Raw genomic sequence first — 144,179 nt, 5'->3', positions numbered from 1 at the left:
CGTGAGCCACCGCGCCCGGCCTGTAACTAATTTTTGATTAGAGGAAAAAATAGATTAATTTATGCAGCCAACAAATAATTACTGGGTGTGTATTATGTTCATGGTGAGGCATGGTGTGGATGTTGGTTTTCTCCTCAGTGGTGGGAATGAGCTAACCATGGGACTGAGATTTAGGGCTATGAGGAAAGCAGTGTCCATGGCCATGTGTGTTGACAAAGGTGCTTGTAGACAGAGTTTGAGCAAGGCTTTGCCCTTGTTCCACTCTCTGGCACCAGCTTGAGAAGGTCGTGACTTTATCATTTTTCTCTACCAAGCCCTTGGTCAGAGTAAAGAACCAAACCCACCACCCTGGCAATGAATGGTATCCACGGCAGGGCACATCTCATCAGCTACATCGGCCTAGATTCACAACTTTCTGAAAATGTATCCTAAAAATTCTTTTTAATCAATCTTGCAGTCTTTCCTTCCCTTTGCCACCAAATGTCCTGAAACAGAAAGCTGTGTTTGCTGCCTACATTTTGTACCCCCTTTCTCCCCTCTCCAGTTCATCTCCAATGCCACTCACTGGGGGATCTGATCACATTGCTTCACTGCTCCGAGTGCTTTGTGGGCTCCCACAGATTCATCACATCAAGTTCAAGAAGTTCAAACTGTTCAATTTGAACTGAGACCATTTCTACCTCTTTAAGTGTATTATAACAAGAGAGAGAGAGAGATAACTGATGTTTATTGAAAACCTAGTATGCGCTGAGCATATTACTAATGCTAAGAATTAACTTATTTTGTTCTTAGAACAACACTGTGAGATTGATACAATTATTAGCCCAGTTTACGCATGACCAATACAAAGCCAAAAGAAGTTTGATAACTGATCCAAAGTCAGCTGTATCAGGTGAAACTAGAAATCAGGCCTGGGTCTTCCTGATCCATCAAGGGCTTTCCATGCCTGCCCCTCTCGCCGCTTTCTTGGCAGTCTCGTCTCACCATTGTCCTCTCTCATCTCCTGCCTTACCAGGATGGCCCAGTGCACAGGTGGCCGTCCCCTGCACCAGTGTCCTTTTACATTTTCTGATAGTCCTCGGTGTGCACAGGGGCCTCCAGACCAAACAGAGGCCAAATTCACGAGGTGACACAACTGCAACTCAGAAACACAAGCTTCAGGTTGCACAAGACACCAACAGATATCCTCACACACATGCTGATGGAGAGAGAGAGAGAGAGAGAGAGAGAGAGAGAGAGAGAGAGAGAGAGAGAGAGAGAGAGAGAGAGAGAGAGAGAGAGACGGCCTGTGAATATCGTGTTCTGTTGGCGAAGACCTCCTCTGGACAGGGCAGAGGGAGTGCATCTTCGAATTAATTCCAGCAAATTGCCAAACACCGGGCAGGTGAGCCTGTGCCCTACACACACCACACAACACTGCCTTCTCCCCTCGTGGGGCTCCCCCACTCCCGGTGCAGACTTTAGCGGGACAGGTATGCTGTTTCATGCTCTCCATAGATTGTAAATCCCTCATCTGCCCGTCCGTGCACCCCCGCACTTAGCGGTGCCTGCGCAGCTGCTGCGTGGCTCGGCACCATCCCCACCTCTCTGAGGGGCCTCCCCTAGCACCAGCCCTCGCTCCCCAGCAGGATGAGCAAAGCCCTGCCCCAGTCCCCAGAGCACCGTGTTTGGATCACTGGCAAAACAGCCGTGCTACAGGGAGCTGAATACAGATCTGTCCCGCCATCTGAGCCCCTTTACCCCTCCAATGTCGCCTCCTGCACTGCCCCTTGCTTTTTCATTTTTTAAACTGTAAGTTCATGGGTTTATAAAGGTATAAATTTAAAGGGTACAAAGTGATGCTATCATTTATAAATACGAGGTTGAATAACTAAATCAAGCTAGTTAACATATCCATCACCTCAAATACTGAACATTTTTTGTGGTGAGAACATTTGAAATGTACTCTCTTAGCAATTTTTGAAACGTACAATACCCTATTATTGACTATATTCACCACACTGTGCAATAGAACTCGAAGTTTATGTATGTATATACATTCTTCTTGCCTGAGACTTTGCACCCTTTGGCCATCATCTCCCTGTTTCCCCACTTTCCAGCTTCTGTAACCGCCATTCTACTCTGCTTCCTTGAGGTCAGTTGTTTTAGGTTCCACATGGAAGTGAGATCATGCGGTATTTGTCTTTCTGTGCCTGGCTTATTTCACTTAGCATAATGCCCTCCAGTTCCATTCATGCTGTCACAAGTGACAGAATTTCCTTCTTTTTAAAGGCTGAATAATATTCCATTGTGTATATATGTACCACATTTTCTTTATCCATTCATCTGTTGATGGACACTTAAGTCGATCCATATCTTGGCTATTGCGAATAGTGCTGCAATGAACATGGGCGTGTAGACCTCCCTTTGACACACTAATTCTAGATCTTTTGTGTGAATACCCAGAAGTGGCACTGCTGGCTCGTATGGCAGTTCTATTTTAGTTTTCTGAGGAGCCTCCACACTGTTTTCTGTAATGGCCGTGCTCATTTGCATTCCTGCTAACGGTGTACAAGGGTTCCCTTTTTCCTACATCCTCGCCAACATTTATCTTTCATCTTTTTGACAGCAGCCCTTCTGACAGGTGTGAGGTGAGAGCTCACGGTGGCTTTAGACTTGCGTTTCCCCCCCTTGCTTTGCTACTTCCGCCATGTTGGCCTCCCTATTTGTTTCTCAACCAAGCCTGTTCCCACCTCAGAGCTGTTACTTCGTGGGAACTCTCTTCCCCCCGAGCCGTGTGGTTCATGTCCTCTTTCCTTTGGGTTTCTTCTCAGGGCCACCTCCTCACATAGGCTGTCCCCAAACACCCTAACTAGCACCCCACTGTCACTCACTAGCCCCTTGCCCTCCTCACAACACTGACCCTACCCACCTGATATAGCCTTGTATGTGCTATTAGCTTGTGTAGTTACTGTCCCTTACAGTGAAAGGAAAGCTCCTTTGAAGACAGGGACTTCATCTATTCTCTTTTAGAACAGTAATGAGAGTATAACTATAGTAATAAGTAGTATGTTCTCTTAGAACATGGTAAGAGCTGAATGCATATCTGGTGAATGAATGAATGAATGAATGAATGAACTCTTTAGGGGGCTCTAAGAGCCTCAAGAGCCAAGAGTGTGTCTATTCATCCTTCAACCTCCAGCATCTGATATGGTGGCGCTAGGACAAGACACGAGCTTATTACCTGATTTATGTTGCAAATTAGAGGTGTGTGCAGAAAAGCAACTGACCTTTACCGTCTACAGGTGACGGGCACTCTGCTATATGCCTTAGGCATAACGCTCTGTTTCATTCTCACAACTTTGGGAAGCAGTTGCCATTGGCCCCACTTAAGAAGGGAGGAGACTCGGTGTCAGACAGCTGACGCAACTTGCCCAGGGCCACGCAGCTAGAGAAGGACAGACTTGGGACGTGAACCCAGCTCTGACATCAATGCCTACGTTCTTCCCTCCAGCCTGTTGCCTCTCTGGAGAGCCCAGCTACATATTTGAAAAAAAATTGGATATTTGACCCATTCAAAGTCCTCTAATTAATGAAGTAAATCAAAGTAGAAAATTGTTTCTTAGCAAGCTCTTTTACTTTCTTTGATTTTCAAATTTATTTTTCCCTAGGTCAGTGATATTTTCAGGTTCCCTTTCAAGAGGAAGTAGGATGGAAGTGATTATGATAACAAACATGACAGTCATTGAAGCCAATTGTAAATATAAAATGCCATATCAAGCACAGCAACTGTGAGGCCAATGTCATTGTTGTTGCTTTCACTATGAGCCACATCTTTCTCAGAAAAATTAATTAACTTGTTCTTGAAGCTTTTTCAACTTAACCTTAAGGATTCATAAATTTATCTTTTTAAAAAAAAAACAAGGGATTTGCAAATATACACTATTCCCCAGGTCTCAAGGAAAGACTTTTCTTAGAAGCGGGCTGTTTGGGATGTGCCCTTCTGGGCGTGCAGAAGAACCACGCCCCAGGCAGAGCTCTTCCTCAAGCTGTGTTCATGGAGGCCTTTTTGGAGAGTGGGGGGTATTTTGCAAGAGGAGCGAGGCTTGGATGGATTTGCAAAATCACTGATTTTTAAATATTTTGCATTTTTGTAAGTCTGACTGCCAGATGACGTCATCAGCTCAGTGGTTGTGGTCCATGTGCTCAGAGTCAATTAAGGACATATGAGGAGGCAGCCGCCATGAGTGTGGACAGCTAGGGGCAGAGGGTTGTGCTCCTTTGATTCAGCAGTCAGGATCATCATGTCCGTGTAGGTTTTGCTGTGTGTTGGTTCTGGAAATTAAAACAAATAACATAAAACAAAGCAAAAACTTGCCTCCACTTGTTTAAGGGCTAATTGTCTCAACTTTAAACACAACCTGCATGCTAACTAGGACTGCTTTTGGGTTGGCGAATGGGAGGGAAGGAGATCAGGCTCATTTCTGGTGGGTGGAGCAAGAACGGAGATGCCTGTTTAGGGTTCAGTATTTGGAGTTAGTATTTAGTGTTGCCAGATTAAATACAGGATGCCATGGAATATTAGAGACATATCTATACTAAACAATTATTTGCTGTTCATGTGAAATTCAGATTTAACTGAGAATCATATTTTCATTGGCTAAATCTGGCGACCTTACTAGTGCTCAATTTAGGTGAGTGGCCCCTCCTTGCCCTGCGCCACCAGGAAAGTCGGCGGTTATTTTGGGAGTAAGGGAATCAAAGGGGTGGCCTGAAGGGGCAAGGTTTTGAGGAAGAGTGCACACAAGAGACTGGAAATTTAGACAGAGCCATTGACTGGAAGACAGGCACCCCCAGGCACCAAATCCCCAGAGATCTAGAAAAAGGTATAGTACATACCCACCCTATATGAAAAAGAAGCTCAAGATAATTTATTTCAACATTAAAGGAAACAATAACTCATATTGTCTGTAATTTCATTTGGAATACCTCAATTTAGAGATAGCAATACACGTGTAATCTACATCCTGGGAGTACCCTATCAGAAACATAAGTTTATGTCTCAAGACACTAATTAGGCATCTGAACTCTGGAAACTGCTGTGTAAGAGCTTTAACTCTGCAATCAGGTTTGTAAACTAGCATCAAGAATGTTATAAGAAATGTCCTCACTGGGGGAATGAACAGCGCTAAAGATATAGGAATTGGCTAGAAATGCTGCATAGCAACCTCTCATGAACGGGATCCTAGATTTAGTTAGGCCAGCAGCCTAACACTTTTGAAGGTCCCTGCTTTAATCACTGCCTATTCTCCCCATTGGCAAGGGAGAGATTCCTACCCCAGGGTTACGGAGATGGTCAAATACCAAAACTGGACGGGTGAGATCGACAGCTGTTTATTAGTCAAGCCTGGGAGGAGGACACTACATGCCACTCAGGGCCACCTGGAGGTGATGCTCAGGAACACAGAGAACAACCAGGGGCTGTGGGAGGCCAGTTTTGTAGCATGAAGAGGGTGAGGTGCCCCCTGGCTCTTACAGGAAAATGTGCTTGGCTTGTTTGAATAATTCCACAGGCTGGCAGGAAACTGAAACCTGCCACTCAGAGATAAGCAGAAACTGTATCTGTACCCACGATAAGGAGGTTTGTTTAGCTGGAGGCCTTTATCCAGGGGAGCAGAAAGGGGAAGGGAACTTGCAGTTAGGCCATTCAAGGTCCTCCCGATTATATGAGATGTCATGGCAGCACAACATATTGGGCCTTGATTTTGGACCACATGGCCCCGGAGCCTTAGGGCTTCATTTGGTCCTATGTGCCCCTACCTCAAGGAGTATTCATCCCATGAGCCTAGAAAAGAAACTGACTGCACTGCTAGGATATCTGCCTTGAGAGAATATTTCATGCAAAGTATTGTTGGAGACCTAGGACTTCAGCAAACTTACACAAAATGTTGGATGAATGTCTTTTGTTGAACATGCTGATAAAAATATATGGTGTAATTCTTCTGAGATTTGCTTTTCTATTGTAACATACCTCCTGATGGAGACATTTTGTGTCTGGGATCATATACCTCTCATTTACTTCTAATCTTCAGACTTCTACTCAAACCAGTCTGGCAATTACAACAGACCAAGGGGGGTCCTTGCAGTCTGGAAGACTTGGGGGTGCCCAAGGTGCTGACACTAGTGAAACGTCAACAATCCCCCAAATCTGTTTTCAGGACCCTTCTCTTCTCATTCAAAACTCACTGTCCAATGTCTCTGCTCCAGGGCTTTAAAGATCATTTCTCCATGGATTTTTCCAAATTAATTATCTTGGTCTTTTCTGAAGCACTGGATTCACTTTCCTACTGTGTTTCTCCAAAAATGAGACAGGATATTATATTTATTTTTCCTCGAGAAGACACCCTAGGGCTTATTTTCAGGGGATGTGTTATTTTTTTTAAAATACGGTACAACAATCTACATTTATTCAAATATAGTTAAGTCATCTTCTTCTGGAACATCATCATAACTCTCCAGACCCCGAATTTCATCCTGAATTTCTTGCAACTCTATTTCCTTTAGAACCATTGGCCCCAATCTCTCATGTCGAGCAGTAGACCTCTCATGGGGCAGGTGAGAAGGGCTGCTCGTCTTCTTTACCACTCTGGCCATGAAATGCATGGGTTGTGCAGATGCGCTGCGTAGCCACACCCCTCACTAGGTCTTATTTTCAGGGTAGGGTTTATATTACGCAAATGCTTAGAAATCCTGCTAGGGCTTATTTTATGGGTAGGTCTTATTTTCGGGGAAACACGGTACCTGTATGGTGGACATTTCTACATGGAACCATTAATTCATTAGTTCAACCATTTATTAGATATTTATGGGGTAGTAAATGTTCTAGATACAAAAATACAGAAGTTTTGCTGTCTTCATGGAATTTATGGTTAAGTGGGGAGTGTCATGCAGGCATACTAAGCCCCATCTTCTATCTCCAAACCTATTTATTCTTTTTCTATTAAAGACATCACCATCCCACCACCTGCTAAAATTTACAACTCCAAAGTGATACCTGTTTCCTCTCCCTCTCCATCGTACCCACAATTCTCTTTTACCTTTCTGCCCTTGATGTGGTGTTCAGTTACCGCCTGCTAGGCAAGAGTATAGCACTACAATTGCAATAAAGTTTGGTTGGGTTGAACTGAATTTTATTACAATCCCTAAACCTGTATCCTTACCACCCAAATATTTTATTGTTATCATTTATAAGATCCCCTCTAACATGGACTGTTGTCTACCAAGAATAAATACTTTGTACGTTATTAACATTTGCCTTATATCTTTAAAACATATCTCTTAATCAAGGTTCTCATTTTTTTTTTTTTTTTTTGGTAAAGTTTCTAAGACTTCAAAAAGTCTGAAAACCCCATTGTCCAGAAGACCAAAACAAGCCAACTGATATGGTCTGGGTTTTTGAGGCCAGATCTGAGGTAGGGAAAGAAACATCTTTGCTGCTTAGAAAGATGCTGATGGTGCTATTCAGAAAGAGACTCTAAGGATTCCAGTTTTAAACAAACTCGAATAACAAAACGCTTCCAGCCAAAAGAGAAAGCTGATCTCCCGACATAAATAGTGCCAGCAATACCACCTTCCTGCCTTCTGCTGACGCTCGGTGACGCACCTTCCACCCCACTTGTGGGGGAGCCAATCAGTTCCCTTTGAATGAAATCTTTATTCAAAAGTTTAAACACTCCAGGGGGAAGGGAGGGAGAGGACAAGAGAAGTATTTCAGAAACAAATGGGGACCCGGACGCCAAGTTTCTGTTCTTGTTACTGTTCAGGTTTTGGCCCCGTGAAGACGTTCTCAATTCCATGTTTTCCGTTAAGCTGGTTTGTTTGGCAAAATCCAGTGATAAATACAAAACTCTGAGGTCAGTCTCACCTTACACAGAGAGCTACAGCTGGGAAGCTCAGCTTTCTGCGGTCGGGAAACTCTGGATGCCACTGATCTGCCGTTGACAACGAGAGGCGAAGATATGGGCCAGATAATTTTTTTCTTTACAAATGTACGAATCTAGGACTTTTCCCCCCTTAAAAATCCAGAACACAAGCAAACCTTTGTTGATCGTTCTCTTTGGTGCCAGCGGTTAGGCGGGGGAGGAGGCGGCAGAGTGGATGTTAGGATAGGACAAACACGTGCAAGCCATACTTAAGCCGAGGTCCGTTCTTTTGTTGATATTAATAAGCAAGAAACGAGACCCTTGCCTCTGTCTCCTGTTTCTCTTGCCCTCAGCTACTCATAGGCAGTTGCCTCGAAAGGCTAAGACATTAAGGGGCAATGGGAGGCAGCAGGGCCTCGCCAACGCTCAGACCAGCCAATGTGGAATAGTCGATACTAACTTCTTGGGACCCACTTCCCCAGTGTGGCCCTCTGAGTCATGTCTCCCTGCACCTGCTTTTCCCCGAGTCAGTAAAATAGCCCTTTTCTCCTCCAGCCATTCATTGTCAGTTCCCTTCACATAGAAATGGAGGAGTCTAAATATGAAGACGAAATCTGATTTAGTGCTGGAACTCTGAAGGTCAAGGTCAATGTTTAGTTGTATCTCACAATCTGTGAAATCATTTGAGCAACACCTACTAAGTGCTTACGAAGTGCCAGGCACTGCTCTGCTCACTAAACCTACCTAATCACAGCAATCTCATAAAATGAGTAATGCTGTCATCATCCCAGTTTTTGTAGATGAGGGGACAGAGGCACAAAGAGGCTGAGTAAATGGTCTAAGGTCACCCAGCTAGTAAGCAGCAGAGCTGGGATTTGAACTCAGGAAGTCTGACTTCTAAGCACTGGCCAAACCCCCGCCCCCAGACTCAGCCAGTCCCCTAAGTTAAGGTACAAGACCAATGGCCAAGCAGTCTGGGCAACACCTACCACCCATCGCCAGGGTGGAAGGGAAGTAAGTGGGAGCTGCTTGGAAGAGCAGAGAGAGCCACAAAGGAGAGGGCAGCAGCTGCACTGGCTCCCTGGGCCAGGCCTTGCCAAGAATACTGACCTAGGTGCAGGGTCCCTACCTGCCAGCATGCCAACCAATCAATCTGAGAGGCCTGAGAGGTGTCTGAACATTGCGTTGGCATTGGTGGATACTCACCCTATGGGACAGAGGGGAAGTCAGCAAGCTGCCCTCCAATGTGGATGACATTGAGGCCCCTATGCAGGACATAACATGTGAATATCCACCCAAGGATCCACCAAACATATGTAGCTTCAATTCAGTTTGTGGACTAGTAAATGAACAGCTTAATGATCATAGCACAGCCAAAAGATCTACTAGGTGCTGTATTAGGCAGTTCAGGCTGCTATAACAGAATACCACAGACTGGGTGGCTTAACCAGCAAACCTTTATTTCTAGCTGTTCTGCAGGCTAAGTCTCAAATCAAGGCACCAGCAGATCTGGTGTCTGGTCAGCATACTCAAATCCCAGCTCTGCTGTTTACTAGCAGGGTAACCTTAGACCTTCCTGGTGCCACCTTCTTGGAACTTCACATGGCAGAGAGCAGAGGGAGGAGGCAAGCTCTCCCTGTGTTTCTTCTTGTAAGGCACTAATCCTGTCCCGAGGGCTCATGACCTAATTACCTCCCAAAGGCCCCATCTCCAAATACCATTGCATTGGGAATCAGGGATTTCAACATATGAATTCGGGGTGGGGTGGGGACCACAGACATTCATTCTATAGCACATACCATTCTATAAGGCTTGCCTGGCATGCACACACACGCGCGTACACACACACACACACACACACACACACACACACACACACACACAAATTATGCCCAGAGAGAGAGAGAGGGAGAATCTCCATCCCTGGACCAAGTCCAGAGAGTGTTCATCCTCACTGCTAAGCACCTCCACTCAACCCTCATGAGCCTAGAAAACTTAATTAATCCCAATTCCACCTTGTTCCCAATAGGTTATAATTTAATGTCATTGGGTCCCTAAGGGCAGACAGTTTATCTATTTTGTTCACCACTGTATCCTCAGTGTTCCATTGCCTGAAATATAGAAGTACTCAGCTAGAACTGTTGCATTTAACTACTCAGATTGTCACATTCCTCTGCGTAATCAAGGTCTATCTATATCTTCTTCCCGAAATGTCCAGTGTGTCCAAATTTCACCGAAGTGTCTCTAGATTCCGATTCAACGAAGCTACTACCTGTGATGGCTCACAGCAGAGAGGCTGTGATCTGTGGTTACTACGAGTATTTTCATAGCTGAAAGAAAGTAAAAGCTCCAGAGCAAAAATAATTCTGGGCCAAGATTAATTTAAAGATTTTCCAAATTATCAGAGAGAAACTTAAAAACGCTATCTTTCTATTTTTGCTTAACTCAGACAGTGAAAGAATATCTTTCAGATATTTAAACAACTGCCTTCACCAGCCCCTCTATTCTCAAACCCCTATCTTAAATCTCTGAACCAAATCCATAGAACCTTTTCTCCTAGAACAATTGAGCTATGAAATTGAGATTATAAATTCAATCAAGCCCCAAGACCGAGTTCCAAGTTGAAGTGTTAAGGTCTAATGTTGATATTTTGCTTTTTAAGTCAACCAAGTCATAATTTGAAACAGTTGTTCACTGGCAAATCAATTTTTTTTACTTTTTCCTGATCTTCAGATAACAGTCTCTGCAGTCAAAGGATTAAAATATGGGTCAGTCAACTAAGCAATGTATTTAGGACTCAATGTTTAAGTTAGCTAGCTAACAAAATCTTATATTAAAATTTCAATGTGCATTAGAAGGAAAAGCAATTTGGGGAGAAGAAAAGAAAAATGAACCATTGCCCCCAAATGCCTGTTCCTTCCTTTGGCCCGCCCATTCAGATCACCTTGTGCTGTAAGTATTTGGGTAAGAGAACGACAGGAGGCGCTCTCCAATCTCAGAAATGAGTTCCCGCAAATGGTTCTGCATGTTCTCAACCTTCTCAATCTATTTCCAGTAGGAAGTCTTCCCTCTGTGAAAGGTATCTAATGTGTTACTTTTATGCCAAGCTTTGATCACCAAGTCACTGAGTCTTGCAAATTAAGGACATTAAGATTTGACCTTTTGCTGGATGCGGCGTCTGCGCCTGTAGTCCCAGCTACTCAGGAGGCTGAGGCAGGAGGATCACTTGAGCCCAGGAGTTTGAGGTTGCTGTGAGCTAGGCTGACACCAAGGCACTCACTCTAGCCTGGGCAACAAAGTGAGACTCTGTCTCAAAAAAAAAAAAAAAACAACTCCCATGCTCATCAGTAGTGGGATTGAGCCTGTCAATAGCCCCTGCACTCCAGCCTGGGCAACACAGCGAGACCCCGTCTCTAGATAGATAGATAGATAGATAGATAAAATAAATAAATAGATGAAAAAGAATTTTTTAAAAAAATATTTGACCTTTGCCCTGGAGGGCAATTTAGTGCTTATTCTTTTTGCTGTCAGTAAACTGCTCCCACATCTTCCAAGGAGGGACAGCAAAGTCCACTTCTTGATAGTTGAATATTTAACATCATTTAAATAGTGGCAAAACAGCAATGGCTTGCTATGCCGGCAAGCTTATTTGGGAGTGTTCTGCCAGCAAGTTCAACCCAAAATATTGTATAGATGATAAGAATTCACAATGTATATTAAAGAGTGAGAGATTTCCCAGACAGGAGTTGGAATAGTGCTTTCCAGAAAGATGCATGCTATTAAGAGAAGGTGAAGAAATGAAGAGAAAGAGAACTGAAGAATCATTAAATACCTTAGTCATGAAAAAATAAAGAGAAACAGGGCATTCCAGTTGAGAGAGGTTTGGGAAATACTTACATGTTTGGGATTACACTATGGTGGTGATCCTTAACCCTAGCATCCAGATGATTCTTATGTCTTTGTTTGTTTGTATACTGAATCAGAATCTCAAGGGTGGAGCCTAGGTGTGTGTATTGTGGAAAATGTCCCCCCTACATTAAGAAAAAAAAATTATACTGCATACATATTTTTTCTTCTTGATTTTCTCCTTATATCACTATTGAACTTTTCCAATTTCATTAATTTTTTTTGGAAACATGTTCTGATTATAAAAACTCTTTAAAATTTGGAAAATATGAAAAAGCACACATAAAAAGTTAAAACTATCTCTAATTCCTTTATTCAGAAATATCCTTTTAGTCCAGGTAGTCTAAATCTAGTCCCCCTAAACAGATTTGAAAAGATCTATGCCCTAAATCTCTGAAAATTTATGGAAAATTACTGTTAAGCTTTGTTTTCCAAGTACCTATGTAGTTTTTTATAGTATTAGTATTATATGTTTTGTTTTAAAACTGTTTTTTTTTCAATTAACAAGAATGATGTAAAAAAAGAAAAGAAACAAGAAAAAAAGAATTCATGCACGCTTTCCCATATTCTTAAGTACCCTTTGAGAATATCACTTTTTTAGGGTGAATAATATTCTATCAGCTATTTCCCTCACTGTTGGACAATAATGTTATTTACATTTACTACTATAAATATTGCTGTAATAAACATCCTTGTACATACATCTCTGCATTTTTATATACACCTTTCCCCCTACATTCTAAGATGTGGAATCACTCATTGGATTCAATGGTGTATGTCTTTTTAAAGACTCTTTGCCTCTATTGCCAAATTGCTTTTGAGTTAGTTCTTCTCAATCTGCACACCAACCAGGAGTATATTAAAGTCAAATGAGTCTAGGTTTTCGTTTGTATGCTTTTAAAATATATTGTGATTTGCTTTCTTTTGTATTTGATTTCTTTTTAGATCCCTTGTATTTAGTAAAGCTTTCTTGGAAAGTGACAACTTGATAAAGGACCCAGGTGTTCTTAAAAGAGGTACCTAAAGAAGGACAAAAAACTCGCCTGAGTTACTTTAATATCCTTCACCCTCGGCTCAGGTATCTCCTCCTCCAGGAGGGCTTCCCTGCTGATCAGCTCCTTCCCGCAGTATATACGTGTTAAATGCACCCACTTCATAGCCCCAGCATCTGAATATGCCCCTGGTGGGCCGGTGGCGGGAAGGAATCCTCCATAGCCTGAGTCCAGGTGAAAGGCAAACACTTGCCTCCTGCTAACAGAGCCTCAGGAGTCTGTGCCTTCTCTTGGCAGCTAGCACAGGACGCCCGAGCCAGGCCTCACCAACTGGGTGTTCAGCTCGAGACTTCTGTCTTGCAGGAATCACACAGGCACAACGCCAGCTGCGAAGTGAGCCAGGGCAGCTGCTGTGGCCAGTGCAGAGCTTCAGGTCCTGGGCTGGAGCTCAGCTGTGTGTGCTCGAGGCCATACATCCCTCTCTGGGATTTTTCTCTCTTGCCTTCTGGCTGAATAACAGCCTCCCCAAAGATGTTTCCATCCTCCTCCCCGGAACCTGTGCATATGTTACCTTACATGCCAAAAGGGACTTTGCAGATGTGATTCAGTTAAGGACCTTGAGCTGGGGACATTATCCCAAATTACCCAGGTGGGCCCAATGTAATCCCAAGAGCTTTTGTAAGAGGGAGGCAGGAAGGAGAAGGCCATGGACCAATGGAAATAGAGATCGGAGCGAGGTGGCCCCGTACCAGGGAATGCTGAAGGCCTCTAAAAGCTGGAAGAGGCAAAAAGATTCTCCCACAGCCCTGATGACACATTGATTTTTAGCTCCCTAAGACTTATTTTGGATTTCTGACATCCAGAGCTGTAAGATAATAAATTCATGTTGTTTTAAGCTATTAAGTCTGTGTTAATTTGTTACAACAATAGGAAATGAATATACCCTCCCATTGATTCGATGATATTCTCCCAGTACAGATTTCCACTTAATTCAGCCACGGTCTATTTCAGTTGCTTATTACTCACTGATCGTCACCCACCTCTAGCCTCTACCTCAGTGTTTGTCGGGCGCCCATCCTCTGAGCTCCCGCATCAATTCCCTGCTTCCCAAGAAGTCTTTCTCACTCCCAGTCGTGATTCTCTGCTTACTGAGCTATCTTCCCCTCCAGACTACACACAGTAAGGACAAGGACGGAATGTGGTCCGTCTTTGGACCCCAGCACTTAACACAAGGTATGAATAAAAGTGAGTTGGATGAACAAATTAAAAACTTATCTGTATACACACATGTGCAAAAAAAGAAGAAAATGACTTAAGGAAAAAACTTTTGAGTAGATAAACATTCACACTAGGCTTCTTTTCTTTAGACAATGGAAATGATAAATCATATATTTATCTAAAAGGAAAATTCTGTTCTGATTTATGATAGAATTTTTTAGAAAGCTGACTAAATATACAATATGTTAGCTAAATAACTTGGCTAGAACTGAAAGCAGAGTAAATGTAATCAATTTATGATATTATTAAAATCTAAGGGGAAATGAAATGTCTGTTTCAGTAACACTGGGTGTGCCTGTGTTTCTCACACTTCAGTGTTATTGTAGGACACTCGGGTGGCTGGTTTCAAAATCTTGATGGTCTGCTAAACCTGGCTTTATCCAGGCTGATGTGGAACACGCATTTGAGACACTTGAGCCTAAGAGATCTCTCTCCCTTGCATGACAGGGAGTCTTAAATGATTTTCTCCCCTCCCTACCAACCATGTTCCCTGTCTAAATTTTTTAAGCTTTTGGACTCTACCCTACAAAAATTCAAAAGCACAAGTGCACAAGGATATTCACTGCAGCTCTATTTGTAATAGCATTCAATTGGAAGCAACCCAAATGTCAATCAACTGGAAAGTGGTTGAATAAATTATGGCATATCCATAATCCAGAGGGTTATGCATTTCTTAAAAAGAATGAAGTAGTTTATACATACTACTTGCTTCATGATCATATTTCACTGCTCAGAACCCTCCAGGGCTTGCAGTTGCATTTAAGTAAAATTTAAGCTCTTTCTCCTGGTCTAAAATGCCCTTCAAGGGGTGGTTGTGCCTACCTTTCTGACCCCAGGGTTTGCTCCCCCTCCATTTAGAGTCAGAACCGTGGCCTTCTCTGTCAGTGCCTCCTTGGTTATCAGCCTTAATTACATATTATAACCATCTGCATCCCAGGCTGCTTCCCAAACCAATTAATTTAGACACTCTGGGGTTGTGCCCAGGCATCAGGTTATTTTGGGTTTTGGTTGTTTGGTTGTTTTTAAGCTTCCCAGGTGATTCAAGAACCATGGTGTCTTCACATGGAGGCACCTGTCAACATCCAGATGTTCAAATATCATCTCCGTAGGGAAAGTATGATTACACTACTTTTATTTTTTTACGTTTGCCTTTTGATTACACTACTTTTGAAACTAAAGATTTCATTTAATGGATAGAGTTGAAAAAGAAAAGTATAAGCAAAAGATGTGTACAAAATGAAACTGAATTTGTAAATGTAAAGATAAGTGTGAAAACAATCCCACTACTGGGTATCTATCCAAAGTAGAATAAATCATTATATCAAAAAGATACCTGCATTTGTGTGTTTATCACAGCACAATTCACAATCACAAAGATATGGAATCAACCTAAGTGCCCATTAACTGATGAGTGAATAAAGAAAATGTGGTATATATATACATATACCATGGAGTACTACTCAGTGATAAGAAAGAATGAAATAATGGCTTTTGCAGCAACTTGGATGGAACTGGAGACCATGATCCTAAGTGAAATAATTCAGGAACAGAAAACAAAGGCCACGTGTTCTCGCTTTTAAGTGAGAGCTAAAGTATGGCTACACAAGGGCACACAGAGTGGTATAAAGCACACTGAAGACTCAAAAGAGGGGAGAGTAGGGAGGGAAGAATGAAAAATCACCTATGGGATACAAGGTACACTTCTCAGGTGATGGGTACATCAGAAGCCCAGACCTCACCACTATGTAATATATGCAGGTAATGAGATTCAACTTGTGCTCCTTAAATCTATGAAAATAATTAAAAAAAAGAGAAATAATGCTACAAAAAATATAATAAAGATAAGTGTGAGACCGCATACATTGAAAAGACAACATAAAAATAAAATAATCTATTAATAATTTAAAACAGGCAAAGGACTTGAATAGACATTTTTCCACAAAAGAAAGAAAAACGGCCAACAGGTATGTGAAAAGGGCTCAATATCACTAACCATCAGGGAAATGCAAATCAAAACCACAGTGAGATATCACCTCTCACCTGTTAGGATGACTTTTATGAAAAAGACAGGAGATAACAAGTGTTGGGCAGGGTGTAGAGAGAAGGGAATCCCTACACACTATTTGTGGGAACAGAGAATGGTGCGGCCATTGTGGAAAATAGTATGGAGTTTTCTCAAACAAATTAAAAGTAGACCTCCTATATAATCCAGTAATCCCACTTTTGGGTTTTGAGAGGACTGATAGTTTGTGCTACATAAAAGTTGGAAATTTCCATTTGACAAAAACCACCATGAACAAAGTTGAAAAGGCATCAAAAAATAACCCAAAGGAAATGAAATCACTGCCCTGTGAAGATATCTGTCCCCTGTATTCAGTGCAACATATTCACAGTGGCCAAGATATGGAAACAACCAAAGGATCTGTCAACAGATGGATGGATAAAGAAATTTCCATGTGTGTGTATGTGTATACACACACACATATATATAAACAGAATATTATTCAGCCTTAAAAAAAATGAGATACTGTCATTTGCCACAACATAGATGATGAGCCTGGAAAACACTATGCTAAGTAAAATAAGCCAGATGCACAAAGAAACATACTGGATGATTTCCCTTATATATAGAATCTTAAAAAAGTCAAATGCATAGAAGCAGACTAGAACTGTGGTTACCAGGGGTGAGAAGGGACAGGAAATGGGGAGATGTAGGTCAAAGGGCATAAACTTGCAGTTACATAGGATGAATAATTCTAGAGATCTAATGTAGAGCATGATAGCTAGAGTTAATTACAACACATTGTACTGTATACTGAAAATTTGCTGAAAGACATTGTAGTTGCTCTTACTACACACACACACCAAGGAACTATATGTGGTGATGGATATTTTAATTTGCTTGACTGTAGTAATCGTTTCACTATGTATATCAAAACATCATGTTATACACCTTTAAATAAAAAAAGACAGCGTAGCAATTTCAAAGCAGACAGAGTGTGAATTTCAGTTTGCTGACTTGCTGCAATCTTGCACCAGTTACCATCACTGAGCCTCGATGGAAAGAGGATAATCATACTCACCTTAGAGAATTTTTCTATAGAATAAATGAGATCACAAACAGCACACAGTGAGCACTAAAGGAAATGTCAAGTGTGTGGGGATCAGAGAGAGCTTCTCCAAGTAGGAAGAATTTAATTTTTGTCTTAAAGTTAAGCTAGAATTTAGACAAGCAAAGAATAGTGAGGGTTGGGAGCAGCATTCCAGGGCATCTAGGGAAAGGCGAGAAGAGTGTAGAGGCAGAATTTTGCAGAGTGCATTCAGGGAAGAGGGAGTTAAACAGGAGGGAAGAGATTGTCCAGAAAGACAATGCAATGACGTGTCGGGATGGATGAACCTTCTGTTTTCTATCATATGGCATCTTTTTAGCACTGGCATTTACCTACATTAAATTGTGTGGAAGAGTCAGTCTCTGATTGGAAGCAGATCTATCATGGGTAGAGGCAGTGAGGTGGGGGTGGTGGCAGCCAGGTTTTGGAAGGCCATTGCCTTCAACAGGAACTTGTGTGGTCTCTTGGAGTCTGACTCTGGGGTCTGAGTTGGCCAACCTCAAAGAAACAAGCTTAGAAGGTTTTCCAGGGACAGACCACAAACCAGTTCCAAGTGGCGGCACTTAGTGTTCCCATGGGACAACCCAACTACCCTTGGGGGAGCCCAGCTCTGTCTGTGTGAGTCGGGGTCCTCAGGGTAGGTCGGCATACGCAATCGGGCCACTAAGAAAAGTCCAATGAAGGGACTATTACCAAAGTGCAGGCAAGGCAAGGAGGACCAACTTTGATAGGGATAGCAAGAGGGGAGGATGGGGAAGGAGAGACATTGTCGGAGCTGCCTGCCAGGAGCTGTAGCTTTCTGCAGAGGAATGTGGGCTGGGGAATAAGTACCCCAGGCTCTCTTGCAGGTGAACCTGCTACCTATACTGGCCAGACCTAAGCCAGAAGCCAGAGTGCAAGTGTGTCTACCAGTGCAGTCTATATAGGCCAGCCTCCCCCAGGTGTGGAGCCGGATGGAGAAGGATGGAGAGTGGATCTGCAATATCTAACATGTCAAAACAATCTTACAGAATGACAAGCCCACAAAAAGGGCTAATTACCAGCCTGCATCTCCCTTAACAGCTTCCTCTTGGTGGAGCCCCTCCACATCTCTCTCTCTACCCACCCACTCCCACCCCCTGCACATCTAATTGATCATCCAACCTTGCCAATTGGACCTCCTAGTATCTCTCAAAAATATACTCTGCTCACACCATATACCTCAATTCCAGAGGGCTTAAGGATTTATAGTTTTATTTCTTATAACTAAAAGTACTGGATGAAAACCTCACTGGATATTTATATAAACTTGGAGTAAAGGGAGGCCTTCTCAAAGAATGACCTTAAATGCAAAACCACAGAGGAGAGGACTGATAGTTTGTACTACATAAAAATTGGAAATTTCCATTTGACAAAAACCACCATGAACAAAGTTGAAAAGGCATCAAAAATAACCCAAATAAAAGTCAAACAACGAAATAAGAAAATATCATTTCAGCAAATTTAAGTAAAAGGAGTACTGTCTAAATATATAAAGGTCTCATACAAATAGATAAGAACTGACCCAAATTCAGTTTTGAGGGGAGGAGCTAAGAGGAAAACTAAACAAATAAGGGAAAATGCTTTGAAAATAAAAATAGACCCATAGGCAAAGGATATGAGTAAGATTGATGAAAGAAGAAAAACAACTTGATAACAGCATATGGAAAAAGGTTTTACTACTCAATCCAAGAAATGCAAACTTAAACAAGAAACTCTTTCTCCAACCCAATTCACAAAGATTGTTTTTAATGAGAGAACTCTGTGCAGACGGGAATGCAATGAAAAGAACCCCCATGAAGTGCTTAGAGGAGTATAAATTAGTATAAACTTTTGAAAAACAAATTAATTGGCAGTTCAAAACTGAAAAACTTTATTCGTCCCCATTGACCCAAACTTTTCACTTCCCAGAATCTATCCAGACACTTTGCTGCTCACAGGATGAAGTCCAGGCATCTATCTCAGTATGGAATATGCCTTTCAAGTCTCACCTCCCAAACCTCTCCAACTGACACTTGCCACTCCATCAATGCAATATTGTTCCACCTTAGACATATGCCCTGCACTTCCGTGCCTCTGAGCATTTCCTGCTCAGTTTTCTCTGCTTGGGAACCCCTTCACCACCTTCTTGGTTTGGCTAACTTTGCTCACTCTTCTGGAATCAGCCACATTATCAGTCTTCCCTAATGCCCATCCGGGTTGAGTTAGTTTACATTCTCATGTTTCCATAGATGCAGTACAGATTTATTACAGATTATTTACGTACATGTTTACATATTTATGTATCTAATGACGTATTTGTCTCTACTATCTCGGTTTCTCTCTGTGTACTCCCTACACTGGTGGTTTTTAACTGGGAGCAACTCTGCTCCCCCAGGGGACATTTGGAAATGTCTGGAAACATCTTTGGTTGTTATAAACAGAGGGAGAGAGTGCTTACGTTATCTAGTGTGTAGAAGCCAGGGATGCTGCTAAATATCTTACAACATAAAGGAGAGGTTCCCACAATAAAGAATCATCCAGCCCAAAATGTCAACAGTGATGAGGCTGAGAAACACTGTCCAACACCTAGCTTCTGCCTAGCTGGGGCCATAAAAACATACACCCCCAAAACACCCCACTATATATAAAACTATATAATGAACAACAGTAAAGTGAACTTTTAAAGCCCAATTTCTTCCTCTATACAATGACATAATAATATCTATGCCCGAAGGTTGCAGGGAGGATTTAAAGAGACAACATATGAACAGTGCCTGGTACAAAGCTGGTACTCCATTAATATCAGTTCAGCCTAACAATAAAGTGTGCAAATTAAATCACAGACCCAGAAAGTTTTCATGCTGAAATAAGTCTTAAAGTCTTTAGTCAAACCTCTTCATTTGATAGCTGAGGAATGTCAATCTTTAAGGGCTAATGACTTGCTTAAGTTGTTGGCCTCAGAGCTGAGTTTCTAGTTTAGTGGCAAACCACATTTGAAATGCATGCACAAGAAAAATTGTAAGCTGACTCTTTCGTAAAACAAATAATTATCTTTTTTGGTTTGGCTTATAAATACAATTTTCATAGGTATGTATAAAATTTTCTTAGAAATAGTTAGAATACTAATAGAACAATGATCCAATTGAATAATGTTACCAAAAGTTTCACAGGGGTTTATTTTAAAATTACATTTTTGCATTTATGCAAAAATAGGTAAATGTATTAAAATACAAAGCTAAACAAATAATACATTCTTTTGACTGTAGGAGATCTAGTCAGAATCCAGAAGGACAATTTAAATAGTTTATCATAAATCTCTCAAATATGAGCATACTTTCTGACATCTATGCTAAAAATTAACTGCCTTGTAATGCTTCAGTTCTTCCCTGCTCAATTGCTAACACATACAATAGAATTTCTTAGCAAAATGTAACTTAGAGGCAAAATCCGATCTGAGATCTTGGATTCTAACATGTTATGGCTTTTAATATGAACACCAGTATAACTAAAATTTAAACAAATTTTGGCAAATAAATTAAAACATTTATATTTTAACATCTATAGACTTTATTAGGTGTTCCTTGTACAGTCATCTGGTATGTTTAAAGAGTGAGCAATCATATAAAAGGAAATATGGTCATAACTGATTGAAGTAATAAAATCCTGAAACTAAATAACATCTCATAATTCATTGCACAGCATATATTAGATTTCATTACATCAGTATATAGCTTAGTAGTAAATTCTCCTGATGGCCATAAACCTCTAAGGTGTTGTCATCCTGAAAAATGAAGGGGAAGGAGTTGGTGGGGTACAGAATGAAGAAATCTTCAGTAGTGCTGGTATTAGGGTACCTTTAAATTATAAAGTTACAGTGCATCGCCACCTAGTGGCAGAATTTCTTGTCTTGATCCAATAAAGGGACTGGGGCTCATCCAGGTTCTAATTGTATTCTTCCCGGACACTGTGGATTCTAAAATCCATGCTTGCCCATACGGAATAAAACCATCTGCTCTTCATCCACCAGGCTGTCAAGGATTTGGTTATGACAGTTTTTATGTTCACCTAACTGTTTAATTCCAAGTACTTTGGTTATTTTCAAAGCCACACACAGGATGCCCATATTTTAAAAAATACCATCCTGTTTGTGAATTTGGAAGGATTACTACAGTTATAGGAACTTTGGACTTTGGCCTAGTTTTGATTTTTATTACTGAATCTTTTAGGAAGTAATAATCAATGCAGAGTTAATGCTTTAAAAGGGAGTCCTTAAAGTAAACAGCTACATGATATCATTGCCGAAATCTACACTTTGGATTTTATTAAGATTCTAGAATTTAAAAACAGGAAAAGGCACTGTAACATTTTGGTACCATTTATAGAGCATCACATAAATATTTAGGCCACAAGAACTCAGTTCAGGAATGTTATCAAATATTTGTGTGCATTATGGAATTAGGACCAGAGTCAGTATTTGGGGGTCTGAGGCCCCAGCAGCCCTTACTCTGTCTGCTTCCTACACCTTGACATGAAGATTGAGTGATACTAGGTAGTGCACTGCAACAGTGAACATAAGCCAGCTGTCTGTTTTTCTTGGATGAAATTGCAACGTATAGTAAAATAGAAAAACAGTACATAGACCACTTCAGAGTAAACAAATCTTTCCTCAAGGTCTAGGAAAACCATATATTTAAAACCAATCTCAAACTTCAAGCAATAAAAGATATCAAACATTTTAAACTGTACAAATCAGCAGGATTTGAAATGTTGGAAATTTAAAAATACCACCAATCCAAAAGGCAAAAGAAGGAGATAGCTAAGTCTTAGCCAAGCTCCATCCTAATCAGAGTTGTCATGCAGATCCAATTCACTTCTCATCCCAGGTGATGGACACTGCATTGAAGGAGGTCAAACATCCAAGGGGAGTAGATGGACCAGAATGAGAGTGCCACAGGAGATAGGAGGGAGGACCTTGGACCTCAGCTACTGGCCAACTATTAGACTTGAGGGTACTCAGTATTTTCCCAATTTATTTATTCTCCCTTCTAGTAACATAACTTATATCATGCTAACTGTGTGGCAGAAACTGTTCTAAGTGCTTCACATATAATGTAGTCAATTTTTACAACCTTGGAAAATAGATTCTATCATTAGCCCCGTTTTAGAGCTGAGGAAATGGAGGCAGAGGGGTTGAATTGTATTCAAAAGTTATACAGTGAGCAGTTGTAAAGTTATACAGTTGTAAAGTTATACAGTGAGCAGATAGATTCAGACCTGTGCAGTCTAATCCAGAATTAGCTCTGAATTACTCTATTGTTTACAGGTTGGCAAGCCTGTGTTTCAGACATTCCATGGCGGTATTTTCAAACTGGACCGCTTTTGATGACACAAAGGCCCTTTACAATGAAAGGATTTCACTGATGATTTAACCAACTCTTACCTACTCACCTAGTCTCTGAATGAGCCAAGTACAAGCTTTTTGTGTTATTCTTTGTGACAAGAATAATCATTTATAATTAACAAAAACATTGATACAGTGTTCTATGGCTTTCAAATAATTTTTGCGTACTTGTTCTCAAGTAAGGTAATCAAGCAACATAGAATAGGCCTGCACTTTGGCTTTGGGAGGAACTCACAAAATCAGAGGTTGCCTCATTGTCCTGCCACTTTCTACCTTGAACAGGTAGACAGCCCAGAATTCCTCTTCCTGTGATACCTCAGCCTTGGTCAGTTTTTTATCCCCATCTTTCAGCGATGCTCTTATGCTTGGTTTAAATGTCAACAGCACTTACAAGCATGGTTTCTAGGGTCATTGCACAGCCTCCCTCTACCCACACACATCTTCGCAGTGCTCTGGCTTGAGACTCTCCAGGTCAGTCTCCTTGTAACTGTGTACACCAGATGTCTGAATGTATAGACCAGACTCCTGCAGAGGTAATAATGAGTTACAATCAAAGAGCTTTTGGAGAGTCCTACCCAAATAAAATTTCCGGGCATGCCAATGCTCTTAAAAATTAGGGGGTCCAGAGCACCCATCTTCTTAGCCTCCTACTGCCAAATGGGACTGAAACCTTGTCATGTGACCCAAGCAAAACCATTATCAGGATCTAGATATCTTGGACTTGAAAATCAACATGATTTCATCAGCAAGTTCTCCGTAAACAAAAAAGAAAAAAAAAAAATAAGAAAATCAACATGATTTCAGAATGAGTTTAAAAAATAAATCTGAATACCAAAGACAGACTCTTAAGGGATTTAATGAGGCTAATATTTTAGCAAAAATTTTAAAAGCTGCTCTTTATGTTACAAGTCTTCTGACTAGTGAAAAAAATGCAATATACATACACTTTTGATTGGTTTATGAATTTTAAATGTGACACAAAACTTGTTTTTCAGTTGTTATTTGAGGTAAGGCTATCCCACAACACACAGCAGTGGCTTGTTGTAGAACACTAGTAGACTGCAGGTTCTAGAGTTCCTTCCCTGCTAGTTGTGGTTCTACGCTCTCACCTCCACCAAAGCATTTCAGAATTTAGGGGTGAGAATGATACTGCTGAATGATTCCAACTTGTATTTTAAAAAATTATAATCTTAAAACTTTTAACTGGTGAGTATCTAACCCTAATACTTTTTAACAACCATTTCTAAAGTAAATAAGTCACCAGGATATGAAAAAGTATAGTCTTTGTAATATTTTTATAATGTCTTTTGTTTTCTAATCTACGTATTAGCACAGGAGTACATAGGTAACAAATGTACCTAAACTGTTTTTCTTACTGGTTATATAACCTCTTAATTTACTGTGCATACATAATTTCTTTTTAAATGGTAGAATGCAAAATCAAATCTACTTGGAGAGTAGTTGTTGAAGAGGCTGTTTCCCAATCCTAGCAAATTAGGGGTGAATCTTCTTCTGAAGCATGAGAGCCAGTCTGCTCAAGTGCTGTTTGCTTCAAAAAAGTAAAGTCATTGGCGCTTGTTTTTGCTCCATTCCATAGCTGCAAGCTAGGCCAAGATGTGGCTTCTAAGCATCGTGCTAGCCTACAAAAGCAATCCAAAGGTGACTATTCTACTTGGCATAATGTTAAATTCCTCAGTAAATTGACAGATTATATAACCAGTGAGAAAAACAGATAAAAGTGGCCTCTGAGCTCCAGGAAGCAGTTAAAAACAAGTTTGGAAAAAATGACAACAGTAACTAAGTCCAATAGTTATGCAGTTTAAGGTTTAAAATTCAAAAACTCCAACAATGCTTACAATAGACATTTATTTAAAGTAATACATCTGCAGATGAAATAATTATTAAATTTTATGTTTAAGGTCTAACCATCTTCATAAAAATACTTTTGAGGACAGCTGCATCCAGAGATTTTATCTATACCATTACTTCTTTGCCCACTCTTCTCTCTCTTTTCTTTCACGAATAACCTCTTTCAGATATGGTTCAAGGTAGAATTTATCCTAAAAATTAAATAAAATAATATTATATGCTACCATTACATACTAATATATCCTACTTAATAGGTCTTAAACAATAAAAAACCAAATCCATTACTTTTTATTTTCAATTTAAGAAAATATATTCTAACCAGACTAAGTCCTATCTGCTTTTTAAAATGTAAAAACCCACAAAAATATTGTAATAAGTTGCTCTGTTAGGTTATAAGACAGAATTCTGTTGGGGAAGAAAAAGAAATGAGTGTCTACAGGCTTCTGCCCAGTTTCAACACAGTTCAAGGGGTGAGTGCTTCATCAAAGTCCTTCCTGGGATCTAGAGGGCCACTCAATAGGCTGATCTTTTCTCTGAACAGAATGCAGAGTGCAGAAAGAGGCAGAAGACCTGGATTTCTAGTCCTGGGTCTCTATATTAGAGACTTGCTTAGCGATTTTCAAAGAGTCATTTTACCTCTAAGTCTTAACATGTTTTTCTTTAAAATGGAGACACTTGCTCTTGAAAGGATACTTAACACAACTTTGAGAACTCTAAAACACTACACAAAAGAATGTGTTTGTCTTGTTTCTAATAATCTCTAATGACCAACACTGTCAGATACACAAAAGCTGTTCTACCTCTTCATATTTTGTCCACTGGTCTTTGGGCAGGATCTGCTGCCTCATGGACAGGTCCAATGCTCTCTTAATGCGAAACATCCTGTCATTATAAAGGTTCTCAGGAAGCCTTCTTATGGCTTCTTTTACGTCTTCATCCTCATGTATTGTATCATCTCGCATTAACCCTATGATAGAAAACAAAAGAATAAGATTGAACATGCAGCTGAATATGCATCTCAAAAACCAATTTTCTTTTTTAAATGAGTAAATATCTTTATGACTTATAACTTAAGACTTGGGTGAAGTACCAAGAGTTCAAATCACTAGATGTGATAGAAACTCAATGCACTTCATACATATAATGGGTTATTTCTTGAACTGTACTATGGAAACAACATATGGGCCTCTTAAAATCCACTGCCACAAAATTCACATTTTATCTTAGTCAATTTTAAAAATATAAAATGTTTGCTTTGTTTTTAAATACACATCAATAAAAAGCATTTCTACTTTCTCATACTTTAAATCTGAGATCAAGGTATTATGAAATCTTAAAATGATAGTGTACTAGGGCCACGAGTGGTAGCTCTTGCCTACAATCTCAGCACTGTGTGAGGCCGAGGCAGGAGGATCACTTGAAGCCAGGAGTTCAAGACCAGCCTGAGCAACATAGCAAGACACTGTCTCTACAAAAAATTAAAAAATCAGCTGGGTGTGGCGGTGCTTGCCTGCAGGTCTAGCTACTCAGGAGGCTGAGGTGGGAAGACTGCTTGGACACAGGAGTTTGAGGTTGCAGTGAACTATGATCAGGCCACTGCTCTCCAGCCTGGGTGACAGAGCGAGACCCTGTCTGGTGGGGGGGTGGGGGAGGGAGGATAAAAACAGTTCAGGAATTACATCATTGCAAATATGAGACAATTTTAATATTTAAAAAATATTAAAAATTTTAAGTGGAGAAATGAGTATATAAGGAAAATGTCTGTTACCATAAATTATTTCTACTTCAAACATTTTAAATAATTTCATTCCTTTCCTAATTTAAAAAAGGAATTTTTAAAATTCCTTTTAAAAAAGAATTTAAAAAAAAAAAAAGAAATGGATTTGATTTAACCCAACAATAAAATGTGATCTAATTTTAAAATCTTCTGATGTACAAAGGGAAAAAATAATGTATTTTTGGAACCATAAAGCTTGCAAAAGAACACTATTCTCAGAAAAAGTAAAAGAAAAAAAAACAAGACGAAAACATAGACACTCACCCAGTTTATTGAATCCTGCCGCATTGTAATACCATTTTCGAATACCATCCAGCCACTTGCCTGATGCTGAAACTGATAATCGGCACAGTGTTAGTTGCTACAATTCACTTATACGGTATGAATACACTGATAGGCAAGCATCCAGCACTCTTACAGTTAGCCTCTTGATGAATGCAAACATAGGAAGAAATTTCCCTTTAAAAGTTTATATTCTATATACTATAGATAAAAAATTGCTTATTTTATCTAAAAGTGACTGCATCTACACTTGTGTTTATATATGTAAAAAAAAAAATAAAATAAAATAAAAATAAAAGTGACTGCATGTAACCATTAGGTGGTAAGTCATCAGAGATGTACAAAAAACCCACAGGTAGTTACTGCTAGTCCAGCTTCTCAACATACTGTGCCTTTATGCCCTCTTATTATGATCAGGAGGGAGGGGATGGCAGAGAGACTTAAAACATCTCTATCATTTGTAGTTTCAGAAATAGAGTCTAGGGAAATAACTATAAACTTTTCCAAGGATTTGGCGTTGTATGAAAAGAGGTGAACTTTCAGGATAGGCTGGCAGGTCTAAATGACCCTCCACCTCTAAAATTTTTATTCTACGGTACACTTATTTCACTTGGCCACCCTCTTTAAAAATATATGTATTTCTGGGAGGATTCTGAAACCATTAGTCATTTAAACATTAATATGGATTAGTAAAATAAGCCTATTTCCCTCCTCCCAAGCAGCTAACTTTCCACCACAGGAATGCCCATTTGAAAATGGATGAGGAGAAATAGGTACTGTTAAAATTCTTTGGGGAACAGAGCTGAGCCAGATGAGGTAACCCAGCAGGGGCTAAGGACAACATGATAGTGCCTGACATTTATAAGAGAGATCTGGTACAGAGGGGAGGCAGAACAAGTTTAAATTTTCTTTTAAAATTTTGTCTATGTCTAGTCCCTTAGTGAGGAAGGAAAGTAAAGCCTCTTTTCCCTCCAACACCTCCTGCCTGACCTACTACCTAGAACATCACAAATTGCATGGCTTTGGTAAATGTTGAAAATTAAGAGTCACATATATAATTGCTTCTAGAAAAACAAGAATCAAAAAGTCAGAAATATATAAACATACTTGTGGAAAACAAAGTATTTGTAAACGTATTTACCTGTGATTATGACCATAATTAAAAGTCACCGAACACTTTTTGTGTGCCGGCACTATCCCATTTGCTTTACCATTAGCTGGGTTTATTTACAACACACCCATTATTGCAGAAAGGGAAGCAAGCTTACATTACACAGTGATACCACCCAACGTCAGAGCTAGTTAATGAGCTGAGTTCCGGTCTGTGTGGGTTCTCAAATACGCAGAGAGCCTTTAATTTGGCAAGGCTCCTTCAATATCTGCCACACGAATGAAATAATTCTTAAACGTCTCCCTCACCTCCAAAACCTCAATGTCATTTAGGTTAACGGATTTTTCTGGAAACCTGATGTATCCTAACAGCTTCACAATTGCTGGGGTGGGGAGAAGGGGACCAAGTTTTCTTCCCTCGCTGTGTTGCCCAGGCTGGAGTGCAGTGACTATTCTAGAGCACTACAGCCTGGAATTCCTAGTCAAGCGATCTTCCCGCCTCAGCCTACCGCGCAGCTGGGACAGCAGGAGCTCGCCACAGCGCCAGGTTGGACCAGTATTTCTTAAAGGCTACTTCAATTTATACCGCCAGAGGGCAGAGATTAGCAAAAAAGAAAAAAAGAAAAGGGCGAACAAACCCGACCTGATGTTCACGTTGTTTTAATATTCCAGTAACTTCTGCTTTCTATTCCATAATAAATGCATTCGTTCTAGTGTCCACACTAATAGAAATTTGTCCAAGCCCACAGATCAAACTGACGTTCCAGATAAGGCAGGATTAACCTGAAGCTTCGCTCTAACCCTCAATTCCCAGTGTGAAAAGCAGGAAGGGTGGAATGACAATTCCAATTCTATTTCCTCAGGTCACTTTGCCTCAGTTATCGGCGTAAAAGGGAAATTATTACCTCCCTCTTTGCACTGGTAGAATTTATCAAGCCAATGCACAAGACAGCGCATGAGTCATAGCAAGTACTGAGCTCATTTTGGTTGTAAGTCATCCACTATTTATCTCCTTGTGCCCTTGAACTTTTCTAAGGCAGAGGTGAAGGACTGCAAAGCAGTAACAGCGGAACGCTAGGGCTGTCAGAGCCGCCGCGGGCACCTTCACAGACAGCTTCCCAACCCTCTTGGCAAGCCGGGCCCGGCAAAGGGGCGGGGGAAACACGTCCTTTTGGCTGGACTGGAGCCGCAACCTTCCCTTACGCGGCAAACCTGGCCACTTAGAGAAAAGACAGAAAAAGGAGCAAGTTGCTGTGAGAATAAAACGTTGGGCGCTGCGATTCCCGCCAGGTAGGTCCCCCAATCACTTACCAGCCTGCCTGCCAGCCATTTTGACCCGAGAGTGAAGCGTTGCTTTCTGGGTAAGTCCTAGAGGACGCGCTACGACCAGTACGCAGGCGCCTTACGCCGCATCGCGAGGCGACGGGGGACGCCCGCGCAGGCGCAGCTCTGGCGGCTGGCGTTGGGCTCGGGCGCGCGCCTGTGGGTCAGGAGAGGCGTAGGTGAAGCGTTTTGTGCGCCCTGTTCTGAGACACAACGCTTGGAACACGATGGGACGAACACTAGGCACGGAATAAGGAGACGGAGGCTTGAAGGCGGGTTCTAACTAGCTATGAGAGCGTGGGCGGCATTAGTGGAGCTCTTTGTGCCAGGCAGTAAGCTACACGTTTTATGACAATGTTAACTTTCTACTGAAGGACGTGCCAACCGAAAATATGTTCAATTGGTGTATTGATTATTTCGAGTTGAAAACATCGGAGAAATTGTTTCTTCATGTATGCAGCAGGCCATTAAAAGTTCCTCTGGGAAGGGTACTCCTCCCTAAGTAGGGCGAGAAAATAGCCCTTATCACCGGAGATGGAAATTGGGGGTTGCATTGGACGTGAATAAATACGCTTGGCACATTGTCCTGCAAAGGGTAGCTACTCAATAAACTCTTCTTTCCTCCTTACCCTTCAAGTTTCAGCTTGCTGGTTACAAGGTGAAGAAGGTGGCAAGAAAAGGAAAACCTTATGCCAAGGAACCAGAAACCCAGGATTTTCACGAAATCTAGCTCATACAGGAATTAAGCTCAAGAGCTTGGATGTTTGCTGGTAGTCACTAGTGTTTATTCAAAAATTGTTGGTTTTCTTCCCTTCTAGCACAGGGTTAGGGATTGCCCTTCTCTGTTCCCTTAAAGTTTGGCATGACCATGTGATATTTTTGGCCAAGAAAAATGTGAGAACTTTTAAGAGCAATTCTCCATATTTTCTTTCCCTTCCACAGACTGGCAACAATTCAGAAATGGTGGAGATAGCATACATCAATCTGTGTTGGCAAAGATGATGTGAAGCAGAGCCTTTGTGGTCCTAACATGTTTGAGATAAAAACTTTTTTGGTTTTAGGACTGTTTATTACAGCAGCACAATTTGCCTATTCTGACTCGTATGAGCAGGTTCATAACAGCAAAATGAGGGTCTGAGCTTTAGAAAGACCAGGCAGATGGTTCCATACTTTGTCTCCCAGCTGTACATTCTTTCTTGTTTCCTTTTTATTGATCTCATCCATTGGAGAACTCCCTGAAAGCACATATTTGTGCCACACTTAGCATTGTATTCTAGGATCTCAAATGTGTGTTGAATGCATGAGTCAAATATTTGACAAGAAGACCCGGACTATAACTAGCCCTGACAAGTTACAAATTTAGTTTCTTATGAGGTTTCTTTATAGGCATCCAACGTACCACAAAACCCTGGTGTACAATAAAATATGCCCAAAGTAAATGGCTTAAAACACTTTTCACCCAATTCTGAATTCAGCTGGGTAGTCTTGCTCAGTGTAGTATCTGCTGTGGCTAGAATATCCAAGATAGTTCCTCACTCACACCTTTGGTAATTATCTGGCATGGCTGTTTAGCTGGGGTTTAACCAGGCATCTTTGTCTCAAACCTGGTTTTCTCCTGCAGCAACCAGACCTCTTTATGTAGCGGCTCAGGGTTCCAAGAGGACAGGCCCTTATGTGCAAGCACTTATCAAGCCTCTGATAATGTCCATGGGGCCAAATAACACTTGCCAAGAGTCAGTATATAAAGGGACTACACAAGAGTGCAAATACCAAGTGTGGTTCATAGGGGGCCACCAGTGTTAACAGTCTACCCAATTTGGTCATCCTAAAGCAGTTTACTGAAGTCATGATGCCTCATTTTACAAATAAAAAAGCAAAGTATCAAGAGATTAAATCATTTGACCAGAATGTGGGTAAATGGAAACATGTGAGGTAAATGGAAAAGAAAGAGACCATTTTAAAAGGTCTGTGACTATAAGAACAGGAGAATCCTTGCTCTCTTCTTCACTAGAATGATAAGTGCCAACTTAAAGCCAACCAACTCTCTCTCTTCCTCTATGCTTGCCATATTTTTAGTTCTCGTCTTCCTGAGAAGGAAGGAAATGGTTAAGTTAAACAAGAATGAAGTCACCAGGAACTTGTAAGAAAGATCTATCACAGTGTACATACCCAAATTTATAATATCAAGAAATTGTTTCCAATATTAAGACCTGAGACATTTATTTAAAACTATATATATTTATTCCCATAAACATTCACTTTGCAATATTACATTTTAACATTCATCAAAACTAAAGAGTTTTTAAGAATTTTTCAAAGTCCTGTACTGATGCTTTGGCAATCTCTTCACAAAATATTTCGTCAGGAATAGATACTAATTTGTCCAAAGCGATGTAGTTAGGTTTTGCTGGATCATACTGTGCTCTTCGTAAATAGGTTAGAAACAAGTGTCTTTCTTTCACTTTAAACAACCTTGTATTAAATACCTAGAAAAGAAAGAAAGTTTTTTTAAAACACTGTACACTGAAGTATAAAATATCAAAAAGTTTACTTGGCTAGAAATTTTAAAAGTTTACAAATATGTTGATCACATGCTCAGTAAATATGATAAATGCTGCAGGATTTAAATCCTATAGCTTCTGTTAAGAAATTATGATGAAAAAGGGACTCAAAACCAACATCCAGAGCAATAAATAATTAAGGGCTACACTGTTGGACAAAGAACATTGACTACTCCAGAGATAGGGCAGAATGTGTTAGAAAAGCAAATCCTCAGGCCTCACCCCAAAACTACTTAATCAGAAACAGCAGGGCCCAGAAGTCTGTTTTAACAAGCCCTCTAGACAATTTTCATATGTACCAAATTTGGGAAGACATTGGTAGCAATGTTAAAGATCAAAATCAAACATCAATCCCTAACATCAAAACATTGAGAAGTAATGAGATCAAAATCTATGTCAGCCAAAAATTTATCAGGATTTCATGATCTGTGACACTTTCCTGTACATTGTTTTAAATTTCTGTTGCTTCCCCTGACTAGAATCAAAATGAAATTAATCTGACCTCTTTGAAAAGCAACTATGGAAAGTATGTCTTACCCTACTGGGGTTAAAACTCCTAAGGAATATAGACTGAATGGCAGCAACTTTAAAAAGTAACCAGAAGCAGACTAAGTCCCTATAGCCAGCTGCAAGAAAGAAGGGGGAACTGGAGATTAGGGCAAACTTAAGCTACAGTACTTTGAGAACAGTGACAAAAAAACCCAAACAAACTATAGGGTGCTAACTCTAAATGGAGTTGTCTCACTTTTGGAACAGAACATCTCTTTTGTTTCTGCAAAAACAAATTATATGCGATTCTGCCCTCATTTTGGTAACTAAATTCCCATTACCACATTATTACTACTAATGAAGATGTAATGCCTGGCCCCTATTTTTTTAAGAAGTATGGATCCTATGCAGTGACTCTTGGCTTAAAAAACTATCATACAACATACTGACAAAACCACAAATGACCCTGAAACTCCCAAACTATTATTAATTTCCTACTTATAATAACACTTTGAAGCATTTATATAGCTTATTACCAGACACTACGTTTACTTCTCTAGTGGTTCAAGGTTACTTTATCAGTAGAGAGTTGTGTGCTCTTCAAGTCCCAAAGCTGCAGCTCAGATGGGGTTTTTCTTTTTTTTTCTTCTTCTTCTTTTTATTGGGGAGGGAAGGGAGATTTGTTGTTCACCAAGGGTCACTTTGCCATTGTCACCAGAATTTCATACTATAATGATACATTAAATTCTCAGGGATTGAAAAAAAAAAAAAAAAAGACCCCCTAGCCTGAGAATTACTGATCCCCTGTATCCTAAGGTAGACTCCAGCTTTGCCTTCACAGAAACTCACTGTGGAAGGGGAGAGACAGGTTTTAGGGGGATCCTACATATAACCTCTTTCCTTAGACTAGTGATTTCCTCATGTTCATTATCCTAAAACTGCTTTTGTTATCCTTTATATTCCATGAGGTGTTTGAAATGACTAAATAACCATAGTTATTAAGTTATACTTCTTTCTCCACTTATTTTTTTTTAGACAAGGTGTCACTCTGTTGCCTGGGCTAGAGTGTAGTGGCATCATCATAGCTCACTGCACCTCAAACTTCCCGGCTCAAGCAATCCTCCTGCCTCAGTCTCCTGAGTAGCTGAGACTACAGATGCATGCCACCATGCCCAGTTAATTTTTAATTTTTTGTAGAGACAGGGTCTTGCTCTTGCTCAGGCTGGTCTCAAGCTAACCTCTCACCTCAGCCTCCCAAAGTTCTGGGATTACAGGTGTGAGCCACTGTGTCTGGCCCCCATTTTTAATTAATCATAAGACATATGTGCCAACCAGGACTGTTATCTTCATGAGAACATTAGTTTCACACCACTGAGTTTTAAAACACTAGCCCAGGATTTAAAGTCTGTATCAGATCCTTTAAAGCTCTGCTGTTAATGTCTTTTTCCATTAATAGGCTTTTTATTTTTCTGTTTTGTTTTTCAATAAAGGGCCTGGGGTGCCTAAAATGTTTGTTTTTAAACAAGTGATTCTAATACATCTAGTAAGCTTATAGTTTCCTCTACTTGGAATGTTTCTGTCCATCTTTTAAATGCCACTCATTATTCTACAGACAATCACTTCATAGACTGGCAGCATATCCTAGTATAGAGTGTGGGCTTTTAAACTCAGGTGCCAGAATTCTAATCCTGGCTCTGCTCCCTCCAGTCCCCTCATTAGCATCTCTTTATGCTTACATTCCTCATCTGTAAAATAGGGATAAGAATAGTACCACATATGGTTGCTATGAGAATTAAATGAGTTAATACAAGTAAAGTAGTAAAGATAGAGCTGGCACATAGTGCTCAATTTCTCTTATTATTTCTGTAATTCTCTCTTACCTCTTCTAAATTCAATTAATCACTCTCTAGAACCCCTTGTTAAGACTCTTTACCATTATGTAAAGCAATTACATTTTTAAAACCTGAAAAAAAAACCAAAACCCAAAAAACAACAATCAAACAAAAAATAAAACCTATTTTCCATACTAGATTACAAGTTCCACAAGAATAGGACCATGTCTGACTGATTTTGTACCCTTAGTGTCCACAAAGTGTCTAGCACAGGATGGATGCTCAAGTATATATGAAAGAATGACTGGACCACTGGGGCTAGAAGGGGACAAACTCAGATTCTTTCATTTATTGTCACTGAATTATTTAGCAACCCTAGGAAAAACATATTGTCATTGCTTTTTAGTTGAAGATTACTTACTTCACAATTGCTCCATAAGCCAAATTCACACAACTGTTGGCCTCTAACACTTTTATAATGAATATATTTGCATTTGGTGAAAGAGGAAAATCCTAATTAAGAGCCTATTCTTAAGGAAGTATGACAGGCAAATAAATATTGTTACATGTGAAGGCATTGAAATGCAATCTAGTTCTGAAAGTTGTATTAAGGTATATTTCTTTTGCCTATTTTTATATTAAGAACAGGAACATATCTAGCAAACAGAGTAGATGCATCAACTTTAATGAAATTCAATCTGTCATTTATCCAATAAATACTAAGTATCTATTCACATGGCAAATAGGAAAGAAGGATTACTTTGATGAAATCCAATCATTCTTTTGTTCAACAAATATTTACTGCATGACTACTAAGTGCCAGGTATAGTTCTAGACACTGGTGATTCAGCAGTGTATAAATCAGACAAAGTCTCATCTTTCAAAGTTATTTTTGTGAAGAGCAGATGTCATTCACTAAGTAAAGAATACGCAAGTCTGATTAGCCTAAAAAATATAATTACGGCTTTGGCATGATAGAAAACCGGAACTGCTTTATGCTTGGGTAAGAGATCATTATGATATGGCTGTTGGTTCTTAGATTTAGATAAACTGTGAATAAAATGTACACACAGCATTGAAAGGACCTTTAAGGGAAGTGATCTGCATTACCTGTGGGAACTTGACAATGATGTGGTGGGGAATGTTCATCACATTGTGCAAATAATCAAAAGTCTCAGTAAGTTTCCTTTTATTTGCAGTTAACATCTTTGGGATTCTGGTGATCATATGCTGAATTTCATTATGTTTAAAACCAAGTTCAAGGCGATAAACCTAAAAGAAAGTAAACTTCCTATGAATCATTAATAGAAATAGTTATTTTGGTACTATGCCAACACCACACTGATTCTTTTAAAATGTAAAATAATGACATTTAAAAATCCGGAGACAACTATGCCAATACCCACGAGGCATTATAGCTTCCTGCTTCTGGAGTCATGGGAATTTCAAACCCTTCTGCTAAGAATGAGCTACTAACAGCATGGTGATCATCATAATCACCAAAAGGAGCAAACGTAATATTAGATGGACTAAGGGTGGTTGTGGCAGGGCTGGTCAGGTTCAATGTATGGGCCTGACACCAAACAGACCAGCAATAAGATTTTCAAAATGGTTTTGAGCTTCTGCTCTCAAACACACTATCTGAAAAGCTGTTATCTGAAAAGCTGCAAGTCAAAATTCCAGACAGAGATGATAAAACTAAATACCCAAACATAGGTTAGGTCCTCTATGTGCTTTCATGGCATTCTATGATTGCCCACCACTCCACTGCTCTTGTCACTCTAGATTTTGTCCCCTGGGAGACTGAAAGTTCCTGAGAGCAGGGGCTGTCTCCCTAGCATAGTGCTTGGGCAGGTGCTTGATAAACATTTCTTTAGTGACTGGATACGAAACACTTAGTAACTCAGAAAACAGGCCTTACATAATCATTCCAAATACTACTATACCTTTGTATACAAACTAGTCAGTTGCTCTTGGCTTCATACTACTTTCTTAGAGAAAGGACAGAGTATCTGGTATGTTATGATAGAACTAGAGCTGGCAACTGGCACAGGTGCTAAGGAGAACCACGTGCTGGCCCCTACTCTCTTCAAAGAAGTCATCTGGATCCAGCCTCCAAAGCTGCCCCACACAGACACAAAGACTCTCATGCTGGGCAACAGCAGAAGTTTACAAGCACCACACATATTCCTAATCTGTTGCTTTAGGATTATGGGTACCAATGTATGCAAGGTGATTTACTCATGTAACACCTGGTCAACATGTGAAAAATATCATTAACTGAAAAAAACTGCTTGTTAGGTATTTGTTATAACTTCCTATTTCTCTTTTTAGAAATAACTTCTTTTAAAATCTAGTTTTAAGATGACAACAGCAAAATCTATTATCTTCAGATGATTAAACACTTAGAGAAAGAAACTGATTTCTCAAAAGCTTAAAGTTGTCCTACCTTCATATTTTCCTTCACGGGTTCCAGACTTCCAGTTAGTAGCCTTGGTAGACGAACTACCAGATCTCTAGTCTATAGTTGTAAACAAAGCAATCTATTATTACTATATATGCATATTTAACTACTTTGGATAACTAAGGTACTACTAGGAATACAAAGTTAAAACTTCAAATATGACTCAATCAGAAAAATGATAGGGACCCTAGAAATACATAAACTTAGTACTATTTGAGGAAAAAACAAAACTTGAAGAACCAATTTGAAGGAATATTATAAAATGATGTAGATTTATGTCTAACCTATTTTTGTACAGCAAATACCAGGAAGTTATAGAAATCATATGGGCTAGGTTAAAAACATGAGATTTAACAGCTACTAAATATATCTGACATAGAAATGTACAAATTCTGCCCCCCCCTTTACCTTCTTCACGCTAAGTTCAAGTTCTTTCTGAAAAAATCCCAATCTGTTATCCAGTCTCTCTACTGAGAAATTCAGCAAAAATGGTGCATTTCTGACCATCTGTGCAATATCTGCCTTACTGAAATTTTTTGACCGTAGATAAGCCACCCTAGAGAAACAAACAAAATACACACACATATGATATACATTTACTAATGACATGTTGCTTTCCAAAGCAACAGCTATTTTTAAAAAGGCTCCCACACCAAAACAATAAATAAAAACAAAAGCATTCTATAATAATGGCCCAAATATGGTTAAAACAAAACAAGCATTCACCCAACTCTAGAATGGCTTCCATTTATACTTGAAAACAGAAAATAACTCTGAAATCCACTAATAGGTAGATTCCCTTTTCAGTTAATCTGGTTTATTTTATTACTTGACAAGACAAAATGAAACAGCTTCTGTTTAAATTTATTTCTTCTTGGCTAAGAACAAACACAAATTTAAAAAGTAAGTAATCAAGCCCAGTGGTGGCTCATACCTGTAATCCTGGCACTCTGGGAGGCCGAGGTGGGCGGGTCGCTTAAGGTCAGGAGTATGAAACCAGCCTGAACAAAAGCGAGACCCTATCTCTACTAAAAAATAGAAAGAAATTAATTGGCCAACTAAAAATATATAGAAAAAATTAGCCAGGCATGGTGGCACATGCCTGTGGTCCCAGCAATTTGGGAGGCTGAGGCAGTAGGATTGCTTGAGCCCAGGAGTTTGAAGTTGCTGTGAGCTAGGCTGATGCCACGGCACTCTACTCAGGGCAACAGAATGAGACTCTGTCTCGGAAAAAAAACAAAAAACCTGTAATCAGTGTAAAAAGAAAGACTTTTAAGTGTGGTTATAACTGAGGAATTTCTTTTATGTTAGTATATTAAGTCTGTATTTTCATTAATAACTTTTACTACAGCCTTTCAATATATATTTTGTTAACAATTGATAAATTTTCCTGCAAAGTTCACGTAAGCCAAACTACACAGGTAGTAAAATATAGAAAGTTTGACTATAACATTATTTTCTAAAATTTAAAAGCATAGTAAAAGATAGTTTTAATAAATGTCTAAAATATATCAGGATATTAACTTATTTAATTCTCACTAGAAAAACAAAAAAACCTATGAACCAGGTAAATTTTCCACATTACTATTAAGGAACTATGGATTCAGGGAAGTTACATAACTTGTTCATCAGCTAATTAGCAAAAAAACCTAAGATTTGAACTCAGACATACCTAACATCTAAAGCCTACACCTTATACCAGAACTTATTATATTACTTTATAATCAAATGACTATTACTCCTTTAAAGTAGTTCCTTAGAAACCATGAAAGGAAACTATCGATAATTTAATTACATAAAAGTTTTAAATGTATAATAAAAAACACTCTTAAAGTCAAAAGACAAGTATCAATCTGGGAAAAATATTTGCAACATGTCTCAGAGAAAGAATTTTCTTGATATATAAAAGAATGGTTACCCAAAAAAGGGAAAAAGTCCAATTAAAAAACAGCAAAGGACATATATAATTTATAGAAAAGGAAATGTAAATAGAAATTCAACATAGGAAAAGATGCTCCAAACAACATTTGATGTTCCAACATTTGGTGCTCCAAATAATCCAAAACAACAAATGAGGTATTCTTTTTATCTATAAAATGAACTGAAATCATCCAGTTTGACAACACTGTATTAGTGAGGATAACAGGGAAATTGGCATTTCTGTACACTGCTGGTGGAGTACAAACTGGAACACAAGACATATGAATTAAAATTTGGCAATATCTTATCAATAGGGTACTAGGTAGATCTGTGGTATGGACTGTACTGGAATTAGAAAGAATAGGAAGTGTCAAAGAAACAATAATGTCCAAGATATAGTTAAGGTAAGAAAGCAGGGTACAGAGTAGTATGTATAAATGCTACCAATTGTTATTATTTGTGTTCATCTGTGTATACACTGATATACATATGTGCTTGTATAGGACAGAACTTTCCTAGATTTTTTTTGGCATCAGGGATCAGTGTCTGCCTGGAGTCTTGAACCCTAGACTGCTTTCCATACTGATGGTTAGCCTTGCTGCATTTTAGAGAGCTTTGTATTTCCTTGAACCATCTTAGTCTAATGGCTTTTCTCTGAATTAGGAAGAAAGCAAACCAAAGACTGCATTCAGACCAAGAAGACTGCTGCAGTAATCCTGGTGTGAAATGATGGGGACCAGAGGTACATATTCAAACTGAAGATTAAGAGAAATGCACTGACTGATTTGAGAGCTATAAAAAGGTAGAACTGATAGGCCTTGGTGATTTATTAGATGTAGATGCTAAAAGAGAAGCCAAAGTTAATACCAATATTTCTGATTTGGGCAATAGGGTGACCAGTGCTCCCATTTAGTGAATCTGGGAATAGAGAATGATTTGGGTGATAGGTGGGGTAACAATGAATTCAAAATATTAACTTAAAGACAGAGACTTTGCCTTGTTTTTATGATATTCCCAATGCCTAGCAGGATTTTATCTCACAGATCAATACTAACTCACTGTATACATCCTCACAGATTCAATAATTCTCTGGATGTTGAATGAAGTACAAAGATGTTTATAAAAGTGCTATTTAAAGAAGAAAAAAAGGAAAGACCAAAATAGCCAACTTACAGAAATGATTAAGTAAATTACAGAATTATTTGCTAAGAGAATGTCAAATGTCTACCATCAAAAACTGGCCAGAAAAAACACACAAGATTAGGCTTTCATAACTTTAAGTGTTCTCTCAGAAAAATTTTTAACAGATCTTGTAGAAAAAACTTATTCTTGTTTCTCAAGAAAAATAGACAAGTACTGACTCAGCAATAAGCTGAAAACATAAAAATAATTAGTTGAAAAAAAGAACCTTTATTAGTTTTAAATAAGTAAGTTTTAACTACTTATTTAAAAGTAATTGCGGTTTTGGACTCTGAATTTTAAATCATTATAACTAGACTCAAACACATCTTTATTAATCAAAATAGGAACCATTACAATCAACACATTTTTGCCAATAAGAAGTAAGTTTGTTTATTCCAGTTGGGTAAAAATCCATGCTTCGGGATTCCACGAATTCTTGGAAAGCATTTTCTGCATCCTGCTGGTTGTGGAAGTGTTTTCCCTGCAAAAAGTTGTCAAGATGCTTGAAGAGGTGGTAGTTGGTTGGCAAGAGGTCAGGTGAATATGGCAGATGAGGCAAAACTTCATAGACCAATTCCTTCAACTTTTGAAGCGCTGGTTGTGCGACATGTAGTTGGGTATGTATTGGAAAAGAATTGGGAGAGGAATTTCTGTTTACCAATGCCGGCTGCAGGTATTGCAGTTTTCAGTGCATCTCATTGATTTGCTGAGCATACTTCTCAGATGTAATGATTTTGCCAGGATTCAGAAAGCCGTAGTGGATCAGACTGGCAGGAGACCACCAAACAGTGACTATGACCTTTCTTTGGTGCAAGTTTGGCTTTGGGAAGTGCTTTGGAGCTTCTTCTCGGTCCAACCACTGAGCTAGCATCGGTGGTCATATATAATCCACTTTTTGTCACACATCACAATCCGATGGAGAAATGGTTCATTGTTGATGCACCCAAGAAGACAAGATGACACTTCAAAACAATGATTTTTTTTGATTTTTGGTCAGCTGATAGGCACCCACTTATTGAGCTTTTTCATCTTTCCAATTTGCTTCAAATGCTGAAGGATTGTAGAATGGTTGACGTTGAGTTCTTCGGAAACTTCTTCTGTAGGTGTAAGAGGATCAGCTTCAATGATTGCTCGCAATTGGTCACTGTCAACTTCTGATGGCCAACCACTTCACTACGCTCCTCATCTTCAAGGCTCTCCTCTACTTTGCAAAACCTCTTGAACAACCCCTGCATTGTACATTCATCAGCAGTTCCTGTGCCAAGTGTGTTGTTGATATTACGAATTGTCTCTGCTGCTTTATGTTCCATTTTGAACTCAAATAAGAAAATCACTCAAATTTCCTTTTTGTCTAACATCATTTCCATAGTCTAAATAAATATAAATAGCAAGTAATAAGTCATTAGCACAAAAAAATAAAGTGAGAAATGCACACTAAAATGATGTATAACATAACCACACTTATTTAAAAATGTATTCCACTATCAAACGACAAATTTCAACAATGCTAAAACCGCAATTACTTTTGCAACAACCTAATAATTTAGATCAAAAAAGGTCTGTAACAAAAAAAAAAATTCATTTTCATTAACTCAGTAGATCCCTGTAGGGCAGAGACTGAAACAATAACTGTTTAAGTTCTTACAGTTACTTACAGAATGAATACTTACATATACTTCATTCATAACCACTTTTTAGGTTATATGAAAATCATTGTAAAAGCCCTACCTGGTCTTAAGATCTTCAAGGTCTTCAGAGAAAATAGCATAATTTTTACTCAAGAATGTTCCCAGGTGGTTATCCTCTATACCCAAATCTTTAAGAAACAGGAGTATTTGCTTAATATCTTTTTCAAAATCCAGTCTCAGAAGGAGGTTGGCTGCTTCTGGATGTTTTTCTATCTTGGACAAATCCACTCCTAAAATAAATTATAAATACCGTCTGAAGATAATTTCTTAGTTCAGCCATTAAACTTCATACATACAAGCACAAGAGTTTACTGATGGAGATCAATACATATCCAAAGGAGAACTAAGACAGATCAATAGGAACTTCTAAATATTTTTAAACTAAATTGGTTGCAGAAATAAAAACAAATTAAAATGGAAATACAGTATTTATTTCAAAGTCAAATATAGAGAAAAACAGAGCATTTGGTGCTAAATTTACCCCCAAATAAATTCACTAAGTCATACTGACATAGGATCACCACCTTTGTCTGTGGTGTCTTGAATATCATTTGAGGATGTTTTCTAACCCTTACTGATCTCCATGGTAACTGGTCAACTGGTAATTCTGCAAGGTAACAAGCACTATGAATAGTTACTTTCTTTGAAGTCTTTACCATTTCCTTAGTTATAAGCATCATTTAAAAAACATGCTTACAAGCCCTTTCATAGGGGGAATAAAAATGATCCTGTGCCTTATGCATCATTGAAATCTCCAGGTCTTTAGCATAAAGACGAGGACCTTGAAGGAACTCAAAAAATGTCTGAGTGAGAACACACAACTCTCTAAGTATACAACAAAGCAGAAAAGTACACAACCTTCAACCTTCACATATCCTTATAATCTTAGGTAATCTAAGTATGTGAGACAAGAAACAGGGGAGAGAGAGAGAGAGTAAAAAGGGGAGACACCAAGTTGTCATTTTAAAGCTTCCTTTGGTTACAAATATAATTAGATTTCAGCATTAATTAGTCAGGGAATGAAAGTAACCTATAATTCAAAATTCTCATTAAAATAGCATTTTATTCTCTAATTTTTTCCTTTTATTTGATTCAAATAAACATGAAAAAGGCCTATTCCTTAAGTATAAACATTTGAAACTGAAGTAAAATCTTAAGTTTAGACTCAAATTTCATATTTCTAAAAATATATCTTCAGATTAAAAATAACTCTCAAACTGATTTCTAGAGGCCATTTTACAGTCTTAAATATAAATGCAATAAAATAAAAACATTCCTTACTAGCATTCACAATCGTAAAAATAAATTATATTTATTATAGCTCTAAATATAATTCTAAGTCCAAATTTCTTGGCATAAAATAGGTATTGATAAGATGGCCATAAGGAGCAAAATAGATTAAATACACACACAGGAAGAATGAACATTAGAAATAGATGCAGAATGAACTAAAAAAGTACCATACAATAATAATGGCATTTGAAATCATGTGGAAGTAACAGATTCCTCATTAAAATATAATGGGACCACTAGCTACACTTTTGGAAAAAAAATTTATTTCTATATCTTATATAAAAATTAATCCTAGATAAAGACTCTAAATGGATATTAACTGTACTAGAAGAAAACACAGAATTTAAAAAATAATATTAAGCTTAACTAGAGAATAATATAAAACCTATGTACGGCTTTCCATATGATACATATTTGTATAGAGAAAGGTCTGGAAAGCTATTCAACAAAGTAGTGATAGTGTTTATCTTTGGGAAGTAGAATTGGGGATTGAGAGAGGACAAGAGGTCTTTCTTGTATAGTATTTGCACCTTTAACAACTAGATGTAATTCTTTTGTAATTTAAAAATAATATCAACAGAAAAATAAATCCAATTATTAGATGGAGAAATAAATAAATAAAACCAGTTTCAGAAATCTGTGGCAGTGGGGGAGGGGATGCTTTAAAAATAAAATAAAGGCTCCAGACTTTAAATTTAACTAAATATTACAGCTTACATGAGTTGAAGTGCTTCGCTCAGCATGAGCTGTCACACCCTGACTGTGATAGAACAGAAATCCTGAAAAGCTGCTTCTTAACAGCAATAGGGGAGCAGAATCTCATCCGGAGTGCACACTGCTCTCAATACGAATCATGTGGGCTCACTTCATTTCATTAACTTGAAAAAACAGTCACTGAATGCCTACTAAGGACCAGGCACTTCTGTTAGACACTGCAGATATAAAACATGAATAATACACGATCCTAACCTATAGGTAATCAGTCTAGTCAGGCTTTATCTCATCACTTCAGTAACTATAAATATAATACTACCATTGTATTCAGTGATGGTTACACATATGTAGTGTATCAATCAGAGTCTGGCAGGCAACAAAAACTGTCCTGGTAAACTGTCCTGGTACAAATGAAGAGAACTTTAATGAGGGGACTCCATGCAGTGGTGTGAGCAGCATAAGGGAACAAATAAAAGCACTGCCAGTCCTAAAGAGACAAGGAGGCAAAATGCTACCAGAGTCCAGAGGGAGCTGGAAGCTATCAAGGAAGGGCTGATCAGGGGGAGCTGTTGTCATGGAGTGATGCAGCTACAGGACCCAAAGGAGCAAGGAACAGGGGAAAAATACCCCCACCTGGCCCCTCTACCTTCTATCCTGCAGGCATCTCCCATTGGCTGAAGCAGCTGGCACAGGAGCCGTAGTGCAAAGAGACTGGCCTCCTGGGACACAGCACAGGCAGAGAGGCAAAAAACAGATCTGGGAGCAGATACAGAAGAATCAGGACTTGGGTTCTCAAAAACACTGTCTGACAAAGCAATAATGGCTCCTCTAAGTTACTGTCGTTTAAGTTACCTCTAAGACATGCTGTTGAAGGATCAGCAGACAGGGTGAAGGAATGGCTGAAACATATTCCAAAGCTCAAAGTATACTGTGAATTATATAAATGCAGGGACTATGTCTTAGTTTCTTTTGTATCACCCATAGCACCTGCCATAAGGTGAGGAAAGTTGTTCTGAAAGGAAAGGTGACTAGTGCTCCTGCTCCCAGCAGATGCCATCTTTCTGCTTTTGAATGCATGTATTTCTTTTGTAATTTAAAATTGCATGTATTTATGGTGTACGATATAATGTTTTAATACACGCATACATTGTTAAATGATTAAATCAAGCTAATTAACATGTTCATCACCTCACATATTCACCATTTTTTTTTCCAGTGGTGAGAACATTTAACATTCTATAATTGTTTACTTATCTCTCCCTGTGCCAAGTTACCCAAATGTATAGGGAATGGCCTTTGTTCTCAAAATCTACACTGTTTGTAATTTTCAAGTATATAGTACATTATTATTAACTATAGTCATCATGCTGGACAATAGATCTGCAGAACTTGTAATTCCCGTCTAATTAAAACTTCATACTCTTTGACTAAGATCTCCCCATTCCCTGGTAACCACTTTCTACTCTCTTCTATGAGTTTGACTTCTATGAGCTTCTATGAGTTTGACTTATTTTAGCTTTTACATATAAGTGATCACAATCATGCAGTATGTGTCTTTCTGTGCTTGTCTTATTTTATAATGTCCTCCAGGATCATCCATTTTGTTGTAAACGACAGAATCTCTTTCATTTTAAAGGCTGAATAATAGTTTTCCATTGGGTATAGACACACCACATTTTCTTTATCAGTTGATGGACACTGAGGTTGATTCACAGTCTCACATGTATCTCTCATGTGAGACTTATCACTTTACCCTTCATCCCTGCATTCTAGTTATTCATATATATTTATACTTAGATGTTCCTGAAGCCTTGAAACTTCTTGAGAGAAAGGCCATTCCCTACACATGTGGGTAACTTGGCAGAGGGAGAGATAAGCAAATAATTACACTAGAGTGTCACTAGGGCTAGGGGCGAAGGCAGCAGGAGTGGAGTGAGAGCCTGAGGAGGGTAATTCCATCTACAGGGTCAAGAAGACACCTAAGATGTTACTTGGACTTGAGTTAAGTTCTTCAGTTGTCAGAGTTGGCCAACCAAATGTGGCAAGTGATGAAGCTGAAAGGTAAGCAAGGACCATACCAGGAAGAGCTTTGATGCCATGGGAAGGTTTTGAAAGATTTTAATCACTTTGGTACGGTGCTCACCGGCCGCGAACCCTTGCCCACAGCCGGCACTCATAGTCCACACGATAGTTTGTGCTGTGCACTGACGACGAATCCGTTTTGCTCTTGTGTGATGAGGAAAGCTTGAAAGCACTGAAAGCTTGTTTTACTTTACAGGCAGCTTTACTTGTAATGTCAATCAGAATAGGTAACATATACATATATGTTTTCATTACGTTATTTTTAAATGCTCACAATTTTATTTTGATAAATGAAAAATTAGAAAAGTCATATCGCGGCTGTTGGCTAAAGTTGCTGTGTGCCTTCATGTCACTGCTGTTGGCTAAAGTTGCTGTGCACGTTCATCTTTGACTATTCACTACAGTTGACGCTCATACCGAAGTGGTTAGGCAGGTCACTGATACAGTCAGATTTTCAGTTTATAATAGAAACAGCACTAACCCTAGAGAGATTATTGGAGCCAATATTGCCAAAGAGAAGATTTATCAAGTTAGAAGGTACTGTGGTCATTCAGTTACAAATGAGGACATAACTGAAGGATTAGAGAAGGAGATGGATTTGAGAGAAATGGAGCAGCAGAATCCATAGGATAAGGTGCTAAATTAGATGTAAGGAGTGAGGGTAAAAAAGCAAAAAGCAAGAATGACCCCTAAAGGTTTCTACCACAGCAAAGGTTTTCTCATTTTCCTCTCCTGTTAAAAATCACCTTCCAAAAATATGTGCAATGAGAAACAAACAAAAAAAAATAAACTCCCTCTCTGATGAAACAAGATTAACCTATATCCCAAATCACAATGAATGAAAACTGATGAAAGAGTAGTAACAGACTTATCAGAGAGGAGAAAGAAGAAACTGAAATGCCTGCAAATGAGAATCTGACATGTGGCAAGCTCAAAAAACTCAAAAGGCTCAGATATTGTAGTCCCTAGAGATCTGAGAGGTTGGAAGTGAGGTATAGGCTGAAAACAGGGGGATTGGGTATGACTGTATACCAAGAACTCAGGAATGGTCCCCCAGGCCTTACCTATCCTGTTCCTCTCAATCCGCCAGGAGAAAGGAGGCTCATTATCTGGGAAAAACCAAGTATGAGAAGTGCAAAACCCAGCAAAAATAGGAAAAACAAAAGGTTGCAATAAGAAGCTAGACTAAAAATGTTAATAATAAGACTAAATAGAAGTTTGCAGTGAGATAACCCTGGCTGCCTTTAACTATCCAGATCCAAATGTCACCTACTAGTCAGTAAGCTAAGATAGGTATGGAGCAGGCCTTGAGAGAAACCATCCAAATCAGGAGGAAAGTGGGCTCTAGGAGGAAGATCAGGAGGTAGTTTGGCAAGCAGGGAGCAATGTATGTACTCTGGGGAAATGGAATAATACATCACCCAATAGGGCTCACTGGGAAAAACTGTCCTGAAAGGATATTAGAAGGTATGGGACAATTTAACTCTAAAAACAAAAAAGTAATCAGAAATGAAAAACAAGGCAATTTTTAATTCCAGGAAAATAAAAAGTTGTACCAGAAAGTAAACAATCATAATATACTTCTTGCCAGAGTAGCTAGCAATATTTATAGCCATTACATAATCAATGATTAATGATCTACCTAAAAATTGTAACATAACTATATTGGGAGACTTGAAGAGAATACGGGAAAGTATGTGTGTATATACAAGAGATCAGCTGATGTCTAAAACTGATGACCCAATCAATAGCACTATAAACAATTACTTAAAAATGTGGAGGTTGGGCCGGGCGCGGTGGCTCACGCCTGTAATCCTAGCTCTCTGGGAGGCCGAGGCGGGCGGATTGCTCGAGGTCAGGAGTTCGAAACCAGCCTGAGCAAGAGCGAGACCCCATCTCTACTATAAACAGAAAGAAACTAATTGGCCAACTAATATATATAGAAAAAATTAGCCGGGCATGGTGGCGCATACCTGTAGTCCCAGCTACTTGGGAGGCTGAGACAGAAGGATCGCTTGAGCCCAGGAGTTTGAGGTTGCTGTGAGCTAGGCTGACGCCACGGCACTCACTCTAGCCTGGGCAATAAAGTGAGACTCTGTCTCAAAAAAAAAAAAAATGTGGAGGTTGAATACAAACAGAAAGAATGATAAAAGTACATAAATCTGGGGAATGAAATGTAAGGTCAGAAAGGATGAGGCAGGAAATATGGTTTTTCACTAGAAGGCTTTCACACTATTTAACTGTTGCTCACATGTATGTACTACTTCAAAAAAGATTAAAATGTTAACTTAAAAAGGCAAAAAAATAAATGAAGAGTACACTCAAAAAGTATCTGTGGGTTAGACAAACTTACCTAGAAGCACTAACTTCTGTAGAGTCTCAGAATGATCTACATAGTGTCGGAGTGTGAATGAGGATAGGGGCAATGGAGGGTCTGCAACAATCTGAATAGCTTCCTCCTCGGAAACTGGCTGCAACGGAGATAACGGAGGCAAGTCATCCAGTCCTTTGAGAGAGAGAGGGAAGCAAGTTAGCACTCCAATATGCACACTTAGTACTATTTCTACAAAGACCACCTCTTCCCTAGTTTGTTTCTTACACTGGTTAAATCTTGGAGTCATTTCAGAATTAAATGTCTAAGAAGTCCAAATATTTTCTACCTTTGAAGGGTTAAGTCTTAAGGTTATAACTACTTACAGAGACCAACTACTGTTCCTCCAAGGAAAGAAATTTGTTGGTAAGTTTCAAGGCACGTAACTCCTTTCCTTCGCTTTTAATCAGTTGGCAAAAATAGTAAAGATCATCTGATGTCCAAGAGCATTTTGAGAAAGAGATTGAGTCGAACCACACGGTTAAATGGGCCAAAAGTATACATATTTCAACAGTCTGAACTGCATGCGTTAAAGTCATCACATCCTGAAATGTCTTTGTTTTGATCCAATCCCCTCCTCTCCAAGTTATTCTTAAATATGTCTTTAAGAGGACATCTACGACTGTTTTTATTATACAACCTGTAGTCTTTGCCAAGGATATACCCACTCTAGTTTGGCCTTGATTCTAAAGTTTTGTTTTTATATCAAGCACAGTATGGAAGTGACTTACAACTGTAACCCACCTTAAGGTAAGAAATCAGGACTGTGATCTCGTGTTCTGTTTTTTGCTTCTCATCACTAACTACCCTTTTTCATATTTTATAGCCAGCCTCTACTCCCTGCCTCCCCATCTTTCTTTCATATTCTACCTACTCTAGTATTATCTCATTTGCAGTGAAATATTCCTAGAATGGGAAGCACAGGAAGAAGACGACTGACTAAAAAGCAACAGGAAGGAATTTGGGGAGGGGTAATATAACTTCTATTTATTGATTGTGGTGGTTGTTACACAATTAAATGCATAAGTCAAAATTTATAGAACTGTATATCCCAAAAGTTGAATTTTACTTGAGAAAGGTATAATAGAAGTAAACGAATAGAACTGGCATTGTTCTTTTTCTTGCCTGGTACAAAATATGACCTGAACTAAGCTAGCAGAATGTAAACAGGTAGCTTGCTCCAACTACTGAAGTGGGAAAAGGGAGCTTTTCTGAAAGTTCAGAATTACCTTCTAAAGACAGCTCAGAATCAAAGTTGGGTATCTTTTGTGTCTTCTGTGACTGTTCATTCATGGAAGGAAGCAGTGTGCTTTGGGCAGAATTATTCTCTTGACTACTTAAGTTGGTAGATTGGGAGCTATTCCATAAGGAGGAAGTCCTGTAAGTCTTAAACCCCCACTGGAGAAAGCAATTATCAGAGGACATCTGAGGCTGAGCAGAAAAGCCATGCAATAATGTTTTTCCTCGTCTTGTACAATGTTTTGTAAGTTGTGTAGCATTAATGAAGCTACTCAATTTAATTGAGTTGAACCATCTGGGTATCTGCTGGGCTGACAGGGCCATTTTTCTCAGTCTACAAAGGAAAAATATAGAGAAATTTAATTTACTTATTTTTAAAACAGTATTCAAACAACAAAAAGATAAACTGGAAATTATTTTTTCTAAATGAAAGATGTTTAAATATATTTATCTAAATATCTGTCTGGACTAAAATAGAATAGTGAGATGTTTCTTACCCACAGGAAAAGCCTAAAACAAGGCAGTCTCAGTTTTAAACCAAAAAACAGGAATTTCTGAAGTAGAAAAGTAACGATATGCTTTAAAATTTAACAACAAAAAGCAAAATCACTAATGCAAGAAAAACATTTAAAACAAAAATCGGTAGGTGTTCAAATTACAGCCCAACTCAATAATCTGTTCATTAAATCATTTAAAGAAAATAAGGTGGTGTAATTAAGTGTTCTTGATATTTGGTTTGAAGGACATTTAAGAAGCACATTGCTGATCAAAGTAACACTGAATTATTCAAATGCATTTTATGTATACAGATTAGCCACAAAATGAAAAACAGAAAGAAATTCACTGTCTTAAATGAATCATCAAAATATTATCAGTGCTATATAGAATAGCAGAGGCTGTTTCTTGCTTCATTCTCAGAGCTCAACACTGTTGATTATTTTACAGATAAAGCTATTCTTCAAAAGGGTTAGTTGAACAAAACCAGTTTTGTCAAATTGTTTCACTGTAGGAAACAAACAAAAAAAGCCTCCAAAAAGAAAAGGTCAAAACTAGCAAAAATAACAAAATGACAAATAAGCAACTAGCAATGAGTACATGTACATTTTGACTGAAAAAGTAGATGTTTTCAAAAATATTTTTATCAGGAAAGGCTTTGTTGTTAGCTCCAGGAATATGAAGAAATTTTATATTTAGCTAGTTAACTAGAAAGGTAAATTTGATGCATATAATCTTACGAAAAATTAAGATATTCCATATAACACACAGCATGGGGTCCAGCATATGGGAAATGCTCAAAAAATGTTAGCCATTATTATTATCATTGATTACACAATCAAATACAAATGAATTCTTCCAGATTAACTGATGCACACAAAATTTTGCTTTGTTTTTCTACATAGTGATATGAAGCTTGTTTAATGCTCTAAATTAGACCAAAACTTGAGGGTCTAATCCTCCTCTTAGAGATCTGAGATCTGTAGTTACTGGAAGTTTGCTGAAGGAGATTTACAAATGTGAAAGTCTCACTTTCATTCTGAAATGATTTTAGAAAGGAAATAAGCACTCAACAATAACCTTTTGGGATAGATGATTTTTGTTACATTTTGGTAGGAAATGAGCCTCCAAATCTTCCAAACTTTCCCTCAAATCTACCACATTCATTTTCTGCACCGCAGTTATAACAGCACTGAATTAGAAGCCAGAGGACTTCAGTTATGCCACCTTGACAAGACCAAGCTTCTGGAGGTGGTCTAACAAAATGTCTAGCTCTTGATGGGGGGTTCAAGAACCATTCTTCAAATAGTATTTTTTTTAAAACAGGCTAAAGGTACAATAAGATGATTCTTAAGGTCCCTGTCAGTTCTAACATTTTTGACTTCTAAGTTGGTCTAAAGACTTCATCCTACTTCAAAACAAATTCCTGAAACCCCAAATTTACTCAGAAGCCTTTCCAGATTCAAATGAATACCCATCCCATAGTAGAGAGATTCACTTTTAAATTTCATCCCTATTCATTAAAAGATCTTTGTGCATACAACTAACGTTTATCCTTCCTTTTTTTTTTTTTTTTTTTTTTTTGAGACAGAGTCTCACTCTGTTGCCCAGGCTACAGTGCCATGCCTCAGCCTAGCTCACATCAACCTCAAACTCCTGGGCTCAAACGATCCTCCTGCCTCAGCCTCCCCGGTAGCTGGGACTACAGGCATGCGTCACCATGCCTGGCTAATTTTTTCAATATATATATATTAGTTGGCCAATTAATTTCTTTCTATTTTTAGTAGAGACAGGGTCTCGCTCTTGCTGAGGCTGGTTTCCACCTCCTGACCTTGAGAGATCCTCCCGCTTCGTCCTCCCAGAGTGCTAGGATTACAGGCGTGAACCACCAGGCCGGGCCTATCCTTCCATTTCTTGTTTACAAGTGCACTATTTTCACTACACCATCATTTCACTGCTCTCCATACGTTTTAACAATTGATTAACTGTTCGTTCACGACAGCAGGGCTGGGTCTCATCTCTGGATTCACCTTCCTGGTGACTGTGCTCCCCTGGCCCGGAGCCTCGCACTGCTCCATTGTTTGCTGAGTGGAAATGGATCAACGGCAAGTAGGGCTAATCCACTTGCTCACACAGTATTCAAAGGCCGGCAAGGCGTTTGCAGATGGGTATAAAATCTCTGCAAAGTGGTGACGGTGAGCCTTTAACACGCCGCTTTCATCAGGAAAATTAAAGAAAAAGACCCTTAAAGAACCCTGAAGTCCATTAAAATATCTTAACTAGTTCTCAAATGTGGGCCTAGGGCCTTGCTAGGAAAAGGCACTTGAAAGAGTTTTCCCAGAGTTCAAGATTTCGATCTCTGAAAGGCTGTACGAGAAGTCAGGAGATGAAAGGGAGGGTAAGGGAGTGGCTTCGTAATAAAGGCCCCCTCGAGTAACACTGACGTCCTCCCCAGGCCCTTTTAAACAACTCCAGTTCCCCAAATGGGACTTCCGCAGGAAGCCAGTTTAGGCGCTAGGCCTCCTCCCGCGTCCCTCACGGAGCGCACTCGTAAGCAGGCATGGCTGCGTTTCCCCGGGTCGGCCCGGGAGAACACAAGGCAAAACCAGTCACCCTCGACTGGGCCGCGGAGGCCTACGTGCCGGGGGCGCGGCCTGGACGCGGGTGGGTGCGGACCCGAACCCCCGCCAGGAGTGCGCCCCTCGCGCTCAGGCGGCCCCTGCTTTACCTGTGGGGCGAGGCCTGTGCCTCGCTGCGGGTCCCGCAGTGGCCGACAGGCTCGCCGCGCCGCGCGCACAGTCCCGCCGCGCCGCACGCCGGCCGGTCCGCCCGCCCAGCCCCGCGCCGCCGCGCTCTCTGGCCCACGTGGGCCGCGGCCGGAGTGAGCGAGACCATCCGCCCGGCCGCGCGGGGGAGAGCGGGCCGCGCGCGCGCGGAAAGAGCCAGCCCGGGGCCACAGCTGCCCTTCTCCGCTCGCCTCCTCCCTCAGGCCGTGTACACTGGGAGTCTGGAGGCTGCTCGAGTGCCTAGAGATGCGTCTGCCGGAACGCCAGCTCGGGGGTGGCCGGCGGCGCCCCCCGCCCCAGGCCGCGGTGGCGGCGCCGCGACCCCGCCCTCCCGCGCCTGTCCTTCCCTCGGCTCCCAGCCTTTGCTGGGCGCCAGACCCGGCCTCGCCGTCCGGCTGCTCGCCCGCTGCGGCTTGCCACCCCCGGGGTCCCAGCCTTCGTGGGCTGGGGCCACCGCCGCCGCGGCAGGACGGGGAGGCGGGCTATGGCGTCCTGCGTGGGGAGCCGGACCCTGAGCAAGGATGATGTGAACTACAAGATGCATTTCCGGATGATCAACGAGCAGCAAGTGGAGGACATCACCATTGACTTCTTCTACCGGCCGCACACCATCACCCTGCTCAGCTTCACCATCGTCAGCCTCATGTACTTTGCCTTCACCAGGTGAGGCGGCGGGCCGCGCCGGGGGCGCGCCCGAAGCGGAGGGAAGAGGCGGGCGGGAGGAGGTAGCGAGGAGGGTGGCCCGGCGTGGCTCTCGGGTGGGGAAGCGCGCTGGCTGCTCCGCGCACACACTGGCGGACCCGCCGCCCACGCGGCTCCTCCACCCGCCAGGTGTCTCGCAGCACACCCAGCCTTCGCCCCCAAACCCCCACGCTCCGTCGCTCAATGCCACTTCTGCCATAGAGCGCCTCCGGTTACACCAGGAACACACGCCAGTCACTTAGCACGATCGCCCCCCCACACTCCCCGGCACTCATCATCGCTCCACACACATCACGACACCGGCCCCTCCTCTGCAGCCACTCCGGCTCCCGTCCCTACCCAGCACGCCGCATGAATCATCTCGTATGCACCACTTGCAGCACACACCACTACACATATAGAACACCCCATTCCACAGCGCCTGCACACACTACACACAGGCCCAGGACACAACCTAGATCCCTTCCTGTGGAACTCCTCCGGTGTTTAGCTCTACCCGTAACGCACAAAAAATGCACATGTGAGGTGCACCACAAGATCTTTCCTGTGCAGCACCTCCCTAATGCACTGCACAGAAATCATCTAGCAAAACACTTCCCCCGGCCTTGAACTCTACCATCTGTACCACAACACAAACTGCCACTCTAAACGCACACATCACAGCGGACCTTCCTATCCAGCACAGCCCAATAACCATCACCTTCTATGTATATTGCTAAACAGACAACAACCCACCACGCATCGCACAGTGCACCACCCTGCCGGCTCATCACCTAACAAACATGCAGAAGTGAGATTTTGTCAAGCAATTTTAATGGTGCCTGGTGAATAGTAAACACTATATGTTAAACAAATGAAACATATAAACCTCACAGACATAACACAACTCTCTGGTTCCCCTGAAAACATACACACATGTTCAAAGCACCTCTAATATATACCTGTTCATTGGAGCTGCTCAACCTGACTTTTGAACACATCATGTAACATCATGTAACTCTATGGCACTGCACCTGTGGGCCCTTATCCCCAACCCAGGGAACTAATTAATCCCATGTTCATAATGGTGTACACACCATGGTTCCTACTTATAAGGATTTATATTTTCTGAATGAACCTCTTCAAAGAAAGGAAAGTTATGCCTACCTAACCATTATGGCTTGAGAGACCAACATAGAATAGTGTAGTTTTGGAGCCAGACTGATGATGTCAAAACTGGGCTGTGTGTCCAAGGTTAAATTACTTAACCTTGCTCTGAGCCTTAGAGGCCACACCTGTAAAATGTGGCTAAAATATGTTTTTACCTTATATGGGGTTAAGAAGAGTAAATGACGGTGTGCGAATGTGTTTAGCAGAGTACCTGGTATATGATGGATAATTCATTGTCAGTTACTTTTCTCCCAGTAGTTTTATCCAACAGTCAAGATTCTCTGTCAGGGTCAGCAGAAAATGTCTAGGGGTATAACTGGTGGTCACAAGGATTGAGAGAACTTCTGGTGTTTAGTTGGGGAGGAGAGGTTAAAGGATACTAAATGTGTTGCAACATACGTGACAGCGTTGTACAACAAAAAAACGAATTGTCTCCTTTGTCTCCTACACAGGCTCGCGCACACACACTCACAGTGCCAGTAGTGCCTCCCTTGGAAATCACTGTAATTTTTCAGATTTTCATAAAACTAATGTCCTTCCACATCACACTTGTTCCTGACCTCCATAATTCATTTGATTCTTGATTCTTGTTATGTAAGTCTTTATCTATTCACATGAATCTACCTAGCACAAGGAATAATTACTTACTCTTCAAGGTTTGAGGGATACCGCCACTATTGTAAAGTCAGTCTGTTAGTGCTGCAGCAGGGTAAAGCCAGACCTTCCCATAGTATCTGACCAGATGTACTTCTAGCTTTGGAGAGAAATCCAGTCTTGTCCCTAATTATGGTTGCCCTCAAATACTTCGTTGTGTTACCTGATTTTATCACTTCGTAGCTGTGTGGCCATTTAATTTTCCTTAGGAAGCCTCAGTTTCCTTATCTGAATGTAAAATGAAAATACCAATACTAATACTTTGTAGGATTGTCCGTTGTGAGGATTAAATTCATCTTTTTAGATAATCTGTGTTTAGCTCAGTGCATGGCAAATATTAAGCGCTTAATAAACATAAGTTGTTATTACATGATTTCATTATATTCTAATGCCTTCTAGATTATATTTGTTCTTAAATGAGGATGTAGTATGCTCTGTAATTGAGAAAAAGGATAAAGGCATTGGAAATGGACAGACATTGAATAACATATATGCTTGTTTCACATTAACTTCTGTTTAACTTCATCTAATGTATGGGTTGGCAATGATGGAATTAGGGAGTTTCTTCAGAAATTAGAAACATAATTATTATTTTATTTTAAGTGATGAGGAGCAAGAATGAGTAATTTCTTTCAACCTTTTATCTTCAATATTATTCTAGGCCCTTGCAAGATAGATTTCTCTTCCTCTCTTCTAATATAGAAAGTCACGTTCTTCTGAAATTCCCTTTTACACCATATTCTGCCAAGGCAGTCAATAAATTAGAGCAGTGAAACTATATGAAATGAATATGAATTTTAACAGCTTGCCAAAAGTAATAGAAAAACCATAATCTGAACCTCAGACTATGGCCTTTTCCAAAAATAACAAATTTATTTCTTCCGTTAATTTCATAAAGAAATGGAAATCACACACTGAAGAATTATAATGATAAGTTTCACCATATATAAAATCATAAGCACCATTAATAGAATTACTACTCACTGTATCTTACTCATTTTTTATAATGATTTGTGACCCTTTTAAGTGTGACATTACAATGTTAGCTCAGTCATCCTCTATAAAGATTGAAAGTAATGACCTCTTCAATGAAAATTATTCATTCTGTGCTCTTTTGTAATGATTATCTCTAGTACCTTATACTTATTTTATAAGGATTTTAGTTGGATAACTGTTCAGTGCAATTCTTTCAGTAAAACTTTTAAAATATGTCTTAACATTTGTTTTGCAAAGACTATTTGTCTAAGAGAACAAGAAGATGGAATACTTTGGGAGTGTCATCACTATGTGAGAAACAGTACCTAGGAATGTCACATGCTGAGGAGACCCAGCAAGAATTTAGGATTACAAGAGATTAGATACCTTACACAGAAGTCTGAGACAAGTTTGGATTTATCAAGTAGTTCTTTTGTCAGATGGCAACTAGGCCAACTCACTGTTAAATTATAGTGTTTAAATCTCCTGGTCCGGCCGGGTGCGGTGGCTCATGCCTGTAATCCTAGCACTCTGGGAGGCGGGTGGATTGCTCAAGGTCAGGAGTTCGAAACCAGCCTGAGCAAGAGCGAGACTCCGTCTTTACTATAATAATAGAAAGAAATTAATTGGCCAACTAATATATATAGAAAAAATTAGCCGGGCATGGTGGTGCATGCTTGTAGTCCCAGCTACTCAGGAGGCTGAGGCAGAAGGATTGCTTGAGCCCAGGAGTTGGAGGTTGCTGTGAGCTAGGCTGACACCACGGCACTCACTCTAGCCTAGGCAACAAAACGAGACTCTGTCTCAAAAAAAAAAAAAAATCTCCTGTCCCTATCACCATCATTAAAGATAAAGTCAGATGCTACCTAATCATTTCCCTGTTTGAATAAGCTCATTTTGCCACATTTTAGAATAAGTATTTTTTTATACATTAGATGCTTAGGCATATGTCTTATAAGTTTATGCAGCCAAAGTAGGGCAAGGAAAACCTTTGTCTCAGGTTCAAATTATGATAATTACTGAGGCACCCTTATATTGACTATACTGTCAGAGGTTGGTAAACTTGGAAATAAGGAATGGTCTTAGTTTTAAAAACTCAAGCTTTAGATTAGTAAATACCAGAATCTACTAACTCACATTCAAAGAAGCCTACCTCCCCTTAAGAGGCACCTGCCATTAAACAATAGAATCAGCCTTTGTTAGCAATTGACCAACAAAAAAATCATTACTTAGCTAGAGGAGATTGCCTTCCTGCAGATTGCTGTACCTAAGTGATTATCAATTTGTCTATGCTTGGTTTCTCCTAGATATAGGACTAAGGAGACAGACTAGGGTAGGGAAATAGACTTTTGATTTATTTATTTAATTTATTTGTTATTAATGGCTTTTACTTAATTTCCATTATTGGCTTTGGAACTCCAGTTAGCCATCATATCATTGGGCCATATATCTGGCCTTTTCTGTCACTTCGCTTATGGATACTTGCCAGCCTTCCCTGTTCTTTCCCTTTGTCGACCATATAAATTCCCATTAGAAAACGTCTCATGATACTGCTGATTCAGACGTCTTGGTCCTGTTTCCTTTATATACATCATGTTCTTTCTCTCCCAGTAACAGAAGCCCTGGATGTCCTTGTTCCTTGACACCAGCAATATTAAGTAATCATCTTTAGCGACTGTGTTCTGGAATTAAACCAGCCCTGCAGGTGAACAAAGAGCATTGTGTTAGGTTGCACCTGAAGTCCAGTTAACTTTGATCTTTAACATTCCTCTTCCCCAGGTACTATTTGAGTCATATTTTTAATTGGACTTAAGCATCTTTTTATGTCTTTTCCTTTACTTATTTCTGGTGTTTGATGTCCCTAATAAGATTATAAACTTATTAAAGGGAAAAATGTGCCATATATTTCTTTGAGGCCTTTTTTAGTGAATGGGCACTTGGATGACTCAAATATTTGTCTTAGATGGTATCTTACCTCAGAGAGATTATGTATCTAGGAATTGCTGCCTCTCAGACTTACTCCTCTTTAATAAACAGCCTTCAAATTGGTCTGTTTTTGAATAACTGTGTTTAGCATTTTAGATATAATTCTATTATCAAATGTAATACAATTTATCTTGTGATATAATCCTTGTTACCCCAGATTTCTATAGGAAAGTTAGCAGTTTTTTAGTGTCATCTAATCCCAAAATCAAAACTAGCCCGGTGAGCGTGGACTGTTCCCTCATCCCTGGCATCTGTGTAATTCATCCCTCTAGCCCAGGTCTCTGCTGACCTGGCGTTCACTACCTTTTATCTTCAGCAAGTCTGATTGGGCCTTTATAGCATTTAGGGCTGTTTTCCTCTTTTCATTCCCAAGCCTTAGCTCAGCAGAGCTCCAGCTCTTTGGGATCTGGGCTCCCCAGAGCAGGCTCCTGGGCCTCCACTCCACCTCCCTCTAGTGCAGGCATCCTCAAACTACAGCCCGCGGGCCACATGCGAGTGTTTTTGCCCATTTGTTTTTTTACTTCAAAATAAGATATGTGCAGTGTGCATAGGAATTTGCTCATAGTTTTTTTAAAACTATAGTCTGGCCCTCCAACGGTCTGAGAGACAGGGAACTGGCCCCCTGTTTAAAAAGTTTGAGGACCCCTGCTCTAGTGCATCCTCCACTGCTGCCCTTGTGATCTTTTTAAGACAAAATTGTGATCCCCTCTGTGCCGTGCATACAGTCTTGCACTGGATGCCCACCGCCTGTAAGAAAGTGCTAGCTGGACTGTTAAGGTGCTTTGTTGTAGAGTAGGTCTTCTTCCCCCACTTTACCCCTCCTGCCCTGCACACACCCCACAAGCAGGCCCAGATAGCTCACGGGCCCCACCCAGGCTCCTCCTTACCCCACCAATCCCCGCTCCCAGGAGCCCTTGGCATCTTTCACAAGCTATTTGGATGGTTCTCCTGTCAGACTCCTTTCTTGATAATTCCAAGAAGCACAGAGGAAGAAATGTTTTCTCTACCTCCAAATACCTTATATTGTTATAATATATGTTTATGTAGCTCCTATTATAATATTTGTTTCTATATCAATTTCTTGAGGCCAGATATCTTAATCATACCAGGATAGGCACCCAGTAAATGCTAGATGAATGGAATACATGAAATTATTTCTCCAATAAGAACTTTAAAAAATGTCACCCTTCTCCTTTGGTTGATAACTCAACTATAAATCTGGACAAGGATCTTAACTCTATAAAATGAAATGAAGTGGTATTAAAAATAATACCAAAGCTAGTTAACACCTGTCTACCTTGTAACTTGGGATTAAATTTTCCATTGGAAGAGAGGATCCTAACAGTGACTGATCTCCTAAACTTGACCCTATATGTCTCTATTTCAAGGACTCATATCAAAGGTAATGGAGGAGAAGATAGGAGAGGGACAATTAACCTAGAAGCCTTAGGAGTCATGGTAAAGGCTAGATATTCCTGGCTGCCTGGCCCTTGGGAGAAAGCCTTGTCTAAAAGGTTGTGTGCAAGTAGATGGAGTTTGCTTTTGTTTCCTGAATTTTCCACGTCTACTGCTTGTAGTCAGATATTAAACTGACAAAAATCGAAGTCCAAAAGTCCTTTTGAGTGCAAACTTTTTTTTTAACTCATTTTTTTTTTTTTTTTAGACAGAGTCTCACTCTGTTGCCTGGGCTAGAGTGCTGTGGCATCAGCTTAGCTCACAGCAACCTAAACTCCTGGGCTCTAGCGATCCTATTGCCTCAGCCTCCCTGGTAGCTGGGACTACAGGCATGCGCCACCATGCCTTTTATTTGTATATATTTTTAGTTGGCCAATTAATTTCTTTCTATTTTTAGTAGAGACAGGGTCTTGCTCTTACTCAGGCTGGTCTCCAACTCCTGACCTTGAGTGATCCTCCTGTCTCAGCCTCCCACAGTGCTAGGATTACAGGCGTGAGCCACCACGCCTGGCCTTTTTAACTCTTTCTTAATCCTTTTTTTTAAAAAGGACTTTCCTTACACTTTTCTTGCTTTTAGGACATTATCTCTTTGGGTAGTTCCCGATACTAGTTGAAAATATTGTGTAGAAGTAGTCAAGGTGTTTGGGCTTTTAGATATTTGCCGATGGTCTCAAGAAGCCTCTAGCTAACCCTCTGCAAGGGGACAGGAAAGTCACTGTCAGTGGACCTGTGGGCCAGGCTATGATTCCCTTCTCACGTTACCTGCGCCTCTTGGCCCACTCTGCCACACCATCTTGCTCATTCTCGCCACCCTCTGTACTAAGGATGCCTGCTGAACGCCAGGCATTGTGCTGGGCACCAGGGGTACCTCGGGGTAGCATGGGGGGACCTGCGTCCTGTGGAGCTTCAAGTACGCTCTCATCTTAAGCTGTACATTCAGTATTTTCACTTGTATGTGGCCACTGCTACCCTGGCACGCTTCAGAAGCACCTCCTAAGTTTAGCAGAGAAGGAAGGGGACTTTGCCTCTCTAAGCTGGTATGTTTGTGTCATTACTGGAGAATAGAGCAGTCTTGACCAAGAGCCAGCATTCCAGAAGCCCTGGCATCTACTTCCAATCTGCCTCTGTGTGTATGGAACTGTGAGCAAGATAAACCAAGAACTTTTTTCCTCATCCTTCAGGCAAAGATAATACCTGCTGTGCCTTCCCCCACAGAAAGAACCATGGTGCAGTTAAATAAAATACCAGCTGTGTAAGTTCTTTGGAAAGTTCGGGGCATTGCAGACTGAGGCATTTTGTTGTTAGTTGCTGTCGTAGACCCGGGAAAAAAGTCAGGGAGCTGTCACAGCATGATGATTGAAAGATTAATGTATTTTTGGTTTTTGTTGCTATAAAGCAGAATGTCTTAGTTGAGTGAGAATCCTGGGTCCAGGAAGAGTCGAGTATTGGGCAGTGCAGACCCCTAGTCATGAGAAGTGAGAACCATATTGCACCCTCACAAAGCCTTACAAGACAGTGACCACTCCACCAAAGGGGCCGGTCACATGTGAATACCCAGAGTAGGGCTATGTTTTTTGGTTTGTCAGGTTAATCAGAGACAATTCCTATAAATAAAGACTTTCATTTTATGGCTGGGCAATACTAAGGTAATGACTCTGTTTTATGTCTTTCATTGTCCTTTGTATTGGGAGCTACTCAAGAATAAGGGCCATGCTTGTTCATCTGAGCCCAAACATAATCCCTACCCAATGGTAGGCATGAACTAGATGAAGGAATGGATGGACATAAACGAAAAAAAATATTCAAATGTCAGGAACTCATAATGACATTTTGTCTGTGCCAGACACTGTTCTAAGAGCTCTACCTGTGTTAAGTTTTTTAATCTTCATACAACCCTTTGCGGTGGAACTATTATTATCCACTGTTTACAGAGGAGGAAACTGAGGCACAGAGAGGTTAAGTAGTCTGCCTAAGGTCACACAGGCTGGCAGTCCGAGCCCAGCCTGTAGGCGTAGTCACCACGTTGTATGGCCTCCTGTAGGCGGAAGAACTTGAACTTTGGAGCCAGCCCCCTCAGTAAAATGTAGATTATGATCATTTCCCCTTTTAGGGTGCCATGAAGAGTAAGCTAGCTAACAGGCAAAGCAGCTAGCATGCTCAGTGAGGCACAGGACATAGCAGTTGTCCCCAGGTACTAGTTCTTGTCTCCTGGTTTGGGGTTTCTGGAGTCACTATTGTGGACTTTGCAGCCAAGTTCCTTTCCATGCTTAACCTTGGAAAATTCCTACAGTTAAATCTCTGGATTATTTGGGGGTTTAGAGAGGATGGAGTCACACCAAGCCTTGCCAAATGGCCCTGCACACTCAGTTTGCCGTGTGGCCTGGGGGTAGGAGGGTTTGGGCATCCTCGTCTGTCGGACGTTCAGTTCTTCTGTGCACCCACCACTTGTAAGGTGCTGTTCTAGGTGCTGTGGGTGCACCCTCCCCTCTCTCCAGAAACCCACATTAGAGTGTGACTCGAGGTCTCTTGTCTGATAGGACTCAAGTTTCTTTTTTTTTTTTTTGCGACAGAGTCTCACTTTGTTGTCCAGGCTAGAGTGAGTGCCGTGGCGTCCTAGCTCACAGCAACCTCAAACTCCTGGGCTTGAGTGATCCTTCTGCCTCAGCCTCCCGAGTAGCTGGGACTACAGGCATGCGCCACCATGCCTGGCTAATTTTTTACATATATATCAGTTGGCCAATTAATTTCTTTCTATTTATAGTAGAGACGGGGTCTCGCTCTTGCTCAGGCTGGTTTTGAACTCCTGACCTTGAGCAATCCGCCCGCCTCGGCCTCCCAAGAGCTAGGATTACAGGCGTGAGCCACAGCGCCCGGCCTCAAGTTTCTTTTTAAGCTCACTTCTCCCACCGGCCAATCTGTGATTGCAGAAGTTCCATCTTCCTATACTGTATGTTTTCATTTTGTCTAAAGACCTCACTGTCTGTCATTAATACATTGTTTCTAATTAGAGAAATATAAAACTGCCAACTTTTCAGACCCACTGCTATTTTATTCAGTTTAATTGACCTTTTTCCCCCTGAAACTAGGCCATCCATTTCATCCTCTTTTCCTGGTAAGATTGCTCACAACTTACAAAACTGCCCTTCGATTGGTTTTATATCTTCATTACTGATCTTAAGTTATAAATTTAGTGTCGATATGTTTTTAAGCATTTTAACTAAAAGATAATTTTAAATAGAGACTGATTTGCTGATTTGCCATAGCTATTTACTTAATTAAAATTGTAATTTATGTATTAAAAAAGAAGGATGTATTCACATTGCTTGCTATCCAAGATATGCCAAAGGGTATGTAGTGAAAAGTCTGCCTCCTTGCCTCTCCCCAGTCCCCCGTTTCTCCTCTTCAGAGAAAACTGTGTCACCGTTTATTTCTAGAGACATTCTATTGCAGCTATAAGCAAAAATTATCAGTTATATTTCCATACACATGTCCCCCTTTTTGCACAAATAGTTGCTTATTATACCCACTGTTCTGCAATTTGCTTTATTTACTTCAGGATAGCTCTTAAATTATTCTGAATCAGTTGATTTTTTTTTTTTTTTTTTTTTTTTTTAAAGAGATGGAGTCTCACTCTGTTGCCCAGGAGGAGAGCAAGGGTGTAATCATAGCTCACTGCAGCCTCGAATTCCTGGGCTCAAGTGATTCTCCTGCCTTAGCCTCCCTGGTAGCTGGGACTACAGGCATGAGCCACTACTTCCAGCTAATTTTTTATCTTTTTGTAGCGATGGGGTCTCTCTGTGTTGCCAAGGCTGGTCTTGAACTCCTGGCCTCAAGTGAGCCTCCTGCCTCTTCCTCTCAAAGTGCTGAGATTATAGGCATGAACCACCACACCTGGCCTAAATCACTTAATTCTTAAAAAGCTTTCTTATTCTTTTTATGGCTGCCTAGTTTACCATGGTTGAAACTGGACCATAATTTATTTAATCAGTCCCCATTTAGACGGTTTCCAATCATTTGCAAATGCATGTAATGTTGCAGTGAACAACCTGGGACATATGTCATTTTTGCATAAGTAAGAATATATCTGAGGCCGGGTGAGGTGACTCACGCCTGTAATCCTAGCTCTCTGGGAGGCCGAGGCGGGCGGATTGCTCAAGGTCAGGAGTTCGAAACCAGCCTGAGCAAGAGCGAGACCCCGTCTCTACTATAAATAGAAGAAATTAACTGGCCAACTAATACATATAGAAAAAAAAAAATTAGCCGGGCATGGTGGCGAATGCCTGTAGTCCCAGCTACTTGGGAGGCTGAGGCAGGAGGATTGCTTGAGCCAGGAGTTTGAGGTTGCTGTGAGCTAGACTGACGCCACGGCACTCACTCTAGCCTGGGCAATAAAGTGAGACTCTGTCTCAAAAAAAAAAAAAAAAAGAATATATCTGGAGGATAAATTCCCAGAAGTAGAATTGCTGAATCACAGGGTATATGCATTTATAAATTTAATATATTGCCAAATTGCCCTCCATAAACTACTTCAAGTAGTTTAAATTTGTACTACCACCAGCAGTATATGAGAGTAGCTCTCTTCCTGTTTCTTCATATCCTCACCATCTCAGTCATTAAAATTTTTACCTTTATCAATAAGATAGATTTAGAAACTGGTCTCCATGTTATTTTCACTTGTCCTTCTCATCATGAGTGAGGTGGAGCATCTTTTCATTTGTCTGAGAGCAACTGAATTTTTTACTCTGTGAACAGATTCTTCATATCCTTTGTCTACTTGTCTGTTTGTTTTTCGTTGTCTATTTGTTGTTTTTTCTGTAAATTGACTTTGGGGGAAGTGCTTTGTATATTAGGGAAATTAGCCCTTTGTCTCTTGATACAAATTGCAGTTTTGTTCCCCAAGTTTATCACTTCTCCTTTGATTTTATTACTGATTTCTTTGCCATGCAAATTTGTCAGTTTTTTTCCTTTATGACTTCTGGGTTTTGTGTTATACTTTAGAAAGGTCTTCCTCACTTCATGATTGTTGGTTGCTTTGTTTTGTTTTGTTTTGAGGGGTTTTTTTGTTTATTTGTTTTTTAATTCTCCCATCATTCCTCTAGTAATTTTTAAATCTTTAATTTTTTAAATCATCCAGAATGTATTTTAGTATAAAGCATGAGTTATGGAATCAACCTTCTTTACCCACACAACAGTTATTAATTTCAGCCTTGCTTTTTTTTTTTTTTTATTTTGGCATATTATGGGGGTACAGATTTTAAGGTTTCAATAAATGCCCATTTCCCCCCCTCCCAGCCTTGCTTTTAATTTGTAACTTACATATTGTGTACCCTGTCAAAGCCTCTTAAACCAGCCCTGTGCCTCTAATGTGACTCAGACTGATTTCGGATGACAGATAAGTTTTTCATGAGGCAGCTTGGCTGGGGGAAGATCCACACCTTCAGTGTCTAGTAGACCTGGTTTTGAATGCTGACTTTGCAACTTCTCACCTGCTCAGGCGAGTTACTTAACCTTTCTGAGCCTTTGTTACCTCATTTGTAAAATGTGATTGATGATATCCTATTTTGCAAACTGGTTGTGACAAAAGAGATAACGTTTATAAATTGTCTGGTCAGTGCCTGGCACACAGTAGACGCTTGATAAACAGCAGCTATTATTACTGTCATCGTCATTACCAATATTAGTAGTGTGATGTTGGCATGAATGAGTGCATTGTGTGCCCCTTGTGAAGCCAGCCATTCATCAGTAAAAGGTGGCATTCCTGGAAACTGGATGTGGGGCTTCCCTACCTAAGCTAAATGACATCACAAGTACCTTAGTAATGATCAGCCTGGCATTTTTAAAGCCAAGTTTATAACCTCTGGACAGATGTTCAATTGTTAGGGTGTCCATTAAAATAAAATTACACTTTGCTGGAAGGTGAAGCCTATCTGATTCTGTAATTTGCTATTTTAATCAGGTCTATGAAGTTAACCGAATTAGTTTGTTAGTGCTATTTGGCCATACAATGACCTAAGAAACATTATATGGTTTGTATAATCTCTTATTTCAGAATCTATATTCAGTCCTGTCATATGTCTAGAAATTTTTTAGTTGAGTGCAGAAACTTGGCAGCCTAAACAGAAGTTGAGATCTAAATCAGCTTCTGTTATTGTTTCAGGTTACACCTCTTCACGTATTTTGATCCTTGAGATTATTTTTCTGTGCGAATTTGGTTTTCTTCTAAGATACTTTTTGCCCTATTACTTTTTCTTCAGTGATGCTTAATCTTAATTTAATATTTATCTTTTGAAAGCTCTTTCACTGCAGTTGTTCCCCAGATAAACTCAAGTTCTTTTATCATTTTTACATTTATTGCCACTAATCTCATTGCCTCTAAAATATCTGCTTCCATTTTGTTCCTTATCATATTTTCTGCCTACTCATCCTGAATTTTTTAAAAACTGAAATGCCAAACTTCCCTTTCCCAAGATTCTCAATAATTATCAATAATTCAGAAAATCTTCTCTTTACTATCTTACGTTCCTGTTTTCCCTCTTTTATTTGCTTCTCTTGAGCTTCAAATGTGTTACTAGACTCTTCTTTTTTTATGTGAACTGTCAAAACATGGTTCTTTTCCAGTATCAACGTTAAGAAAACTCCAATGTGGGAAATTTTACTTGGTTTTACACAATAAATTTCCTCCCTAATAATAATCAGTTCACAAGTATCTATTGAGTGCCTACTATGTGCGAGGCTCTGAGAAGAAAAATGAATAAATTCCCTGCTTCAAAAGTTTCCTTCCTGTAGGGAAGGAAGATATCATGTAAACCAACAAATGGAGTCATTTTAGTCCCTGGGGTTTATGCAGAGACAAATGACCAGCATGAGAGGAAGGTGCACATTTTATAATTTTTTTGCTCCTAGTCTGATTTTACTCTTGTATTTTGTTTTCTCTTGATTTTTAAAAACTTTTTTTTACTGGTGCTTTCTCATTACCCATCATTTTCAACCTCCCATTCTCATGCCTCCCTTTGATGGCCAACTGCCCACTGAGAATTGATTAGGTAATCTCATTACGTTGCTTCTTCCTTATAATCTTATGCTGCTTTTCTGATTCCTGAAACATTTCTTTGCTATATTCTATATTATGAAGGTCATCTTTAGTTATTCTTAAAACTAAAATGCATTTATATCTAAAATAAACCTTATCTTTTGACATTCTAGGTTTGTTTTCTTTATTTGTTTGCTTGTTATTTTAAAGAGCAGTGATTCTCAAATGCATATCTGAGTAGAACATATATTGATACGTAAGGTTGCCAATTGTCTTTCTTGTTAAGAGCTGGACTTTATTATGAGATGTATGATTGTAGGACATGACAGTGAATAGTAAGTAGTGTGTGTAATTTTGCTTAGCAAAATAGATCTAGCAGTCCTCCAGTTTTTAGAACAGGAAAATCTTACTCTTTCTAGATTTTTGATTTAGATATGAAAATGAATACTCAGTTGTATTTTCTGTTTTCAGGGATGACTCTGTTCCAGAAGACAACATCTGGAGAGGAATCCTCTCTGTAGTTTTCTTCTTTCTAATCATCAGTGTGTTAGCTTTCCCCAATGGTAAGTAATGTAATGCATTATCACATTTTTCCTGTGTGTTGTCTCCTTATGGTTTTATGGGTTTTTTTGTTTTTTTTTTTTTGAGGTGCGAGTCATCTAGAAGATGAAGCTGGAAGATGGAGTAAGAGAATAATCTGTAGTGGTTGGGGCATGGTCTCTGGAGGCAGACTATCCATTCTGCCCCTTGCTAGCCCCGTGGCCCTAGGGATGCCCCCTAGTCACTAAGAGTGTTTCCGTTTCCTTCTGAAAATGGAGATAACAGGGAGGTACTATTGTGAGGGTTAATTATTTTATTATTTTATTATTTTATTAATTAATTTATTAATCATCAATGAGTTGTAGAATATTCCATTAGTGCTGCTATTCCTTTTTGCTAAGGACAGGGTCAATGCTATAATGAGTATTACTTAAATAAATATCCTCCCAAGTGATCTTTTACCCCATAAACATTGCATTTGATTACACATTTGGGGTATGAATTTTCATCAGGAAAATAGACAATTATTGCCGTGAATTTTGCCCCCCATCATGATTATAGAGTAAGTGAGGCAAAGCCTTTCTTTAGAAAACAAGTTTGGACTGAGTTTGGTGGCTCACTCCTGTATTCCTAGCACTCTGGGAGGCTAAGGTGGACGGAGTTTGAAACCAGCCTGAGCAAGAGTTAGACCCTGTCTCTACTAAAAATAGAAAGAAATTAATTGGACAACTAAAAATATATAGAAAAAATTAGCCAGGCATGGTGGCACATGCCTGTAGTCCCAGCTACTTGGGAGGCTGAGGCAGAAAGATTGCTTGAGCCCAGGAGTTTGAGGTTGTATGAGCTAGGCTGATGCCACGGCACTCTAGCCCCTGCAACAGAGTAAGACTCTGTTTCAGAAAAAAAAAAAAGAAAACAAGTTTGGTACTCAGCCATGCTCACAATTCATCACTTTCCTCTGATTTGGAATTGTTTATTAAAAGTTGATTTTTTTTTTTTTTTTTTGAGATAGGGTGTCGCTTTGTCACCCAGGCTGGAGTGTAGTGGTGCCATCATAGCTCACTGCAACTTCAAACTCCTGGGCTCAAGGCATCCTCCTGCCTCCTGAGTAGCTGGGACTAAAGGTGTGCTACCATGCCTGGCTAGTTGATTTATTTTTTATTTTTTTCTAAGTCCCTTCTAGTACCTTCTCCCTAGACTATTCTCCGCTTTTTCTCCATAACCATTTCTAAATGCTAACTCTATGTCCTATTTCTTTTACAACTATTATATTTTGAAAATGTTCCAGTCTTTCTTATGGGTTATGCTCCATGGTCCCTACTCAGGTTTTAAATGTCATTCTTTAAGATCTGTTTCTTTTGTATCCTCCTGTGCTATTTAGTAGACTGTCATGTGTAATATAAGAAGCTCATTATGAGCGTTATTGGATGCTACCTGGCAATGTTCCATGGCAAGGCCTTCAGGCTTCCCAAGATAGTGGCAGCGGAATTTTGTTCTGTTTTTTTGCTTCTCTTATGTAACACTGTATTTGTAAGAACATAATGGTTTTATTACGGTATATAGCATAGTAGCCTAATAGTTGAGCAGTGACACCATGACTCTCTGAATCCTTCAAAGAATGAATTGTTCCAGATAGCCAGGTTATTTGGGAGCTGTATTTAGCTCTCCAACCATTCAAGCATTTCAATTCAAAAAATCTTTTAATGAAAACCTTTCAGTATATGAAAACCTGCATATCTTATGTAGATATGACAGCGATAATTTGGCTTTTCCATAAGGATTGATGGTTCTGACAATGCACAATTATTGGAATATGAAGACAAGGTGTGCATTATATGGATGGGCCACAGAATGAAAGGGTATTGATTTTGCTATAGAATTTGCTAAGAAAGGTCCCCGATGTCAAAACATTTTTTGGCTATTTGCCAACTTCCCTTTCCCTCGCATCTCTAACACACAATTAGCATTTTAAGTTTAGAGGAGAGCCTGGGCATTATGCAGCCTGTCCTGTCCTTCAAGGGTGCCATGTTGTGGTGTAGCATCAGCGGCCAGAGTTCCCCTGAACTCTGGAACTTAGCCTTTCCGTACAAAGGTGGTGTAAGAATACAACCCAAAGCAATGCGATGGTGAACTCTGTCTCAGGGCAGATACCTACACAAGGCTGACTGCTACCAAAGCCCCCAGGGAAGGTTTAGGAGCCTTGACAGACATGAGTAGGTGACTATTCAGGTGGTGGTGACTGTTTGCTGCACTTCCCCACCCCCATTTTGCCTTGCGGGAGCCTGTGCAGGTCTGCTGCTTATTTCGCAGTCACCAGTGGATGCCACAACCATTATTGGTCTGTGCCCTCTACTTCTTCTTTTTCCTTATTTCTTCTGTTCCTGGTTCTATCTCTGTTTTCTTTCCATATCAGTCACTGAGGGCATTGGATATGTGCGTATGTGCTCAGGAAACTGATCAATCTAAATGGATCAGTCTATTCTTTAAGTCTTCAGCTTTTCTTGGCTATGTTACTTGTCGCTTAGTTCTCAAGGGTTACTTTTTCATGGCTTTGAAGGTTTATATTTTGCTCTTTTTTTTTTTTAAAACTTGTTGCTTCTGAGTCCAGAGCCATTTTGTAAGTCTGAGCATTCTGAAAGACTTGTCTCTCAAGAGCCATGATTTTGCAGTTGTCCCTTCAGTGAATCTTCAGCAGGAGCTGAGTACTGGGGCTTCATTAGCAGACGTTTTTCTTAAGGTAGCAAGGTACTGAAGGTTGGGGGTTAAATCTATTTGACATGATGTCTTGTGTGATTTCTGCTGGTTTTTCCTTTGTTCCCCAATGAAGTCCTTTGATCTCCAAAGTTTACTTAACCCGCTCAATCTCTCATTGTGGGCCTGTGCTTTTATTTTCATCTTAGAAAGAAGACTGAAGCTTGTCGTATGCTTTTTTTGTCCTACCTGTGTGAACTTCGTGATACACATAGAGTAGGTAGGACCAGAGAGCTCATGTAGCTCAGCCAGCTCTGTCCGCCCCTGAGAAAGCTGAAATCCCTGGCCAGGTCCAGCAGCCCCTTACTGTCAGCCTGGTGCAGGGCCCTGCCTCTACTTTTTCTTTCCTTAGTGCTCTTCTGGTCGTATCTCACATTAGGTCCATTGTGATGTGTTTTAGCTTTGTCTTCCTGAATAATAAGTTTCTGTTTCCTTCTGTTTCTCTTTCTTTTACAGTCTCTGGCTCCTCTTTTTCCCCAAGTGAGAACTTAGTTGGCCTGTACCTAGTGTGCTGTAGATCCTGCAGAAGGTGGCTGGTGGTCGAGTTCATGCTCCTCTTTTACCCAAATGTTGGTGGTGACTAGCAGAAGCTAGCGCATTGATCTGAACCTTCCACTTTCTCCTTTTCCTACTGTATTCCTGCCTTACCGTCCTTTGCCCTCCAGCCACACATGTTCATCAGTAGGCAGGACATGCCAAAACTAAGGTTTCAGATAGGTATAGAAAGAACAATGGCAATTCAAGGTCCTGTAGGAGGGACTAGGACATTAGTCTGGGAAGAAAGGACTTAGGGGATTCTCTTAAAGTCCTGTGTACATAGCAAACACATTGTGTTTACCTAAGTTGTTTTCTAAAGATCCATTTATTCACACTTTGCATAGATTAGTAAAATATAACTTTTCCATATGAAAGAATGTTATTGAATAGTTTAAAATCAGGGACAGCTTTGGGAGGTGCCAGTGGAGGTGTAGGAGCTGGCAGGGCCCCGGGGAAGGGTGTTCCTCCCGAGCTGTGAGGTCTCCATCTCAGAGCCGGCTCTCAGACGACAGGCCACCCCAGTGGCCCGGTGCTGAGTGGCTGATTCTCGGGGTGGAGTATACATGCCTCTGCTCGCCCCAATCTTATCACCTTATTTTCCATTCTCCCCACCCTTGGCACGTATTCTCAAATTAGTTAATGAAAATGAACCAGAGAAACAGAGCCCCAAACTTGCCTTCTCCTTCAAAAGCAGTTTTGGGAAAGTGCCCGTCGTGGATAGCATGCCCAGAATGATTCCATTTTGGCAACTTCAAATGCATTTGTCCTTGACCTAGTAAAGGCTACCCTGCACATTTGCATAGAGGCCTAAGTTTCATTGTGTCTGCATGTCCCATCTCATATGTGTGAGTTCATATATACTATCTCTGTGGTAGAATTGGTCAAGTCCTACAGGAAGGGGCACCAGTGATTCTTTTTGTAGTCTAAATAACAGAGGAGGCCGTTGACTTTCTTCATAGGGTTTTATAACAGTCAGGGTGCTTTTGGCTATAAGCAGTAGAAAACCCGTTTTAAAATGGCTTAAACAATGAGGAGGATGTTTGCCTTCTTACGTAACAAGAAATTCTGCCATGGGGTAATTCCAGGGTTGGCTAATTCAGCAGCTGAATGGCCTGTGGAGACCCAGCTTTCTTGCTCCTTTCTGTTCTGCCATCTTCAGCATGGTGGTCCTGCGTTCTGCCCTGATGATCTTCAGATTGCTCCACCAGCGCCGGACATGTAGTGGCAGGCAGTGTCCAATGGAAGAGATCATCTCTTTCTGTGCATCTTTTATTTAAGATTAAAGGAACCTTTTCTAGAGACTGCTGGGCACACTTGTCTTCCCATCTTTTTGACTAGGATTGGGCCACATGTCTCTTGTTCCTGAGCATAGGAATTTATAATACTTAGAGTAGATATTCAATAAATATTTGTTGTCTGGAAGAATGACAGGGGACTAGTTTACCTCCATGGGCTTAGAATTCACCCCCGAGTTACATGAGAGAGGAGTGGACAGTCAAAACAAAATTTTGTGTGGCAGCCAACAGGGTGAGCAGCAGGATTGGGTTCTAGGGCTCTTTCCTTCAGTCCACGTCAGATCTGACATGGAGGGGAGGCCCCAAGGTGGGAGCAGGGGAAGGAGAGGGTCTACTGTCTGCTTCATGCTTCTCTTCTGGCATCTTCTATTCTCTTCTACATTCTCTTTTTGGCTCCCTTAAAAACCCTTTAAAACATGCTACCCTCATCCCTTTATAGCACTGACACACAAGTGTAAGTGTAATTTTAGCTATGCCACCATATCACTGGAGTGAAATTTAGAAACCTATTCGAGTCTCCAGTTGGTTGGGAGATTTCTTTCATCAGGCCCCTTCTGGTGTGCGCTTCCTGCTTCTGAGAGCCCTACCCAAGCCAGCCAACCCCATCCCTAGCTCTGAGCCTGACCACAGCAACCTCTTAGTAAATATACATTGAATTAGGTAATGAATCCCTGGGGAAACAAGTCCAGAGTGAACCCTCTCTTTTCCTTTTGTTGTCTGCAAGAGAAACGCCACTCAGCACTTCTCTGAGGTCTTTTGAGGAGAACGAACTACTAGTATTTCTTCATTTCCCTGAGTTTATCATTCTGTTTGTCCTTCCTCCTCATTTGACTTCTCTGAGCAAAGTTAATGGTAATCATGTCTCCTTGATGTTTGAAAGTTTTCCAGAAGGTTCACCATCTTCTAAATTAAAAAAGAAGAAGTAAAGTTACTCTCTCTCCCAGTCTTCTGTCTCTGCTTCACTCCTTTTTCTTATAAAACTTTTTTCCCTTAGGTTTGAAATTTTCTTAGAGACAGTATTTTTTCTAACCTTTTCAATTTTTTTCTAGAAGAATTTAAACTTTAAAATAATAATAACCAAAAGAAGAAATAGACTAAGAGGGCTTGCCAGGTGGCCTCTGGCCCAAGGATACAAGTATGTGGCTGTTGGACAGGCGACTTCTGATTTATGTGAAAAGAATTATACTTCCCTAAGGTTAAGTCCCTTGAATGTGACTTTTCATAGATGCGACTTTTCCTGGCAAATCAAGCAATAATCCTACGTTCTAATTACTGAGCTAGTTTTTTAAATGCTAACTCTTCTCGTGATTAAGACATTTGGTTTCTGTTTCTTTTGAAATTAACCTTGCTGTTAATATCGCATTGATATCTGAAAATTATGTATTCTAAATGGAGGGACTGATGTAGGTTTTAAATGTGCCTCTTAAGAAAGCTACAAAAACAGGGTTTGTTTCTGCATCACTGCCCTAAGATACCTTCCCCGTTTCTCCAGCATAACCCAGAATGTGAGTGACCGAACCAAGGATCAAAACTCTTCTGGGCAGCTTTTATCAAATCACATATAAATATAGATAAGCAGAAATTCCCCATGGAAAGTACACCGTGAGGTGGAGCCCTTTTGATATCGTCTCAGAACCGTAGCAATAGTCAGAGAGAGAGAAAAGGAATCCCACCTTTACAAGACCACTGAGAAAATAGTCTGTCCGGAAATAAAGTTGGGGATGGTAGCATTGAGATGAAGTGAGTGTTTGCAGGACGGGACGGGCAGTGCTGCCATGCCGGGTGTGGGTGCTGTGGAAGTGGGGGCTCATCCTCAGTTGCACCCCACCCCCAATACACGCACACCCTCAGGATCCTCCCAGGTGAGTTGGCTGGAGCAGCCCAGTGCCGGTGCCCTGGCGAGCATGAGTATCAAGGTTTATAATCGAGAAAACGCCAGCCTTACTCTCGATTTTTCCTAAAAATAAAATCATACTTTTAGCAATATTGCTGTCTCGGATGGTAAAGATGGTACTCTCAGTGAGTAATGCTACTAGAAGGTAGTTTTTAAATACTACATTAAAAAAATTCTTGGTTTCTTTTCAGAAGGCAGTGGGCAGTTGTGACAAGCCTCACACTTGTGGGGGAGGCAGATTTGATGACTGGGATAAAACCTAGATTGGGTTTTGAAGTTAACTCCTGAAAGGGTCGCCTTGCATTCCAGGCCATTTCCTCACTTTTGTAGGCAAAAGATACTAGTGAGTCCCCTCACCTGGGTCACGACAGTCCCTGGCTTCCCACCCCAGAGGCATCGGTTCCCTGCCCTCACTTAGCTTTTTAATTCCATGCTGTGGTAATCTCCCCGCCATTCCTTGGCCTCCTTCTGCACCAACTCTGCATTTCCCTAGCTTGTTTTCACCCCTCACACTCCTGGCCCTGGAACCGGGCATGGCGCAGCCCTCAGTTTCCCCCTCTAAATCAATCCCCCTCCTCCTGAGCCAACCCAGTTCTGGTAGAGTTTAGAGCAGAGTCCACAAGTGGTCATCATAACTGGTCAGCCTGGGGACATGAGAATCTGACAGAGCTGAGGTGGGATCCCATGATTTGCTTGACCCTGCACAAGTTCCTCCTGCCTGGTCCCTCCTGCCTCAGTATTCTAGTCTGTAAAGTGGGAATGATGGAGGCACCTTTGCTCAGGAAAACTAAGAGACACTATGTGGGGTGCCTCCTTCCATAGCCAGGTGCACAGTACCTGCTCAGGAAAGTACCGCAGACTCCTATCGTTATGATTGCTCTTGAGAATAATACTTATATATGTGATTTTAAATGTTGATTTGGCATGGAATTCTGCTGCAAGCCATATAATAGGTCATAAAATTTTGGAGTTGAACCTTACAAGAGGAAACCATAGCAAGAGCTGGGGTCCCAAGTTCTGTCCAAAAGGTTGATTTAATGATGTTGATGAAGCAATATTTGCAAGCCAGGCAGCCACCGTGATGCAGAAGTCATTCATGGTGACAAGTTCAACAGCTATCACATGACATCAGGAAAGAAGAGCATTTAGGACAAAAGATCACTTGAAAGGTGACAATTTTAGGCATCAGTTTCCCAGTGACTTTTGGTGAAAAGTGACCATATTGTGTTACCTGGGAGGGGATTCTGGTTTATGTGCTTCACTAGGACTCTCTGAGAAAGGAGCAGCTGATCAAGAAGGAATGTGGGTATTCTTTACTGTATGAGCCCTCATGTGAGAACTCAAAACTCAAACAGATTTGGGTAAAATTTTCCCTAAATTTCTAACCATCTGAGCTCTCACCACCTGCCATCCCAAACTCAGGAACCAAACATATTTGGAGAAAGAAGAATTTCTCATGAACTGAACTCTCCTTCTGAACTGTCATTGTCCAAACACTGGAACTGAATAGATTTAGATGGTGGAGGATACTTGTTTTCATAACGTGCTTTGATTTGTCAAAAGAAAAGTAGTTAAAATATGTTTCAGTGTAATCTTTTTGAAAATATATAGGTGATTTTTAGAATGAATTCCAGAATAAAAATTGCAAAGTAATGTTTGGTCTGGATAGGATTCAAGGTTGCAAGAGGCAGAAACTGACTCTGCTCACTAAATAGCCTGTTCATTGTAGGAAGGCATAAGGAGTAGGCTGCAGGCTGAGCTTCTAGGAACAGGCACTACCCCTAGAACTGGTCTAAGGAGGACACCCCAGCAAGCATTGGCTGTAGTCTGCCCTGGTGTCACTTATGCAGCAGATTCTGATGGAACTGCTACTGCCATGATCCCCTGTGCCACCCTAGTGTGAGGATGACCAGCTACTACAGCCCCTGCTGGCTAGGGCTGGAGAAAGAAAGAGAGAGGAGAGCTCTGCCCATTTCCTTCTACTGTCATCAGTGCCTGAGGCGAAGTGTGGTACTAGTGCAACTGCAGAGCAAGTCCTAGCTATAAAGAAGGCTGGGAACAAGCTCTGGCATACCCTGGGGATGTGGCATTCATAACACTGGAACTTCTCCAAGTGTAGGAAGGCTGTTCAAAAGGTATGGACAGCCCCAAACAGAATAGGTACCTCCTAGAGCTGTACTTGCCCATATTTGCAAGTTGTAACCCTTCCGTTAGTGGTAAATGCATTAGTGGATCAAACCCCAGCTTGCTTTCTTCTTTCTTCTGCTTTTTTAATGAAATAGAAGAGAAAGTATTGGTGTATCACTCATAGGTAGGAATACATTTTGTCCTGTGAAACTTTTTTCAGTTGTATGGAATCCGCCTCCCTACCTCACCAGGGTAACTGTGTCACAAGTGTTTTGTTGCTGTAGGTCCTAACGAGACACCGGTGTACTGGCGTGTTCCAGTGCTCAGAGGGTTTGCTCCCGTCTCACTCCGCACATTGTTTATATTCAAAGCAGTGTCTCTCTGTCCTCTTTCATTTTCAGTTAGTCATTCTTTCACTCTCTCACACCAACACACACATAACACATACACATAACACACACACACACACATAACACACACACTAAGCTGGGCTGTCCAGACTCTTTCCCCGGAGCACCTGGGCAGCGGGGAATGTCACTTGTTGGTGTGCAATGTGTATTGCACACACTCAAAAGCTAGCCTGGTGACCTACTCGCTGTCAAAACACTGTTTCCCTGGCAAATTATGTTCTGACTGCTAAAGACAAAGCTTAAAAAAAGTCTGTATTATGGAAATTGGTGCCTGTGATGACTGTGGTGATGGTTTTAACAATGTGGAGAAAACATTTCAATCTAGACTTTGACCTCAGAGTATTTATGTAGCAATAACAATAACAGCAGAAAGCTTTTTCTTATTGTTATCTGTATCGAGATCAATAGCACCTTTAGTTTTCGCCTCCTCTAAACCAGTTCATTCTAACTTTGTACTGTCATCTGTCTGCAGGTCCCTTCACTCGGCCTCATCCAGCCTTGTGGCGAATGGTTTTTGGTGAGTTTCCATTAGTAGATGTAAAAGCATGTTCTACTTTTAAAAATCTTTTTTTTTTTTTTGGCATAACATTAATAGCATATTTACTTACCATTTTATAGTTAAAACTTTATGTAAAATGCTTTTTACTTTTTGGTGCTCCTAATACAAATATTCTATTAAAATTTTTGACACAAAATAAAGTATTGGTGATGAATTAAATCTCTTACCTGTGAACTGTTTCAATTCTGCATGCCCCTTTCTTATGCTGTTGTCTCCTAATGTATACAGGGTTTTACTTAAGCAAATATTGCTTGTTTTCCTTTATGCATCTTCACGTTGCTTTTTGCTAGTGGGAGCTCAAGTGCATCCTATGAGTACATTTGTCTTGTCAGCACCCAGGAGGGAATAAAAACCCAGCAGTTCAAGTTCTTCCATGTTATGAATGGGAAAGAATTTGGAAACAGAAGTCTCTGACACAGAGCCCTAATTTGGACTAAAGTTTATTGATAAGCACATCAATGTTGGATATCTTGTTTTGACTTGATTTTGTAGTCCACATAGTCAAATTGCCTGAACGGATTTAAAATAAATCTTCAAAACTTTGGATATTGGCTTCATCTTGCCTTAAACAAGGCATTAAGTAAATTATTTTAGGTTTGGAGAATGTAATCTTATATAAAAACGTACAGAGATTCTGAAAAATGGGTGTTTTGCTAAGGACTGCCTATTTTTCTTTCAGCCTTCAAGCTCCTAGGTAACTCTGAATGTTTTTGAGTTTATGGGTGAACTTTCACTCAGTAACAACTCACTCAGTGTGCTTTGTGACAGGTGCTGCCCTGGGCCGGAGGCTACCAGGGAGGACCAGTCAAACAGGAGCTGCCCTTCTACTCAGGGAGGGCGGACAACTACCAAACACACTATTGCACAAATCAATAATCTAAACATATCAGCTGTCTTGAAGTGTTAGGAAGCTAGTGAAAGCTGGGCGAGGTGACAGTGCTTAGGTGGCTGGAAGACCTGAGACAGTGGAGCTTGATCTGAAATTGGCGTGCAGATACAGGTCTAAGCTTGCAAAGACTGGGACAGAGGGAAGGCTCCAAGGCAAAGGGAAAGGTTACTAAAATGCCCCACAGCTAGGGAACACTTGGTGTGTTCCAAGCCAGTGTGGCCCGAGCATAGTGGGCCTGGGGACAATAGTAACAGCCAAGTCACAGAGTCGGTCCCAAACAGAACCGCAGGGGGCCATGGGCCAGGGTAAGGAGGGGCATGAAGACCAGTGGAAGGATTTTTCCCAGAGGAGTGATGTGATTACATTTACATTTTTAAAAAGATAGTCCTGGCTGTATCATCTTATATCCCATGGACTTAATCGCGCTGCTTGAAGTTAGAGGTTTTTTTTTTCTTGTCTGTTTTGGGAACATGGGACCTTTTGATAATCTGATAAGACCTATAGACCCATTCCCAATATATATGCCCACGTACGCCACCCCGGCATGATTCTGCACATAGTATCTGAGCTTCATAGACTGCAGAGCCCAACCAAGAACTCCAGTTTAAGAGTCCCTGTGCCACAGACTCTTTCTTTCTGTCTTAAAGTAATTATTTTAAAAAGGATCATAATTTTTAAAAAATGTAGTAGGGGGCATTTAAGGTGAAAATTTGTAAAAACAGCTGCTGCATAAGTGCATGCACATCTAGGTGGTTCTCGTAGCAATGTGCCTAAAAAACGTGTGTTCTCTGAGCCCTGGGATGCATGGCTGGGGGCTGGCCACACCCCACCCGGGCCTCCCTTGAGCTCCCTGAGGCCCGGAGAGGGGCACTGGTTGGAAGGCCCGGCGCCGTAGTGCTCCCGGTGGGTTTCGTGCCAGCCTCGGGCGTGCTCTCCTCTGGAGCAGCTCGCTGGAGATTAGTGCTGAGCCAAGCTTGGATGGGCCCTGGGAGCCAAGGTCATTTGTGTCACGGTGTCTAAATGTCCTCCATAAACATTTTCCCCTCTGATGGCTTTAGCAGAGAGAGGGAAATGACAAATCCTCTAGTGATTGGTTTTCGAATCTTTCTGAAAGAAAGAAAGGCTTTTGCCTTAAAATGTATTAACTTTTCTTTTTAAAAGATTAATCTGGGGTGATTCTTAGGATAGCACTTATGATATGATATGACAATAAAATAATGCCTACAAAGGCTAATCTGGAGTGTGAGTCTCAGATTAGTGTCCCTGGGCCACCTCTTGAACCTCACGCCTGGAGTTCTAAGGTGGCCTTAGACTGGGCTGTCCCCACCCAGCCTCACCTCCTCTGGGCTACTCAGATGGCTTCATGAAATATTACCTCAGTCATCTTATTTCCCCGTTTAACGTAAGGTCAAATCTGGAACTTGGCCATGGCCTCTAAGCTCTGACTGTCATTTTGGGGTCACCTCGCTCTGCTCCCCTCTCTGCCAGTGTCCCGGCCATAGTTGGGTTCTGGACATCTCTCGTCAGGGACCAACCTACACCCCTTCTCTCTACTGAATGTCGCTCGCACCCCTCATACCGCCCCACACCCCCTTTGGCTGCTGGTCTTCCAGGTCTCAGCCTGAGCATCGTTTTCTGTGAGACAGTTTCCCTGACCTCTCCCAACGTGTATTAGAAACATGTATTACATTCCCTCGTCAAATGGAGCACCATATTGTCACCGGGGTCTTGGCAGGCTGTGTTACAACATTAGCGTCTGGTTTGAGCAGTGTCATGCAAGGCTAACGTGTGTTGTGTGTCTGGCAGTTGCATCTCTCCTAAACTTGAACATGTTTTTGTCTCTCTCAGGACTCAGCGTGCTCTACTTCCTGTTCCTGGTATTCCTGCTCTTCCTGAATTTTGAGCAGGTTAAATCCCTAATGTATTGGCTAGATCCAAATCTTCGATATGCCACAAGGGAAGCAGATATCATGGTATGTACTTGTTTGTCAGTGGACTCTTACAGAAATCACTTGGGTGTAGGAGGTAGTAGACTTAACATTTTAAATTGTTCCTTCTCCGTATTTCCTGCGTAGATATCTAAAAACCAGGTCTCTGGGCAGGTTGCTGAGTTGCACGGTTTTCCACAAATGATACAGTCCCAGGGAAATGAAATACTCTCATGAAGCAAAGGGGTATGCTAGGAAGAGTACACACGTTATCATCAGTCTTGGGTGTGAATTCTGCCTCTGCAGACTTTGGGCAAAGTATTTGTTAGCCTGTTCTCTTTTTCATAAAGTGAAAATATTCTAATAACACTTATTTTGGGAGGTATTGTGAAATAAATGAAATAACATTATCTTTGAGGCCTGCTTTGAGCTCTGCCTCGGGTGCCCTGAACACACTGGGCTTCAGCCCCGCTCCGTGGGCCTACGCTCCGCACCTCTGCCCTGCCCCCTCCGTCCTGAGGCCATGATCCTTCCCAGCCACATGCCAGGAAGAGGCCGACTGTAAGGATTTAGGCCATTTCCTTGATTATTTTGTTAAACTACATTTAAAGAATTTTATTATTGGGCAACACTACTCTGTATTTTGGGTTTGCTTATATGGGAAAAGCCAACTGTCTTTCTTTAAACTCACAGTGAACACTTCTGTGACCAGATGTGTGGATTTTCCCCACACCAACCAGTTCTCCAACTCTGACACCAATTGGGCATCCTCCACTTTCATTCACATCCAACACTGTTTACTTGCAGTTAGCGTCAGATCCCACAAGTTAGGGGCTCAGACCCACACAGCTGCCCACAATTCAGATGCCAATCACAAGGTTGTCGCCTGAGCTTCTGACTGACTGACCTCAAATAGGAGGATCCCAAAAACACCATTCTTGTACCCGCTCATTTGCTGTGATGGCTCACAGAACTCAGGGAAACACATTTACCAGCTTATTATAAAGGATATGATAACAAGAATCCAGGTGGACAGCCAGATGAAGAGGTAATAGGGTGAGGTCCACAAGGGTTCTGAGGCCAGGGGCTTTTGTCCTTCTGGAGTTGGTGTGTGCCACCCTCCTGTCACAGTGGATGTGTTCTCCAGCTCAGAAGTTCTCCAAACCCTATATAGTTCAGGTGTTTTATGGAGGCTTCATTGCATAGGCACGATTGATTATTAACTCAATCTCCAGCCCCGTCCCCTTCCTGAGGGATGGGGGGTGGGATGCAAGTTGTAAGATTCTAATCATGGCTTGGTCTTTCTGGTGACCAGCCTTACCTAGGAATTTATCAAGAGTCACCTCACCAGAACAAAAGACACTTCTATCCCCCAGGAAATCCAAAGGGATTAAGAGCTCTGTGTCAGGAACTGGGGGCAAAGACCAAATATTAGAACAAAAGATGCACTAGGCACCTCTGTTGCTCAGGAAATTACTAGGGTTTTAGGAGCTCTGTACCAGTAATTGCGGACGAAGACCAAAATACATATTTATTATGAGTCACAATATCACAGTGTTTTATACTGTAATCTGTTCCTTCCTAACTTTTTTTTAATGCCTAACATTTGAAACAGGTTGAAGAAAAACCCGGTGATGCTCAAGAAAAGGAGAATAGGCATTTGGGCCGTAGATGGGTTTGCTTTGACAAGTAATAAGACAAAAAGACTTAATAAAAGGTCCAATTATTCCACCATCGTTGACATTGGTCAGACCCTTTTGGAAATGGTGTTTCCAGATTTATTTGTTTTATTTGTTTATTTATTTATTTTTTGTAGAAACGGGGTCTCGCCTTGTTTCCCAGGCTAGTCTTGAACTCTTGGAGTCCTCCCGCCTCGGCCTCCTAAAGTGCTGGGATTACAGGCACTGCAGGGATCTAGGCCCTGCACCTGGCCTAGATTTTTATCTTTAAATTTTTTAAGGGCCCGCCTGTAATCCTAGCACTCTGGGAGGCTGAGATGGGCGGATTGCTTGAGGTCAGGAGTTCGAAACCAGCCTGAGCAATAGTGAGACCCCGTCTCTACTATAAATAGAAAGAAATTAATTGGCCAACTATATATATATATATATATATAAAATTAGCCAGGCATGGTGGTGCATGCCTGTAGTCCCAGCTACTCGGGAGGCTGAGGCAGAAGGATTGCTTGAGCCCAGGAGTTGGAGGTTGCTGTGAGCTAGGCTGACACCACGGCACTCACTCTAGCCTGGGCAACAAAGCGAGACTCTGTCTCAAAAAAAAAAAAAAATTTTTTTTAAGGGCCATACCTAAAGCAAAAATAAGAATGCCAAAAATTATTTATGGGTCTCAGGGGGAAAAATCTTGGGATTTTTTACAAGGAAGAGAATGGCAAAGGATGACTTACTAGCTTATGATATAATGATGATAATGAAAATGTGGTTATAGTGAGGATGATAGCAGTTACTGATTATAGGTTGTCTACTTTGCCAAGCATTCTACTGGGCATTTTATATAAGCCTCATGCAAAATATCACCATTTTACAGAGGAAGAAATAGAAGCTTAAAATGCCAGTATGTCTCTGAAAGCACAAGTTGATATATCTCTCTGATTTCAAATCTATACTTTTCCTTTAGACTGTGCTTCAAGGATATAGTTATAATAGTGTTTTGATGCACACAGGAGCCTTATGAAATTGGGGGAAAGGTACCCCAGATGTGATATTTTCCTGAACATCTTTCTTGGGTTTTTGAGCACCCCAACTCCATGGGGACAGAAGCCCCTGCCCTCATATCGCAAAGTAGATTGACTTGCAGGCAGCTGTGCTGGGCTATCTCTGTCCCTCCAGTTCTCACAGCCTGTGGGAGGAGGTCTAATCAACTACTGCTCTTAACATCTAGCTTCCTTAGGAATGTGACCTCACAGGGACATCTGAATGCCGCACTTATAGCCCCAAAATAGCTGAACCTGGTTTTTAACCACTTAGGTACAGTGCTCACCGGCCGTGAAACCTTGCCCACAGCCGCACTCATAGTCTGCACGATAGTTTGTGCTGTGCATTGACGATGAATCCATTTTGCTCTTGTGTGATGAGGAAACTTTAAAGCACTGAAAACTTTTTTACTTTACAGGCAGCTTTAGGAAAATAACCATAATAACTCCTACTAAGGACTTATTAAAAGGTCACAGATTCATAGTAACTTATTAGCTGAACGTACACACTGCAACTGCAGAGATAAAAGCTGTAAAAGTAAAAACTTTTGGCTGTTGGCTAAAGTCGACGCTAGGCTGTACGCTTTCATCTGTGGCTATCGACTGTAGTCGACGCTCATACCGAAGTGGTTAAAATCTGGTTTTGGAGTATTGGCTAGTTCTTTCTTGCCAAGCCAAGCAAAGAGTGAGGCTGTGTTCAGCTTCTGGAGTTCTAGCTGGTGCCAGGACAGCCTTGTCTTCTCCATCCCTCATCCCATCACCTTGTACTTCCTAAAAGTAGCCTTTCACCAGCCTAAGGCCCTGTTCATTGTCGGTTCCTTTATGCAGGACAGGAGGTCTGTAATTCCCTGGTTCCCAGGGTCCCTACTGTCCCCATTCCTTCACATTGCCACCCTTTCCTAATCCTGATAGACCGTGGTGGTCCATGCCTGGTAATGTACATTGAAACTCAAACTCTTATTTGTCCTTGGAATTAATATTATAAATTGAATCTGGGGATCATTGAACTCCTATTAGAGGCAGTTTTTTTGTGTGTAATTGTCTGGAAAGTTTGCTGCTTTTTAAAATATTGATTGTATTCTGAAATATGTGTTCTAAGTTTCAGACAAGCTTTAAGAGCTCAACTTATATGTAAATTGGGTTGTCTGAAGAGCAGTCTTTGTGTAGCCAATGCCGAACACCCTGCTAGTGGGAGTGGGACCAGTAGGCATACTCCCTGTCCTCTTGGAGCTCAGAGTCTGCAAGAAGACAAATTAAATAATTATTGGCTATTGAACCATAAGATAACTTCAACGATTTCTTACAATTTTATTTGGAAAATTTTAAACATATGCAAAATGGAGAATCTATAACCCCACGTGCCTATCACCCAGTTTCAGCATAATCGATACATGCTCAATCTTGTTTCACCTGTCACCCCACATCCTGGATTAATTTGGAACAGTTCTCAGACATTGAACTAAAATATGTGGCCTTTTTTTTGACATAACCACTTAATAGTGAACAGTATGCAGTGAATGTTCACATTTCTCTACTTGCCTCATAAATGTTTTATACACTTGATCTGTTCAAAATGGGATCCAGACAAGGTTCACGTGTTGCATCCGATGCATCTCTTAAATCTCTTTTAATCTGAAGTTCCACCAACCCTTTCCTGAAAGTTTATTTGTCAAAGAAACCATATTGGTTATTCCATAGGGCTTTTCACGCCTGGATTTTGCAGCTTGCATTTTGCAGTGTCATCATTTAGTGTGTCTCTTTGTGCCTCTATATTTCCTATAAACTGGAACTTAGATGTAGAAGCTGGATGGGATTCCAGATTCCAGGTCAGTTTTTGTGGTGAGACTGCTTCATAGCTGGTGGTGCCCTGTCTCCCAGTAGGAGGCATGTGATGTCTGGCGATGTCTGTTTTTATAACATCGAAATTGATTGTGGGTTCAGGAGGTCAATATCCATTTTAAGATGCACTATTAATTATAGGTATGACTTGAAAGGGGAAAAAGGGAAACCTTATAAAGTACCATACATTGTAATATACATTCTAATTCTCAAAATGCAGTGTGAAAAGGGCATGTCAGAATCGAGAAAGCATGATCATTTCCTGTTGTTGCCGTGTATATAAAGGAATGGGTTCTATTAGAACTTATGATAAGGACCCAGTCTAATCTGGGAGATGAAGGGAGGCCTCCATGAAGAGCTGATGTTTAAACATGACAACTCAAGGTCCAGGCGCGGTGGCTCATGCCTGTAATCCTAGCACCCTGGGAGGCCGAGGCGGGCGGATCATTTGAGCTCAGGAGTTCTAGACCAGCCTGAGCAAGAGTGAGACTCCAGTCTCCACCAAAAATAGAAAAAAATTAGCCGGGCATGGTGGCACATGCCTCTAGTCCCAGCTACTCGGGAGGCTGAGGTGGAAGGATCACTTGAGCTCAGGAGTTTGAGGTTGCTGTGAGCTAGGCTGATGCCATGGCACTCTAGCCTGGGCAACAGAGTGAGACTCTGTCTCAAAAAAAAAAAAAAAAAAAAAAAAGATGACAACTCAAAAGTAAATAGGAGTTGGCCAACCAAAGTCAGGGGAGGGGCTGAGGCCATTATTCTGGTGGAGAAGACAGCCTGGCTGGGAGCCCTGATAGAACTGGCTACTGTAGCTGAAGGGACGTAGGAATTATGAGGCCAAGGGCCATGCTGAGGTGGGGGCTGCCAAGGCTGGGCCAGTGGGATGAGAGTTTCGGTGTTATTCTAAATGGAGTAAAAGGCCATGGAAGGTTTATAAGCAGAGGAACTACATGATCTGTGTTGATGTTTTAAGTGTCAGTCAATAATACTCTGATCTCTAGTTGAGTTTGGGGGGAAAAAAAAAGAGTTCAAACTATCAAACTATCTTGCTGTAAAAACTCAATGGAGCAGCTGGTTTTAGCCGAGGGCTGAATTGGGCAGGCCTAGCTGCTTCTGGCCCACTGGACAACCAGAGTTTTCTCCCACAAGGCAAGGCCTGACCCACAAAAATTTCCACGTGGGTGAAGGAGCAGACAGGAACCTGTACTGTCTGAGGCAAATAATTTCCAAAGAAACCAAAAGAGGTTGGAGCTCTTTCTTCTTCCAAAGTCAGCAATTGTCCCAGAGAAGAGTGAGCGAGAGAGGGGCCGGGGGCCCGGAGGGTGTGGCAGTAGATCCTTCTACACGGGGAAGGCGTGTCACCCAACTGCTCTCGCCCCCAGACACACACGTACCCAGATGCACACGTGCACACACACACACGTGATCTGATTTTGATCTCCAGGATCTTTTTGTAGGCTTAAGCTGGAGGCGAGTAGCCAGGTGCTTATTACAGTGTCATCTGTTCTTCTTTGTATGCCTGACACATTCATTTCACAATTTTAGAGCGCTATTGCAGTAGTCAAAGCAAGAAATACTAGTGTCAGCGAGATGGATGAAAGAAACACTTGGCAAGGTAAAATGAACAGGCCTGGCTATTTGGTTAGCTGGGGAGCAAGAAGGGAGAGGGCGGAGCCACCATGATAGGTGGAGGACCAGCTGGCAGTTTGTCTGTGCTTACTGTTCACGCCTGCCTGCTCGGCCCCCTTTCCAGGCTCCAGCTCTGAGCTGTCCTTCTGGTTCCCAGGGTCTTGTCTGCCTGCAAACAGCTCCCTGGCTCCATTAAATTGTGATGCCCCACGGCCCTCCTAGGACCAGGGCCTCCGGGTCTTGGGAAGGTGATAATTGGCAGGTCTGTTCATTAATAACTACTACTAATAGATGCATTTGGCTCTTTATGATTTTTCAAGTGCCTTCCCATATATCATAGCATAGATATATTCTAATGAAGGGTAAAGGCCTCCAAAGTTGTCTTCAGGCTGTGATTACTATAAGAGTAGCCTTCTGAAAACCAATCTCAGCCCTTCCGATCTAACCCTACAGTGTGCTGCCTACAATGTGCTGTGTGGTCCACAGGGAAGGAGAGGGCAGGGTGCTTGAGGACTTTGGGGTTGACGGGGCCCTTGCCTCTCTCCTTAACATAATCTGCTTTAGCCCAAGGGCATTTCCCTCCTTTGGCCCGAGAGTCCCTGTGACAAGAACATGCTGTGCCAGAGTCTGGGAAGAGAATTCTCATCTAACTGCAGGGCACTTTGGTTTCTTTTAAGCCTTATCTTGACTTATCCTTTTGAATTTTGTTCTCCTTTCTCCAGATTTCCTACTTACATGGCATAATATCACAACACACTGCTTCTCAAAAAATAGAATTAAAAAAAAAGTCTCTTGAGCTTTGCAAATTGAAATGGATTTTATCTGAGAAGGAAATCTGGTGTGCTGGGTTTCAGAAAAGACAGAGAAGCTCTTTTGCTCTCTTAGAAAGTATCATTTCTAGAATTTAAAATTAGTATAGTTTATAGGAATTCTTCTAGCTGGCTGATAATTGATGGATAATTTTCCAACTCTTGCTGCTTCCTATCACATTAACTTTGGGAAGAAAGGATGCAAAATGCAGAGATTCCTGATAAATGTTATATTGTCATATGACTACTTTCATAATTACTACTGAAATATAAGATTTTAAATTATTTAGAAATATATATCATATTAAAAAACAAAATATGTTAGAAATGGAATCAAAACTCTCAAAAGCTTTGTAGTTTTAAAAATATTTATTTTTTAATAGAAATTAGTTTTATTGTGCTTAACCATATGTTCATATAGTTTAGCTGCAGTGTACAGGCCAATTTTTAATCAGTTTTATGTTCCTTCATCTGTCTTCTTTTTTCTTTAAGAAAAACCTCAAAAGCTTGACCACTTTTGTTCTTGGCTTTCTACATTCACAAAAATTTTTTTCTATATTTTTTTTAAATTTCAGAATATTAAAGGGGTACAAATGTTTTAGGTTACATGAATCATTTTTGTAATCCTTGAGTCCTGTCTATAGTTGTGTCTGTCACCCAAATAGTGTTCATAGTACCCATTACGTTGTTTTCTCCCCCTTCCGGCCCCCAGTTGCTTCCCACTGAGTTTTACTTCCCTCTGTGCACATGTGTGCTCATCAGTTAGATCCAATTTAATAGTGAGTGCATGTGGTGTTTGTTTTTCCATTCTTGTGATATTTCACTTAGGAGAATAGTCTCCAGTTCCATCCAGATTGTTACATAATTTTTCTAATATTTAAATTATGTAGACTGCTATATTTTCAGGTGGAGGGTTCTGTTGTTTTTTTCTAACTTTTGAAGTTGGGTGCTTCAGCTTTTTTTCTTTCTAGTATAACTGTTTAAAGCTGTACATTTTTCCTAAGTTCTGCTTAACCATATCCCATCAGTTTTGACATAGAGTATTTTCGTTGCCATTACTACCGAATATTTTTAAAATTTCTATTACGAATTCTTCCTTTGTCCATGATATCTAGAAATATGTTTTTAAATCTCCAAATCTATTGAGATTCATTTATTTATGTTTTTGTTACTGGCTTTGACTCAGTTACACTGTTTTCAGATGACTTGGTCTGTGTGATACCACTTCTTTAAGATGTGTTGAATAATGATTTTGCTTCCCATCTTAACCTAACCTTTGCAATTCAAAGCAAAGCAATTCTGATTTATAAAATCTAATACTTGTACATTTTCCCTCGAGACTCTTAAGTTATTCTTTTTTTTTTTTTTAATTGAGCAGGACATAGATTAGTTGTCAAGGTCCTATCTGTTCTTTTCATTTACTGTCAGAATCCTGGAAGCAAGTTGACTTCTAGAGTTTCATTAATTCCCTTTTTATTTTAAATAGGAATATGCTGTGAACTGCCACGTTATCACCTGGGAGAGGATTATCAGCCACTTTGATATATTCGCGTTTGGACATTTCTGGGGCTGGGCCATGAAGGCCTTGCTAATCCGTAGTTATGGTCTCTGCTGGACAATCAGCATTACCTGGGAGCTAACCGAGGTAAGGAGGGGCCGTGGGCCTACCCAGACCGGACAGTGCACACAGTTTGTACATAGGAGGCAGATAGTCTATGAACAGTTCCTCCAATTTCCAGCCCCTGTGGTACAAAACTGTATTTCAACCATCCCATAAGAATATATTATGCCTTTGTATATAAAAAAAACACACGGAAGAACCTCCTTGTTAATTTGATAAAGTGTGTCTCTATCCCCCAGGATTTAAAGAGAAACAGAAGAAATAAAGCTAAAGAATGATGTTAAAATCGCAAATAAGACAAGTAATGGGAACGAGGAGATCTGCTTAGAGTTCAGTAGATGGGTTTACCCACTAGCTAGATTCCAGTTTGAGATAATTAGAATTGTGGTGTTGAGAATTATAAGGGCATCCAGGATATTTTCTGAGAAATAGATTCTCAGTAAAGATCCACTATGTCAGTAATCAAAAAGTTTGTCTCATTTCATTAATGGAAGAGATGTGGTCTTAAAAAACTGTTAGCAAAATGAAATTTGGATAGGCAATTCTTTGTTGTTCAGTTATTATATTATTCTTAGTTAATTATTCCCAGAGAACAAAGTTTGGCCATGAGCACGGTATGTTTCTTGACGGCAGTCCCGGTCCTGACCCTGACTTAGAGCAGCGTGCCAGTCAGCTGTCGCTGCTGTTGACTGGCCTCTTACAGTTCCCGGAGGCCAGAGGTCTGATGTCAAGGAGTCGCCAGGGTTGGTTCCTTCTGAGGACTGTTCTGGAGAACCTGTTCAGGCCTCTGTCCTGGCTTCCCGTGGTTTGCCCGCAGGCTTTGTTGTTCCTGGGCCTGTTCATTCTGCTGTCACGTTCACGTGGCGTTCTCCCTGTGTGTGCTGAGACTTCGTGGTGTTCTTTTTGTAAGGACGCCAGTCCTACGGGATCAGGGGCTCACTCCGCTCCAGTATGACCTTATCTGCAATGACTCTGTTTCCAAATAAGTTCACATTCTGTGGGATTGTGAGAGGACACAGCTCAACCCATCTGTAATAGCACCCGTATGCCTTCATAAACCCTCACGATAACCAGGAAAGGTGGGGTATATGTGTTCTGGTTGTACAGATGAGGGAACTCAGAGACTTGCTTCCTTATTCCAGACGTGACGCCCGCATTCCTACCCTCATACTACATTCCAGCTCTGAATTCCACGTGTCGTCATACCCGGCCGCTGCATGACCTTGTGTGAGGTGCCTGGCCTTTCTCAGCCTCCCTTGCTTGCTTCCTCCTCGCTCACACTGCAGACTGGGCATTCTGTGCGTTCGTTCCCTGCTCCCCCGCGCCCCGTGGTCTCCACGTCCTGTAGACTCTTTCTGCACAGCCCGTGGAAATCTCGTCCATGTTCTACTTGTATCACACCTACCCTTATCTCTCTTCAGAATGCTCATCCTTTCCCTTCATGCTAAGTATTATGAAAACAGTTTTCTCCATCTCTATGAGATCAAGTCTGTCTCCTACTCAGAGCTCTTTAGTGTTTGTCCATTACTCTTAAAACAGAGTCCATCCTTCTGACCCTGCCTTAGAGGCCCAGGTTAGCTGGCCCCTGCCCATAGCCCCACCCCATGGAGCCTCCCCACCGGCAGGGGGGCTCCACGTTCATAGCCCTGGACATAGAGCACTTCCCCCTTCTCCTTTGAAATGCTCGTCACATGTTACGAACTTGATTAAGTGTCTCTTTTCTGCTAAACGTTGTGCCTTGAGAGGGCAGGGCCCACGTCTGGGAATTCCCAGACCCAAGGACTCTGCCTTACACACGGCAGATGCTCCACAAATTCATTGTGAACCAAGAAACATGGCCCCCTCCAGCTCCTTGGACTCAGGTCTCCTCCCTGGGGCCCATCTAACCCCCAGCATCTAGTACCTTCCAAGAAAGCTCCTAGACTAAAAGGATGTCTTCTGCATCCCACTCCCCTATATAGTTCTGTTTTAGCAAATATGTGGCATCGAAGTTTCTTTGTTCCCCATCTATGGGCAAGAGTTAAGGCTCCCTCTCGTGGCTTGGAGCCTGGGACACACTTCAGGAGTAGTGCCCGGCCCACCTGGAGTGAGAAGGAAGCCACAAGCGATCAACCCAGTATCTCTTCTATAGCTTCTCAGCAGCAGGCATGTTAAGAAGAAAAATTCCTCCTATTTATATATCATTGGTAGTTTACAAGATGCTTTCATGAATACCGTTTTATGTTTGCAGTATTTATTATATTGCTTCAAAGGTTTGTAATTATAGACTAGTCTCTTTCCAGAGAGCTCCCGGCATTGTCTCTGTAATTTCACCTTCTTAAAACTGGGCCTCACACAGCAGGGTGTGCTGTTCTGGGCCCTGCTGAAACGCTCTTGGATTTGGGCAGAACAGTTTCCGAGAGTCTTCTATTCCACCCTTGATCTTACTGTTCCTCCCTCCCGAACATCCTCGTTTTTATCTCTGTCTCTTTGAAGTCAGTCATTCTTGCCCTTAATGTTCCTGCTCCAACACACCTTCCCTCCAGAAGCCTTCTCCACTCGCCCCAGTCAGAATGAATCTGCTTTATCCCCCCCCCATACTCCAGTTATGTCACCATTGTAACATTTGCCTCAGTCTACCATATTTTGGGGTTCTGGTTATCTGGCTAAACACCTGGCCCCTCACCTTGAGATCAAGACCCTTGACTTCCCTTTTCTCTCTCCACCTTGCACATCACGGCACTTAATAAAAGATCATCATTATGGTGAGTCGGTTAGTGTGATATTTCCTATTAAGCTGTCATGTTTCTTACGTCATGTAACCTTTCTGCTTTTATGATTTACTCACTGTTTTACCTGTGGGATACTTCTGAAATGTACAGCTGGAATTCTCAAGCTGCTAATGTTGAGGATTATTCCAGTGCTTTGTCAGGCATGAAAACTTTTCTCCTTTTCCCCTCCCAGATCCTGGTTATGTTATTGTTAGCCAAGGAAATTCTTGGATAGTATTTTTTTAAGAGAGACCCTTATTTCTTTAAAGCCTTATGTCAAAAAAAGAAGAGCTGTTTGGATAAGTGTTGTTTACAAACCATCCACCAAGTACCAGATTGCAGACCCTGTTATTGTTGAGGTTTATATATATATATATACACACACACACACACACACACACACACACACATACACATTAGGAAATAATGAAATGTCAACAACTTTTTCTAAAACAGTACATTATTAAAAGGAAATGTATGTTTCTGCACAGTACCCAGTTTTGTTTATTTTTCCAACCACGGGCTCTTATGTTTCTCAGCTTTTCTTCATGCATCTTCTGCCTAATTTTGCCGAGTGCTGGTGGGATCAAGTCATTCTGGACATCCTGTTGTGCAACGGCGGTGGCATTTGGCTGGGCATGGTCGTTTGCCGGTTTTTAGAGATGAGGACTTACCACTGGGCCAGCTTCAAGTGAGTCACCACCCTTTCGGACATGAGTCACAATTTATCATAATGTATATTTAAGACCTTTGGAAGGAATCAGTTATAAATTCCATGTTAATAATTTTGAAACTCATAAATAATTATAAACCTAATTTCAAGCATTTGTCCAGAAAATGCTAGATCACTTACAATTTTCTGTTTCCCACCCCATGTATTCAGAGGGTCCCAACACCCTCGTGATTTAAAATGTTTCTCAAATCCATCCCTATTTTTCTAGCCCTTCGGCCTCAGCCTGGATACAGACTCCCGTCACTGGGTTAACTACTCCTACCCGTCCCACACCATGGTTTGAGCGATCTTTGTAAGAATATAAGGTTCCTCGTGTCATTCCCCAGTGACAGCGTCTCATGGACTTTAGGATGAAGTGTGCATCCATGGGCTTGGCAGGGGAGGCCCCTTCTCCACACCCTCCCGGGCCTCTGAGGTTCCGTGTTCATGCACACGCTCCCCTCGCCTCACCTGGGATATGACCTGTGTGCTCACCGGCCAGGCCAATCATCCTTTTCTCTGCTGATTTGGCTACTTGTCACCTCTCCAAGACGCTGTCTGTGACTCTCTGGTTTAATTGCGTGTCCCTCCTCTGTGCTCCCATGGGGGACAGTGTACACTGCTGTCATTGCTTTATCCTGGTTAGTTATACTTGCTTTTTGGTTTGTGGCAGAACCCTGTCATTGCTAAGGAGGAAAAGCATAATGGTCGTGATAGTGAAAGTAGTAGTAATAGTTACTTTAATTGTGTTAAAAACTTAAGTTTATTTTATATAACAAAATAGCATTTTCTCACATCATTGAATATTCTTCTAAAATTTAAAGAGCTTCTTCATATCCCAACATATGCATAAATCATAAAGTATTTAACCAGTTCCTTTTTATGGTCTATTAGTGGTTTCAAAGTTCTTCATTTTTATTAAGAAGGCTAGAGTGAACATTTTTGGACATATATTTTTGTGAGCATCTCTAATTTTTTTTTGGTAACTAAATGCTTAGAAGTAGAATACACCAATTTCTAATATCACCTATAATATTTTAGTGTTTCCTTAAATTGTATTTTTAAAACTTTGTCAATTTTATTGCATAAAATTGTGTGATAATGGAGTTCTATCTATTTCTGTTGGATTTTTCCTCTTTTGTTAGTGTCTTTTATAGATGAAGGTTATTAACATGTCATAAATGTGATTTTATTTTCCATTTTGTCATCCCCTTTTAATTTAATTTGTGGTGGATTTTTCATTTAAACTTCAAAAATACTATAATCTTTTTGTTCGGGTAGATATTAACCTAAACCTATATTTTCTTCTAGTTTTTTAATGGCTTTACTTTTTTATGATAACTTATTTAGCCTATCTCAAATCTATTTTGGTATGTAAGAGGGAGATTTGAGATTTCACAATGTTTTTGCCATTGATTGACCAGTATTCCTCATCTCTTTTATTAATAATCCTGTCTTTGGCCACTGACTTGAAAAAACATTTTTTAATATATTTAAGGCAGTATATAATATAACAAAAAACAGTAGCTGTGCTCCCAGTATTGTTCCATGCAAGCTTTATAAGCAGTATCTCATTTGAGCCTTACCTGGGTCCTAGGGAGGGATAGACAGGCTTGTGTTTAATAGTTTGCCTTAGGACACGTAGCTAACAAGCAGCTAAGCCTGCATTTGCACAGATCAGATTCCTTAAGTGCTGCCACAATGTTTCCTTGTTTTCATACATTTATGCTTCAAATTCAACTTCAGAATCATTTTGTCAAGTTACTGAGACATAAGCCCAACTAATAAACAAAAAATCCCATTGGTGGTTTTTTAAGTCATATTAAATGTGTAAATAAATATAGATTAACTGAAGTTGAATTAACCTCTTCACTGTATTAAATATTTTGATCCCTAATCACGTTGTGTCTCTGTTTGTTCCCATTTTTCTTCTTGATCTTTCCATGTACTTTTGCCACTTTTTTTTTAAATGCAGGCACTTTGTAGTTCTTGTTTATTTTTGCATAGTGCCTATTTTTTGCTGCTGTTGTGCCACAGATCTTTCTGTGATATTTTCTCAGTGCAAACTTGTTGATGGATAGGTGGGTGGCTGAAGGAATAGCCCTGGGTTCTACCCATCCCCCTGCTCCCACCCCCTGGAACAAAAGGCCTAATGGTTGGCGCTTGTGCCTTCAGCATTTAGCTCAATGTCGGAGACGTGAAGTTCCATGCTATAAATATTTGTTGAATTACAGGCCCTTTACCAGTTATTAAATGGCATTTACCCTGGGTTTTGGCTTTCTTAGACTAGTGTGAGAGGCCTGAGTCTGTACCCAGCTCTGATGTTGACAGGGCGAGTCTGTGTCAGCCACTTGCTCTCTCTGAGCTTAACTGTTCTCATTTGTAAAATGTGGGACTGTGTGTTTCTACCATGGGAGTATGGAACTTTTAATTGAATGATTTCTGGGATTAAAACAAAGGAAGTTTAAATGTCACTGTTCATCAACCCAAACTGTTCACTTCTCTGGAAAAGAAATAGGGTAAAGAAACGATGTAGGTGATCTCAAGAACAAGGAGCAGGTGCTGTTTTGGGAGGCGAGCAGTGGGAAGGGATGGTCTCCCGGCTAGCATCTGCGCCCTTCCTGGGCTCATGCCAGGTGGTCTTTAAGTGCTTCACCGCTTTTGTCACAAATTCACAAATGATGACCTCTCCTGGCTCAGCCTCACCCTGATCTTGACTGCAGTGACAGTGCCGAGTGGTGCCTGTCAATGAAATTCCTCATCAAGTGTGCTTCTGCCGCCCGCTTCACCTTTGAATGGGGAGACCTTTGAGAGACCATTCAAATGAAAGGCAATGTATTTGTTCTGAACATTCGGTATAAAATCATCAATGCACAGGGGTTTTTTTTTCCTTATTTTTTATTTGTCCCTTCCCCCGCCCACCTTCCTCCTTGTCTCTTTGGGTTTTCACCGGAGCCATTCTTGTCTTGCAGGGACATTCACACAACCACTGGGAAGATCAAGAGAGCTGTGCTGCAGTTCACTCCTGCTAGCTGGACCTACGTTCGATGGTTTGACCCCAAATCTTCTTTTCAGAGAGTGGCTGGAATATACCTTTTCATGATCATCTGGCAGGTATTTTTTTAAGATGCCCAGAAGCAGGGGGTGAAACAAAAAACAAAGTAAAAACCTTTTGGGACTTTAGGGTTAATGTTAGTTTACATTGCTTACCAGCTAGATGCTTTAGAGAATATAATATTATGCAGCTGGCATGTAGAATAATTAAACAAAGTGATGTTATTATGCCTAAGGTCTTGTTTCATTGCAAAGACATTTTAAAATATGGATCTTTGAATTACAAATTAGAAAGAGATTTGATTCCCTAAAAAAAAAAGTCATGTTTGTCATCCATTACCCAATAAGTTAAGCCTTGGATTGCCTTTTAGAATGATCATTTTCAAGACCAAAGGAACAAATGAGGACAAATTCTTACGTTCCTAATTGTGTTTATTGGTTTAAATTGTACCTCAGCTATTAGTGCTTCGGGTAGTTTGTAGAGGTCTAAATAAGCTTTCTACTGCCTGTGGGGAATTGGAGACTTTCAGTGATGTGAGTCCTCCAGAGAGTTGTCCAAGTGGGCCCATACTGCCAGGGGCCTTGGCCAAGGTTATCAAACATCTCTGTTTTCTAGAGACAGTCTTTTTTATTGATCCTCCCCACCCCAGGTTGTTTCACAACTTTTGGAGACTAGCCAAGGTAAACCAGCTTTTGCCTGAAGAGTCTTTCAGAATCATCCCAGATTATATTTTGGACAATAAACAGAAAATACTCTCAACATAAGGAAGAAAAATCAGCAGATATCACTTTTAAGACAGGCAATCTTCCTTGCCCACACATGGAGAATAATACCTGTCTCAATAAAAGGAGTTTGGCTGGGTGCAGTGGCTCATGCCTGTAATCCTAGCACTTTGGGAGGATTGCTTAAGCCCAGGAGTTTGAGACCAGCCTGAGCAATTTAGCCACACCCTGTCTCTCTAAAAAATAGAAAAATTAGCCAGGCATGGTGGCCATGCTCCTGTGGTCCCAGCTACTCAGGAGGCTGAGGCAGGAGGATCGCTTGAGCCCAGGAGCTTGAGGTTTCATTGAGTTACGATGATGCCACTGTGCTGTAGCCTTGGCAACAGAGTGCAACTCTGTCTCAAAAAAATAAATACATAAAAGGAGTTTATGTATATAGAAGTGTAGGTGAAGAGCTAAATAATCATCTTGGTTTGGAGAAGTCAGTATTTATAGAAATGGAACTGTGAATGGACTGGGATTAGGCTTTGCCTTATTAGAGCCAATGTCAGAGAAAGCAAAAAGGTTTTTTTTTTTTTCTTAAAAGAAGGAATGATTGGATTTTTCAAGGAGCGATAGAATAGTGCTCCTAGACTGGAACCACCTGGAGGCATTTGATGACACCTGCTGTTTTCCTGGGTGTGAGCCTTGTGCTGGGGTCAATTCTCCATACATGGTATTAATTAGCAGACTATTTTTTATTTTATATTCTTGAAGTCAGCGCTGTAGGAAAAACGAGACACACTTTATTAGTTGAAGTGAACCTGTCCATCTGTGTGGTGTGTTCTCCAAGCACAGTGACCTTTCTGTAGTTTCTGCCCCCTGTTTTGGATCTGGAGCCAGCTCTGGGCAGAGAGCAGCCACATCCCAGCCACTGTGTCTTTTGTGCTGCCCGGGACTCCTTGTGATTAACTTCAGGAGTGTGCTAACCTCAGGGAGAAGTACCACTGCCCCTCAGTGACACGTGGGCCAACCCTTCTCACCTCCTTTTAAGAGCTAACTTGGGTTGAGGACCTGCTCCGTCCCAGTCCCAGGCATGTGCTATACCAGTACATATCATCTCTCAGGGTGCATCCCAAGCTTCTTTTGGTTGTTAAAGAGCTTTCTTATCTACAGTTGGGTTTCTTTTAGAGCTGGTCTGATTCCTGGAAGGCTGCACAGGCGTTCCGCGGCACATGTTTGTTTTCACGATTTCTGTAGGCTCTGAGCATTTCTCTCCTGATTATCCCAGAGGGTCACACATATGAGTCAAGTGACAATCATGCAAACCAGAAAACATGACAAATAGCTGATGCCCTGAGCCCCCAGGTGCCCCTCCCACCACCCCAGTACCTCCCCCTGGGCCCCCAGTTGGTCTGTGCCCATGTGATACTGGCGGTTAGTGAGTTTGAACAGCAGCCCTTGGAAGACCCCACCCGTTTTCTGAAAATGTTTTGAACATATCATTTATTTTTCACTGTAGAATGTCTGTTTAAGGAACATGTGATTATGACTTAGCATGAAGTACCAGCTTGACTAATTTCTCCCTTTTTCAGCTGACTGAGTTGAATACCTTCTTCTTGAAGCATATCTTTGTGTTCCAAGCCAGCCATCCGCTGAGCTGGTGTAGAATTCTCTTCATTGGTGTCATCACAGCCCCCACCGTGAGGTAATTCTGTACAAGCCTGGCTGCCATTTGAGGACATTAACCTGCTTTATATTGTCCTATTTATCATAAGGGAAGTCACATAAACTAGGAGATTTTCTATGAAAATACCATTCTAAAGAATTATGCATCCAGAATATGAAGAAAATGTTTTGATCTCAGACTTCAGTAACATTACTGGGGCTTTAAAAGAAGGCAGATCATCAACACCATATAAATAGTATCATCCATTATTTTCCAATCCTTTTATAATTGTTCACTGCTGGTCTTTTTTTCCCCTTCCTAAACATAATATTAGAAAAAATAAGTAGCAGTAATGCCAGGTTTTTTTATAATGAGATTATTGGAAAATGCAAAAGTTTTTATGGTAGAATGAAAGTTATAATTTTTTAGAATGAGACTTTATTAGTTTTTTTAGACCCAATTAAACTTAATTTCCTTTTAAAAACATACTTCCTGTAGTCATCCAGGATGACTGAGGTAAGCTTGGCATTTGTGCCATTATTCACCTAGATTCATGTAGGGCCCTTGTGGGGAGGCTTATTCAGAGACTGTCCCTTATGGAGATCGAGCCCAGTGAGGTTCAAAGCAAACATTTTCATTTGTTCCATTTTTTTCCATTTAGAAATAACTTTTGGGTTTTATAGCTAATATGGAGTACTGGCATTGATCGGTAGCAACAGCAAAGATTTGCCAAAGATAGAAACATAATCTAAGCAGTTAAAAGAGTTAGCTTTTCAGAAGCTATAGACTTGCTTAGTTCATCACTTTTAATGTGCTTGCAAACCACACAAATAGAGAGCCTCACTTGCCAAGGAGAGTAAATGTTCACCTTGATTCAACAGAGCCTACTCTCCTAGCCAGCACCTCTTGTTGTCACTCATTATTACAAAAAAAAAAAAAAAAAATCCCCAAATCCTGGATTGAGCAAACCAAGTAAGTCATGTCTGAGTCTTGTGGAGTGAAGGCCAAAAGTTCCATCTCCTCTTTTTATTGTGATCCCAAAAGGAAAGGAACAGTTGGTAAGCCAGCAGCCCTTTGAAACTCTGTAGACCAGTGGTCTGTTGCAGTCATTATCTTATAAATGCTGTTTCCCCTTAATGGTTTTGAGTCCTCATTTAAAGTATAATTTAATTTGAGACTTTACATTTATTTTTAGGAAAGATTAGCAGTGGCTCTTTAATGAAATTAAGAGCAATCAACATAGTCAGCAAGAGCAGGAAGAGATCTCAGAAAACAAAACAGCAAATCACATGTGATTTATCATGAAGTTTCAATATTGTTAAACATTCCAAAACAAAAACTAGAGACTAAAAATGCAGTGTTTCGAACTTTTGAGAGCTCCTCAAAATTTTGCCAAACCTAATGGATTTCTATACAATTCTTTAAACAACAAAAACAAAAAATCAGCTACTTTCCCTGCTCTTACACTGCTTGAGGCTTCCTATGTCTGGAGGTGCCTTGACAAGTTACATGAGGAGATGGGAGTGTGGTGATGGATTTTAACCCAGCCATCCCAGGTAGCAAATGCCAGGCCCTAAAAGGAGAGAGCACTTACAGGCTTCAGGATAAATCATATACACCACATCTCCATTTTCTTCCTTTTTCATTAGACTTTTTGCATGAATCTGCCTTGAGAAGATATTTGAGTGAACATTCTTTTAATCTGATAATATAAAGTGCAACATAAGGAGATAGGTACAGTTAGAAGGTAAAGTAGCTGAACTGGTAAAGGCAAATTAGATAATGACTATGTAAAGTTAGAGGAAGACCAACAGTCTTGATAACTGGAATTCTTCACTCTGGTCTTTGGGGTGAGGAGGTGATATAGTTCATGATGAGCTTTAGGTATCTGTGAATCTCCTAAAGTTTAATGTAAAAGTTTGTGCCTTTGTGGTAGCTTTCATCAAGTCCTCAAAGAAGTCTGTGACCCCAAAGAGACGATGAGCTCTGGGTTCAGATGCTACTTCTGAAGGGGTAAATTGAGTCTCGGGGGTACTTACGAGATGCTAAGCTACGCTGCTGTCCTGTATGGCAGCCTGTCCACCATGTGTGGCTGTTGAGCACTAGAAAAGTGGCCAGTCTACACTGAGATGGGCTGCACGTGTCAACCCCACACCAGATTTTGAAGAGCTGGTGCCAGAACAGAGTATAAAACACCTCCTTATAATGCTTTAATATAGTGGTTCAAATATCGGTTTAAGTAACATATATTATTAAAATAAAATTTCTCTGTTCCTTTTTACTTTCTAAACATGGCCACTACAAAATTTAAAATTGCGTTTATGGCTTGTATTATATTTCTGTCATAGGATGCTGTTCCAAGCCTTTTGACTCCATGTCATTGCCTCTTCCCATCTTGTCAGTAGTATTCAAAGTCACTGGCATTCAGTGATGGTGAAGTGCACCTGGGATCCCGTTCCAGGCTCTGAGAGCCCAAAAAATATGTATGTTTCTTGCCTGGTTACAGTCAGCAACCTTTGTCCTGGAGAGAGGCAGAGGAGACGATTGGTGGAACAGTGCAAGTGACCCTCTGGAATCATCTCCAAAGCACCAGGGGCTGAAACACCTACGTGGGGTTGCACAGGGCCATGAGAGTATTGTCACTGGATCAAGCCTGCCTTTGCCAATCATCTGGCTCTTTAAACTGTGCTCCCTGCCCTCTAACCTAATGCAAATTCTGAATCTCTGACAGGAGTGTTCCAGCAGGCACAGGCCAGCTTTCTATTCCCTTCAATAGAGCTAGTCCAGGCAGCTTGAATAATGGAACAAGGCGGGACGTTTTTTATATTCAGGCCATCAAAGTGATTTAATTATGTGTTGACTTTTTGGTCTTCCGGAAGCTCTCAGTGAATTCCAACTTTGTTCTTTCAGACAGTACTATGCTTACCTCACCGACACACAGTGCAAGCGCGTGGGAACACAGTGCTGGGTGTTTGGGTGAGTAATCTGTCATTGTGGGGGTTTAAAACACCTTGAGCCCCTCAATTTCTTTGGATATTTCTTGCCTTTCAGTGTAATTTTCCTATGAAAGCAGGTGAACAAGGTTTGCTGCTGTTTTGTTGTATTTTTTAACATGTCTTTCATCTTTGATATTCCCTTTTCTGATTTAAGAGTAGTTACTTGTCAAATTATAGAAAGAGAGTATAGAAACTGCTCTCTTTTTAAAAATGTATTAGGAAATCCGTAGATATTTCCCACATACAACTCAGAGACTTTGTTTTATGAAATAAATTAGAGAGAAAACGGGTTGGTTGAATCCCTCTCTGACTGTTCTAGAGTTTGGGACATCATGGGACGTCATGGGCTTACCCAAACCCTAAGTTACTTTCACATCCGAAGGACTTCTTGAAACAACTGCTTTCATTATGCTGAAGTATAACTTTATTGTTCCAAAGAGAAATAACACATAGCAGCATGGTCATAATTCATTGTCTTATTACAGATTTAAATACTATATCTTAATTTACTATTATTTAACTGACTGGAAAGAGGCCTTAGATTATCTGGTTCACACTCCTACTGTTAAACTTGAGACCTTCTTCAGTATTTCAGGTAAGTCCTTCTTGTGCTTAAATATCAGCAACAATTTGCCATCCTGTTTAGCAACGTAAGTTCCAGAGGCATCCAGGAAAACTATATGTGAAGTTTAGTCCCAGAAATAGAGTGGATTCAAGACCTAATCTAGACTCTAAATTGAGTATGTCAGCATAAAGAAAATTTGAGGAAAACCCATAGGAGAGAATAAATTACTTTTAATAGATTTTTAAACAATACATTTTTCCAATTAAAAAGTAATACATGCACATCGATAAAAATTCAGAGAAGTGTAATAGAGAAGAAACTAAAGATCAGCGAGAAAAGCCAACCATTCAGAGATAATTGCCGTTAATATTTCAATGCCATTCCTTTGAAACATTTTTCTCCGTGTGTGTGTGTGTGTGTGTGTGTGTGTGTGTGTGTGTGTATGCATGTGCACCCAGTTCTCATTTCAGATTCTGAGGAGGCACCTATAGTTTTAAATAAATGTTAATACTCAGGTTAGATTTAGGCAAGTTCCTCCCCACGCCCAGAAGACAAAGGGCCATTGTCATTTATTTCTCATAAATTCTGTGGCATAAGCTGATTTTCCTACCCAAAGTGATCTCAGCTTAAAGGGTGATAAGATGGATTTAGTTTCCTGTTTTGTGAAATAGCAAGAGGGAGAGTGCACACATCTCCCAGATTTCTGGTTACACAGAGTCAGGGTCCCCTGTTGTAGAGGGAGGGATGTGGGCCGCTCCTTCTTCAGGTCTTATCCACCTCTCCTGCATTTGAGCTCTTCTCCTCCACCCAGGTGCTTTCCATGCACATTTTTCTCCATATTTAAATGTACTTGGCAGGGTCTAGTTCTACTGTGGAGTGGATGTTTTCCACAGAACTGTATCGATTTACCTGTTGAGGAAAAGGAGAAGTGGATCAGAGAGAGAGGTATTGTTATGACAAAATTTCTTTCTGCAGCCAAAAATTGCAGTCCCCGTGGTGGGAGAAACAGCAAAGGCAAACGACACCAAAGAGTGGTAGAGTATGCGGCTTCAGAATGTTGTGCCTTGTTGGAAAGTGATTAAAATAAAGCTAAATGCCAAGGAGAGATCATTTGGCTTATTTTCGTATGCTTTACTGAGAATTGAGAACTCCCAGAGCAATGTGAGATCAAGATTAATGAATCTTGTGAGAACTGATGAGCCGCACTGAAAAATAACAAATCCCTCTTCATACATCGTGTGTGCGTGAGCACCAGCGAGAGCCACCCCCTGCGAAGTCCCCACTGCCAGCAGGTGGAGGTGGACGGAGTCACAGGCTCCAGCTCTCCTCTGAATGTTTGCCTGGAGGCCCCCACCCCTCTTTAGTCTTTATTTCCTCTCTTATCAAAACAGAAAACACTTAAATGTCTGGTTTCCTTTGGTGACTAGTAGCTGCTTTATAATAATAGCTTTCTTGTCACTAATTTTGGAACCATCCCAGGCTTTAGCAAGGTGTGGAGACATGAGAAGGAGCAGAGCAGCAGTGCCCTATACAGTGACATCCCCAAAGGTGCCTTGGGGGAAGGGAGGGCAAAGGTCAAATAGAACCACCCTCCTGAGATTTCTTTCCCACCACCCCACATCTCTTTCTCCTGAAGGGGGTCCCTTTCTCTTCTCTACGTAGCATACCCCGAGACGTTTACATGAGTTACTTGCAGAGTGACTTACCATGCCTTCCTCAACACTTGTCCTGTCTATCTGAGCTTTTGATCCAAGGTGTTGCGCACAGCAGAGACAGGGCTCCACCCAGCTCGGGAACGGGAACCCTGCCAGGAAGAAAGCAGCAGTGTGGAAAAGTCAGCCCCTTCTCTGTTGAGAAGTCACATTATGTTCCTCCAGCCCTGTGGGAGTTTTAGGGCCAGACTGATAGGAACAGATTCCCCAGGTGTGCAGTTTATGTCATCTTCGTCTTTTCCCCCACGCCACCCTGATTATAAATGAGCTTCTGTGCCTCAGAAAGAGAGTGTTAGTTTAAAAAGAAAAGATGTTTCATCCCTTGGTCTTTGGAGGAAGGCAGCCACACTTTGGCTGGAATAGTCACTGTCCCTTTTCCTGAGAGCTCTTGGGGTGGGTGGGGGTCCCGCCTGTGAGGGGCGCCCACCAGTGTCCCCCCTACACGTCCTCCCCTCCTGTGGATGCCTTCATTGCAGTAGCTTCCGCCTCTGCCGCTCTGCTAAACTGTTCTCTCCAAGGTCGGTGCAAGTCTTCTCCATCCTCTCCTCGCATCTTCCGCAGTGTCTGCCTTCTCCAAGTGGTCCTCTTCCTGCGGTGACATCCGTCCCGGGTTTCCTTTGCTGGCTTCCTATTCCTCCCCCGCCTCCCACTACAGCCTCTCACAACCGCGGCTGTTCTTCCAGGCCCACAGCTCGGCTGTCTGAGGTACAGACGCAGCTGTGAAGCTCGGGGACCCTTCCAGGAGAAGGGAGCAGGCTGAGGGGAGCAGCGTCAGAGGGTTCCCTTTCCAGCATGACCCGTTCACCGCCGTCCTGCTGGCAAAGCTTTGTAACCAGTTCTCCTTCACCCGCCCTCCTCCAGACTGTTCATCCCGCCCGCCCTTTATCCTGCCGACACCTCAGAGCCTCAGGCAGTAGTTACATGGCTTTTTTAGCAGCTGATTCCCTTGCCTCAAATGGCATCTTGCCTCTAACCCTATGAGCTATCCAAACCCTTGAGCAGAACTGTTCTGGGTCTGCCACCCAGGACCTTCTCACCCGCCCCTCCCTGCACCCAGGGCTCTTTGGAGCACAGCTGGGGCTTCATCCATCTGTTACGGCCCCACCCAGCTCTCACCTCCAAATAGATGCCCTTGCTCCCTCGGTCAGAACTGGACGCTCACTCCTGAACTTGGGGAGCCCTTCCTGGCCTCCCATGGGATCGTGTGATGGTTGAGTCACATGGATACGCATCTCGTTTCCACTGCTGGAGGCCGGCTCCGGGCTGGCTGGAGACACCCACACACACACGCACCAGCCCCCCCAGGAGTGCTGCTTGTGCAGCTGTGGAGTAGTTTGTGGGATTCGGGCAGCCAAGCCCTCCGGCCTCCGTGGCCGTGGCATTGCTGTGGCCTCCTCGGAATCCAAGGGCTGTCTTGTCAGCAGACTGAAAACTCTTCCTCTGTTTCTCAGGGTTGGCTTGTATACCCAGCGCACACACAGGAACCTAGAGCTTTCGTGCCCCAGATTTCTTTAGCAACTCGGCTTCCATTCTTATTCCATTCACTGAGCAACTCCTGACCCTCGCTCTACATCATTAGCATCTTTTCCCTGTGTGGTGGAGCTGGGAGCACGAGTCAGCAGACCTGCACTAGGTCAGAAGTCTGTAGTGCCTGCCCCCAGGCAGAAGCACCTCTGGCCTCCCAAATGTTTATTTGCCTCCTAACCTTACCAGTTCGAGATATGGCTGTCAGTCACAGGCATCAAAGGGAGCGAGGGCACGGACCGAATCCATCAAGCCACCATTTGGCCACCTAGCTCAGCCTGGGAAAGATCAGAGAGATTTCAGTTTGAACTGAGTAAAGGGACGAGTTGCCAAGTTGAGCAGAGGGAGTCCCCAGCGGGGAATGGAGGGGAAGGTAGGAGGAAGTAGGTGTTGTCTCAGCTTGTGGCTTGATATAGGCCCTCAACTGCACCCAAGCCTCTGGCCTCAGCCCTGAGCTACCTGCCATTTGAGTCATGGTAGAAAAGTAGTGTTCGTGTTCTAGGAGGATGCTGTTGGTTAGGACTCCTTCTAGCCGGCCAGGGATAATAAGCAGCTGGGGCAGAGGCTGGTGGTTTAAGGGTCCATGTGGCTTTTGGGTTTGATGCCTCCTGTTCCCACCACTTTTCACTAGCCTGGTGGCTGCCACCAGGTCCCCAGGCCTGGATGAGTGCAGTAGCCTCTTGCCCTGTCCCTGCAATCTGCCAGAAATGAGCATGTTAAAATACTAATCTAATCTTGTTAAACTCTCTGCTGGAGAGCCTCCAGCGCTTCCTCAGGCTAAAAGCCATGCCCAAGGGCAGCCCTCCCGACCAGTGTTTCCCAGACCTCAACCCCTTCCCCTCCTTCCTGGGCCTTCCATCTCAGCCTGGGACCCTCCACACCCAGATAGCCCCCCAGCTGCCTCTCACCTCCCCCTGGGCTTGCACAACTGTCATCTTCTCAGAGACGGATCACATCCTAAAGTTGCTAACTCAAAAGCACTGGTCTTTAGAGAAAACTCAGGTCATTATGAAGTCACCAAGTGGTTCTGTTTTCATTCTTAAAATGAAATAGAATAGAAAAATGCCAGAATAAGTTTACAGATTGTTAGTTTCAGTGGTGTGCGTGTGCGTGTGTGTGTGTGTGTGTGTGTGTCTGTGTGTACCGGGTCACAATGAAGAATGTGTTTCTTGCCATGGGTCTTAGATCACAGAAGTTTGAGAAACACAGCTTTGGTGTGCCCATCACCATGCATTAGAAAGGGGATGAAAATCTAGTTGAATGTTCAGAAAGCTTTCTTAATGAACTCAAGGTGTTCTGTCTGGCTTGTGGGTAGACAGTCACACTTAGATCCTGGGCCTAGCACTTCCTCATAGCAATTCTTCAGGCAGTCCCAGCCAAAGATGAAATCACCCTTTCTGTGTCTCCTCACAAGCACCCCCTTTCCTCACTGCACAGGCTGGAAGTAGCCAAAGTTAAATGCCATCCGGCGTTGGATCGCAGTCTGGACTCCAGGGTTGCAGTGCAGTGAGCCTCCCGTGTTCCTCAGCTAAAACGAGGCCTCCCATGTGACACACTTTGTTGGCAGAGGGAGCAGACAATGGTCTTTAAAGATTCAAGCCAGCCACTCTTAAACCTTGTTTAGTTGGAACAGTCCCCAAATCTCTAAAGATACATTAAAGAGGCTTTCTGTTGATTTTTCCGCTTTGCCAAAGTGGTTCTAACTCCAGGCATTGGGTTGTTTAGAGCCATCCGCACATTTGATGGTGGCAGTGACATTTGTATCTGCCTGTAAGCAGGGAACCAGAGGACCTTTTTGGCCGTTTCTCACCTTTTTAGAAAATATCTGCAAGTACACTAGTCCCTGGGCGTCCAGATTACATCCCAAGCAAGGAAGGCCTGAGGCGGAATTGTCTGAAATCGGTGTTTTTACACTGTCCTTGGGAATCTCGTGGCCGACTATACAGCCCTCCCCTCATCCACGCTCACCTCCAAGTTCTGAACCTTTATAAAGGCCTGATTTTTATATTCATAAATGAAGTTATCGGACATAAGATTGGCTTTTGTCTTTAATGTTAATTTTTTTAATTATTTTCTTTTTTTCCAGCATTCACCCTATGTAAAATCTTTGATGTTTTAATTAAAGGGAAAAACAAAGTATGTGTGTGTGTGTTCTAACACTTTTGTATTTAGCACAGCTGTTCACAGTTCAAAAGAGGACAAAGGGTTGATACTGTCAGCAAAAATGGGATCTTTAATCTGGAAATTCTTAGAAGGCTGGGAGGGAATGTGATCAATGCCTTTGAGTTGTTGAAAGACTCCCTTGTAAAGCTCAAACTCACTGTGTGGAGGCTAAGGGCAGTGCTAGAACCCATGGGTAGAAGACAGATATCAGCACAAGGCAGGAAAAACTTTCCAATAACTAAAGAGTTTGACCACAGGAACAAGCTGATCGAGTAGGTTCCCTGTGCTTGAGAGGATTCCAACAGAGGTGGCGTGATGGCCCACCCCCGACAGGAATAGGCCTCTATGTTAGATGATACCAGGTGCCTCCAGGTATTAACATTTGTGAGTCAAGGTTTTGGAAGGAAGAGGTAAAAAATATTTTATTATTTCTGAAGGAAGTGCAGCAGCTAAAACAGTGTCATTTTGTGGGATACCTACCAGTGTTTGGGGCAAAAATCTTGTGACCAGTTGAGGTTTTTGATTCAATCATGTATATGGCTGGTAATGTGTATGCTTTGGAAAGATGAATTAATATTTAACCTCTTGTTCCCTAATTAGGGTCATTGGTTTCCTGGAAGCTATTGTTTGCATAAAATTTGGACAAGATCTCTTCTCTAAGACCCAAATACTGTATGTTGTGCTTTGGCTTCTTTGTGTGGTAAGTCTTTACTTTTTTACCCAAAAGTGTTAGCTAAATTCCCATGATTATCTCTTAAGGAAAAAAAAAAAAAAGAAAGAAAGAAAGAAAGAAAAACTCTCTCGGGTACCACCTTAGAAATTCGTAAAAAGGTGTTCTGCTTGTAATAACCCAAGATTGGCTACCAGTGTCAAGTTCAAGAATAAAACACAGATGACCACACAGCATCTGAAATGGGTCACCTTGGCAGGTTTCAGTCAAATGTCCTCAGCAGGCATGCCACACATGCATTCATTTCACTTGTGGGAATTTGTCTCCACGTGCTGTGCATTTAAGGGCTGCCAGGAAGGGACAAGGACGATTACACTGCCCTTTGCTTCATCTCATCATCTTGCCTTATACATTTTAACTTACATGTCACTGCACGTGGGTTTGTATACAAAATGATGTATTGTAGTTTTGTAGGCAATAAAAGATGTTTTGGAAGATGATCAGATTGTGCAATTTCTGCCCTGCAACGAGCCCACTTTATAACCCAAGGCTGGGTAGGATGAGCTTCCACTCTGAAGGGAATAGCCCAGAGAGAAGTCAGCCCAGGCTTCCTGCCCTCTTCCCTGGGACTTTTCCTTCACCTTTAAAATGAAGATCTCACCCTGTTTACACATTTTGTGACTGCCAGTCTTCATTTAAATGTTTAAAGTTATTATTTCAGAGAAAAATTATTTTATATTTAAGCTTAAGATTCTTGGTCCAGAAAATTAATTTGGGCTTTTCTTAGTAATCACAGAAAATTTCAAACATATCTGCAAGGAAAGAGAATATATGACCCCCTCTTGTGGCCGTCTTCCAGTTTCAACAATTATTGACTCAGGGCCAATTTTGTTTCCTTTTGTGCTATACCCACAATCCCCACTCTGAATTATTTTGAAGCAGATCCACCTTTAATATTTCAAGATAGATCTCTAAAAGAAAATAAGAATGCTTTTTTTGTTTAATGGAACCACCATACCATTATCACATCTAAAAAAGAATTAACAATAACTCCTTAAGATTATCAAATATCTAATCAGTGTTCAAATTACTAATTTTTTTCTTAAATTTTGTAATTTTTAAACAATGTGTTAGAATCAGCATCCTCTCATTGTGATTGACTGGCATGCCTTTTAAAAAGTCTCTTCGTCTCTAGGTTTTCCCTGTAGCGCTCTCTGCCTTACAATGTATTTGTTGCAGAAATCAGCTCTTTTGTCCCAGAGACTTTCCCACCACTTGGATTTTACTGGTTTTATCCTTTCTTGTAATTTATCATATTTCTTTGTCCTCTGTATTTTCTATAAATCGGTAATTGGATCTAGAGGCTTAATCAGATTCAGGTCTAAATGTTTTTTTTTCCTTTTCCTTTTTTTTTTTTTTGGCAAGACTAAGCTTTGTATTTTTAAAGTGTCTTTTATTGCCTTTCCTGGTACCTATTTTTAGGGTTACTTGTTAGAAATCCGAAGCGGGCCAAGGTACTGTGAGCCTGCTCCGTCTCGTTTCATCTTGAACAAGAAAAGGGAATAATGCTCTCCTTTGTATTTAAGCTGCAGAATTAATGCCCAGATATATTTTTCCATCCCAGGGAGACCAGATGCAAGGAATTGGTTAGGGGAGCGTGTCACATGTGCCCAGAGGTTTTCGCCCTACTCTTCCCAGATTTCTCTCTGGCCCATGCACCTCAAGTCTGAACTGTAATGGGACCTGACTGCGTGGGCGGCTTCGGGTGCTGTCCTCACTTAGTGCCAGAGAACCACGGGGCCTTCGTGGAGACTGAGGCAGGTGGGGCTTCCAGCCACCTGCCTGCCACTGGCCCTGGGTGTCAGTCACCAGAAAGGTATCCTAAGGCCACATATTTATTCAAGAGGCCCTCTCCAGTCACTGTTTTAGGCTGCTGTTTTCTGTTGCTATAACAGGTTACCACAGGCTGGGGAATTTATGAAGAAAAGTTTATTAGGCTCAGGGTTCTGGAGGCTGGAAGTCTAAGAGCATGGCGCCGGCTCCTGGCAGAAGAGAGAAGGTAGAAGTGAATGTGAGAGACAGAGGGAAGTGGGCCAGACTCATCCTTTTTATCTGAAACTCACTCATGCGCTACCTAGCCCATTCCTGAGATTATGGCTTTGATCCACTTATTTATGTGAGGGCAGAGCCCTCACTCCCTAATCACCTCTTAAAGGCCCTTTCTCCCATGACCATTATATTGGCAATTAAGTTTTAACATGAGTTTTGGTGTGAACATTCAAACCATGACATTCCAGCCCCGGGCCCCCCAAACTCATGTTTTTCCCACATACAAAATGCATTCATTGCATCCTAGTATTCCCGAAAGTCTTAATTCAGTCCAGTGTCAACTCAAAAGTCCAAAGTCCAAAATATCATCTAAATCAGGTATGAGTGAGACTCATCGTGAGGCAAATTCTCTCCAGCTGTGAGCCTGTGAAATCAAAACAAGTTATTTACTTCCAAAATACAGTGGTGGGACAGGCATTCCTGTTCCAAAAGGGAGGTATAGCAAGAAGAACGGGATAACTGGTCCCAAGTAAGTCCCAAACCCAATAGGGGAAAACATTAAATCTTAAAGCTGGAGAATAATCTCCTTTGGTTCCATGTTCTACATCCTGGACACACTGGGGGCTTGAAAGGGTGCAATAATATAATCTTTTTCCCTCAAGGCTCAGGCAAGCCCCACCTGTGGCTTTGTTGGGCTCAGCCCACACTTCAGCTCTCCCAGGCTGCAGTTACGTGCTGGTGGCCCTACAGCTCTGTGGTCTTGGGGGTAGCCCCACTTCTACAGCTCCACTCGGCGTTGCCCTAGCAGTGGCTCTCTGTGGTGACACTGCCCCTGCGGCAGGTTTCTGCCTGGGCTCTCAGGTGGTCTGCGGCATCCTTTGACATCTAGGTGGGGGAAATTATACCTCTGCAGCTCTTGCATTCTGTGTGCCTATAGAATTAGCACCACATGGACACTGCCAAGGCTTACAGCTTACACCTTCCGAGTGGCAGCATGAGTCACACCTGGGCCCACTTGAGCCACAGCTGGGGCAGCTAAGGAGTGCTGAGTCCCTGGGCATTGGGCCTGTGGAGGGCGCCCCAGGCCTGTGCTCGAAACCATTCTATCCTCCTAGAGCTCCGGGCCTGTGAAGGGAGGGCAGTCTGCAAGATCTCTGCAGTGCGGGTCTTTTTCCTGCTGTCTAGATGACTAGCACCTGGCTTCTTTCTATCCATGGCAATCTCTTTAACAAACTCTCACTTGGCCACACCTTTAAAATTCTCTTGTGAACATGCTTTTTCACTCTTCATGGGACCAGGCTGAATTTTCCAAATCTTTCTGCTCAGCAGAGAAATTCCATCTTTAAGCCATTTTATTTTTACTCTAACTTCTCATTGTATACTGTCAAAAGTAGCCACACAGCAGCTGAATGCTTTGCTGTTTGGATATTTCTTCTGCCAGATATCCCAGTTCATTGCTCTTAAGTTCCGCCTTCCATACCCTTCCATACCCTTGGGCATGGACACAATTCATCCAAGGTCTTTGCTACTTTATAACAACGATGGTCTTTACTCCAGTTTCCAATACCTCACTCCTCGTTTCCATCTGAGACTACATCAGAATGGCCTTTACTGTCCATATTTCTGCCAGCATTCTGGTCACGCCCCCTTAAGTCATCTCTTAAGAAGTTCCAGACTTTCCCTACAGCCCCTCTCTCCCTCTGAGCCCTCCCCAGAGTTGCCCTTAATGCTCTATTCATGGTAATCCGGGCTTTCCCTAGGCTGCTCCTCCAGATTCTTCTAGCCTTACCCATTACCCACTTCCAAATCTACTTCCATATTTGCAGACATTTGTTACATCAGCAGCCCCACTTCTTGGTACCAACTTTCTGTCTGAGTGTATTCCTATTGCTGTAACAGTATACCACAGACTGGGTAACTTATAAAGAACAAAAGTTTATCCAGCTCATGGCTTTGGCGCTTGGGAAGTCCAAAAGCATGGCGCCAGCGGGGCATCTCATGGTAGGAAGGCAGAAGGCAGACGTGAGCACATGAGACAGAGGGGGAAGACCGGGCATTAATGCACGTGTGAGGACTCATGACTCAATCACCTCTTAAAGGCTCCACTTCCCGATGCCGTTAAGTTATCAGCGTGTGTTTCACTGGAGACATTGAAACCATAGCAGTCACCCAGCCTGCAGGAACCCCTTCAGTCTCTAAGTTTTAGAGAATTTTTTCTCTCCATTACTTATTTGAACTCAGCATATGCCTCCTTAGGTGGATGAGTTTTAATTTGCCTTTGTGTCCGTGTGATTGTAACTTGCTGAGGACACAAACCATTCTTACGCTGCCATCAATCTCGGCTTCCCTTGGCATGTCACCTTTTCTTCGGTCATTCATTCACAAACACTTGCCAAGTGCTCCGTGCTGCGGTCGCCCAGATGGATGCTGGGTGATAAGATTTATTGATGCTTACTCTGTGCCAGACACCATCCTAAGCACTTTTGATGGATTACACATTTGAGCTTCGAACTTTGAGGGGAGGTACTTATTTATTATCCCTCTTTTACAGATGGGGAAAGGAAGGCACAGAGAGGTTCAGTAACTTGCCCAAGCTCACACAGATAGTGAGTGGCAGAGCCAGGGCTCCCACATAGTCTGGCTGGAGAGCTCCTGCTCTTCATCCCTGCCCTGCAAGGATCTCCAGTTAGACATGCAGAGTAATTATGTTCGTGTGTGATAAATACTGTAAAAGATGTGCGTGCATGAGGCCATAGGGCACGAGAGAACACACCACACAGGCTGGGGTTGGGAAGGCTCCCAGGAGGTATATGAGAGCAGGATTCTGAAGGGTCACAGAGAGCAGTCGGCCGCCCGCCCACCCAGGCCTCAACCTGGAGGCTCCTTCCTCTCCCCATCACTTCAAATCCGCAGGGCGCCAGGTTCTATTAATTCAGCAATGTAGCTCAACGCCACCCCCTCCTGTCGGTTCCCGCTGCCTCTGCAGCTGGCTGGATACCCATTTCTTTGCCTTCTGCTCTTCAAATCCATTCTCTACACTGCTGCCAAAATTCAGACCTGAATCTCTTTCCCCTGCTTAGAATCGAATCATTCTATCTGGTTGGGGGCTTGAGAGGCTACAGTAATACAGTCTTGGAGATGGAGATCAGAGGAGCATCTTCATTATTGGGAATCCACTTTTTTCAGGAAATTCCAGCTTCCTTGTGTCAGAGCCCCCCTGAGTTAAGATGTAACTCCTCCCCAGGGAAGGTGTATGGCGGAGAGAAGCAGTGAGGCTTCCTCTTACAGAAAGAAACTTCAAGAAGGAAGAAAGATCCACACCACAAAAGCTGTCAGATGAAATATGAAATCTTGCTTGTGGGTTTAGGACCTTCATTGTCTGGAGTATCCCATCTTATCCACCCACTTTACTCTATACCCAGGCTACACCAAACCCCGCAGTTACCTAAACAAATCATCTTTCCAGGCTTCTTTTGCCATTATTCTTGGTGATTCTTTTGCTTGATCTGAAAGACAAACTGCCTTCTCTATCTGGTGAAACTTACACCCCCAAACCAAACTTAAACCCATGCTCCCCATGAAATATGCTCTGACCTCCAAGGCAAGTAGGTAAACTCCCTCCTTGGGACCAGGTGCACTTTGTCCCTAACTCTTCTAGTTCTAAGACCGGTGGGATGAAATTTGTTTTGTTTATGTCTGTCTGCCCTGTGTTGCACTTCTTGCTCACAAAGAGTAAGTTCAAATCATTCTCTCGACCCAGCTGTCTGGAGCACAGTGCCTGATGCATAGGAGAGGCTCGGCAGGTGCATGGAGAATGCAGGGATGAATGCAGGAGACAAAGATGGGGTGGCGTACAGGCGGGCAGAGGGACACGCGTGCTCAGAGACAGGAAGCTGTGAGAGCGCCCAGCTTCTCAGGAGGGCTGGGCCGTGACCTGTTTGAGGAGTGAGAGTGACAGCACACTTGGATGAGCAGTAGGATAGGGGTCACCTGCTTAGGAGGGGCTTCGTGTGTCTGTCGTTGGAGCCCCAAAGGTTTTTAAGTGGGAAAACGATGTGGTCTAAGCTGTGTCTGGTGGCAGGGTCTAGAGGCAGGATGGGTTGGGGCCAGAGGTGCAGTCAGAGGGTGTGGCAGGGTCCTGGGCGACAAGGAACTGAAGCTGGACTGAGGCAGAGGCTTTGAAGATGCAGAGGAAGGGCTGGGCTGGGGAGTTCAGGGGTCAGCTCAGCAGGACGTCGTCCCTCTTATGATAGAGGGGAAGAGACTCAAGGGTGACTCCAAGGTTTCTAGTTTGTGCCTCTCTGGCCACCGGTGCTAGTGACAGATTGGGGACATAGGAAAAGTGCATTGAAAGGAGGAGGTGAATTTGATTTAGGAGAGTTGGGGTCTGAGGGGCCTCTAGATTTTACAGGTGGACACTTCTTTGTTCTGTCACATGGGAGATTCTAGCCTGTCCAGTAACACTGGAAAGATTTGGTCGGTGTTGGAGACAAGACTTGAGAGCCCTGCATGTGTAGGGCACTGTTGAAGCCACGGCATTAGGTTAAGAGGTAGGGGACACCTCAGGGAGAGAAGCTGGCTGAGGATGGCATTCCTTGGAGTTGAAGAGGCCAGACAGAGGACGAGGAGCAGCTGCAGGTGAGCAGGACTAGAGAGGGCAGAATCCCTGGTTAGAGCTGTCAGAGATGAGGCCTCGAGAGACACCTGGCCCCAAAAGAGGGCCAACCGGTGGGATGATTGAGGGGCCCCCACTGTCTTGCACATTTAGCAATTAAAGAGGAATGGAAACAAGGTCCTGGCACTTTTTCACGTCCATAAACTTTATTAAAGAGCAAGATTGATCTCAAGTGCAGGAGCAGAGTTGAACATTATTCAATAAGAGAGTGTTAAATTACCCAGGGACTGCCCACCACTCTGGGAAACAAAGCCCCTAATTGTTTTCCCCTTGCTTGGTAAGAGAGCACACAGGGAACTTGAGATTAACGCAGAAGCAAAGATCCCGTGTGCTGGTTAATAAGCTTCTCTGGCAGTTGTCTGATCCTGATCGATCATCATTAATACGAGTTCTCAGTACCATAATGTGCAAGCCAGGCCGGGTTCTCTGCCCTCCTCGCCGCCACACCTGTGGTTTGCACTGCTGGGCTCTCTCTTCCCACCAAGTTTTCTTCTCTCCCCTCCCCCAGCCCCTTCTTTAAACAAAGTTTGTACCTTTTCTAATTTAAATCCGGGCCTGGGCATTTTAAGTAGCTGGGGGGGGGTTGTGCCTAGATTTCCACAGGTGTGATTGCAGACCCATAAATGACAAGCTTTTGTTTCCTGGAACAAGTGTAAAACGTGCCTCTTGTTACACAGGTGAAGCGGTAGATGTGGCAATCACAGCAAGCCCTTAGCGCGGCGATGCTGAGATAAGCACCTGTTGCCCACCACCTGCCAGTGTTCGCCTGGCCCCTGGGCGAAGCCCGCTCCGCCTGTTGTTTGCTGCAGGAGGGACCCCGCCCCTCAGCCCACCCCTGACGCCGCCTGTCCGCCCAGGCCTGGAGCCGGGGAAGGGACCGGCCCCACGTGCCTGCCCTCTGCTGGTCAGAGTCTGCAATGACAGTCTAGCGGGGTGACACGCTTCCCCTCCCTGACTCTGCTACAGCCCTCTGGTTTGAGAAGGTGTAACCTACCCTCTTGCCCCGTGTGAAACCCACTGCGTGTTTTGCTGTTTGCAAAGGACCTAACACATGCGTAGGCTTCCACCCTGCACGTCTTTTCTAGTCTTTCCCACTCTTTCCATGCTGTGTCCACACTTCCCCTCCCTCCCTCCTCTGCTGCTCAATCTAGGCAGCCAGAGACTTTCCCCAGCCTTCAGTTCTTTGATTCCTGTGTTGCCTTTCTTCCCTTAGAGTCTGATTCAGGGTGTGGCACAGGGCAGGTGGGTGATGGCAGGGTGGAAGGAGAGGTTATCCCTCCCCTGGGGACCCATGGACTATGCATTTCTCATTTCAGGGCCTTACAAAGCATTTTTATTTTCTCGTTGTTTTCCTATCCACTTAAACAAGAAGAACAAAAGCAACAAGAACTATAGTCAGGGTGGGGCCTCTGACACTAACAGCCAGGAGGAGCAAGGGAGCTGCCACCTCCCCGGGTGTTTGTCCTATGGGCCCTCGAGCACCAGTGAGACTCGGGTGAATGAAGCTTCTTTTTCATTCAAGCACCCTCTTCCCCACGGAAGCTGGCACACTGAGTCCGTATAGCTCTCTCCACGGGTGGGGGCAGGGAAGAGAAGATGGGCCATGAAAATCAGGAAAGCAGAGCTGCAAAGCTGTTTAAGAGTGTGCACCCCACCACACCCCACATCTGAAAATGATTCTGCGTTCTGATGCTAGAGTCACACATAGTGACTGTGGTCTCCTCATACCCCTGGACAAAAGTTTCAAGTATGCCCCCTGCCCCCTAGCTTATGTCTCCGGGTCCCTTCTCTGCCACGTCCAGCCATTTTGTAACCAGCATCCTTGGGGCAGGTGGCAGGAACAAACTGAGCCGCCTTGTGAGCGTTCCCATTGAAACCCCAAAGTTCTGGGAAAAGGAATGATCTTGTGCAATGTCATTTATGAAATGGCTTTGTGCTTGTTTTGCTCTTGCAGGCGTTCACCACCTTCCTGTGTCTGTACGGCATGGTGTGGTATGCAGAACACTATGGTCACCGAGAAAAGGTACGGAGGGAGAGGCAGAGATGGCCTTTGTTTAAAATAATCACCCCGTGCTTGGAGGGTTAGCCCAGCGTGTGCATGTAAGCGTGGCAGGCGCTGTCTTCTACAGCATCTGCGGTCTTCCCGCTGTAGAAGCTTCACATGTCAGGAAGTCATTCCCTATCAGTTGCTGTCCCTGCCTGTGACTGCCCTGTTCTGTGGGTATTTTTATCTTCCTTTTGTACCGTGTTTAAATATTGCATTTTTTGTTTATAAAGACAAAGCCGTGGGAAAGCCTTGGCCTGGTAATTGGAAGGCAGGGCTTTATTCCAGGCTCTTCTACTCTGTGCAGGTCTCTCGGTGCGGCCCAGCCTGTGCTCCCCCTCTGCAAACGCTTGCCCTGCCCTCCTACTCATGGATACAAGGATTAAAGTCGAAAATAGACATGAATGGGGTTAGAACACTGTAGAAGTCTTGTCGACTACAATTTTTTTTAAAGTAAAAAAATAACACTTTCATCATTTGTACCTTTAGTCCTGAGAACCGAAGACACTTTCTAGAAGATTTATTCTGTATTAGCTGGGAGAGAGACGGCCCTTGATTTTATAGCTGGGAAACATAAGCATGAGGAGGTTTTGTCACTTGCTGGAGGCCACCCCAGCCTGGGAGAGGCAGGGACAGAGCACGCTCACTTTTTTGCCCTGCCGCTCCTCCCAGCGGGCGCGCTCAGTGCCGCCACTAAGCCTGTCTCTCTCCCTAGACCTACTCCGAGTGTGAAGACGGCACCTACAGTCCGGACATCTCCTGGCATCACAGGAAAGGTACAAAAGGTATCTTTTTCTCATTCATTGTTTCAAACTCTCCCAGGTCCTTGGGATTTGTAATCCATATTTTTATACTCTGAGTGTTGGTGACATGTGCCTGGAAGGGTCCCAAACCTATTCATCGAATGTCTCCTGTCACTTATTAAAGAAACATGCAAAGTGCTCACAGGATCTGCCAGAGAAACTTGCTTTGTAAGAAGAGGCTTCATGTAGCTCAGGATGTATGGAGGCCTATACCGCCTCAAGCACAGTGATGGAAATGTTCATCTTGGCTTTCATTAGGAGTGAAAAGGGTTAGAAAGAATTGTGTATCAGGAGGGAAAGCCTTTCAAAGGACGTAGATTGTTGTAATCACATTCATTCGAGAGGCAGAGCAGTGTAAGAAAGATTTCAGTAGTGTATAGTTCAGGATCCTCCATTGGCCTCTAAGGAGTATTCTGGAAAGATTTAGGACCACTTGGTCATTTCAAAGAATTAGACTTATGGAATCATGACACTGAGAGGACTTCATTGGACAGTAATTCCTTGTCAATTCTTTTGAGCTGAGCTGATTGGGGAGCTTGGCTGAGGAGAGAAAATTATGATGCTGGAGACTGAATTTTAGCCCACAGAATTGCTCAGAGAGACAGGCCGTGGAGAAGAAAGCACTCCATCGCTGTTCTCCGGAGTTCTTTTGGGGTCCCGCTTGTTGAAGTTCTCCCTGGGGAAGACACTAGGGTACACTCTCCTGAGTTGCCGGCCACCCTTTTGGGGATAATTTCTCCTGAATGGGGGAGTCGATCGTGACCCACTGTGGAATTCTTTGGGCACAGGGGTTCCCCATACTTGTCTTATTTAGAACCATCCCCTTACAGATCGATGTTGGCATTTCCAGGTTCTCTGTTGAAAAGAATTAAGCAGGGCTAGAGATAAAATTATTAGATGGAATAGTAGAAAAATAGTAAAAAGCAGAAGCAAGTCTATGGAGTTGTAAAAGAATCTCTTGATCTAAGCCAAATGCTACTTACAATGGAGACGAAGCTCTGGGAACTGTTAGTTAATGGATTAACTTAGACAGTTAATCCATTAACTGTTTTAATGTTTAACTGTCTAAGATGGAGATCAGAGCCCTGGGGCAGAGAACCCCTGGGCTTGGCTGCCGGGTCAGGCAGGACTTGATCCCAGGGCAGAGCCAGTCCAGTGCTGCTGTGTGGCTCAGGGCTGTCACCGGCAGCAGTGGCCTGGCCTGCAAAAAATCCAATGGTAGAGGGTGTGTAATATCTCTAATTTATAATGTCAAGAATCTTTTCCAATGTACGGTTTAGAAACTCTGGTATCTAGCCGGTCACAGTATAGAGACCCAGGTAATACACCCCTTGGTTGCAAGGCGGACACCTGTGTGGTTTGATTGTATCTCATTTGTGCTTGGGTTCCACGTTTACTCTCACCTGTGGTGCTTGTCACCATGACCTGATCCGCCCTATGCGGTGTAGTTGCACACATTCTTGGAACCACCAGACTTTATGGGGCTGTTTCCTGGCCCCACAGAGCTAACGTGTTTCCCCCAAAACAAGACCTACGCATAAAATAAGCCTTAGCAGGATTTCTAAGCATTTTGTGCAATATAAGCTTTACCCTGAAAATAAGACCTAGTGATGGGCGTGGCTATGCAGCGTATCTGCACAACCCATGCATTTCATTGTGGAGCGGTAAAGAAGACGAGCAGCCCTTCTCATCTGCCCCATGACAGCTCTATTGCTCGACATGAGAGATTGGGGCCAGTGGTTCTAAAGGAAATAGAGTTGCAAGAAATTCTGGATGGAATTTGGGGTTTGGAGAGTTTTGATGATGTTCCAGAAGAAGACGACTTAACTATATTTGAATAAATGTAGATTGTTGTACCGTACTTAAAAAAAATAACACATCCCCTGACAATAAGCCCTAGGGTGTCTTCTTGAGGAAAAACAAATATAAGACCTTGCCTTATTTTCAGGGAAACACTTCGTGGCTCAGCCCTAGGTTTCCAAGGTCCTGCCTTAATTCACTGACAGGCCACTAGGTGGAGCGCAAGCATCGGGGAAGAGTCTGTCTTCAGGGCAGGCCCCGGGCCCTGTGGCAAGGGAGGGCGGCCACCCGCAGGAGCCTTGGTGACGGTGTGTCGTGTGTGTTGTGATTCCTTTGGCCAGGTTCTGAAGACAGCCCACCCAAGCATTCAGGCAACAACGAAAGCCATTCTTCCAGAAGAAGGAATCGACATTCCAAGTCAAAAGTCACCAATGGAGTTGGAAAGAAATGAAAGACCCGTGGTCAATCCAAGATGTTCCAGAGAGTGCCTAGAACTGAGAGGGAAACGGAGCTCATCTGGACCTCCCTGTCAGGAGGTCACACTGTACAGCGCAAACAGGAAGAGGAGAGGGAACTTTTGGGGTCCTTATTTGAGAGTGTAAGTCTCGTTCCCCACAGACCTGGCCACACAGGTAGCTCATGGCCTGGGGTCGTTTGCCAATGGGGGTCTCTTCTAACTTCAGCCCTTGGCATGCGGTCACCGGTAGCAGTGCAGCGTGTCGGACGCAAAAGGTAGCTACTCACCCACCGCTGCCCAGGGCGGCTCTGCGCTTGCGTGTGTTGTGGATGCAGAGTAAACATCTTCATGCAGACAAGGCATTCACCGATGGTTGCGGGCTGGTCACCAGTTTTTATTTTTCTGAGTCTGCCTTTCCATTTGATTGAGCTGTTCTGAGTTCAGGCCACTTTTCTGTCTTTTATTTTGTTGTTGTTGTTGTTGTTATTTGTTTTTAAGTTAGGATGCTTAAAAGCCTTCAGAAGCCAGTGCTGAGATTGAAATTGGGGGAGGGTTCCCCTTCAGTCTAGAGAAAAAAAGGGGGGGGGAGGGCAGGTGTGATCCTGCTGAGTGACCTCAGTCCCCCTCTCGAGACATTCACCGCCGCGTGGCGGGTGCACACCGGCCGAGGAGAGGGAGCTGCCTGCGTAGGAACCCCGCTTCAGATCGCAACCTTTCTCGCTCCCTTCCAAATGTCCTTTGTGCAGAGGTAGCCACCTCGCCCAAAAGCAAACCTGTCAGAGAGGCAGGGAACACCGCGGCTTCCTCCCCAGCCAGGTGCCTTTTTACGTTGGATTTGTTTTCATTCCGTGGTGTGTTGCCGACATTGTCTTTTAGTCCCATGTGAGGTGCTGGTGAGTATTACCTTCCGTCCGTGCCATGCTCTAGCTAGAACACTTCCCCTGATCGCTCACCACCTCTGACGGATCCCTGTCTTAAATAAAACGATTCACGTTAAAGCCCATCAAAGTTCTGTCTCTGTAAAGTGCTCATTTCTTTGCATCTTATTGGTATTTTTTTGTTGTTTGTAAGCGATCACTGTATTTTTCAAGTGACTATAGGATAATACATATGTGTGTGTTTTTATATAGTGAGAAGAAAAAGGAAAAATATGTATTTTAAAGAGCTTGCAGGCATGCGTGTACTACTTCTTACCTTCCCAGGAGATCAATAGGAAATGAACAACATAGTCACCATTCTTTCTCATGGTAATGGTTACCCAGTTGGATATTTTTTTCTCTAACAGGAGTCCAGGACCCACTTGATTAGCTTTAGCTTTCAGATATCAGCTCACTGAAGGCAATCCTTTTGTTCCCTCATTTCACAGAGCACAAGATTTCGATGTCTTTTCTCCCTTTAAGGAAGTCTTCAACCATAAAAACATCAAGCTTTTTCTTTTTCTGCAAAAGAATTCTGAGGTGAATGGGTTAAATAAATCATACATGGCTGGGGCCACATCCCAAACTCTGGGCTCTGGACCATTTGGTCTGGAGCCTCCCACAGGCTGCTGCAGCAGTCTGCACTGTTGGAAGTGTGGAGTGGAGAAACACCGAGCGGCGGCTCAGCTCGCATGGTGAGTGAGGGACTGGGCCATGCTGGGCCCCAGCTCCGAGCTCTCACATGCCGTCCAGCCAGCGTCTGCCTCTGTCCCCTAATAGTGTCGAAGAGAAGTGAAGAGGTACATATTTCATCAACTTGCCTGCACTTTCATAACCCATCAAAGAGCCCTTTTTAAGACATAGGTACAATTTAAACATGATTTTACTTTGCAGGTAGGTAGATGTGTTTTATTTCATTCTGCATTTTCTTTTCTGAGCACCGAGTGCTTTGCACATCTGATACAAAGTCTCCCCTTCCTCTACCTGTGGCATAACACCGAGTGTTTCCAGGTTCATCTTCCGGGAGAGCTGAGCCTGGCATTTTGACGCTCCTCTGACCAATAGCTCAGCCCAGCCAATGAAACATGTCCTTTCTCCATGGCCGGCCCAGAGGAGGCATCTGTTTAGCATGTGATGAACTTGAACTTGACTATGGCACACATGAAGGGCAAAGTGCACATGAGACACTTTTTCCTCCATGGCTCTATAGGAAACAGCCAGGACAGTCCTCAGATACTTTTCCATGCCCTTTGAGTTCAAACTTTCTTTTTCCCCTTTCCATGAGAGCTCTTGACTGCAGTGGTTACAAACCCAGAGCTTTCCGTGGCTGGCCAGAACCACAGCTGCCATTCCTTTTGGAATCCGTACTCTGGGTTTGGCCTACTTTTCCCACCCGTTTCTATGGAAATAGACCTCACATCGATGGAAATAGAAGACATGTTTCAGAATCATTATCCAATATCTGAAATGATTTGATTGTAAATTACCTCATGTTCTCCATTCGCAAACTGCCCTCCTAAAGACACCATTGTTTTGGGCATAAAGCACAAAGAACGTTTTATGTGTTTTTCCCCTTAAGTAGCATTGTATTGAGTGTTAGGTTCTTTTCCTTTTTTGTCCTTCGTGGTCCTTCCGTGGCCTCTCCCTGCTTTTCTTGTGTCCGTTTTCACCATCCTTAGAAGCCTTGGCCAAACTGCTCCCATGGCAATGCTAGGATGTTCCCTCGACCTACTAAGCATTTTGATGATACATGACATCCTATAAATGCCAGTCTTATTTTCACTGGGACGGCTTCCACAGTAAGTTCGTGAGGAAGGTACTCACCCAGGAGAAAGAAAATAAAACCCGTTACCAAATACATCAGCTTCAGCCCCATTGGTCTTCCCTCAAGCGCCGTGCAGCATCCCAAAGCCGTACCTCTTTTTGTCAAGGCTCACCCTTTGGAATTGGTCTTCTGCAGTATTTGGGGTAGAAGAGTGCACTTAGAGAGGCCCTCATGGGTCACTGAGAACGAGCAGGGGTTGGACACAGAAGGGGAAACTGAACACAGGGTGGGAAAGAAAAAATGTAACCAGTGGAAGCCAGACTGGAGGGCGCTGGAGAGGACTCGACTTCCGTGCTCTTTGGACTGTGCTCAGTGACCACCGCGCGGAATTCCCGGGCCCGTCACCCCGTTTACCAGGTGGGTGTTGTTTGTGTGGCTCTTGTCTTGACAGCTAGAAATCCCACAGGTAGACCATTGCAGTGCTCAATACATTGCCCATTTATATGCTTGGAATCAAGATGTAAAGAGCGTTCGTCAGTGCTCTGCCATGTAGCGCACCACTTTTCTTCATGCGTGTGTGCGCGTCTCCAGGATTATATTAGAGATTCGGTTCTTTGCAAGGGTCAGCGTTTGGTAGTGGCTGAGACAGATGGGCTGCAGACTTGCTGCTAACCCATAACAATGAGATTTTGATGTTACCCCTTATCACATTTTATTTTAAACCTGATGGTAGGACTATCACAGACGAAGCTTGCAATATTTTTAAAATTGGACTTCGGTATTTAATGCAGTAAGTAAATAGGGCTTTTTAATTTTGCTATCTTCTAGGAATTTAAAGGAATTACTTATTGATATCTACCAAAGGAGGGGGAAAATAGTTGGATATGAATTTTGTTTAGTTTGTAGGAAGGCCAAATTGTAAAAAAAATTTGTCTTCCATTGTTCATTGAAAAACACCTTCAGTTCATTTCAGGAATTTCATCTGTGACTTTGTCTACTCTAATATTCCCTTTCTTGCCACTTGTTGGGTGGAATTTTGAGAAAGTCTGTTGTCACAGTCTGACACTTCCAGGGCTTGCAACAGGTCCAGACATCTCATGTGACTAACGCCTCGTGTGACTAAGCTTAGTTTATACCTTGTAACTCTGACACTAGTGCTGCTCTTGGTGAACACTGGTCTCTCAATTCAGCACACCTGGCCGGCTGGAGCAGTGGGTGGCAGGCAAGCGTCCTGCCTGCAGTCTTAGCAAAATGCACTCCTAAGCCCCCTGCATCCTTGTCCTCTTGCAGCAGAGAGGAGGAGGGTGTTGACGAACCCGCCCCCATCTCAAAAGCCCGGTGAGGACAGTGATGTTATTCAGAAAACAGAATTTGCCCAAGGGTTTTGCTTTCACAGCTGATGCAACCAACCGCCCAGCCTCTTTAACTGACCAGGGCTCAAGCGTGTACTTCTTGTGCCAAAGTGTTAATGACCGGTTTTCTTTGTTATTGGAAAACTCTGAAGATGTCGCAATGCCGAGGATCAACACCATAGGCACCGATAATGCCCCGTGATGGCAGAAACATTTGCTCAGAGCCGCCGACTGCCTGCCCCGGGGAGCAGTTATCCCAGGCCTCCGGTTCCCGTGTTACCAGGGTAGGGTGTGTCTCCCTTTCTGGACACTGAGAAAAGGGAACTCTTGTGGCTTTACAAACCACGGGGAAATACGGTTTGTCTGCCTTCAAAAGATAAAAAAAAAAATAAATTTCTTTAATTTGAGACTAAAAAACCAAAAGACTGCGTTTTCATGTCTGAAGGATACACACAATAGCCTTAATTACGGAGTCAAATTGCAGGCAGGGTTTACGTAAGAAGGCAGGCTGGAAATCTGGGCTGTCAACCTCACTCTTCCCACTCGCCTGAGGAAGGGCTGTTTGGCGCATTCTCATCAGGCCCACTGCGGACATCACGGGCTGATTAGGGATTTTACGGGTGCAGCCTGGGAAAGGATTCAAAAAGCTCTCCAGCTTGCAAAATGTTCAGGACTCTCCACCTTCTCTTAGAGTGGAGGGAACCCCAGGCCAGCAGCAGGGGAGGGAGGATTCTCTAGGGCCACTGCTCACCAGTCTTCCAGACAAAGGCCGTTGGAGGACTGGAACCTTCCAAACCCCTGTTTGGGGTTTCAGCACACCCTCCCTCTGCTCCCCGACTCCTAGTGGCCAAGCTACTTTGCACAAAGCTTCACACAGGCACACAGCCAGCAGGGGCCGCTGGCAGATCGCCGCAGAGCCTGAGGCTGTTTCTCCAGCCGGGCTTGTTCCCATGGCCAGCCCCACAGTCCCACGCATCCCCGCGGACTCTGTCCTGGCCTGCCTCGACAGCTGGCACATGGATGGCCAGGAGAGGGCTCCTTGGGGCATCCCACACCTCTGCCTCCCCCTCCTCCTTGGAAGGAGTCTCAGATCTCAGGTGCTCGCTTTATTAGACACGGCCAAACCTCCAAGCCACTCTCCAGATGTTGGCTGCAGGTGTGATTGGCTGGTTGTGAGCTCAGTGAAAGGGATAACTGGTGTCAGCCTTCAGTGTCTCCCATGTTGTCCAGCCTTGGCATCCCTTTGATTCCGTGGCCTAAAATGAGCCAAAATGCCATCCTTGAGGCGGGGTCCTCGTACTTCCAGGTGGGTTCATTTCCTGATGTTCTGACGTATTCTGCAAACTGTCAGAAGGCAATTCCTCCCCCTGTAGCAGCCCCCTCTGCCCTCGGGAATGTGATTTACAATCTGGCGAGGCCATAAACCTCTGCTTTTCACTTCTGAAAAGCAGCAAAGTATGGGAAAGAATGTAAATTATAAATACTGAATTCCTATGGTCAGCAATAATGTTAGGGCCTGGGTGGGTTATTTTTTTAATATGGTATGCACATGGCTTTCATTTCTAAGGGGCTGGGTCCTCCCACCGCCACCATATTTCCAGGGAGAGCAGATAACAGCTAAATGTCCTGCTGAGATAGTGTTTTTCCAAAATGAAAAAAAAAATAGCATTTCTTTAATGACTCATTGGCCAAATACTTTGAAATGCCACTCTTCACAGAGGGGGATGGGATGGTAAGGGACAGTGACATTCCCATACTCAGCAGCCTGGTGACCTGGTGTCACTCCACCCCAAAACAACCCCCAGTGTCACTTAGCAACCCACCAATTTTAACTTTCTAAGAGGAGATGTCCCCGTAAGGTTTTAGAAATTCTCTTCCTGTCTCTTTCATCAGTCAGTGCTCTGCTCACTAACTGGGAACAGACTCGATGGCTGCCGCACACAGTAAACACAGCCACAAAGCTTGTCCTGAAGACGGAAAGGCGGCGTGGGTTGGAGTTTTCATTCCAGCGGTGGGTCAGCTCCTGGCTTGGATTTCACAAGCTGGGCGGCAGCAGCCCCTTGCCCCGCGGAGGTGGGAAGGAGCCGCTGGTCTCGGCGTGAATTCCTGCTGCTGTTCTCAGACCACAGAAGCCAATGCGCGGTGTCGCCGTGCTGGTGCTCAGCATTTTCCCCCCTTAAACCCGGCCTCGTCCCAGCCCAAAATGATGAGTGAAAGCTGAAAAAACACCCAGGGCCCAGAGTTCCCAAGCTACTGTTATCCCAGCCCGAGCCTGCCCAAGCATCTCCTAAAGTCAACAGGCCCGTGTTTGTCCCCGTGCGGTCGGTAAGCACGCTGATGGCGGGCGGCGTGCGCGAGAACGGCGTGCCCGAAATCACAAGCACGTCCACCCACAGGCACAGATAATCTCAGAATCACCTACTCACTCACCCTGGGTGCCTTCCTGTTATTTTCTCTGGACCACGTTTGAGTTGCAAAATGCCAGGCTCGGCTCAAGGGCAGGGGCTTGCCAGGCCACATGAAGGGCATGAAGGAGGGGCCCTTACAGTTCTCAAAAGGGTCCAGGTGGGTGTGTATATTTTGGGTCACCCAGATAACCTCAGCTGCACGTCCATTCCTCCAATACTGGGTCTCTGCCAAAAAGTTTCTGTTTAGGTACATATCTAAGAAATTTCAGCAGAAAGGAGATAAGCCCAACAGTGATATCCATAGAAAATGTATACATTTCTGTGTATTTGGAGTAGGGTTTTTAAGTTAAGCTGTTCAAAGGAAATGACAGAATCAGAGTTCTGAAGGAACGGATGCTCCAAAATGTGATTGTCGGCGTGTGAATTATCTTGTATTGTCACGAGGTTTTCAGGCAACATTGCTGTGAGCAGCAGAATTGCCTTTGAAGTTTGGAACAATGGCGTAAACACAACTTCTGTGCTCTGTTTCAGAGCTGGTCAGCGTCATGAAATCTCACCCCGAATAGGCGTGATAGAGTTGGCCCGAGAACAAAAACAAAAGTCTGCATCATAGGTGAGATTCATTTGCCTCGACTTTTCCCATTTGTCCTATTTCAGCCCTGGATTTTTAAATACTATTGCAGACTGTTGTATCTTGTTTAGGAAAATAATGTCTGGCTGCTCGGGCTGAGAGAGGGAAAATGAATATGAAGGTCTTCCAAATACATTTTAATATTTAATATGTTGATATCACCCTTCTGCTTTTGAGTTGCTAATGTGACATTTTTGCCCTCCTTGCCAAGATAATTAATATTAAAAGGTAAGGCCTTGTTAGGCTGCCTATGTGCCAGGTACCACACTTGTGTTTTCCATGGGTTATCTGATTTATTCCTCCCAAGGTCCTCACTGGTCTTACCCCATTTTACAGATGGAGAAATTAGAGGTTTGAGGAAGTGACGTGACTCAGGTCGTCTCATTCCAGAATGCAAAGCTTCTTTAATTTTATTTATTTATTTATTTTGAGACAGAATGTCACTCTGTCACCTGGGCTAGAGTGCCGTGACGTCAGCTTGGCTCACAGCAACCTCAAACTCCTGGGCCCAGGTGAACCCCCTGCCTCAGCCTCTGTGTAGCTGTGGCTGCAGGCATGCACCACCATGCCCAGCTAATTTTTTTCTATTTTTTTGTAGAGACGGGGTCTCACTCTTGTTCAGGCTGGTCTCAAACTCCTGACCTCAAGCGATCCTCCCACCTTGGGCTTCCGGAGTGCTAGGAATACAGGCATGTAGCACTGAGCGTGGCTCAGAATGCAAATCTTGATCCTTCCCCATGGGAGGCGACAGTGTAAGAACTCCGGCTCACACATCAGACTTTCCTAGTTCAAATCCTGCCTCTACCACTTACACACCGTATGACGCTGGGCAAGTTATTTCATCCCTGTGCCTCAGTTTCCTCCTCTATAAGATGGGAATGATAATACATCCATCTCAGCTCAGATGCTCTACACTCTGGGAAACTCCCCTAATCCCCGACGGACATGGAAGTGTTCTTGTGAGCTGCTATTCGCTTCTCTAATAGTGGTTCCATGGCGGATCTCCTGACCTGGACTGCAGGCTCCTCGGGGTGTTTGTCCCTGTCATCCAGCCACAGCAGGTGTTTAGTGAATGCTCTCTGGACAGGTTGTAGGACAGAGGCCACAGACCAACCCTTCCAGGATGTGACACTTCTGGAGTGGGTTGTTCTGGTTCCTTCCGATTATGCAGAAATCCTGTTGGGGGTCCTCCTGCCCAGGCCACACTGGGCAGTTGGGCCCTGCTGTCTCCACGGGCACATTCAGCCGTGTCCCCAGGGCCCACACCAGGCATTTTTCCAGTCAATCGCTCTGTTTACTTTTTTCCTGCTAGATTTCCACCGAGAGTGGAAATTGATAGCCACTCCTTTGGCGTGTTGATCAGAAAACACCTATTTCCAAGTTTCTCAGAACATCTATTCTTTGAAGGTAATGACAGAGGACTGCTTTCAGCTCGTCAGCACTTGGGCTGGGGCCAGTGCCAAAGGCATCCCCTCCTCCCCCAGGACCTGTTTTGATACCGCCGATCCCAAAGAAGGCTGTGATTTTCTCCCTTGGATACTGGTTCATGGGTATAACTCAACACTTCAGGTTTTCTGGACCCTCCACTTGGGGTTCACAATTCTAAAGATGCTTTCTAATAACAATATAAATAGCTCTTTTTTCTTGAAATTTCACAAAAACAAATACCAGGTGGCCCCATTGTGAGCTGACCTCCCAGAGTCTTGGAAGAGGCCCATGCAAGGAGAGGGACTCAAGTGTAAGCTTCATTAACTGCACAGTCAGTCCACCTCTGACATAACCAGGATAACACGCTTCACCTGCTTGGAGTTCAAGGCAGCCACATCTCATAATTTTCCAATTAGTTGCTCAAATCCTGAGATGCCATTATCAGCAGGAAGTGTAGCATTTCCCCCTGCAGCCTTCTTCCACCCCACCTGAATTCCCATATAATTCCCTGAATTCCCACTAGGGGTTTATTCCATCCATGGGGGGCAGAGAGTGGTGTCGTCCCACCAACCCAAGAGCACTAAGATGCAGGCATTCTGTGCCACGGCTCTGCACAGGGCAGCGAACCGTTGTCCACTCTGTTGTGACACCTTTTGCCAGTCCCATCCCACAGTGGTAGTGTCCCAGCTTGGGCAGCTCGGTGGCACCATGCCCGGAAGACACTCCCAAAGCACAGGACTATGGCAGGAATGTTGGAAGTCCAAGCCTCAAACTGAGTCTGCTCTAGACCCAGCCCTTGGCCCGAGGGGAGCCCAGTTCACCAGCCAGGCACCGCCATTCCTCACCGTGAGTCCTCCTTTGGGGCCTTGGTCTCCATCTCTGCCAGGGCCAACCTAATCCATCCAGGAGATTCACATGAGGTCCACCTCAAAAGGGAAGAGGTAGAGTCATTGGTCCCTTTCCTCCCCATTGGCCTTTCTACAGATTTGTCACCACCTCCTTGGAACCACTTGCCGATAGGGGGTATTGCAAGTGGGTGCCTTGCTGGGCCACAAAAGCAGAGCTAAGCGTTCTGCCGCGGCAGCCCCCCACTCCCCGGTTCCGGTTTTATGGCTCTTTCCCCTGGTGCTGGCTGGATCTGCTTCGTGGCATCTGACAGTTTACGGAGGAGTTCCTGCTCCCACGTGAGAGCCGCTTCCTTCCTGACGGAGCCTCCAGCCCCTCTGGTTTTCAGATGGGGACGGTAGTGTTTGGGGGGGTTTTCCGGAGCTTTGCCCAGCCCCGGGGCCTGGGCTGCCAGGGGCTGTCTCTGCCCTGCATCTAGGGAAGATGTTCTTCCTTCTGTACCTCGCAAGGCCTGGCCACTGCTTTAATGAGAAAAGAGTCCTAAAGGAAAGGCACTTCCATCAGTGGTTCTCCCCAAACTGAACTAATTATCTTTCATCCTGCTAACTCCATCCTGCTGTGACAAGTTTGGTGTGGGGAACTATTTTTGCTTTTGAACACAAATGTTCTTCCCTCCTGCATCTGCTTACCGCAAGCTTTCCAGACAGGCAACATCGGGCCATTGAGGAGAATGTTTTATCCTTGAACAAAATACGTTTGTTTTCTGAAAATGTATTTCTTCAAGAAGGCCGCCCCCATGTGCAGCAACCTCCTTTTCTGAGCAAGTGTCTGTGTTCACCGGACGTCCCTCCGGAGTTAACGGAGCCAAACATGAATCAGTCGCTTGGCTGCAGGGAGAGGGGCGCTGCAAGATTACAATCCCGTAATCGGCCCGCTGATCCCTTCTGCTCACGGGAGCCAGAGGACTGGGCTGTGTTAAAAGGCGGCAGAGGAAATGAAACAGAACGGCACATTTTCACCCACTTCCCCATCCAAGGAGAGTTGCTCCCAGATGCTGTATCTGCAGTCCAGCTTCTGACTCACAAATGGTTCAAGATGGTGGCTGTGGCCTGGACGGCAAAAATCCTTGCATGACACAGTTGTCACACTGTAGCACACCCATGCACAGACAGAGGAGAGAAGGAGCAATGGGGAAGAAGTTTGGAGGACAGGATTCAAGGTCAGCCTATATGATTGAACCCACTCCATTGCACAGGTCAAGACACTGAGGCCCAGAGCAGCAAAATGGGCTTGGCCAGAGTCAAACGGTGGCTATTCCAGGGCCAGGGTTCAGGCCACCTTCAGATCCCTACTGCTTGAGTTCCTGCCCTTATACACCACGTCCACCCACGAGCTACCAATGAAGATGAGCCATGTGTCATTTGTGCAGCCTCCGAGGCATCATGCACTTAAGAAATGTGTCCTTTTTACCAAACTTCTTTTTCTCTTCCCCAACACTGCACATTTCTCACCTTCAGAACCCAGCTCTACTCTCTGAAGCCTTCTATCACTGACTAACAGTTCAGAATTTTAAAGGGCTTACACAAAAATAGAATGCACACAGCCAAGCATGCTTGTAAAAAGAGTGGCAAAAGCCCAGTAAAATTAGAGTGTCAGGAGTAGCCAACCCTGGGCTCATCTGAGGTGTTTAGAAATTGCTAAGGACGACTTTTTTTTTTTTTTTTAAAGAAAATGGACAGAGCTTATAAAATCCACATATAGGACAGAAGGGAAAACAAAAGCATGCATGTCCACTGTTTGGGAAGAGAGTTCAATCTGATCGTGCCTTTCCCTGCTGCAGATCCTTCTGTGATTTCTCTTTGCTCTTTATCACAGCTCTGAAGTCCGGCCTGCCTCTGTACCACCACCCCCCTCATAGCGTCCTGCCCTCATCTCTGTCCCCCAGCCCTTGTGACCTGTTTCCATTTCTTGACTATTCGTCAGGGTCTTTTTCACCACACCCTTTCCCCTGAGATGCCACCGGGAAACCCATTCCCACCATTTCATTCTCAATCAGAACAGCGCTTCTGCAGGAAGACCTTTCACCAACACCCAGACTAGGCTGCCACCCCCATAGCATCTCCTTTTGTGGGTGGCATGACAGTCTGAGAAAGGATCAGTTAGGAATCTGCCTTGACCATGAACTTGAGTTGTTTAGATTTCATTTATGTATTTCCCATCAAGAGAATGCTAATCAACTCGGAAAACCCAGAGCCTACATGGGTAGAAGAGAACTGAAGCCCAAGATAGCACCTGACTGTCAAAAATATCAAGTCTCCTGGTGAAGTAAATGTCATGCTTCTGGTGCAATAAATATCATGGTGCTGAATTTCAGAGCTGTTGTGGGTTAAACCCTGAGAAACAAGAACGTGTTGCATCAGGAGAAGGAAGGGAAGAGGTAGATTTTGAAAACAGCAGGTCAACAAGTTTGGTATTAATCCACAGTAACATTCTAGAGCAGATTATTAAATGGTGGTCTGTGCCCATCCTTACGGAAAGCATTGGTCACTGGGTGTTAGCGGAGGTTCACTAAGAACAACCCATGCATGCAATATTGTGTCCTTTCTTCACAGAGTTATCAAATTGGGAGATCAAGGATACTATAAATGAGCAAATTTCAGTGGACAAATCCCACCTAAGCTAAAAAGAAAAATTAAAGCATCCATCTCAACTTTGAAAAACCCAGTATATTACTGCAGTTTCTGGTAGAGATCCATAGGGTACATTAGCATATTAAAGGTTCTGAGAAGTCCTACACCAAAGAAACCTATTTAACATTATCCCCCTAAAAGAGTATTCCATACAACATGCTTAGAGAAAGGATGTTTTGGACAAATTTTAGCAGGTGTTTTGCAAAGCCTTTTATTATATAAACTGTGAAGGAAGTGGAGAAATGTGAGTTAAAAATAGCTCATTGGAATCACAGCTGGATAGCAACTGTACCTAAAGAGCCTTAATTAATTGATTAATTGCCACCTTGTGGGAGGTCTCTAATGAAATGTCTCAAGGCTCTGCCCGTGGTCCTGTCATATTCAACATTCTTATCAGTGACTTGTATCACAACATTAAAGACCTAGTTTTAAAATTGTCAGATAGCCTAAAGCCAGAGAGGCAGCTACTATGCTATATAACAAATTGAAATACTCTCTCAAACCAATAAATGAATCCAAAAGAATCTCAATGAGACTCATTAGGACCAATAGTATAAGTAAAGGATAGATGAAATCTGACTTACGTTAGCTCATATACAAAAGACCCAGCTTGTAGCTATACTAAGATCAGCCCAGGCAAAACATGTGATAGCCCTACCGTGCTTCTAAAGTCAGTGAAGCCATCCCCAAGAGGCAAATGGTTTGCTGGGCAAGTAAGGCAGGCGAGATGGTCTGGCCACACTAGCTATGGTATTCTGATTATATGGTGCATCTTAAGAAGGACATTAACAAACTGGAGCATGGACCAACATCAGGAGAGTTCTGGAGAACACATCCCCTGAGGAAGAAAGTGTGAAGAAACCAGGGATGTCTAGACGGTCTGTAAAATGGAAGATAAAGGGCATGTTGGTAATACCTGGCTTTGCGAGGCGAAGTAGCATAGTAGAAAGAGGTCAGTTGGTGCTCAAATCTCTGAGCCAGTACTTCTAGCTGGATGACCTCGGACAAGTTTCTTATTTCATAATGTCTCTTATCTTCAGTGTCCTTAGATGAGAAATCATCACCTCTACTGAGTGGGGTTATCGTGGGCTTGGAGCAGAGTAAGTGGTCAACACAGGCTTCTTTCTCTTCCCTTTCTCCATGTGAGGAGGGCAATCACAGCCATGAGAAAGGTGACCATTGGGTGTAGATTCAGGGGGAAAACTGGGACCAATGGAAGGATTCCCCAAAGGGAGATACATTTAGCTGATGAAAAGTAGGAACTTTATAATAATCAAAAGCTGGAAAACAAAGGAACTGGCTTGGCTGCCTTTAAGTAGACAGTGGAACTTCCACAGATACTATAAAAGAGATCTCTGCTTTGGGTGGAGATGGGATTAGATGACCCCCAGATGCTTTCCAACTCTGAGATGCCATGATTCAAAGACTCCACTAGACTGTTCATTATTCTCTTCTATGTATAGTCAGCTCATATATTCACCCCCATTCGTATATAGTAAAGCGATGCTTATGTGTACTTATTTAATATTATTCTTTGGCCATTCCCTGTGTATGGGTTCATTCTCTTCTATTTGGGGTTCCCATTATAGCCTAGTTCAGGAGTTTGTCCACAGTGGGCACTTAATAAATTTTAATGGACTAATAAGAGAGGTCTATGTGGTCTGATGACTACACACTCACATTGTGGACTCACACAGGCATGTGTTCGAATCTTGGCTCTGCTTCTTGTGCAAGTTACAGTCTGGGCCTCCATTTCCTCATCTGTACAATGGGTATAGTAATAATAGCTTTATGAAATATAAATTAAATAGTGTTCAGTAAATGGTAGATATTATTTTCGTAGTTGCTGTCACGGTGAATGTAAATCTACTTAATGCTTACAGCGGGGTCTTCTGACTACACAGTAAGAGGCTTAGGGACAAATTGCTTCTTCCTGCACCTACTTATTTCAAAATATTTTCTCCTAAACAGAGTTCTTGGTTCATACATCAAAGCCTACTCGAGTCTATTCCCCTAGTTCTAGTAGCATTTATGATTGGGACCAGAAAGAGTCAAGGGGAAATGAGCAAAAATGGAGAGAGTGAAGTGGGGGTGCTTTTAGCCTAGCCAGAAAATCTATCACAAGGACCGAACTGGTGGGAGACATCCTCATGGGGAACACCTGCCCGTGCTGGCTACCGAGTGAGCCTCCAGCTGTGGCCACTGCGGAACTGGCCCTGCCCTCTCCCTCTTCTTGTTGTGCAGAACAGGGGAAGTGTCCAGATGGGCATGTCCCGGGGGGCCCTGTGAGTTCCTCCGGGCGGGTCCTGACCTTGTTTAGGGCCAAGCTCAACTCTCAGCTGTACTGAGAGTTACTTGACCAGGAAGGAAGGGAGAATAAAGCACAGATGCTTTTTAATTTTTTAATTGCAGTAAAAAACACATAACATACAAGTTACCATCTTAACTATTTTTAAGTGTGTAGTTCAATAGTGTTAAGTATATTCATATTGTTGTGCAACAGATCTCTAGAACTTCATCTTGTAAAACTAAAACTCTGTACCCTTTAAAAAACAGCTCCCTATTTGCCCTTCTCTCCCTGCCCCAGCAAGCACCATTCTACTTTCACCATTTCTACTTTCACCATCATACATTCTATGAATTTAACTGCTTTAGATACCCCATACAAGTAGAATCATACATTGTCTTTCTGTGGCTTTCTTCACTCATCAAAATTTCCTCAAGGTTCATTATTATTAACTTCAAGCAGTATTATTCACAATGGCCAAAAGGTGGAAGCAGCCCACGTGATCATTATGGATGAAGGGGTGAATAAATTATGGTCTATCCATAGAATGGAACATTATTCATCCATAAAAAGGAATAAAGTACTGAACTACAATGTGAATGAATCTTAAACCATTATGCTACGGGAAAGAAGCCAGTCACAAAAGGCCGCATTATTGTATGATTACATTCATACGAAAGTCCAGAATAGAAAAACCTACAGAGACAGCGAGTAGATCAGTGGTTGCCCAGGACTACGGGGAGGGGGCAGTGCAGGAGGGTAGTAGGTAAAGGGCACACAGCTTCCTTTTTGAACTGATAAAAGTGTTCCAAAACTGACTGTGGTGGAGCTTGCACATATCTATGAATATACTAAAGACCATTGAATTGTATATTTTTTAAACCACTTTATTGAAGTATGACTGACATACAAAAAGCCACATATTTAATGTTTACAACTTGATGAGTTTGGATATAAGTATATACCCATGAGACCATCACCATAATCAAAGCCATGAACTTACCCATTGCCTCCAAAAGTTTCTTTCTGCCCCCTTTGTTTATTTATTATAATTAAAAATTTGTTTTCTTTTATGGTAAGAGTATTTAGTCCAAGACCTACCATCTTAACAAATGTATAAGCATATAATACAGTCTGTATTATATGTTAACTGTAGTATATGTTATATAGTTAACTGTAGTATATGTTAACTGTATAGTTAACTATGTTAACTTAGTATACATAGTATACATAGTTAACTTAGTATACATAGTTAACTATAGTTAACATAGTAACATATACTACAGTTAACTATATAGTTAACTGTAGTATATGTTAACTGTTAACTGTAGTCTCTATGCTGTACAGTAGATCTTCAGAACTTACTTATCTTGCATATTAGAAACTTTGTACCCTTTGAGCAATACCTCCCCATCCCCACGCCCCAACCCCTGACAATCACCATTCTACTCTCTGGTTCTATGAGTTTGACTATTCCTCATAAAACTGGGATCATGCACTATTTGTCCTTCTGTATCTGACTTATTTCACTTACCATAATGTCCTCTAGGTCCACCTATGTTGCAAAGGCATAATTTCTTTATTTTTTTAAGGCTGAATAATGTTTTGTTTTGTTTTGTGACAGAGTCTCACTCTGTTTCCCGGGCTAGAGTGCCGTGGTGTCAGCCTAGTTCACAGCAACCTCAAGCTCCTGGCCTCAAGCGATCCTCCTGCCCCAGCCTCCTGGGTAGCTGGGACTACAGGCATGTGCCACCATGTCTGGCTAATTTTTTCTATATATTTTTAGTTGTCCAGCTAATTTCTTTCTATTTTCAGTAGAGACGGGATCTTGCTCTTGCTCAGGCTGGTCTCAAACTGCTCACCTTGAGCGATCCTCCTGCCTGGGCCTCCCAGAGTGCTAGGATTACAGGCGTGAGCCACCGTGCCTGGCCTGGTAAATGTTATATTGCATATATATATGTATATGTGTGTATATATATATATATAATTTTTTTAATCCATTCATCTGTCAATGGACATTTAAGTTGATTCCATATCTTGGCTACTGTGAATAATGCTGTAGTGAACATAGGAGTGCAAATATCTCTTCAATATCTTGATTTCAATTCCTTTGGATTTATACTCAGAAGTGGGCTTGCTGGGTCATATGGTAATTCTATTTTTAATTTTTTGAGGAATCTTCATACTGGTTTTTTTTTCAATATATTATGGGGGTACAAACGTTGAGGTTACATATATTACCTTTGCCCCATCTGTGTCACAGCTACAAATGTGCCCAGCCCTAGACAGTGAGTACCACACCCATTAGGTACGAATTTATCCATCCCCTCCTCCTCTCTCCCACCATACTGTTTCCATAGTGGCTGTACCAATTTACATTCCCACCAGCAGTGTACAAGCGTTCCCTTTTCTCTGCACTCTCACTAAAATGTATCTTTTGTTTGTTTGATTATAGCCATTCTAACAGGTGATATCTTGTAGTGATTTTGATTTGCATTTCCCTTATGTGTTGAGCACTTTTTCATATACTTCTTGGTCATTCGTATGTCTTCTTTGGTAAAATATCTACTCAGGTCCTTTGCCCATTTTTAAATAGGATTATTTGGGTTTTTTTCTATTCAGTTGTGTGAGTTCCTTATATATTTTGGATATTAGCTTCTTATCAGGTAAATGATTTGCAAATATTTTTTCCCATTCTGTGGGTTGCCTTTTTCACTCTGTTCATTGTTTCCTCTGCTGTGTCGAAGCTTTTTAGTTTGATATAATTCCACTTGTTTGTTTTGCTATTGTAACCTATGCCGTTGGTGTCATAGACAAGAAATCGTTGCCAAGTCCAATACCTAGAAGCCTTTTCCCTGTTTTCTTCTAATAGTTTTATTGTTTCAGGTTTTACATTTAAATCTTTAATCCATTTTGAGTTGGCTTTATGTATGGTGTGGAACCATATGCTTTAAACTGGTAAATTGTATAGTATATGAGTTATAGCTCAATAAAACTTAAAAAAAAAAAAAGACCTACATGTAGCAGGAAGAACTGACAGGACCTGCTGCTACTTTGGAGGAGGAGTATGTGGCCTACCATCTCTGTTTTCTCTGGACTCCTGCTTCATTTCTCTTGCTCTCTGAGTCAGGCTTTCTCTGCGCCCAAGGAGAAAAGTGGCTGTCTCGTGGCTTACTCTACTCTATGTCCCATCCAGCTCCAGCGGCCATACAACAGCAATCTCTATAACCCAATTTCGAATCCCCTGGACAGAGACATGTTTGCCCAATGTGGGCCAGTGCCAGGAGGCAGGCCTGCCTGGTTCTCACAGCCAGGGCCCCTAGCAGGGATGCACAGGATTGAGCAGTTCTTGTCCTCGGAGCCAGGAGGAGTCGATTTGCAGATGTTTTAGAGAGAACCAACATTTAATGAGCACTTTCCATGTGCCACGTCCCGTGTCAACTGCGTTCGCCTCCTTAATCCCATTTAATCTCTTATCTACACTGTATGAAAGCATATGCTGACTCGGAAAAAAGAAACATTCACAATTGGGTTTAACTCGTGGTGCGTGCATAATGTCACATCAAGGCCACAACTGGTGAAATCATCTACCCCAGGGTAGGAAGAGGCCTCCTGCAATGGGATTACCAGCCACAGAATCTGGTTACCAGATGGTGGTGTTTTTAGCTCACCAAAACACAGGGCTCAGGGTTACTCACAGTGAGCGAGCCGCATTCACCAACAGAGAGGAGTTTCTAAAACACGCTGTAAAGCCAGTCTGCTGGGAAGGAAGTTTATTACAATAACCTGTTTGGTTCTTGAGCACTGGTAATCTGTGCGTTCCCTATTTAAAAATCTCACCTCAGCCTTTCATTATCTGACACGACTCTTCAGAGAGAATAATGGCTAGTTCCTGAGGCTGAAGGTAGGAAGCGAGACGCAAGGAAAATCCATATTCTTTAACTTAATCAGTGTTTGCGGAGTAGACAGAATCCAAATTGAAACCACATTTTCTAAAAAGATCCCCCCCCACTTAATTCTTAAATCCATGTGTATTATATGAGAAATCTAATCCGTATGTTTCTTACTCATTTACACTTAACTCATCAAAGTGTTTCCTCTACAGAACTATTTGATGTTCAAGGAGACTGTAGAGACTTTTGTCTTTTAACAAGCCTTTGTTCTCAGATATAAAGAAGCTGCTGAAGTTGTATATGCAAAGAATAAATGAACTTGAACCCCAGAAAGGTTAAACTTTGTTTCAAGTAGGTTCTATATTCGGAAGAAACAACTTTAGGAATGAGCTCTTTTTCTTTTAAAGTTTTTTTTTTTTGAGGGGGGGGCCTAGAAATGGGTGCCTAGATTTTTCACGGTGAAAGGATTTCCTCTTCAACTGATGGTAGGCACCATTAGGTAGATAAAGTCTATCTCCATGAGGCACTCTGCGGTGGTCTTCAACTTTTATTCAGCAGAGACGGCACCTAATTTTGATCTCTTTCTGATAATTTGTGGCAAAATCTGCCCAGAGGAAGATGCATCCTGCTGAGAGTCCCAGTAGGGACTCTGTCGAAAAGAACAAAGCTCCCTGGTGAGGGAAGTGCCATGAAACCATAGGGCTGGTCCACCTCCCCTGCCTCTCCAAGCAGGACCACGGGCAAGGCATTTCAGAGAAAGTGAGCTCATAACCTCTCTTATTGCCCACACTCTGTGATTTCTTCATTGATTTGCTGTTCTTGCCCAAGAGCTTCATAATTTCACTGGGAGACAAAGCAACCCAACTAAGAAGTTCATCAGGAGTGCTCTTGGTGGATATTCAGGACTTCCAAGGGAAAAATGTCAAGGACTGACAGAAGAGTGAAAGCTTCCCGGAGCAGGTAAGCCCTGGAGTCTGGGAATGATAGTCTGGGCATTTACGTAGCCATACTCAGACGAAGACACAGGCACCCTGAGTTGGCATCAATTGGACACTCCTTCAAAATGATGTATTAAAAATTTTCACTTGAAATGCACCTGCAAGAGAGACTGAGGGCGGAGTGTGGAGGGCATGCAAGACCGAGGATGGCAGGGCTCATGGTCTGCATTGCCTCTGCAGCTCAGCTCTGCCCAAACACATCCACCCCACCCGCCAAAACCAGAGCTGTGCAGTCAGTTCCCTGGCACCAGTTATTACTTCTCATGGCCCTCGGGAATCTTACAGCCCATCGAAAGTGCTCTCTTTGTTTTCTAGTAAATAAAAATTTCTTCATCTCATTCCGTGTCTAATGACATTTTATCTCCCCTTATGGTCTGTTCTGGGACAACTGCCTGACTGAGATAGTGTGAGATATGTGCAAATGTTTGGCTTGGTGCATAGAGAGGAGGGACAAGGCTGAAGAAGAGAAAACACGGTCTAAGGAGCTGGCAGCTGCTGTTTCTCCTATGCACCAGGCTAGTGCTTCATTTCTTACAAGCACATTCTTATTTATTCATCATGATAACACTACAAAGAAATATTCTGATGCTCATTTTTATAGGTGAAGCTTGGATAGAAACCCAATGGTCATGAGCTGCCTAATGACATTTCAGTCAATAACAGACCATTTATATATACGTTGTCCCAAAAGATTATAATGGAGCTGCCTTATACAGGTGTACCATTTTTAAAAATCTTTCACACCATATTTTTACCTTTTCTGTGTTTAGATACACAAATACTATTGAATTACAATTGCCTACAGTATTCAGTACAGTAACAAGCTGTTAGGTTTGTAACCTAGGAGCAATAGGCTATACCATATAGTTTAGGTGTGTAGTAGACTATACCATCTAGGTTTGTGTATGTACACTGTATGGTGTTCACACAGCAATGGAATTGCCCAAGGACTACATAGGGTGAAGTCAACATAGGATAGGTCTTACTCATCTCAGCCTGGGTTTTCCCACCAGCCTACATTACCTGTCACCCAGATACAAGGCAAGAGCTCTTGGCGGAGACTTCAGGAGGACTGAAAAGGAAGATTGAGCCTGACTGTGAAGAACTGAATGCTGACATCATGCTTTCCACTTTTCATCCTGTGATGAACAGTGTGGAGAGGAGGTAGCAAAGATGAGAGTCAGGAAGAGCAATGAGAAGCCACCAAGAAACCTGCAGCTCCAAGGGAAGGGCAGTGAGCTGGAAGCAGGGCAAGGAGAGACCATGAGCAAAGAGAAAACAGGCTTTGGTGATTCTGCCATACATAACAGTCAGAGGTAGGCTTGGTGGGGAAGGAAGAGAAGTGTCTGGTCCTGAGAAAACACTGGTGACACTGAAACCTTGATGTCTGGAAGGGTTTGAAGGGAGAATGCTGAGTCTGTTGTGCTTGTGGTTCTGCAAGAGCTTCTGGTCTGTGGTGGAGAGTGGTCGGCGCTGGACCAGAGAGAGGACTTGCTTTGTGTTGAGTTATTGAAGGCCATGGTGGGACCTGTGGGTGGCTGGGGCCACAAAGCAAGAAAGCCGAATCTTTGGGATCACCATATTGTGTTTCTCACAGTTCAGTAACACCGGTTCTCAGTAGAGGTTCTACTGTCTCCTTGGGGGAGCACTGGAAGTATAGGGATGCTTTTCATTGTCCCAGGGATTGATGGATGCTGCAGGATTTCAGTGGGTGTATAGGATATCCAGGGATACAAGGTATTCTGCAATGCACAAGATACTTCTGCACAGTGAAAATTTACTCTGGGGTCCTCTTAATTCCTAAATATCCCATTGTGCATTCATTTAGGTGGAACACCTATTTAGAAGTCTCTGAGCCTAGAACCTAATTACAGTTTCCATATATACCTATATATTTTGCTCGATTTAAATTTATACTCATTTTCACAGGAATGTAATCATATAAATAGAAAATTTTACTTTGTTTTGCTGGAACTTGACTGAGCTCTTCCATTTTAGAAAATCACATCTCTACTGGCAACACCATTCCTAAAACTCTACATTGATAGCTACCCCATTAATGGTGATTCTACATATGCATTCAAGCATCTCTTATTTTGTCTTCAAGTATTCATATCTAACCATAAGCTGGAATACATTTTTCTTACAGTTTCCTTTTTTTCCATTTATTCTTTATATTATAGTTAAGTTATTATATTGATTTTTTGAAACAAATATGTGTGCAGATGAGTTATTTTATCTATAAATTTTATTTTGAGAGTGTAAAAGGGGTGTTACAAATCAATTATTATAAGGAAGGATTGGAACTGATGGGGTTGAGAACAACTGGTTCTAGACTAGCATCATCCAATAGAAACATAATATGACCTAGAATTAAAATTTTAAATTTTCTAGTAGCCAGCTTACAAAATAAAAGAATGGAATATTATTAAGTCTTAAAAAGTAAAAAAGTAATTATATTCCATCACATGAGGTCATTATGCTAAATAAAATAAGCCAGTCACAAAAAGACAAATACTGTAAGATTCCACTTATGTGAGGTATCTAAAGTAGTTAAATTCATAGAAACAAAAAGTAGAACACTGGTTGCCAGGGTGTACGGGGAGGGGCAAATGGAGAGTTGTTGCTTAATGGGTATAGAGTTTCAGATTTACAAGATGAAGAAGTTCTGGATATCTGTTTCACAATAATGTGAATATATTTAAAAGCACTGAACTGTAAACTTAAACATGTTTAAGGTGGTAAATTTTATGTTTGTTTTTTGGTTTTTTTTACCAATAAGAAAATCGTAAAGGAGCAGGAAAATTAATTTTGATAATATATTAATATATTTATTTAACTCGATCTATTCAAAATGCTATCATTTCAATGTGTGATCAAAATAAAAATTATCAATGAGACATTATATATTCTCTTTTTTGCACAAAATCTGAAACCTGTGTGCATTTTAGACCTACGACAGTTATCAACCAGGACAGGCCACATTTCTAGTGCTCAGTAGCCACATGTGGCTATCGTAGAAGCACACACTTGCTGGGCAGACCTCCAGCGCGAAGCACAGCAGCACAACTATGAGTCCTTTCCGTAGAAGGACTCTTTTAATCCTCAGCCCTATGAGATAGGCCCCGGGAAGTTGAAGCCCAGAGGCCGTGGGTAGCATACCTGAGTCAAGCAGCACTCTGCGGCCAGGTGGAGAGCGGAGCCCAGGCACTCTGGCTCCAGAGCCCCTGACTTAACCCCTGTGCTATGTATGGGGCGTTTGTAGGGCTTTTCCCGTGCACTTCTTTTCTGGCCCACTGGAAGTCTGCACCACCCCTCTTCCCAGGGAATGCTAGATGTTTGCTTCCCTGGGCTGGGAAGAGCTGGGCTCTGAGTTTTAGGGCATCCAGAGAACCTGGCCAGCCTCCAGGGAGCCAGTAGGGCGTATCTTTCCCTGCCTTCCCGGGGAGCACGCCTAGCAGAGGCGCTGGCCAGCCCTGCTGAGCAGCAGGCAGAAGCCTGGGTTTGCTTCACGGGCCCCTTTAATGTCCTCTATTCTCCTCTGCATTCCCATCAGGGAGGCGGTGGGGCTGGTGAATCAAAACACCCAGATGTGGCCGAGAGACTGGGCTCCAGCACACACATCTAGTAAGTACTCGCTACCAGGACCTTGCTGGTGAATTGTCTGCATTCCAATGACTTTTTCTCCTGGGTTTTCCTTAATAAAGACAGATTTCTTCATTTCCTGGGGCTCCCTCAAGATTATCCTGACAAATTCCCCATTAATTATCAAATTATGCCCCGTCACAAAATGATTACATTTGCTTCCTACCTAAATACCTCCCCTCATTTATGAAAAGTCTCATTTAAACTAATATGCTTTTAACTTGCTTAATTTCAACACCTCCATAGAGGCTACTAATGAGCTGATTCCTTGCCCAGCTGGTCCCTTGGCACTTCCTTGTGTTCTCTGTTCCAAGACCAATTTAGATCTCGCAGTACAGGAATGGGAAGGACTCGCCCTTGGGGTCAGATGCTTGGCAGGGGCCTTCTTGAGTGATGCGTGCTTAAACGCACAACCTTGAGTCTGAGTCCCCCACAAAAGTGAGACAACACTTGCTACTTCCAGAAGTGAGAAAATTGCCTAAGAGCGGGGCCAGGGGAGTAAAACAGCCTCCCAGTTTCAACTGGGCAGCTTAATGAGTCAGGTAATTAGACCCAGATTCCCTTTACAGGGGCCTCTTACTTATTATTTAATAAAGAGATGATTCCAGGCTGTGGCCTGCAAGGCTGGCGGCATTACAACCACAGAGCTGAAGAAGTGCTTCCTCCCAGATGTTGTCCACCTCTAGCAGGGGGACAAAGGTGCTTTGAAAGGACTTCTCAGCCTTGCTTATGGAGAATGCAATGTGCCAAGCAAGTCCTCTTCCTGGCACTGTCTTCTCCAAGGTGTCAGATGGGTCACTTCACTGGAGTGCTGAGAATCAGGTCAGTCTGTTCCTCTGATTAACCCTGATCTCATTCTGTTGGCAGCCGGCAGTGGCCTGAGGCCCTGCTGCCTTCCGAAGGCTGCCCGCTCATACCAGGGCTACTGGGAGCAGGAAGAGCTGACGAGTACATACTGTGAGCCAGGCTGTGTTCTAAGTGCTCTCAATGCCTCCTCTCCTTAAATTTTCACATGGGTATCATTAGACTTCCCTCCCTATTTTACAGATCAGGAAACTGAGGCTCATTGGGGTTATGCACAATGTCTAAGGTCACACAATGAATAATTGGGAGAGCTGAGATTTGAAGCCGCATATCTCTAACTCCAGACCCTAAGGGCTTACTCCTATATCATACTGCTAGGGGTTAGCTGACCCAGGAGGAAATTACTGGACTATGTTTTCATGGCCAGAACTTGGGGGGGCTATCTGAGGACCTCCATTGCTGTCGATCGATATTGATGGCTCATCATGCACTGGCCCCTGCCCAGAGGCATATACAGTCAGTCATGTGACCCCATCCCAGCCATGTTCCTTGGAGTAGAGATGGACTCATTATCCCAACCAGACCAATAGGAAGCCTTCCCTAGGGTTTTCCAAATTGAGACTGAAAAAATGATGGGTGCAACTGTGTACTCATCACGGTTGTGAGACCCACCCCACCCCAGGATATGATCCAGGCTCATGAAGAAGACAATGTTGACAACACACAGAGAAAGAATTCCAATGGCATTTGAGGCCCTGATTCAAATCCCTGAGGTACAACCGTTGTATTTTCTACGATTCAGTTATGTGAGCCGATAAATTTTCCCCTTTTCACCCAAGTGAAAAGTCCTAGTGGGGCTTCTAACCCTATTACAACAAAAAAAATTCTACCAAACTATGCAATGAAGTTTGGCATACAATGAGGTCTCTCTATGGGGCTTCAATCTGCACTTCAGAAAGGTAGCTGTGGCATGGCATAGAGGCAGAAATGCAGGGGACGCTGGAAGCAGGAAGACCAGCAAGGGGCCCCCTGCAGCATGGGCTGCAGCAGTGGTCCACAGGAGAGGCGATGAACCAAGGCAGTCAGCTGTGGGCCAGTTGGGATGTTGTCAAGAGATATTTAGTTGGTAGAATTTTTTAGACTTGGCAGTTAAATAAAATTGGGGAGATGGTACTGGAGGTGCTCAGGGTGCTTCCCAAGTGCATGGTGAGGTCATTAGTTGAACGGGAAACACAGGAGGCAGAGTGGACTTGGGGAGGTGCATGGAGGAGCAATAGGTAGTCAGCTTGGCCATGGGTAGCTGACCAGTGTCCAGCTGTGAATGGCTCCTTTAAGCTGGCAAGCTGCATGCTGGCACCATGAGGAAGGTGTGCTGTGGCAGTCACCTGCTATTCACAGCCTCAGTACTGACCACTCATGCTAACCCATGCCTCAACCCCTTCCCTTCCTCCTCTCAGCTCTCTAAGTCACCAGGGGGTCTTGCTGTTTGTGTCCTTGTGTCACCCTGCAGATTTTTCAGGACTGGTATTCTCTTCCTGGTGGAACTTGGGCACCTGCCCATGGGATTCTGCTCCTTCCTGCTGCTCAGTTGAATTGTGGCACCTTAGATAACTCCCTCCCTGGAGTGGCGGGAAAGGATGGCTAGCACTGTTAAAAACAAACCAAGGAGCCATGCTGTGGAAACCAGACTCCAGCCAATTTGGCTGCATATAATTGTTAGGTTCTTTTTGCAAGATATCTCTAGCCTACCATAGTTAAAATGGGGTGAGGATTACAGATTTCCTCTACCGTGACTGCCTAATACAGGGTACGGGTAGGTTGCACTAAAATCGAGACCCAGACTAAATTCTGCCATAAATACAAACATTTACTATTAATAATAATCAGGCAGTATACTGATGCACAAGCTTTTTTCCTAAGCTTGATGAAATCTTTTCTGTCTGTATAATGCACACCTTGCATGGTGAGAAAATATTCTAGCAGCAGAATTCAGCCTGGCTTCTAGTCAGATTCAGGCAACAGAATCATCTGTTATATGGGGCACATAGGACCAGATGGAGTCTCAGGCGTGGTGGAACATTATGAAGGCAGTAGGCTGTTGAGCTTGCAAAGTTCTTATACTCTGTTCACAAAAGCATGGAGGACCCAAATCATATTCTTAGCCATCCATATATCTATTGCACTGCTTGTTTCACCAATGAAAAATCATTGCTCAACCCATTATACAAATGAACAAATCCTCTAGTGCTGAAGAAAGATAAAAATTGCTAACGCTCTTGCAGAAGCTACTTCTGGAGTGTAAAGGTCCAATTAGAGTCTTTCAAAGCTAATAAAATACGCTGGAGCATGTATTCCTGATCAGGGCACTTTACATGTTAACGCATCTCTCCTAAGGTGTTGACTAAAACTAATCCGCATCTCTTAGTCAATGCTTAAGTATTTATTTATTTTATTTTCTTAGAAGTAGTGTCTTGCTCTGTTGTCCAGACGTGGAATTCAGTGGTGTGATCATAGCTTCCTGCAACCTCGAACTCCTGGGCTCAAGTGATCCTCTTGCCTTAGCCTCCCTAGTAGCTGGGAGAAGAGGCATGTGCTACCATGCCTGGCTAATTTTTTTGTTTG

The 144,179-nt window shown here is 42.4% G+C and overlaps 3 protein-coding genes across 6 annotated transcripts; 1 reads left to right on the top strand and 2 right to left on the bottom strand.

Annotated features, from left to right (window-relative positions):
• Positions 1-24,437: 24,437 nt before the first annotated feature.
• UQCRB (ubiquinol-cytochrome c reductase binding protein) lies at positions 24,438-29,046 on the bottom strand. Its single transcript, XM_020288926.2, has 4 exons — positions 28,938-29,046; positions 26,499-26,570; positions 25,258-25,424; positions 24,438-24,648 (listed from the first exon to the last, which is right to left on the bottom strand). The coding sequence occupies exons 1-4, from the start codon at positions 28,954-28,956 to the stop codon at positions 24,571-24,573; spliced, it is 336 nt and encodes a 111-aa protein (XP_020144515.1). The 5' UTR covers positions 28,957-29,046; the 3' UTR covers positions 24,438-24,570.
• A 2,102-nt stretch (positions 29,047-31,148) lies between these two features.
• Positions 31,149-52,727, bottom strand: MTERF3 (mitochondrial transcription termination factor 3). 2 transcript variants are annotated; one of them, XM_076005142.1, is made up of 8 exons: positions 52,648-52,727; positions 48,775-49,118; positions 47,528-47,680; positions 41,126-41,315; positions 36,704-36,851; positions 36,281-36,352; positions 34,942-35,103; positions 31,149-31,435 (listed from the first exon to the last, which is right to left on the bottom strand). In XM_076005142.1, exons 2-8 carry the CDS (start codon positions 49,106-49,108, stop codon positions 31,241-31,243), a joined length of 1,254 nt encoding a protein of 417 aa, XP_075861257.1. In that variant the 5' UTR covers positions 49,109-49,118; positions 52,648-52,727; the 3' UTR covers positions 31,149-31,240. The 2 variants fall into 2 exon arrangements, with proteins under 2 accessions (XP_075861257.1, XP_012632238.2); XM_012776784.2 differs by lacking the exon at positions 52,648-52,727 and adding an exon at positions 52,008-52,163.
• Positions 52,406-118,036, top strand: PTDSS1 (phosphatidylserine synthase 1). Of its 3 annotated transcripts, none has more exons than XM_076005143.1 (13): positions 52,406-52,728; positions 66,488-66,579; positions 76,043-76,087; positions 78,867-78,991; positions 87,414-87,572; positions 90,838-90,989; positions 93,983-94,124; positions 96,362-96,474; positions 99,346-99,411; positions 105,996-106,095; positions 114,744-114,812; positions 115,549-115,609; positions 117,778-118,036. In XM_076005143.1, the coding sequence occupies exons 1-13, from the start codon at positions 52,550-52,552 to the stop codon at positions 117,885-117,887; spliced, it is 1,413 nt and encodes a 470-aa protein (XP_075861258.1). In that variant the 5' UTR covers positions 52,406-52,549; the 3' UTR covers positions 117,888-118,036. The 3 variants fall into 3 exon arrangements, with proteins under 3 accessions (XP_075861258.1, XP_012632244.1, XP_075861259.1); XM_012776790.3 differs by having other exon boundaries at positions 52,407-52,728; positions 115,549-115,618; XM_076005144.1 differs by lacking the exons at positions 52,406-52,728; positions 66,488-66,579 and adding an exon at positions 66,682-66,700 and having other exon boundaries at positions 115,549-115,618.
• Positions 118,037-144,179: the final 26,143 nt, after the last annotated feature.

This window comes from Microcebus murinus, chromosome 7 (genome assembly GCF_040939455.1).
Source record: "Microcebus murinus isolate Inina chromosome 7, M.murinus_Inina_mat1.0, whole genome shotgun sequence".
Lineage (NCBI taxonomy): Eukaryota > Metazoa > Chordata > Mammalia > Primates > Cheirogaleidae > Microcebus > Microcebus murinus.
This window is presented reverse-complemented; position numbering and strand designations above follow the sequence as displayed.

Bases quoted from the DNA above. Each gene is read 5' to 3' on its own strand.
- UQCRB (XM_020288926.2), bottom strand. The intron at 25,425-26,498 runs GTGAGTGTCTAT...TTTCTATCATAG, and splicing joins GGCAGGATTCAATAAACTGG to GGTTAATGCGAGATGATACA. The intron at 24,649-25,257 runs GTAGAACAGCTT...TTTAATTTTTAG, and splicing joins AGTGGACAAAATATGAAGAG to GATAAATTCTACCTTGAACC.
- MTERF3 (XM_076005142.1), bottom strand. From the start codon at position 49,108: ATGGCCCTGTCAGCCCAGCAGATACCCAGATGGTTCAACTCAATTAAA. The intron at 36,353-36,703 runs GTAAAGGGGGGG...TTACAACTATAG, and splicing joins TTGAACTTAGCGTGAAGAAG to ACTAGAGATCTGGTAGTTCG. The intron at 31,436-34,941 runs GTAATGCAGATC...TTTCTTTTCTAG, and splicing joins TCATTGTCAAGTTCCCACAG to GTATTTAATACAAGGTTGTT.
- PTDSS1 (XM_012776790.3), top strand. From the start codon at position 52,550: ATGGCGTCCTGCGTGGGGAGCCGGACCCTGAGCAAGGATGATGTGAAC. The intron at 52,729-66,487 runs GTGAGGCGGCGG...TTCTGTTTTCAG, and splicing joins ATGTACTTTGCCTTCACCAG to GGATGACTCTGTTCCAGAAG. The intron at 115,619-117,777 runs GTATCTTTTTCT...TCCTTTGGCCAG, and splicing joins TCACAGGAAAGGTACAAAAG to GTTCTGAAGACAGCCCACCC.